Source organism: Oncorhynchus keta, chromosome 11 (genome assembly GCF_023373465.1).
Source record: "Oncorhynchus keta strain PuntledgeMale-10-30-2019 chromosome 11, Oket_V2, whole genome shotgun sequence".
Lineage (NCBI taxonomy): Eukaryota > Metazoa > Chordata > Actinopteri > Salmoniformes > Salmonidae > Oncorhynchus > Oncorhynchus keta.
The window spans coordinates 37,244,203-37,366,098 of NC_068431.1; the positions used below are offsets into that span (position 1 = coordinate 37,244,203).

Sequence of the window (121,896 nt, forward strand, 5' to 3'; positions counted from 1 at the left end):
TGGTAATCTGTTCTTCTTCTTCTGTGTTTTTTAAAGGTGCATTAAGAAATCGTTCCGCCATTTCCTGGTTGCTAAAATTTCAGACAAAACAAGCAGGTATTAAACCGGTGTGAAATATATTTTTTAAATATTATATACATATGAGATGAGTAATGTAGGATATGTAAACATATAAAGACTTGCTTTCAATGAACATGACAGATCTATAACTTATTTCTATGTGAATTTGGTAGGGTCAACCAAGCAGTTACATATTGCAGCTTTAAATGGAGGTTGGCAACCTAAATGTGAATTACTGCCACCAACTGGAGATGAATGTAAATATATTTCACTTTGTGATACAAAAGGGAAAGAAATGACCCTGCCAACTAATCCATCACTTATACAATAAAAACCCACCACCCCATTCCACTACTTTCTGAATCTACCCCGGGCCAACAGCCTAGGAGGATGGGACACCACCATTCAACACTCCTTGTAATCCTCTGCAGTAAAATCTGAAGTGCTTCCCTGCAGCTTCCCCTACAACACCTATTGTCTGTGATTTGCGTTCCATTTCTGCGGTAGAGTTGATAACCATGGCAATGAATGCTAAAAAGCCAACCTGACTGAAGCACATTTAATTTGTGAAACTATTACTCTGTACTGGCAAAGGACTACTATTCACCGGGAGCATTTGTAGAATCCCTCATCCTTGACACATCTTCCTCTACTCTCTTCATAGCCCAATCAGTTGTGAGTCTACTCTCCACAGATTATAGAAAGTAGCAGGCCAGTCTGACTGCATGTTTACTTCTGATATGACCCTAAAACACGACAGGTCGCAGCCAACCGTAACAATATCTTTCTCTCTAAGCATCCGCAACCTATACCGAGTCATACACCTAGACACACCAAAACAAAAAGCTATTTTTTGTTACCCTTTTCTGTAAACTGCATTGAAAATGTCATTTGAATAATGGCGTAAAAGCCTTGTTATTTGAATATATATTCCATTTACTCACACGTTTGGATCAGTTGTGGGTGTACTCTCAACAGATTATAGAAAGGCATAGTAGCAGGCCAGTCTGGCTTTATTTTTTACTTCTGATACTGATGCGCTGTCTGTTTCCAATCATCATTCTCCATAGTTGTCCTATGTGCCACATAGGCCTATGCACCCAGCAAGCAGTTATTCAGGAAAGTTTAACACGTGTTCTGCTTTCTTTCCGATCCTAGCGGCTATTCCTCGGCCTAAAACCTAGCACTTCAATAAAGCCTAAATATTTGTCATTCCACTTTTAAAATGTATTACATTTTATGTGTGGCATAAACACAACTAGTCACAATGTTTTAATATGATTAGGCTATTTCAGAAATCACTTCCTGGGCTTGACATTGGACATTGAAATCATGTGTGCAACACTCTCTGGTAATCTTTGGCAAATTGTCTTTCAACATTCAAACTGAGAAAACAGGTGACAGTGCTAGTCATAGGCTCCTTGGCCTCCTAGCTGCTGCAGTCAATTTTGTACCATTGGGCTTGTTCCACATGCAGCCAATACAGCACTGATACAAGAGTCACAATCTATGTCCCAGAAGGGACAAACCAATAAATCTCACAATTTCAATGAGTTGATGGAGAGCAATAGAATCATGGAGCCTAGCACTTCGAACTCCCTGTGGAGCTGTCCTAGTCGTAGTTCACAAATGGGTGATTTTGACCACAGAGGCCTCCCTACAGGGATGCGGAGTTGGTCTTGAACCAGTCAGGGGTCCATGGTGTATGGTCAGCACCATGGAAAATGGTTCACATCAACGTACTGAAGCTCGATTCGGAAGTGCCATCGCTGTTCTGTTTGCATCGCAAGACTCAACCCATTGTCCTATGTGGTTCTCCATAAAGGGTCCAGCAGGCCCGCTCAGGGTCGATGCCCTATCACACAGATGGCCAAAGGGGATGCTGTATGCGTTTACAGGAAGTGGTGTGTCGACCATGCAGAATCGCCATCTTCCTGCCCAATTTCTGTCATTTTGACTTTCCTCCAGGAGCTTATAGCTGTAGGGAAGTGCCCATCTACATTGAAAGTGTATATGGCAGCCATCTGTATGGGACATGACCAGATTACGGGTGCATCACCAGGGGCACACACTCTAGTATCACAATTCATGGAAGGTGCCCACAGGCTACGGCTCCCAAGGCTCCTTCAGTACACTCATGGGAGTTATATGTTGTCCTATGATCACTTGAGCCAGGGTCTTCACTTAAACTATGTGAGCTGTCAGTCAAGACTGCCTTTCTATTGGCCATTGTTTCAGCCAAGCGTATTGGAGAATAACATGCGTTTTCTACACATCCTTCATGCCTCAATTTAGCAGAAGATGGATCTATGGCAGTGCTTGGGAAAAATACAACATTCTTACCTAAAGTGCTCATCATCATATGCTCATCATCATATGTCATCCAGCCCTTAATCATAGCGGCATTTCACCCGCCTCCCCACTTGTCACAGGAGAGTCGTGAATTGCATACACTTTGCCAAATTAGGGCATTGAGTGCCTATCTTGCTGCAACAAGAAATGTTCATCATGGGGAGAACACCAAAGGGCGTGCTGTCTCAAAGCAGAGACTGGCATTTTGGATGACCAATATAGTGTCAAAATCATACGCTGCAGCGGGTAGACCAACTACAGACAGTGTGGTAGCACACTTTACAAGGGCTGTGGTCACTTCATGGTCCATGTTCAAAGGAACCTCCCTGGGCTCTATCTGTGCTGCTGCAAATTGGGCAACACCCATGACTTTCATGAGGTACTACAGGCTCAATGTTATGTCCACACCATCAGTGGGGTCTGTGGTTCTGGACACGGAACGCTCTCTCAACCTAGATAAGTGAACGTACCGAGAACATTGAGATACTTATCAACCATCAGTGAGATGGATGTTTTATACAGAGGCCTTCCACTGTAACCAAGGTTACATCCGTATCCCAACGTTATGTGTTGCTTATTGGATGTGTGTGGTGCATGTTTTAACAGTACAAGGGGAGGGTCATGTGAAAATATTTGTAATTAAAAATAGCCGCATGAAGATTTTGGGTGTGGGGTTGCTGCCGTTTAAAAATATATATTTGTTTTAATTCAGATTTTTCTCTTACACCTACTTCTTACCTTCCTCTGCTATGCAGTCTCAAATTCATATGAACAAGTACAAGGTTGCTGTAGTTCGACAGGTCATTCATCCTCCTTAGGGTCTCAAGTTGGAAAAACTCATAGCCCACTGTGAATGTTTTACAAAGCTTTACAATGTTATCTAAATGTCCTTTCACTATTTACAGGAGTTAATTTATCCAGAATCAGAAACAGAATCATGCTACTATGAGGCTGAACAAGAATTGTTCCACTGCACCAGGGTACTTTTTATTTAATGTTTTAAATGTTTTATTTTATTTCACCTTTATTTAACCAGGTAGGCTAGTTGAGAACAAGTTCTCATTTGCAACTGCGACCTGGCCAAGATAAAGCATAGCAGTGTGAACAGACAACACAGAGTTACACATGGAGTAAACAATTAACAAGTCAATAACACAGTAGAAAAAAGGGGGTGTCTATATACAATGTGTGCAAAAGGCATGAGGTAGGTGAATAATTACAATTTTGCAGATTAGCACTGGAGTGATAAATGATCAGATGGTCATGTACAGGTAGAGATATTGGTGTGCAAAAGAGCAGAAAAGTAGATAAATAAAAACAGTATAAAACAGTATGGGAATAAGGTAGGTGAAAATGGGTGGGCTATTTACCAATAGACTATGTACAGCTGCAGCGATCGGTTAGCTGCTCAGATAGCTGATGTTTGAAGTTGGTGAGGGAGATAAAAGTCTCCAACTTCAGCGATTTTTGCAGTTCGTTCCAGTCACAGGCAGCAGAGTACTGGAACGAAAGGCGGCCAAATGAGGTGTTGGCTTTAGGGATGATCAGTGAGATACACCTGCTAGAGCGCGTGCTACGGATGGGTGTAGCCATCGTGACCAGTGAACTGAGATAAGGCGGAGCTTTACCTAGCATGGACTTGTTGATGACCTGGAGCCAGTGGGTCTGGCGACGAATATGTAGCGAGGGCCAGCCGACTAGAGCATACAAGTCGCAGTGGTGGGTGGTAAAGGTGCTTTAGTGACAAAACGGATGGCACTGTAATAGACTGCATCCAGTTTGCTGAGTAGAGTGTTGGAAGCCATTTTGTAGATGACATCGCCGAAGTCGAGGATCGGTAGGATAGTCAGTTTTACTAGGGTAAGCTTGGCGGCGTGAGTGAAGGAGGCTTTGTTGCGGAATAGAAAGCAGACTCTTGATTTGATTTTCGATTGGAGATGTTTGATATGAGTCTGGAAGGAGAGTTTGCAGTCTAGCCAGACACCTAGGTACTTATAGATGTCCACATATTCAAGGTCGGAACCATCCAGGGTGGTGATGCTAGTCGGGCATGCGGGTGCAGGCAGCGATCGGTTGAAAAGCATGCATTTGGTTTTACTAGCGTTTAAGAGCAGTTGGAGGCCACGGAAGGCTTGTTGTATGGCATTGAAGCTCGTTTGGAGGTTAGATAGCACAGTGTCCAATGACGGGCCGAAAGTATATAGAATGGTGTCGTCTGCGTAGAGGTGGATCAGGGAATCGCCCGCAGCAAGAACAACATCATTGATATATACAGAGAAAAGAGTCGGCCCGAGAATTGAACCCTGTGGCACCCCCATAGAGACTGCCAGAGGACCGGACAGCATGCCCTCCGATTTGACACACTGAACTCTGTCTGCAAAGTAATTGGTGAACCAGGCAAGGCAGTCATCCGAAAAACCGAGGCTACTGAGTCTGCCGATAAGAATATGGTGATTGACAGAGTCGAAGGCCTTGGCAAGGTCGATGAAGACGGCTGCAAAGTACTGTCTTTTATCGATGGTGGTTATGATATCGTTTAGTACCTTGAGTGTGGCTGAGGTGCACCCGTGACCGGCTCGGAAACCAGATTGCACAGCGGAGAAGGTACGGTGGGATTCGAGATGGTCAGTGACCTGTTTGTTGACTTGGGATGAAAGGCACCTTCCTCGACATCTTCACTGAGTCTACATTTTCACAAGTTATTCCATGTTTGCTTCATGCATTATACCATCCTGTAAAATAAAAAACATTTTGTACATGCTCTCTGTTTTCTTTCTCCATACATTAGTAAATATTGCATTAGATATACACTTCCGTTCAAAAGTTTGGGGTCACTTAGAAAATAAAAAATGTTGTCCATTAAATTAACATCAAATTGATCAGAAATACAGTGTAGACATTGTTAATGTTATAAATAACTATTGTAGCTGGAAACAGCAGATTATTATTTTCAACCTTCATTTAATTTCTTGTTTCTGGCCATTTTTAGCACATAATCGAACCCACAAATGCTGATGCTCCAGATACTCAACTATTCTAAAGAAAGACAGTTTTATTGCTTCTTTAATCAGGACAACAGTTTTCAGCTTTGCTAACATAATTGCAAAAGGGTTTTCTAATGATCAATTAGCCTTTTAAAATGATAAACTTGGATTGGCTAACGTGCCATTGGAACACAGGAGGTATGGTTGCTGATAATGGGCCTCTATACGCCATGTAGATATTCCATAAAAAATCAGCAGTTTCCAGCTACAATTGTCATTTACAACATTAACAATGTCTACAAATGTATTTCTGATTAATTTGATGTTATTTTAATGGACAAAAAATGTGCTATTCTTTCAAAAACAAGGACATTTGTAAGTGACCCTAAACATTGCGACGGTAGTGTACATTTTTGGTAAACTTGATGAAAGATGATTCATGTCTCTTTTGGTTTTGTTGGTCATACTTGCTGTAGTCTGATATTTTGGGCCAGACTATGAACTATGTTTAGGGTACTTCATGTTCATGCATTGTCAAAATCAGGGGGTAGGCAGAAAACTTTCCAGAAGTGAACATGGGTAGTGCAGTCGTAGCTAGCTAGCTAGAACATCCAAGAAGGAACATTTATAACTCCCTTGGGGTACGGAAATGTTCAGCCTTTGTAGTTAATGTTTAACTACAATATACATTTGTTAAGCCATCCAATTTCAAGTTGATAGCAAGCAAGCCAAAGTTATTAGCGGGCTGACTTTCTATGGGCTGAACAATGCTAACTAGAGTTAGATATGCTAGCTAACGTTAGTTGCTACTTGCTAGCCACAAGATCGGAATGTTTAACAGGTTGCAGTTGTCTAATATGTCACTTGTTTTAGTGTAGAAGGGTTGTTATAACATGATTTATGCATCCTATTTATGATGGGTGGGGTCCAGTGGCAACTCCCTCTGTGCAGGGATCAATTATCCCAGGCACACAGGCAGGTTTGGCACCCTCAGCCAGAGATTTTGGGGTCTGTGGTTCTTGGCATCTGAGAGGTCCAATCTCGGGAATAGAGGTTTACCTCCGAACGTGATTTCTACTATTCGTCCACAATGACACTGTATAAGTGGCAGGCATTGGAGCTGGCATATAGCAGCAAGGGGCAAGTGTTACCTATTGATGTACACGCCCACTCCACCAGGGTCTGGCAGCGTCTTGGGTGTTTTTTTAAGGGTTGACTGTAAGAGATATTTGAGATGCGGCGAGTTGGGCATCACCACACACTTTTGTGAGGTTTTATCACTTTGATGTCACTGCTCCCAGTGTGCTCACAGCTGGGCCAGGGGAAAGTGACTAGGCACCATGACTTGTGGGCAATACCCACACTGTCTCATCTTGCGGGGTCAGGTCTGGGTGGTCTGCGATGCTCTGTTTCATTTTAGTATCTGGTGCGTGATTCTTTTTACCCATAGTATGTTGTACTGAAGTTGACTGAAAGGGAACATAACACATAACGTTATGACTTTAACTACTGTTACTTGAAGGAGGGAAACATTACATTACATTTAAGTCATTTAGCAGACGCTCTTATCCAGAGCGACTTACAAACTGGTGCATTCACCTTATGACATCCAGTGGAACAGCCACTTTACAAAACATGTTTGGCACCACACTGCCCGTTCCTGTGCTTGGTGAAGAGAGGTATTGAATTGAAGGAATTAATCTGAGCCTCACGCTTATCACTTGTGGAAGGCAGAGCTTCCAGCAAGGTGTGGATTTCATTGGCTTTTTTTAGATTTTCAATCCTTGAACTAAAGTCGCGGGAGTGCAACTCCCCATAGTATGTTGTACCTCGTTTCCCTCCCTCGGGGAACAGTAGTTATAGTCATAACATTATGATTTCAGTCTTGGGGGTGTGGTTTGATGTGGCAGTTACCGATGTTTGTCCCCCGTGAGACAACGTAGGATCAAAGCCAGTATCACTTACTCAAAATAGTCAGAATGAATCTAAAATAATTTAAGAAATATGTGTGATGGAAAATCTTATGTTTGTGCTTTTCTAATAACCAATTTCTTTGTTCTGTGTTTGTGCATTTCCGTGTTCAAGCAAGTGACTGTTTGAACTTGCCTGGGAGGAATCCTCACTATCAGTATCTACAATTTGGCAGTTCGCCAAGAACCTTGTTTTCAGAACGAAAGGGATATATCAGTTTCAAGGTCTCAGCTTGGACAGAAGAAGCCTGGAGAGGTATTGGTCTGTCACATGCATGAACCAGTTTTGGTCACATGAATGATAATAAATGTTAATGATTAATTGATTATGAATGAGGAATAAGCTAAATCATGCAAATGTAGCTTGTCTTTGTAAGCAATATATAAGAGATCTAGTGGGACTGCCCCAATGGAGCTCACTTCAGACCAGTACTTTATGCACCTAAATTTGACTGTGACCTCTCCAACTTACTGTTAATAAACAATGATTAATGACTTTGAGTGTCCCTGTGTAGAATTTCCACGACATATGTAATACATTTTTACATTTTTGTTGAGGTTTTAATAGCACATTTTAACATCTAGCTAAGGTGTTTGGTGCAGTATTTCACAAGAAAAAAATACGACAGTGTCTAATAATTTTTTATATTTGAAGTGTTTCTATTACCCATTTAGGCAAATTGTGCATTAATAAATTGGCGATAGCCTGTATGCCCTCCCTCTATATGTTTCAAGTCTCAGGTCGCCCGCGAAAGCCAGCATGGATAGAATGCAATAATTGACTAATATTTGCCATATTCAAATAATTCTGAAGTGCTATTGTAGCACATGGGGATGTGTGAAACTTACCCCTCAGCCTGAAGTGTCCCCACTTGCGCCAGTGAATAGCTAGCTTTTCACGTGGCGCCGACTGGTAGGGGGGGTCATGTTCTAGCAAGGCAGAGGTCCCGAGTTTGCGCCACGTATGGACCATATCGGGATGAAGTGGTACTTGCTAAGCAAGCAGTGTGACATCCATAACACCAACGTATCACCACGGTCCGTGCCATTATGAAACTAGCTCTCCTGTAGATCTGAAATAATTGGATGGGGAAACTTTGCAGTCAACCAGAAAAGCAAAGCAAATTAGGCATTCTTTAAAGTCAGGACAATCCTTGTCCTGCAAAGCAACAAAAATGTTTATAGTTGATAAATAGATTTAAATCTGACACGGTGGCTGGATTAACAAGAAGTAAAGCTTTAATTTGGTGTATTGCACTTGTGATTGTATGAAAGTAAAATATTTCTAATAATTTATTTTGAATTTGGCGCTCTGCCATTTCACCAGATGTTGTCAAATCAATCCCGTTAATGGGATTTGATCCCTAAGATTAAGATGTAGGCATTTCGAACAAAATTATTTTTTCATTTATTTATAATATTTTTTCAAATTCATAATACAGATCAACACTTACATTTACATTTAAGTCATTTAGCAGACGCTCTTATCCAGAGCGACTTACAAATTGGTGCATTCACCTTATGACATCCATCATACAAAACAAAAAATGCAGGTATTAATAAGAAAATACTAAAACATACAAAAAATATCAATGAAATAATAAAAAATAAAAAACAATTTTAGTGCAATTGTAATCACTCTGAAAAAATCTTATTATAATGATTCAGGAAAATGTTATTCTTGTTGTTATTCACTAGGGTTAATGTTTTAATAAGATAGTTGAATTCAATCAAAAATATGTGTAATTTTGGTAAAGAATTTTGTAATTTTTGTTTGTGTATAAAGTATTTTGCAACAAGAATTTTAAAAAATCACAATCATTTCAATGGTCTTGTTATCTTTGCAATAGTAGCATACTATATCCTTCATGTCAAAAACATGGGTAGTGTTCATAATGGTAAATATGTATTTTGCAAGGTTTTCCCAAAATTCTGACACAAATTTACATTCAAAGAACAAGTGAGACATATTCCTTTTCACAGAAAACGCAGATATCATCAATAGCCACACATTTGGATAACATAGAATTACATGGATATTTCTTATGTAAAATTTTAAAGTGCACTTCCTTTACTTTATTTGGTATGCAATATTTGTAAGGCCTTAACTATGCATTTTTCCAGACAATGTCAGGAATAAGAATGTTCCAGAAAAAAATTCCTCTCGGTGTAAGTTGGTTTTGTGAATGGAGAATTTGTCTTATATATTTATTACAACAAGATTTCTCAAGTAAGCCCACACCTTCCAAACTGAGTCCTGGATAAGCTTTGTGATCATTACTAAAGCTAAGATTAGTTTTCATTAGTGTAGTTAGACCACTGGGAATGGCTTTGATCACAGAAATAAACTCTCTGAAAGGTATTGGAAACTCTTTCAATGTTATAAATTCTTATAAATTGTTCATATGTAAGACTATTACCCCTGTTGTCGAAAACATCAAGAACAAAGTCAATATTCCTCTCATGCCAGCTGGGGTAGAACAATGACTTATTACTTACAGTTATGTCTGAATTATTCCACAAGTGCTTAATGTGGGGAGAAATTGTGCAGGAAACATATTTTCCAGGCCATTAAAGCTTGTTGGTGAAACCTAGCCAATTTAGCAGGTAATCTTTCAGGAATATAATTGTCACGTTCTGACCATCGTTCTTGTATGTTTTCCTTGTTTTAGTGTTGGTCAGGACGTGAGCTGGGTGGGCATTCTATGTTGTGTGTCTGGTTTGTCTATTTCTATGTTTGGCCTGATATGGTTCTCAATCAGAGGCAGGTGTTAGTCATTGTCTCTGATTGGGAACCATATTTAGGTAGCCTGTTTTGTGTTGGGTTTTGTGGGTGATTGTTCCTGTCTCTGTGTTTGCACCAGATAGGGCTGTTTTGGTTTTTCACATTTCTTGGTTTTGTTAGTCTATTCATGTATAGTTTCTTTATTAAAGAACCATGAACAATAACCACGCTGCGTTTTGGTCCGCCTCTCCTTCGACACAAGAAAACCGTTACAGAGTCACCCACCAACCAAGGACCAAGCGGTGTGGTAAACAGAGGCAGCAAAAACAGCAGCAGGAGAAGCGACAGGTGCAGCAGGAGCAGCAGTGGGAGAGGCTGCAATATTTGGAGAAATGGACTTGGGAGGAGATCCTTGACGGGAAAGGACCCTGGGCAGAGCCAGGGGAATATTGCCGCCCCAAAGCCGAGCTGGAGGCAGCGAAAGCAGAGAGGCGGGATTATGAGGCGCTAGCACGGCAGAGTGGCTGGAAGCCCGAGAGGCAGCCCCAAAAATGTCTTGGGGGGCACAGGGAGAGTGTGGCAGAGTCAGGAGCCAGACCTGAGCCAACTCCCCCTGTTTACCGTAAGGAGCCATGGATGTTATCGGAGCTATCGGCGAAGCTGAGGGCTGAGTCTGTGAGGGTTGAGGAGTTATTGGACAGAATGGAGGAGAGTGAACGGATGGGAGATGAGGAGACACTCAAGGAAGTGTTAATAGAATTGGGGGAGTGTGAAGAAAGAGAGCAGTTGATTTGGCGTAGTATGCAAGGCATTCGCCCTGAGGTGCGTGTCCCCAGCCCGGTACCACCAGTGCCGGCACCCCGCACCAGGCTGTCTCTCCGTCCCATCAACACAGGTGCTCCCGCCTGTCCGGCGCTACCAGAGTTTCCGCCCCTCAGTCCAGAGGCGCCAGAGCCCCTCAGTCCAGAGGCGCCAGAGCCCCTCAGTCCAGAGGCGCCAGAGCCCCTCAGTCCAGAGGCGCCAGAGCCCCTCAGTCCAGAGGCGCCAGAGCCCCTCAGTTGTGAGGCGCCAGAGCTCCTCAGTCCAGCGCTGCCAGAGCCTTCCTCTCCATCGTTGCCGGAGCTTCTCGTCTGCCCAGTGCCATCAGAGCCGCCCGTCTGCCCAGCGCCGCCTGAGCCGCCCGTCTGCCCAGCGCCGCCTGAGCCGCCCGTCTGCCCAGCGCCGCCCGTCTGCCCAGCGCCGCCTGAGCCGCCAGTCTGCCCAGCACCACCAGTGCCGCCAGTCAGCCAGGAGCCGCCAGTGCCGCCAGTCAGCCAGGATCCGCCAGTCTGCCAGGATCCGTCAGATCCGCCAGTCTGCCAGGATCCGTCAGATCCGCCAGTCAGCCAGGATCTGCCATTCAGCCAGGATCCGCCAGTCAGCCAGGATCCGCCAGAACTGCCAGTCAGCCAGGATCTGCCAGAACTGCCAGTCAGCCAGGATCTGCCAGAGCCGTCAGTCAGCCAGGATCCGCCAGTCAGCCAGGATCTTCCAGATCCGCCATTCAGCCAGGATCCGCCATTCAGCCAGGATCCACCAGTCAGCCAGGACCTGCCAGAGCTGCCAGTCAGCCAGGATCTGCCGGAAGCACCAGTCAGCCAGGATCTGCCAGAACCACCAGCCAGCCAGGATCTGCCAGAGCCATCAACCTGCCTGAGCTGCCCCTCAGTCCCGAGCTGCCCCTCAGTCCCGAGCTGCCCCTCAGTCCGGAGCTGCCCCTCAGTCCAGTGGGGCCCGTTGTTAGGGTTCCTAGGCCAAGGTTAGCGGCGGTCGCCACTCTTGGGATGCTGAGGTGGATTAAGACAATTATGGAGTGGGGTCCACGTCCAGCGCCAGAGCCGCCACCGTGGACAGATGCCCACCCAGACCCTACCCTATAGGTTTAGGTTGTACGGTCGGAGTCCGCACCTTGGGGGGAGGGGTACTGTCACGTTCTGACCATCGTTCTTGTGTGTTTTCCTTGTTTTAGTGTTGGTCAGGACGTGAGCTGGGTGGGCATTCTATGTTGTGTGTCTGGTTTGTCTATTTCTATGTTTGGCCTGATATGGTTCTCAATCAGAGGCAGGTGTTAGTCATTGTCTCTGATTGGGAACCATATTTAGGTAGCCTGTTTTGTGGGTGATTGTTCCTGTCTCTGTGTTTCACATTTCTTGGTTTTGTTAGTCTATTCATGTATAGTTTCTTTATTAAAGAACCATGAATAATAACCACGCTGCGTTTTGGTCCGCCTCTCCTTCGACACAAGAAAACCGTTACAATAATTACATTTCAGTAAAAATTTAAGACCTCCCAACTTATTAAACACATTATTTGGAATGAAATACCATATTGAATCAGTATTGATCAAACATATTTTCAACAGTTGATCTTGAAAGTGTTATTTAAGTCAACAAAATCCAACACTTCCAGACCGCCTTCTGCTCTTTTATTAGAAAGGACTGACTTTTTTAGTTTGTGAGATGTACTGTTCCAGATGAAGTCAAGAAAGGTCGTATTGATCTCTTTGCAAGTAGAAGGATTTACAAATAAAGATAATGAGGGGTACACAAAATGAGACAGTCCCTCTGTCTTGGACAGAACTACTCTCCCAAGTATAGAAAGATCTCTTTGTAGCCAATTATTAAATATATTTTGGGTTTTCTTAATTTTAGGAGAGAAATTCACATGTTGTCTGACTAAGTGGTTTTTTTGACAGATGTATTCCTAAATATTTAACACAGTCCTTTACAGGAATATTTTTTATTTCTTTCTCATCACAGTGAAATAAACATAAGATTTCACATTTAGAAACATTCCGTTTTAATCCTGATGCAATAGAAAATGCAGTTATAGCATTAAGGGCGACCTGGTCTTTGTCTCTTAAGAAAAGAGTAGTATCATCAGCCAGTTGGGACATTTTTATTTCTTTGTTAAAAATCGTTAAGCCATACAAATTGACATTATTCAGAAAACCTAGAGATAGAAGTTCCATAACCAAAATTAATAAAAATGGCAAAATTAGGCATCCCTGTCGTACACTTCTGTTGATGATGAATATTTTGGAAGTATTAAGGTTTAGTAACAAATAACTATTTATATCTTTGTAAAACATGCGAATGACTTTGATAACATTTTCACCGAATCCAAACAGTTTCAGAGACCTAAACAGAAATTCATGTTCAATTGTGTCAAAGGCTTTACAGAAGTCCAAAAATAAGACAACCGCATCTGAGTCAATTGCATCTGAATAATCTATAAGGTCCAAGACTAAACGAATGTTAGAGCTTATGTGACGGCCCTTCATAAATCCTGTTTGAGTCTCATTTATAATGGTATCTATTCCTTTCTTTAATCTTTTGGCATAAACCAGAGCAATCCATTTGTAATCAATATAATTGGTAAAGTAATTGGTCTCCAATTGTCAATGAGAGAAGGGTCTTTATCGGGCTTCGGAATCAATTAAATAAAGGCCCTGTTTCATAGTGGAGACCATTTCCCCACTTTTAATGCAATCTTGAAACATTAAAAATAGGGTCTTCTATAGTAACTCCCAAAACTGTCTCTAGAATTCAACTGATAGGCCTTCAGGGCCAGGTGATTTCCTTTTTTTCATTGAATTCGAGCCTCTCTAATTTCTTCAATTGCATTTAGAACTAAATGTGGAGCTTTATAGTTACGTGATGACATCACGTGCCCCGCGTAGGCATTCTTTCAAAATGATTCAGCAATTCCATAAACAGTTTCCATCATTATTTGTTGCAGTAAAGAAAGTCAGACAAATCCATCCCTATCGAACAAATACCATTTTTTTTCAAGCTATAGAGCATTTCTCATGTATCTGCCATTTCCATTACAATTATTTTGCTTTTGTCGAATATACCTGGGTCAATGGATACCTGCCTATTGTCTGTGTTCTGTGGTAGGATTGGGTAGAGCACAATCTTCGCAGCTGTGTATCCTGTTTTAGTGATTTGTTGAAATTAAAACCCAACTCTCAAGTCATGAACTCACTTACAAAACTCAGTTATCCTTTATTATCCTATTTACACTTTGTTGTCAATTCTGACAATAAAATAAATGTTTATGACTAATATCGATGCCACTGAGGCCGTTTTCTATCAGAGAAATGGTTTATTGCCTTCAGCTGCATGTTTTTTTATTTTCTTGTAGTGCTCCAAAGAGCAAAAGTCCAAAACTTTGCACTAAATACCTGAGTGACCAGAGAGTGACCAGAGAATGACCAGAGAGTGACCAGAGAGTGAGCATAAACCTGGCCTGTGGGCTGGACGCAGCCACACTTCCCTTGAAACTCCTGTCCTTGAAATTCTAGGACAGGGGTTTTATCACGTTTGAAGGTAAGACCCAGGTGCAGTTAATGTCGAAGTAACAAAAGTTTATTAATTCGAACATGGGCAGGCAAAGGTACAGGACAGCAGGCAGGCTCAGGTCAGGCAGAGGTCGGTAATCCAGAATAGTGGGCAAAGGTACCGGACGGCTGGCAGGCTCAGGGTCAGGGCAGGCAGAAAAGACAAAACCGGGAAAAATAGAAACCAGGAACATAGACAAGGCAGGCGCAAGGGGGAAACCACTGGTAGGTTTGAGGAACAAAATGAACAGGCAACAGACAAACAGAGAACACAGGTATAAATACACATGGGATAATTGGGAAGATGGGTGACACCTGGAGAGGGGTGGAGACAAGCACAAAGACAGATGAAACAGATCAGGGTGAGACAGGTTCACAAACTTTTTTGGCCCACTACCCTATTTTGATATCTGAAAATTCACCGACCCCAGCCATTTGAAAATAATGTAATTAACCGCAATGTTTACTTTTTGAATTGGGGTTATTGCAGTCAATTTCAAAACATTCAAACAGTATTTCTGATTGTATTCTAAACTCACCATCATATACTTTTAATGTGGGGCAATTACAGTCAATTTCAAATTAGTCTGACAATTTCTCTTATCTCACCATCACTAATAAGATGGGTGTCCTTGATGCATGTTGCCTCGGCGCTTCTCTAAATCAGGGGGTGTGGTCAACAGTACGCACCTCATCTCTCCTGTCACATCCAACCTGGATTGATTTGTTTTTAATGCAGGCGAGAGTACTGAATCAGTGCATTGAATAAATGCTCGGAGGGAGATGGCATAGTATTCCCTTTTAGTCAAGAACCAAAATTCCTTTATAGTGACCAGTGAATGTGTTGTCTGCAGTATTCGGTCACATGACAACTTGATCAGCTGTTCAATTTAATGTAAACATCTATATAATTATTTTGTATTTCCCATGCATCCTTGCGTTCAGTTCGTTCAGTTTCCCAAATATGTCTGTTACAATGGCAAGGAGATTTTATTTTCATTACACAGAAAGTCAACATCCATTGACAGTTTATCTCTTAATTCAAAAAATATCTCCAACACTCCCCCTCGATAACCACCAAACCTCAGTGTGAAATAGAACATTAACATGCTCAACATCCCATATCTCAACATACAGTAGTTTTGCGAACAGGCGTGTGCAATGTAGTTTACAATCGAAGTTACCTGCTGCATATCTCTTGAGTTCTGCTCTCAGCTTTTTTGCCGCCAGTTGCTCTCGGTGTATCCATTATAGGTCAGTGGATGTATCATATAATGTGTCCATATGGCAGAGGGAACTAGAGTGCAGAGGGCTGCCCGCCGTTCCCGTGATAGATTAAGCCCCATCTGTGCAAAAGCCCACCATTCGGTCCCGTGGAATCTGTTTTTCGCCAATATAGCCACGCAGCACACTGAACATCCCCTGTGCTGTTTCATGCTCGGGAATCGTGAGACAGAAAATGATGTCCTCGTGAATAACATCCCCCAACATGTAGCAAACAAAAGTCAATGCATCTCAGCCCTCACGGCTAACGTCCATTTTGGAGTTGTTCAGTCACATTTTCTGACAAGGGTATTGATGTAAGTTTCGGTGCCTCCCCACACATTGTTTCCACCATATCAATTGCGGCTGGTAACATCAGTCTCTGCAATAGTGTGCTGTCATAGCGTAGCGGACTTAGCCATTCATCATGTGAATGATTCAAGTTCAACGGTCAAGTGCTGCCTTTTCCCACGATTTAAGGTTTGATAGCTTTCCATTTAGATTAACCACATTACAATGATTCTGAGAGACAAAGACGATATTATAATATGATTATTATTACATACATTTTTTTTTACCAGGATTTTGACAATTCTCCTGCAATCCCATTTTCATATCACATGGGGTCGCAGCCGCTAGTTTGGGAACCACTGTTCTAGGAGAGCTCCATAAGCTTCTTCTTCTTTGGTGGGGTTTTAGGGCGGACTACATCATGAAAAGTTGTATTGCCTGTGAGGGCGGAACATTCGTTGCCAGGATAGTGGGCGTTAGATCTGCACTATCGTTTAGGATTGATGTGCCTAGCCAGTAATACACGAGTGTCCCCCGTGGACCTGCTCATAAATAAAGTATCCTCCATTCAGGCTGCAAAGGCATTATTTTCCTATTTAACTAGCTTTAATGGCGTGCCATCTGAAAATAAAATGTCCATAACCATTTTGTGATAACTTAGTATGTTACACACCACGTTCTGCTAAGGGTAAGTTGTCCGAAATCCCGAAAATTGTGGTGGAAGATTGTGTTTTATTAAGACAGTACACATTTTTTTTTCCAGACGGCCTGCAATTTAAAGCTAGTTAAAGTGGAAAATCATGCCTTTGCTGCCTGAATGGAAGATGCTTTATGTACAAGCTGGTCCACAGGGGACAGGAGAGTATTACTGGCTGTGCACATCAATCATAAACAATAGTGCAGATCTAGCACCCACTATCAGCTGCCTAGGCTAAATGCCTCTGCTGTAAATTCCCTGAGCCCCAAACAAACACCTGGCCGCACTAGTGTTGATTCCTATTTTCTCTGATTTCCTCTGTTTATGCTGTGCAGTTTGTAATCAACAATACAAAGTCCACCTTCTTAACATGCAACATGTCAGGGTCACTCTGTTGGCATGGAACATTCACTAATGTCTCTAATCCAGGTGTCTCCAACAGGTCGATTGCGAACTACCAGTAGTTTAAATTAAATTGGAATTACACTCAAAAATCTATTTGTTCGCTCAAAAATCTATTTGTTTGTTTTCTTTCAGACAAAAAAAATATTCTGATGTGATTTAACCATTGAAATGTACTTACATCCAATTGAGTTGTTTCTTTATGAACAATTATAATTTCGAGAGTGACATTTTTTTTTATTCTCAAAACAGGAGAACCTAATTTGGGAAAATATTAAAAAGAATCTGCAAAAAAAATCAATGATTTTGTAGGGGCCCCCTTAGTTGTTTATTAACCATTATTTGACCAGGTATATTAACAGAAAACATAGTGCACTACTTTCTCTTGTACACCAAGGACCAGGGGAAGAGTTGCAGGGCAGAAGAGCTAGAAAACAATGAGTAGCTTGTGACATGTACATTTTTTAAAAGTAGCTCTCATGCTAGAAAAGTTTGGAGACCCCTGCTCTAACCCTGTTACCTATGCCTCTTCAACGCCACTCCCTTCTTTTACTCTTGTCATTTCCTCCGGATAGGAGACATGCTGGACAGGCCTTATTCTTGCCACCTTTGCTTCCTTCACCCTAACAGGACAATCTCCAGAAGCCTGCCAGATAGCGGCTTAAATACTCTTCTAGCCCCAATGTAAGTCTTAATTTTGAATTATTTATTCATTAGGCTTATAAAAATACTGAGCATGATAGTTGCGTTACTGGTAAATCCAAACCAGAAAGATACCACCCTCTCCATGACCAGATGAGTGCCTGCGCAGTTAAAACACCCTCAAACAGGCGTGCACATCCCATTAGGCCTACCTGCTACTCCACCACTCTGTCCCGAGAGAGAATCTCAGACAAAGATGAGATGCAAGATAATGTTCATGTTAAACAATGCAAACAAATGTTTGAAACAGTACTAAATATAGAGGATTCTACATTTCTTTGTACTGTCAGGTCCATAATTATTGGCACCCTTGATAAATATGAGCAAACAATACTGTATCAAATAAATAATACAAATACTGAGCTATATTACATGCTCAACATTGTTCTAAAATTATATATTTTTATACTAATACAATTGCTCAGAGAAAGAGATTTTGTTTAACAAGTAATAAAATAAATCTGATACGATAGGGGTCATAATTATTGGCATCTGTTTCAGTACTCCAGCACCCTCCCTTTGAGAGGATAACGACACTGAGCCTTTTTGTGGGGAACACATTGAGAGGGCTCTTAGACCATTCTTCCATACAGAATCTTTCCAGATCTTTGTCTATCCTTTGTCTGTGCTTATGGACTACCCTCTTCAATTCAAGCCACAGGTTTTCAAAGGGGTTCAGGGGTTCAAGTCTGGAGACTTTGCAACATTTTGATTTTGTGGTCAATAAAAAAAATGGTTTATGTTTTTGTGTACTGGTGGTTATTGTCTTACTGAAAGATCCACTTGCGGCCATGCAACCAGGTGTTTGGCTAAAATGTCCTGGTTCTTGGTAAAGTTCATGATGCTGTTGACCTTAACAAGGGCCACAGGACCAGTGTGGAAGCAAAATAGCCCCATAACATCAAAGATGCACCTCCATATTTAACGTAGGTATAAGGTACTTTTCTGCATATGCTTCCGTTTTTGACGCCAAAGCCACCAATGGTGTGTGTGGCCAAAGAGCTCTATTTTCATGTCATCTGACGATAGCACCAGCTGGAGTTTTATAAACGACAATTGCACACGGCGTGGAACCGCTGCTATGGTCAGATGACATGAAAATAGAGCTCTTCGGCCACGCACACCAGTGGTGGGTTTTTACTCATCATCATCAAGGGTGCCAATAATTATGGACCTGACTGTAAATGCTTTTCTCCACAAAACCCTAGGCTTAGTTTTATCACATGCCTTATTACCGGTAAATGTGTATTATCACAGAGAAGATACTTTTAAGGAGACATAACGTGACTTCTGAATTCATCCTAAATGTGTATCTTCTTTGCTAAAACCCCTCCAAAAAACTCAGGATTAAAGGGAAAATCTGCAAAACAAAGAATAACAAAGCTGACACCCTGCCACTTAATTATTAAATAGCTGAGGGATGAGGCTGGGCTGGAGAAATGTAACCATTCTCGAATTCATAGAGAGATAGTTAACCATGTTTTTATACAGTGTTTGTTTACAATGGAATTGTTTATACAGTGTTTGTTTACAATGTCATTGTTTACAAACAATGTGGTAAAACAAGCTTATATTTGGGGTAAGACAGTTGAACTAAGCTCATGAGGCATTTATAAGTTATATTCAAGAGTGAGTGGATATTAACAATGCCTAGCGGAAGTCTACATAGCTCTTGCACAGTTTTCACATTTAGCTGCCTTAAAAATTCAATCTAAAAAGGGATTCAATTGGATTTGTTTCCTTCTTACAGTATTTACACAACCTACATTATAGACATGTTTCTTTATTAATAAAAACAAAGTTTGAATATGGCTGTCCATCAATGATTCCCAACCAAATGTCCTGAGCTTGTGCATATTGACAAAAACAATGGATGTAGCAATCACAGATTGCCCCTTCATGCTTTATAAGCTCTTCCAAACAAGAGTGCTGAATACCATTATATAACAGAACAGCTTTTTTAACCATCCACTCCTCACAGGAGAACTGTATCACTAACACATGCATTTATTACATTGTTTCCCCGTGTATTTATCATCTCACTCCGCCACCACCATCATCTAAGCTGTGATGATGGCGGTGGTACTATTAGATACAGAGTAGGATATGTTATTTCTTTGGGGGGTGTTACAAACAGAAAACTGCAACAAATAAATAGGAAGGTAGTCAGACACACAGTTAAGTCATGGAAGGAAGTCCACAGAGTCCAAGGTCAAGTGGAGGGACACAAGAAGAAAGACCATACATGGGGATGTGATGTCTTCCTGTGTGATTGATCAGAAACAATCTAGTAATTATTCAGGTGTCATTAGAAATGAGAAACACAGCACCTGAAAATAATATAATAGATTAGTAAGTGCACATATTCAAAAATGAAAGTGTGTCCCACTATTTAATACATTTACTTGAAGTGGAACTGTTGAAATATAGACTTACAAGAATCCCTTTCCACAGCCCAGTGGTCCAAAGAACATCTCTGTTGGCAGGCAAAGTTTTCGACAGACTCCACTCAGGGTGGAGCAAGAGAAGGGAAATGATGCAGCCTCATCCTCCACAACTTAAGATCGAACCAAAAGGAGTACAAATTGGAATCAATAAAACACCAGAAACCCAAGAAAAACATATGGCATACACTGTATATACCAATGCAGAGATATAACCATTTAATTTAGCAGTGGTATTTTCATAAGACATGTAAACACAAATTGAATCCAAACTTACTATTAAGCAATAGGAAAACCAGGAGCACCAAGGTGACCATACGTTGACAAGACATTCTGGTGGCTGAAGAAGATGATGTTGCTACTCCAATGACATTGACACAGAATTCAACTTTTTAGTCATGGCCTGTTTTGTATGTTGGTCTAGACTCTAGACTCTAGAGGGAGGAGTGACTTTAATAGGGAACACTATGGTCACTGTGAGAACCTCAGGATGGAATTATGTGGATGTCTGAATAGACATACTGTTCCTAATCACATTAGTGAAACTGCTTCACTGCAAAGGGTAGGCTGCTCGTGATGCAGTGTCACGGTATCTGAGAGCAACATTTCTTTTCACCTAATCTCAAACTCGTGCTTTAGTCCTTATGTTAATCATTTCCAGGGAATGTTTTTCTCTCTGTGAGAGACAGCCATGTTAGCCAGACTACTGTATAGGATGTGTTGTTTGTATAAAATGTACTTTGCTCATTCTATATTCTCATGACGTGGCCCTCTTTGGGTACAGCAAGCCCATCCCCTTCTCCCTGCCTCCCCCTGCCTCCCCCTGTCTCCTTCAACTAGGCTGCTGTGGTCAGAGAGAGGTCGTACATTTCTGAGAAGACCCTGCCTCATGGCCACACAGTATAGAGAGAGAGTGAAGTTTCATAGAGAACAAAGGAATTTCTTCCACCTCACAGAACTGGAGGTCCGAACAAATTTCATGTTCCGGAGAAGGTATAAAAGATCGGGGAAGAATCCAGCTAAGAACTGGTCCGTTTGTTACATTTTGGGGAAGCTCATGGGAGACGGTGTGGCCACATTGCCATAACGCTGTTTATATAATAGCCTCAGATATGAGGTTTACATCTAATTGTTGTATAATATGAATGAGTGAGTATGATACTGTTTGTAAAATTATGTAATATGATTTTGGACTGTTTAATAAAGGAAATTCCAATTCCAATTGAGTTTAACTAAATCAGAGGACCGCCCCTGAGCCCAGTTAGGGTCAGACATCCTGGGACTGTCCCTTTTCTGCCATTCCGAATAAAACCCAACTTTGAGAAATTCTCAACCAGACCATGTTTCTCTCAATTACGGGAGTACAAAGGTTGCAGACCATTGCTGAATCTTTTAACCATACCACGTGGTTAAACTCTTAGACTATCGATACCGACAGAATAAGAACAAGTCTTTGATATTAATTACTAGTCTGCAGCTAGGAATTCGGTATCATTGAACACGAAGAACGACAACCGTCGAAACATCCATTCTATAACAAAACAAATGAATGTCACTCTGAACTATACACTCTAACCACAACAGAGAGAGGGAGAGAGACGGACAATTCTACAAAAGAAACAACTTTTCAACAGCGATCAAGATGACACACTGAGCGTAAATATATATATTTATTGCAATTGTTCCCGAATGAGTGAGCATTAATGTGCAAATGGTCCTTCTGTAGCTCAGTTGGTAGAGCATGGCGCTTGTAATGCCAGGGTAGTGGGTTCGATCCCCGGGACCACCCATACGTAGAATGTATCCATGACTGTAAGTCGCTTTGGATAAAAGCGTCTGCTAAATGGCATATATATTAGCATTTCAATTGTTATAATTATCAGTCTGTAGTGACTTCTCAGCTGACTTCCCCTTTTGTCTAACAAGCTGCGATGCCGGTTTAGCCCACTAGGGCACATTCCCCTATGATTTCTTGTAACCATATTTACCTTGTTTGTTTGATTATGCATTTCTGTGAATTACTTAGTTAGTAATAAATAAATTATTTAAGACAATTGATGTATAGATGACATAGTGAAGACTGGGTTCGTGCAGATAACCAACAATTTACGACGATTGGAATGAGACTATAGTGAGGTAAAATAAATAATTAATTAATTTGAAGACTATTTGATCAGATATAAAATATCTGAAAAGTTATTTTAGGAAATTATAACTTTGTAATCTGAATATTTTCCTTGGTGCCCTGACTTCCTAGTTAATTAGGGTTACTGATGAATCAGTTTGATCGCGTAATACTAATTACAGAGAATCTTTGATAAAACAATTAAGTCTTCCATTTAATGATAGTAAAGACACGACAATATTGACAAGTTGGAGTTTGTGAGTTCTCCTCAGAAGACAAGTTACAAGTTGCACCATGTTTTAGCTGTATTTATGCGTGCATAATATGAAACCACACTATCTACAATTATTACTGGGTTGAAATTTAGGACCAGGCCTTATCAGTGTGTGTGTGGATCTTCAATTAACAACCTTCATCTGGAAATACTGCCTCTTCATTGTTGTAACCGTACGTTCTGTAGTGGTTACAACCGGCCTAATACCAGCACCTAACTTGTCCCCTATTTTAATAGTCCCTCAAATCTATAACTTAGCCATATTTTGCATGGTCCGTTTGAGGCGGATTAAGTACTGTAACTGCTACAGCCCAAGGATGCCAGTACACAGAGAAGATCCTCCACAAGATGTGGTTTGTCCCCGCCATCAGACTCGCCACCCACATCATCCGAATGACTACGGGGTATGGCACAGACCACCACACACAGCAGCACCCACCTCATCCCAGTCTTCTCTCCCTGAACAAAGTTGAACAGACAAGCCTCAGAACACGGCATGCCACTTCCCCCCTACTGGTTGGGGTGACCACTGGGTAGAAGATCAGTTGAATGCTATCAGGCCTCTGCCTACAACCGAGGTCCTCCGCCACAGCCCAGCTCACCTCTGACCTGATGCTACTTGGATCTAAAGCAGATGGAGCATAAGATGGAGCAGCTCATGGCTACACTAACCAAACCACGCCCACAGCCAGCTGAACCTCTTGTGCCACAGGCTCGTACCAGCACACCATGGAGGGCCAGTGAGAAGACGCAGGGAAGGAATGGCTCAGTATCTACGATGAGGTGAAGATCACCACCACCGGTTACCAGAAGAGATGCCCATCCTGACCAAGAGGGGGCTGACCAGTCTTCACATCTCCTTTCTCATGGACCTTCTCTCTCACTGTCAGCTGCTGTAGCATCACACCCTGCAGCCCCACTACACTCTCACCAGCCTTAAGCTGCTCATCAGCGCCTCCGTCAGCATGAGCCCTCACCATCAGCATCAGAGTAGCCATCAGCCCCGGTCTCGGATCCGACTCTAGCTGTGGGCTGCCTAGTGGTTAAGAGTGTTGGGCCAGTAACCGAAAGGTCACTGGTTCGAATCCCGGGGCCAACTAGTTGAAAAATCTGTCAATGTGCCCTTGAGCAAGGAACAACTCTAATTGCTCCTGTAAGTCGCTCTGGCATCTGTGGTCCCTGTCTGGTGGGTTATGCCTAGTCCAGCCTGCTGCTCTAAAAAAGATGTCTCCCTTCTCCTACCTTTGACGTCCAGCCTGCTGCTGTCCAAAGACTTCTACCTGCTTCTCTGTGCGAGTTCCCTCTCAGCTGAAGTGGCTTGGTCCATGTCTGCTGTCAGTCCCTGTCTGGTGGAACCTGCTAGTCTGAGCCTTGGGGTTCTTGCTAGCCCCTCCAAACTGTGCCCTGGTAGCTCCAGCCTTGTAAGACCCTCCTGATGTCCCTGTGGGGAATCCTCCCGATGTCCCAGTGGGGGACCCTTCTGTCGGAGGTATTCCGTGTTCTGATGTAGAAGACACCTCACCTTCTTCCCTACTAGGTCCTACATCTATAACCCCAGTAGGTCCAGACCACCATAGTCCTGAGTTCCCTGATCACCTAGTGGCTTCACAGTCTCCTGCTAAACTAGGTCCCCAGTTTTCTATCCCAGTAGGTCTGGAGCTTTCTGTCCTAATAGATCTAACACCCCCTAGTTCACTGTCTGTAGCCCAGTCAGGCCCCAAGTCACAAGCTCTGTCATGCCCCAAGTCAACAGCTCTGGGCACTCAGTCAGTTTCACCTGGAACAGGGGTCCAGCTCTCTCCCGCTTTTTTCTTCCTCTTGTTCAGGTGTGCAGCTGTCTCATGTCCTGAGATCTCCACCTGTCACTGCTGTGGGGATCCAGCTGATCTTAGCTCCTGACCAGCAGCCCTTTCCTGTCACTGATGTGGGGTTCTGGCTGTCTGCTGTCCTAAGATATCCTACCAAAGCTGCTTTGGAGATCCATCTAATCTCAACTCCTGTCCCGGGGGCCTCTCCTGTCGCTGATGGGGCGACCTCCCTATCTGCAGTCCGGACACCCTCGAAGAGCTCTGCTGTTGCGGACCTGCAGTCTCTAGTTGATCCGGGGCCCTCATCTGGTCACTCTGTCTGGGCCCGGCCTGTCCAGTGACCACCGCCCGTTGGTGTTTCCTGTCTGCCCTGCAGTCCTGCGGTCTCCATTCCTGAGACCATTGTAAAGCTCTGCAGCTGCGTCCCTGATATCTAATAATAATAATAATATATGCCATTTAGCAGACGCTTTTATCCAAAGCGACTTACAGTCATGTGTGCATACATTCTACGTATGGGTGGTCCCGGGAATCGAACCCACTACCCTGGCGTTACAAGCGCCATGCTCTACCAACTGAGCTACAGAAGGACCACTCCAGTCCAGGTGTCCTCAGCTGACATGCCGGGGGTCTAGATGGCTCCTGTTCCTTCTCTGGAGGTCTTACAAGCCCTCACTGCTGAGGTCCATGTTGCATGTTGCATGTTTCTGGGCAGAGAAGGCAGCAGAGACATTCTCTATCAGTTGCTTGTTGTAAGTCCCACCTCTAGCCAGTGATTTGTGGAGAAGCCAAGTGGACTGTTTGAGTTCTCCTCAGAAGACAATTTAGCTGTACTTGTGCTTGCATAATATGAAACCATACTACTATATCTACAGATATTACTGGGTTAGAACTTAAACCCAAGAGTGGTCAGTGTGTGTGTGTGTGTGTGTGTGTGTGTGTGTGTGTGTGTGTGTGTGTGTGTGTGTGTGTGTGTGTGTGTGTGTGTGTGTGTGTGTGTGTGTGTGTGTGTGTGTGTGTGTGTGTGTGTGTGTGTGTGTCTGGATCTTCAATAAACACCCATTATCTGGAAACACTGCCTCTTCATTGTTCTTACCGGACATTCTGTAGTGGTTACAACCATCCCAATAACAGCAATCTAGGTTTTCGCCTATCTTAATGGTCCTTCAAATTTACAACCTAGCCATATTTTCAAAATACTTTGTAGAATCACATTTGGTGGCGATTGCAGCTTTGAGTCATCTTGGTGAACAACAATCTTCAAATCTTTCAAATCTTCAAACCATTCCAGCTTTGGTTTGGCTGTATGCTTGGGGTCATTGTCCTGTTGAAAGGTACATATTCTCCCCAGTCTAAGGTTGTTTGCACTCTGAAGCAGGTTTTCATCAAGACTTTTCCTGTGTTTGGCTCCATTCATTGTTCCCTCTATCCTTACCAGTCTCCCAGTTCCTGCTGCTGAAAAGCATCCACATAGCATGATGCTGCTACCACCATGCTTCATGGTAGGGATGGTTTTATATGGGTGATGAGCTGTGTCTGGTTTTCTCCATTTCCATTTTTGTCTTATCAAACCACATCATCTTTTGGTCATGATATTAGTCTTTCATGTGCCTTTTTGCTGGGCAGTCTCAGGGTCAGGGCAGGCAGGGGTCAATAATCCAGAACTGTGAGGTAAGGCACAAAATAGCAGGCAGTCTCAGGGTCAGGGCAGGCAGAATGGTCAAAACGGGAAGGACTAGAAAACAGGAGCAGAAAAACAGGCAGGAGCAGGGAAACAAACGCTGGTAGGTTTGATGAACCAAACAAACTGGCAACAGACAAACACAGAACACAGGTATAAATACACAGGGGATAATGGGGAAGATGGGTGACACCTGGTAGGGGGTGGAGACGATCACAAAAACAGGTGAAACAGATCAGTGTGTGACACTATGATGAAACTGGCTCTCGTGAGGACCGCCACAGGAAAGGAAGACCCAGAGTTACTTCTGCTGCAGAGGACAAATTCATTAGAGTTACCAACCTCAGATTGCAGCCCAAATAAATATTTCACAGAGTTCAAGTAATAGACACATCTCAACATCAATTGTTCAGAGGAGACTGCATGAATCAGGCCTTCATGGTCGAATTGAAACCACTACTAAAGGACACCAATAAGAAGAAGAGACTTGCTTGGGCCAAGAAATACAAGCAATGGACATGGTGGAAATTTGTCCTTTGGTCTGTTGAATCCAAATTTGCGATTTTTGGTTCCCACTGCCGTGTTTTTGTGAGACGCAGAGTAGGTGAACGGATGATCTCTGCATGTGTGGTTCCCACAGTGAAGCATGGAGGGGAGGTGTGATGGTGTGGGGGTGCTTTGCTTGTTACACTGTTGGAGATTTATTTCAAATTCAAGGCACACTGAACCAGCATGGCTACCACAGATTTCTGCAGCGATACGCCATCTCATCTGGTTTGCACTTAGTGGGACTATCATTTTCAACGGGACAATGACCCAACACACCTCCAGGCTGTGTAAGGGCTATTTGACCAAGAAGGAGAGTGATGGAGTGCTGCATTAGATGACCTGGCCTCCACAATCACCCGACCTCAACCCAATTGAGATTGTTTGGATGAGTTGCACCGCAGAGTGAAAGAAAAACAGCCAACAAGTGCTCAGCATATGTGAGAACTCCTTCAAGACTGTTAGAAAAGCATTCCAGATGAATCTGGTTGAGAGAATGCCAAGAGTGTGCAAAGCTGTCATCAAGGCAAAGGGTGGCTACTTTGAAGAATATAAAATATATTTTGAATTGTTTAACTCTTTTTTTGGTTACTACCAGATTCCATATATGTTATTTCATAGTTTTGATGTCTTCACTATTATTCTACAATGTAGAAAATAGTACAAATAAAGAAAAACCCTTGAATGAGTACATGTGTCTAAACTTTTGACTGGTACTGTATTTATATATTATATAAATAGTACATCCTATGACGGTGCCACATTGAAAATCACTGAACTCTTCACTAAGGCCATTCTACTGCCAATATTTGTCTATGGAGATTGCATGGCAGTGTGACCAATTTTTTACAGGGGTGTAAAGTTTTTTGAAGTACTACTTAAGTAGTTTTTGGTCTATCTGTACTTTCCTGAAGAAAATAATGTTATTTTTACTCCTTACATTTTCCTTGACACCCAATAATAATAGTTACATTTTGAATTCCGAGCAGGACAGAAAAATTGTCTAATTCACACACTTATCAAGAGAACATCCCTGGTCATCTTTACTGCCTCTGACTCACTAACACCAAATGCATTGTTAGTAAATTATGTCTAAGTTTAAAAAACAACAAGATCGTGCTGTCTGGTTTGCTTAATATAAGGAATTTTTAATTATTTATACTTGTACTTTTGATACTTATGTATATTTTAGCAATTACATTTACTTTTGATACTTAAGTAAATTTTAAACCAAATCCTTTTAGACTTTTACTCAAGTAATATTTTACTGAGTGACTTTCACTTTTACTTGAGTCATTTTCTATTAAGGTATCTTTACTTTTACTCAAGTACGACTTTATCACTGAGCTAAAAGTTAGAGTTGCCGCTTTCAAGGAGCGGTACACTAATCCGGACACTCATAAGAAATCCCTCTACGACCTCCATCATACAGGCAAAGCGTGTATACAGGATTAAAATGGAATCCTCCTGCCCTGGCTCTGACACTCAACGGATGGCTTGTGTTTACAATCTGTTTATCGCAGATTACTAATGGAAGCCCAGCTGTGAGCTGCTCAGCGACACGAGCCTACCGAGTTAAATGAAAGCACTAGCTGTTCCGGAGTGCTTTGTGATTTCACTCTCCATAGCCGATGGGAGTAAGACCTAGGTTAACATTCGCATGGCCGCAGGGCCAGACGGAATACCAGGACGTGTACTCAGAGCATGCTCTGACCAGCTGGCAAGTGTCTTCACTGACATTTTCAACCTATTCCTGATCCGGTCTTTTTCAAGCAGACCGCCATATTCCCAGTGCCCAAGAACACCAAGGTAAACTGCCTAAATGACTATCACCCTGTAGCACTCATCTCTATAGCCATGAAATGCTTTGAAAGACTTGTCATGGCTCACATCAACACTATCATGCCAGACACTCTGGACCCACTCCAGTTCTCATACTGCCCCAACAGATTCACAGATGATACAATCTCTGTTGCTCTCCACACTGCCCTTACCTACCTGGACAAAAGGAATAACTATGTAAGAATGCTGATCATCGACTACAGCTAAGCATTCAACACCATAGTCCCCTCCAAGCTCATCACCAATCTCAGGACCTGACTGAACACCTCCCTCTGCAAGGTGTTGGACTTCCTGAAAGTTCCTGGACTTCCTGACAGGCATCCCACAGGCCGTGAGGGACATATCCGCCATGCTAATCATCAACACGGGGGCCCAGTGTGGTGCCAGGACAACAACCTCTCTCTCAGCGTCAGCAAGACAAATGAGCTGTTTGTGGGCTACAGGAAATAGAGGGGAGAGTATGCCCCCATCCACATCGATGGGGCTGTAGTGGAGAAATTTGAGAGCTGTAAGATCCTGTGTCCACATCACTAAGAAATTAACATGGTCCACACACACAGTTGTGAAGAGGGCACGACATCCCCTCTTCCTCCTCGGGAGGCTGAAAAGATATGGCACGGGCCCTCAGATCCTCATAAAGTTCTATAGCTACACGACTGACAGCATCTTGACTAGCTGCATCACTATTGGTACAGCAACTGCAAGGTACCCGACCGTAAGGCGCTACAGAGGGTGGTGATTACAGCCCAGTACATTACTGGGGCTGGGCCGCCAACCAACCAGGACCTCTATACCAAGCGGTGTCCAAAAAATGGTCAAGGACTCCAGCCACCCAAGCCAAGGAATGTTCTCTCTGCTGCCACATGGCAAGCAGGTACCAGTGTACCACGTCTGGAACTAACACTACCCTGAACAGCTTCTACCACTATGTCAGAAGACTGCTAAACAAGACCGCAAAATATCTCATCAAATGGCCACCCAGATTACCTGCATTGACCCTTTTTTGCACAAACTCTTGCACTGACTCTATGCACACACACTGGAATCTACCCACATACTCACACATACATACACTGGCACCACAACACACATATACAGTGGGGCAAAAAAGTATTTAGTCAGCCACCAATTGTGCAAGTTCTCCCACTTAAAATGTGAGAGAGGCCTGTAATATTCATCATAGGTACACTTCAACTATGACAGACAAATTGAGAGAAAGAAATCCAGAAAACAACATTGTAGGATTTTTTATGAATTTATTTGCAAATTATGGTGGAAAATAAGTATTTGGTCAATAACAAAAGTTTATCTCAATAGTTTGTTATATACCCTTTGTTGTCAATGACAGAGGTCAAACGTTTTCTGTAAGTCTTCACAAGGTTTTCACACACTTTTGCTGGTATTTTGGCCCATTCCTCCATGCAGATCTCCTCTAGAGCAGTGATGTTTTGGGGCTGTTGCTGGGCAACACAGACTTTCAACTCCCTCCAAAGATTTTCTATAGGGTTAAGATCTGGAGACTGGCTAGGCCACTCCAGGACCTTGAAATGCTTCTTACGAAGCCACTCCTTCGTTGCCCGGGCGGTGTGTTTGGGATCATTGTCATGCTGAAAGACCCAGCCACGTTTCATCTTCAATGCCCTTGCTGATGGAAGGAGGTTTTCACTCAAAATCTCACGATACATGGCCCCATTCATTCCCCATAACTTTCATTCAAAGTTATATTTTGGTTTCATCGGACCATATGACATTCTCCCAATCTTCTTCTGGATCATCCAAATGCTCTCTAGCAAACTTCAGACGGGCCTGGACATGTACTGTCTTAAGCAGGGGGACACGTCTGGCACTGCAGGATTTGAGTCCCTGGCGGCGGAGTGTGTTACTGATGGTAGGCTTTGTTACTTTGGTCCCAGCTCTCTGCAGGTCATTCACTAGGTCCCCCCGTGTGGTTCTGGGATTTTTGCTCACCGTTCTTGTGATCATTTTGACCCCACGGAGTGAGATCTTGCGTGGAGCACCAGATCGAGGGAGATTATCAGTGGTCTTGTATGTCTTCCATTTCCTAATAATTGCTCCCACAGTTGATTTCTTCAAACCAAGCTGCTTACCTATTGCAGATACAGTCTTCCCAGCCTGGTGCAGGTCTACAATTTTGTTTCTGGTGTCCTTTGACAGCTCTTTGGTCTTGGCCATAGTGGAGTTTGGAGTGTGACTGTTTGAGGTTGTGGACAGGTGTCTTTTATACTGATAACAAGTTCAAACAGGTGCCATTAATACAGGTAACGAGTGGAGGACAGAGGAGCCTCTTAAAGAAGAAGTTACAGGTCTGTGAGAGCAGGAAATCTTGCTTGTTTGTAGGTGACCAAATACTTATTTTCCACCATAATTTGCAAATAAATTCATATAAAATCCTACAATGTTATTTCCCTCATTTACCCCTCATTTTGTCTATCATTGTAGAAGTGTACTCATGATGAAGATTACAGGCCTCTCTCGTCTTTTTAAGTGGGAGAACTTGCACAATTGGTGGCTGACAAAACTTTTGCCCCACTGTACACACACACACACACACACACACACACACACACACACACACACACACACACACACACACACACACACACACACACACACACACACACACACACACACACACACACACACACACACACACACACACACACACACACTACATACGTCCACACACACATAACATGGGCACATATGCATACTGATGCCACAAACACACTCACACACACCACATACAATGCTGCTACTGTCTATTATCTATCATGTTGCCTAGTCATGTTATCCCTACCTACATGTACATAGCTACTGTACCTTATACCCCTGCACATTGTCTTGGTACTGGTATTCCCTGTATATTGCCATGTTATTTTTACTCATTATTGTTAATCATTATTCCCTGTGTATTTATTCCTTGTTTATTTTTTAAATCTTTATCTTTAACTCTGCATTGATGGAAAATGACCTGTAAGTAAGCATTTTACTGTTAGTCTATACCTGTTGTTTACAAAGCATATGACAAATAACATTTGATTTGGATTTGATTTTCCTCGTAATTGACAGATGACCTATGGAGAGTGTCATTATGAAGAGAATGTAACTTTAGAGTTACAGTATATTAACTTTCAACTATAGATGTTGCTATCCAATTTTGGATATTCTGACGTTGTGCACATTCTGGAGGGTTCTCAGTACCTTCTGGGATATCGCTGATGAACTGCAAAATGGATAAACATGTTTATCAGAGGTCATTATCCACTTGATACTTTCATCCCCTGGAAAGCAATTAAAACCCACACACTGATGAGACCTAAAGGACACTCCGACCAAATGGAACACTCTGTGTCTGGAGGATAGGGTGAAGCAGATGAGGACACCGCAGTAATTACCTCCCGTCAGACAACACTGATGTAACTCTGATGGAACTGGATGGAGGGAGAAGGGAGCCATGTACCCAATGTGGCCATGCGAACAATGGCAACCCACGTTTTAGGGGGTTAAAATTACTGTAGGCCTATATCGCTTTGTGACCTCTGCATATAGCATTACCTTCCTGGCTAGGGCCTTATTGTAGATGAGAGCTTAGGTCAAATCAAATCAAATTGTATTTGTCAAATGCGCCGAATACAGCAGGTGTAGACCTTACAGTGAAATGATTACTTACAAGCCCTTAACAATGCAGTTTTGAGAAAATACCTAAAAAAGTAAGGGATAAGAAAAACAAATTTATTTATTTATTTCTTTCACCTTTATTTAACCAGGTAGGCAAGTTGAGAACAAGTTCTCATTTACAATTGCGACCTGGCCAAGATAAAGCAAAGCAGTTCGACACATACAACGACACAGAGTTACACCTGGAGTAAAACAAACATACAGTCAATAATACAGTATAAACAAGTAGGATGTGAACAAATATGATGTGAGCAAATGAGGTGAGATAAGGGAGGTAAAGGCAAAAAAAGGCCATGGTGGCAAAGTAAATACAATATAGCAAGTAAAACACTGGAATGGTAGTTTTGCAATGGAAGAATGTGCAAAGTAGAAATACAAATAATGGGGTGCAAAGGAGCAAAATAAATAAATTAATTAAATACAGTAGGGAAAGAGGTAGTTGTTTGGACTAAATTATAGGTGGGCTATGTACAGGTGCAGTAATCTGTGAGCTGCTCTGACAGTTGGTGCTTAAAGCTAGTGAGGGAGATAAGTGTTTCCAGTTTCAGAGATTTTTGTAGTTCGTTCCAGTCATTGGCAGCAGAGAACTGGAAGGAGAGGCGGCCAAAGAAAGAATTTGTAAATAATTAAAGAGCAGCAGTAAATCAAAATAGTGGGGCGATATACAGGGGGTACCGGTACAGAATCAATGTGTCAATGTGTGGGGGCACTGGTGTCGAGGTAATTGAGATAATTATGTACATCTAGGTAGGGTTATTAAAGTGGCTATGCATAGATAATAACAGAGAGTAGTAGCAGCTTTTTTTTTGGGGGGTAGTCTGGGTAGCCATTTGATTAGCTGTTCAGGAGTCTTATGGCTTGGGGGTAGTAGCTGTTTAGAAGCCTCTTGGACCTAGACTTGGCACTCCGGTACCACTTGCTGTGCGGTAGCAGAGAGAACAGTCTATGACTAGTGTGGCTGGAGTCTTTGACCATTTTCAGGGCCTTCCTCTGACACCGCCTGGTATAGAGGTCCTGGATGGCAGGAAGCTTGATCCCGGTGATGTACTGAGCCGTCAACATTGTGTTTTTGACATTTACAACATACAGTCTGTTGTACATAGAGTGAGGATGAAATCTTTTTCATTGACTGAGGAAAATATATTCAAAGTATACTTCATTCAGACTGATTCAAAAGCACAAAAATAAAAGTAGCTGGTTGGTCCATGTTATCACTATCCGTGTGTTAGGGCAGTAAATATAATAGCTAAAATGCTTTGTTTTCAGGGGATTTTTATTAAAGTCCCACTCCAGCTATTTTTTAAACTCTTCCAGTTAAAAAACGATATTCCAAGTACAAATACAGTAAAGAACACACACTCAATGGTTACATTTAAAAAGAAAAAGAAAGTAGTTTAGACACAACTGCGAAAATTAAGTGTTTGGCAATTCAAGGAGTTGGTCTGATCGTGTACTGTGATGTCATCGGCCTCCCCCTTGCTTGCTGGAACAATTGAGGAGCAATTGAGGACAAAAGAGAAAAGACCCACTCCCACTTGTGCCATGTCAGAGGACACCTGGACTACCTATTGAGCCTTTTGTTAAGTAAATGAGGTAATAAATGAGGTTCTACAGAGGCTGGCGGGGATCTTTAAGTGTTTTATATGGTGTGTGTGCATGCTGTTTTTTATAGTTCTTCGGAAGAATAATTGCAATACTTGGCTCCCATAAGAATATAGATGAATTGCCCTGACCTAGGGTGTTGCTTTTTTCATCCAAACTGAATACATTTCATTGAATCTCCCCCCAAAATTGACCTGTTATGTTTGTTAGCCAATTATTTGAATCTTTGAGCTGCATTCTGTGTATTAAATGTGCTATGCAAAGAAATTAATTGTTGTAATTATTATTATTATAACATCCTGGACATTTCTAAATAACCAGCAATAACCAGCAACCAAACCAATCAACTCCAGCCACTTTAATAATGGGAATTGATGGAAATTGATGTAAAATATATCACTAGCCACTTTAAACAATGCTACCTAATATAATGTTTACATACCCTACATTATTCATCTCATATGTATACTCATACGTATATACTGTACTCTATATCATCTACTGCATTTTTATGTAATACATGTATCACTAGCCACTTTAACTATGCCACTTTGTTTACATACCCTACATTACTCATCTCATATGTATATACTGTACTCGATACCATCTACTGCATCTTGCCTATGCCGTTCTGTACCATCACTCATTCATATATCTTTATGTACATATTCTTTATCCCTTTACACTTGTGTATAAGGTAGTAGTTTTGGAATTGTTAGGTTAAATTACTCGTTGGTTATTACTGCATTGTCGGAACTAGAAGCACAAGCATTTCGCTACACTCGCATTAACATCTGATAACCATGTGTATGTGACAAATTGATTTGATTTGATTTGAATCTATAAGGATCAAACGACAACACCCTTGTTTAGTCAAACATAAGATAAAACTTTTAAAAAACTAACTATCCCTTTAATGTCAGGGCCCTAACCAACAAAAGTATTGCTCACTGTGTGTGATCCTGTACCAAGATGTTTTTCTCATTAAATAAATAAGTTGATCAATTAAAATGCAATTAATTTGTGCAGTTAAGCATATTTGTCAGGTCACTACTATATTTGACATTGTTTCAGAAAGTGTTATTGACACGGTGTGTCTAGGAACACACAGATTACAGCTAGTGTCCTGTGGGATTGGAATACTCAACATCAGTCAAATATGTTGCACAAATAACTGACGTCATGTTTTTACATGTCTTAACAAAAAGACACTTGATGCAACATTTTCATTCACTTCTGCCAGCCTGGGGAGGTGTAACACTGGCAGTGTTGGATTGAGAGGGACATTTCATTGAATTTTTATTTAACCTTTATTTAACTCTCAGACTCTCAGAAACAGGTAAATCATGCACACTGCATTTTAGTTTTCTGAATAACTCTTAATTTATGGTTTCTCCTTTAATTATTTTCTTTAAAATGTGTTTATTGTCTACATTTGTTTCCTTGTTTTGAGTCATTTCCTGTTGAGTTATTATTGTTTAATTCAATAACTAGGGATCTAAGTTGTCTGAAGGTACAATGATATTTAGAAATAATGTATTTATAAAGGCTAGTTAAAGCCATTTCATTAGTTCATTGTCAAATCATTTCTGTGTAACATTTAAGTACCTTACTGTGATTGTTTTCAACACTGAAACTGAAAACGAGCTGTTATTGGAAGAGCAGTTTGGAATTCTCTTTCTTATTGGTCTACATGGGGCGGCAGGTATCCTAGTGGATAGAGCGTTGGACTAGTAACTGAAAGGTTGCAACATCAAATCCCTGAGCTGACAAGGTACAAATCTGTTGTTCTACCCCTGAACAAAGCAGTTAACCCACTGTTCAGAGGCCATAATTGAAAATAAACATTTGTTCTTAACTGACTTGCCTTGTTAAATAAAGATTAAAAATAACTAATTTGGCCAAAACTCCATCCCACCAAAACAGGTAGAAATTTCAGGTGGTCTTTTCAAACAGTTCGTACACTAAAAGGGTATTAACATCATTTTCACAATTTCATAGAATTATTCCGACCTCATAGTGTGGAAATATATGTAAAACACAGGAAATTACCTTTTTGACCGCAACAGGCCTTTAACAATTCTCTATCCAGTTTGAATAATGACAGAGGTAATTGTTCTCAGAGGTAATTGTTCCATGACGTCCCTGCTAGTCGGAACATGGTAGAACCTTAATGCTTTTAATTAAACAAATCAAATGACCATATTCATACAATGGATAAGAGATTAATGTAGATCATATTTACTAAGTGTTTGCACTAGGTGGAATTTAAAGGTTGTTGAGAATAATAAGTTATTTCGATGAAGAATAAATGAAGACAATTTCATGTTTTATCTTATTTATGTGTGTTTTACCCACAGAACACCAGTCTCAACGTCAACAATGAAGAGGCGACTCCGGGATGCTGGCCTTCTAGGCAGAGTTCCTCTGTGTGTCTGTGTTCTTTTGCCCATCTTAATCTTTTATTTTTAATGGCCATCCTGAGATATGGCTTTTTCTTTGCAACTCTGCCTAGAAAGCCAGCATCTCGGAGTTGCCTCTTCACTGTTGACATTGAGACTGGTGTTTTGCAGGTACTATTTAATGAAGCTGCCAGTTGAAGACTTGTGTGGTGTATGTTTCTCAAACTAGATACTCTAATGTACTTGTTCACTTGTTCAGTTGTGCACGGGGCCTCTCACTCCTCTTTCTATTCTGGTTAGAGACAGTTTGCGCTGTTCTGTGAAGGGAGTAGTACACAGCATTATACGAAATGTTCAGTTTCTTGGCAATTTCTCACATGGAATAGCCTTCATTTCTCAGAACAAGAACAGAATGATGAGTCTTTGTTTCTGGCCATTTTGAACCTGTAATTGAACCCACAAATGCTGATGCTCCAGATACTCAACAAGAAGGCCAGTTTTATTGCTTCTTTAATCAGAACAACAGTTTTCAGCTGTGCCAACATAATTGCAAAAGGGTTTTCTAATGATCAACTAACCTTTTAAAATGATCAACTTGGATTAGCTAACACAATGTGCCATTGGAACACAGGAGTGATGGTTGCTGATAATGAGCCTCTGTACGCCTATGTAGATATTTCCAGCAGTTTCCAGCTACAATAGTCATTTACAACATTAACAATATCTACACTGTATTTCTGATCAATTTGATGTTATTTTAAAGGACAAAAAATGTGCTTTTCTTTAAAAAACAAGGACATTTCTTAGTGACCCCAAACTTTTGAACGGTAGCTTATGTAAATGAGATATTTCTGCATTAAATTTTCTATACATTTGCAAAACAATGTATAAAAATGTTTTCACTTTGTCATAACAGGGTGGGTGGATGGGTGAGAATAAAATATACTTCATCCATTTTGAATTCAGGATGTAACAAAATGTGTAATAGACAAGTGGTATAAATACTTTCTGAAGGGTTGAGTTGTATAAAGGCAATGTTTCTTGTCTTTTCAGAATTCAAGACAAACATGGACAACACATCTGTAACAGTATTTACCATGACTGCGTATGCTGTCATGGAAAATAACAAGTACCTGCAGTTTTGGATATTTATGTTGTTGTATATTTTGATCATCTCTTTCAATTTGCTGCTGATTGCTGTGATATGCTGTCAGAGAGCTCTGCATCAACCCATGTACGTGTTCATATGTAACTTAGCTGCTAACGGACTATACGGCAGCACTGGATTTCTTCCCTCGACTCTGATTCTACTTTTGTCTGAGACATATGAGATATCATTGCCATGGTGTCTAATACAAATCTATTGGGTACATACATATGCAGCGGTTGAATTTCATATTTTGGCTGTCATGGGATATGACCGGTATGTTGCCATCTGTCATCCACTACATTATCACAGCATTATGTCTATTCCCAAGATGTGTAAACTTATTGCATTGGCATGGCTATATCCCTTTTCTCTCTTTCTGATGTACTTCGGCTTTACTTTGAGATTGAGGTTTTGTGGGAGGTTCATACATTTTAAATTGTTTTGTGTCAATTTTGAATTGGTGAAAAATGCGTGTTCTACTACATCTTAGTAGTATTGTAGGACTTGTGCTAATGGCTTTCATTATGATCCCACAGCTCCTCATGATTATATTCTCATATGCACACATTTACAGGGTCTGTCTGAAATCCTCAAAAGAATCTCAGGTCAAAGCACTGAAAACGTGCATCCCTCATTTACTTTCAGTAATAAACTACTCTATTGGAGGGTTTTTTGAAATAGCTCAAAGTAGATTTAACATGAGTGGGACATCTTTTATGGTTCGGATCATCATGTCACTATACTATACATTGCTTACACCATTGATAAACCCTGCAATTTACGGAATGGCCAATCAAGCCATCAGAACGCATGTCTTAAAAATATGCCGTGTGTCTAACAGGTTGACCTCCTGTTAAAAATGGGTTAAACACAGTTCTAGTCCTGTAGACAAAGTTTTCATGATGAATAATGAATAAATTGTTAAAGTAAAAGCAATGTCACCGAAAAACTGCAACGTGCAATTATGGCAAGATGTACATGAAACAGATACTGTATGTAAATGTCTCATCAAGATGTGGGTGGAGCCTGTCGAGCTTTACATGAACCCTATTATAACAGAATTGAATGGGATATTTACACTTCACATTTGTGAATATACTTTTCAAAACCACCATGTAGACCTACAATTATGCTGTAAACATTATTTTAGTTCTAAAGTCACTATAAATAAAGTGTATGAAAACAATGAAAAGCATCTGTAATCCACAATAGTGTATATTTTCATGTTGTCATCATTATTAGTATGATTACTTGTATGATTAGAACTATTTCTGCCACTGTCTTCCCTGTCTCAGAGAGCTGCCCTTCACATCTGTTGTATCTAAATACACAATTGGTCAAAAAAGGGCTGAGTCAAGTCTAGGTTTTATATTTAATATCGTATACAGCATACAGCCGCATCAGTCACCAGACTACATTTTAGTCTGAGGCCTGAGGCCTACTGTACATAGAGAATGAGAAAGAATAAATTCACATTTGTTAAGTGATGAACAATAATTGTAACTTATATATATTTAATGGATTTCTCTGTCAATTCAATAATAAAAATGAAAAGTACCAGATTAAGTGGCTGTTCCACTGGATGTCATAAGGTGAATGCACCAATTTGTAAGTCGCTCTGGATAAGAGCGTCTGCTAAATGACTTAAATGTAAATGTAAACAACTGTGTTTTTTGTGTGCGATTTCCTTTATTTTGGAAATATCAATCATCGACCTAAATCATGGGTTATCTGTGGTATGTATAAACGAATACAAGAGTTTGTAATGATCAAAATGGAAAATATAGACTGGCTGTAAATCCATCATTTCTGAATGTTTTACTTTGCTTGACAAATGGCTGATGTTAGTAATGATGATTGGGAGCCCTTGCATTGATGCGCTATTCACATTGGCCCCGATTCCAACCCAGGGTAAGCACACGCAAATGGAAAGTAATTCCTTTTTATGTACTTTTATCTCTATGCATATTCTGACCTTGAATTTAAGCATGAGAATAGCATGCTATTCACCCATTGGCTCAGGGTGGAGATTTAAGAAATGAAGGTGTGGCGGAGGTGTCTACAGATGAACCCTATTCTATACACCACCTTTATGCGCCAAGAAACCTTGAATAAGGTCGAGCAAACCTGCCGGTTTCTCAGTAGAGAAAGCATCTACTTTTTTTTCTGACAGAAATCCTAGCATTCTCCATGCACTGTAATTTATAAATGGATAAGAGCAATATAAAAGAGCTAGGAAAATAAGTAGTCCGTTAGTAGAAGGGGATTGTGAATACACATAGCAATTGTTTTAGATTGTTTTTCCTTGGGAACCATGTAGATAAATGTGAAACTAGCCATATGGAAGCAAAGTGAAAATCATATAAACATGACGTGTGGCGTCCCCTTTTCCACAGTGAAATAGGCTGGACTAAACAGCTGTGCCGTTATTCAACATTTAAATTGTGTGCCCTCACAATTTGCATGGATGAAATTTGGACACCCAAGTTAGAGGCTTCTGTAGGGCTGAACCTGCCGAGTTGATGTATGTTTTAATTATAGCCTATGCTTGTGCTTTTCTCCGTTTTATATTACATTGTGTATCATGTCATATATTAGCCACTATCGGGAGCCACCGTCAGTAATACACACATACATTTCTAACTGTTACTTTAGTGTTAGTTTTCTTCAATTTGTAGCGTACATTTTTCATCATTCCATTCCGTGTACCTTTCTTTCCTCTATCACGTGGATCACATTAGTGGATCATATTAGGCTAATGTTGTGCAGTAATTTGGGACAAGTAGTCTATTTGAATCATTATGGAACTCAGACCAGGTAGCAGTTTAAACCTGGAGCCTGGCTCATGGTTCACACCGACTGGACTGTTGTCATACAGTTCCATGAATAGTGAGGATTAAGGGTATATTTATAGGACTATTGTTCAACCCCTATTGTACACTTTTTTCCAGGATTCAGGATGAATCAAACCCATGTATTTTTGATTCATCAATATATTTTGTGCGTAAAGGCTCTCCAAACACGTTTATTTAATGATTCATACATGCTTTCCTAACCCTAAAATGTGCCTAAAGAATCTACAAGATCAGGCTATTTTTAAATCTACAAGTTGCTGCTGAAACTGAGATGAAGATGCATAGATGGCATTCTTTCATTAATCCATCTATTCTGAATCTGTTCTCTCCATGTATTGGAGAGAGTCTGTCCACAAAATTATAATTAAATGTACACCGCATTGAAAGGGATAGCTTAAGATAAATGTACTGAAAACCCTATTGAATGGAAACTACAGAGAAGATCTGTTGGCCAGCAAGTGGGAGGGTTTTCAGTAGTTGAATTAAAATTAATTCAGAGAGTGCAGTGGCGACCTGTCATTCAGCACAGGTGGGGCAGAGCCCTAACCCTAACCCACATTTTTTGCCCCCCCAAAAACAAACAGGCTTGCCTGTTTTGCATGTTATATTGGCAATAATATGTGTCACATATTAAAATATCTTACCATCATAACCTGTGTCTATGTGCCTGTGTTTTGCTACAGCTTTGATTGTGAATACAATTTGACCCACGACAGTTGAGTCTGAAGTTTACATACACCTTAGCCAAATACATTTAAACTCAGTTTTTCACAATTCCTGACATTTAATACAAGTAAAAATTCCCTGTCTTAGGTCAGTTAGGATCACCACTTTATTTTAAGAATGTGAAATGTCAGAATAATAGTAGAGAGGATGATTTATTTCAGCTTTTATTTCGTTGATCACATTCCCCGTGGGTCAGAAGTTTACATACACTCAATCCGTATTTGGTAACATTGCCTTCAAATTGTTTAACTTGGGTCAAACATTTCGGGTAGCCTTCCACAAGCTTCCCACAATAAGTTTGGTGATTTTTGGCCCATTTCTCCTGACAGAGTTGGTGTAACTGAGTCAGGTTTGTAGGCCTCCTTACTCGCACATGCTTTTTCAGTTCTGCCCAAAAAATGTATATCGGATTGAGGTCAGAGCTTTGTGATGGCTACTCCAATACATTGACTTTGTTGTCCTTAAGCCATTTTGCCATAAGTTTGGAAGTATGCTTGGGGTCATTGTCCATTTGGTAGACCCATTTGCGACCAAGCTTTAACTTCCTGACTGATGTCTTGAGATGTTGCTTCAATATATCCACATAATTTTCATTCCTCATGACGCCATCCATTTTGTGAAGTGCACCAGTCCCTCCTCCAGCAAAGCACCCCCAACATGATGCTGCCACCCCCATGCTTCAAGGTTGGGATGGTGTTCTTCGGCTTGCAAGCTCCTCCAAAAAAGTATGATCTTTGTCCCCATGTGCAGTTGCAAACCATAGTCTGGAGTTTTTATGACGGTTTTGGAGCTGTGGCTTCTTCCTTGCTGAGCGGCCTTTCAGGTTATGTCGATATAGGACTCGTTTAACTTTGGCTAAATATACTTTTGTACCTGTTTCCTCCGTCATCTTCACAGGGTCCTTTGCTGTTGTTCTGGGATTGATTTGCACTTTTCGCATCAAAGTACGTTCATCTCTAGGAGACAGAACACGTCTCCTTCCTGAGCAGTATGACAGCTGCGAGGTCCCATGGTGTTTATACTTGCGTATTATTGTTTGTACAGATGAACCTGGTACATTCAGGCGTTTGGAAATGTCTCCCAAAGATGAACCAGACTTGATTTCTGATTTATTTTGATTTGCCCATGTCAAGCAAAGAGGCACTGACTTTGAAGGTAGGCCTTGAAATACATCCACAGGTACACCTCCAATTGACTCAAATTATGTCAATGAGCCTATCATAAGCTTCTAAAGCCATGACATAATTTTCTGGAATTTTCCAAGCTGTTGAAAGGCACAGTCAACTTAAATAATCTGTCTGTAAACAATTGTTGGAAAAATGACTAGTGTCATGCACAAAGCAGATGTCCTACCCGACTTGCCAAAACTATAGTTTGTTAACATTACATTTGTGTAGTGATTGAAAAACAAGTTTTAATTTTCAACTGTATATTGGAGAAAAATAAATTATTGATTGAACCTTCAACAAGCACATGCACAGTTCTATAAAGGCAGAATTCAAGACAAACATGGACAACACATCTGTAACAGTATTCACCATGACTGCGACCTGTCATTCAGCACAGAGACCCACTTTTTTTGAGCCCCACAATTTTTGCCCCCCCACAAAATGTTATTTTGGCATTAATACGTGTCACATATCAGTTTGCAAACAATGTCAAATGTAAAATGTAAAAAAAAAATGTATCATTGAGTTAATAAGCCACATACAAACATGGTCTCTTTTTGTTTTCTTGAGTAAGGCAGCTCCAAAATGCAGGTGTTTCCGCCTAGCTCAGTGCTTTCTGTGGTGGTGGGGCAAGCCAGCAGAAAATACGGAGAGTTGTGCCGTGATTGGCTCAGTGTTCTGTCACTCATGGGGACACTACGTCACCGCCAAGTCTAAGGGTAGAGCTAGAAAATTCTAGCCCTTTGGGTGCTGCTATAGAGTTACATTAGAAGTGCCCATCCAAGAAGGCTCAAAGTCATTGGCCACAGATAAAATTACGTCAAATCACGTTATATCTACCATAGCTTTAATTGGACTGATTAGGTCAACATCATACTTTCAAAATCTTAGCTGGCAGTCATCATCACGAATCAAGTTGACTATTCACTGGCAAATCTGTTTTAATCCTTGTCATATGAGGAGAAATAATGAAGAGAAACTATAGCTACAACGTATCGGTGCTCATCGGCCATTGGAAATAAACATTACACAATCGCAATTTCAACAATGAGTGGTTTGGAAGAAATCAGTGACAGTAGCTAACTGCAAGCATTGTGAAGCAATCACTAGCCTGTTATTCAGTGGAGTTGCTGTGTGGTCCCATATCTGGAAATAAGGGGCTCTTTTCCAAGTTTAAAATGATAAACATTCAACATTTGCCATGCTGTCAATGAAGCATGATTTGTTCCGCGCTCAAAACAACTGTTAACTCAGAACTGCGAAAACTTGACTTCAGTGAGTTCAAGACAACTGGGAAGTCTTCTGTGATGTACATATGTATATAAAGTGCAATATTGGGATGTAAAAAAACTAACTTAAGCCACCAACTAAGCTACAAAGGACCACACAGTTCATGTAGAATAGTGGAATACACAAGATGCAATTTTGTTGTGCATCAGCAGTTTTGTCTTGTTATGTCAGCCACTCTGAGTCACTCAATTAGCCATGGCAGCTAACAATTTTTAGATTGGTAAATTATTCTAGCCAGTTACCTAAACTTGTAGTTATCATGGACGAATACCGACAGGGCAAGCAGGACACATGCCCAGGGCCCTAGACATCCAAGAGACCTACATTGATTTTGTTAGTCACTCTCACTCAGATATCATATTAACATGGCAAAATATGTAGAATTGCAGGAAATTAGCTTTAAAACTGCAGCATTTTCTCTCCCCATGGCAAAACGTGTAGAATTGCAGGAAATGTACTTTAAAACCCTTTCCTCTCCGCGGTCAATAAAATGTTTTGCCCACGGGGTGGGGGGGACCCTCAACCAAATCTCGCTTCGGACCCACAAAGGGGACATGTTTTCATGAGCTTAGATCCCAGGAAAACACTGAATTTCAGCCGCACCAATGTGTCAGAGGAAACACCGTACACCTGGCGACATGGTCAGCACACACTGTGCCCGGCCCACCACAGGAGTCGCTAGTACACGATGAGACAAGGATATCCCTACCGGCCAAACCCTCCCTAACCCGGACGACGCAAGGCCAATTGTGCGTCTGCAACATGTCATATTGTAGGGAGAGCAAATTGCCAAAAAATCAAATATCCACCTCCAAAAACAGTTTGGTGGTCAAGAATATTACTTTTCAAGCTCACCAGCAATGGGCATCAAGCAACAATTCCTAGCACAGGCCTAGCTACTGGTCTTTTGGCATGTCAAAACTGCTTGTCAAAATGTGTTTCATAAAAAATAATGAAAAGGGATGTCTGATAGCCTCAATAAATGGACACATTTGTAGTTGTCATTGCATGTGTAGATTTATTTTTTACTATTTGAGAATTGACTTGAAAAAACTTGTGACTCGACATTGACTCAAACTTGACTTGCTCGTAGAATGCACAACTTGGACTTGACTCGAGACTCGACCTTGGACTCAACTTGAGACTAAGACCTTTATTGTGACTGACGACTTGCTTGTGACACGAATAATAGTGATCTGGTCCCACCTCTGATGGTTACACGCTGTTGTACATTGCTAGCTCCAGGCAGCATTGGGTTACTAAAGGTAATTAAACTTACCCTCCGGCTTGTCCTTCATCAATGAACAAACATAAAACACAAAGCATGCTCAAACATTGAACAGCTTCTTACATACAGCTATTTACCTTTTTGCAGAGAACACTTTGAAATGTAACACTTTCTTATGTTGTTTTTACTTCAAATGTAAAATATTTATTAGGAACACAATGTGCACGATGGGTTCCCTGTTCTTCAGATCACACACACACCTAGGAATCAGGGCCGGATTAAGACATCATAGGCCCTGGGGCTATGTTTTTTTTATAGGCTCCCTCCCCCGCGCCCCTCCCCTACAAATTGGGAGTTGTTGAGAACTGATTATTTCTATTGGTTCTACAGACAGATAGTCTTCACTTTTCAGCAGTCGGCATTTGCTTTCCAATACTTTACGTTTTTCTTTTTGAAATCTGCAAAAGGCAAACTGACAGCCGCAACCAACCATAAAAATATAATCCATAGATAGTTCCCATTCCAGTCAGGACTGGCATCCATTGCTAGTGTACCCATGAGTTTCATAGTCAAATTGCCAGGATAAGAGGTTAGGAGACCCTTCTATGGACTATATGTCTTTGGCCACAACCGCAACTAGCTGCAGCCTATAATGCAGCCTTTCCAACTGTCGGCATACCGGTAACTGCCAAAATAAAGGAAACATTTGAGTAAACGAGGGATACAAAGAATATGTTGTGTGTGGGGTGCATTTTCCTGGCATGGTTTAGGTCTATGCCATGGCTGCATTGAAACTGTTCTGGCAGCTCGTGGTGGCGCAACACCTTTTTAAGACATTTTATGTTGGCGTTTCCTTAATTTTGGCAGATACCTGTGTGTACTTGAGATAAAACCTAATCTACAGTTATTTTTTATAAACTATTGATCCTCTGTGCCTAAATTATGGTCTCTGGTGTATTTTCAAAATTGAGAGAGGACTCCTGTGGTTAGATAAAAATTATTATTATTACAGTAAACATTTTGTTGGCCTCTTGGGCCCCCCATAGGCCTGGGCCCAGGGTCCTCAGCCCCGGTAAGCCCCTGAATTAACCGGGCCCTGCTCGGAATACAAAACCAATTACAAACATTTGGATAGATAGCATGCATACAAAAATAGACATGTGTTTCTGATCAATGATTCACAATTTACAGTACTGGTTTATTATTGCCAGTTCTCGTATGTCTGTCTGTCTGCCTCTGTGCACCAGTTTGTGTTTATTATAAGAGAGAGAGAGTTAATGGCTGCCAACCTACACTACACGACCAAAAGTATGTGGACACCTGCTCATCAAACATCTCATTCCAAAATCATGGGCATTAATATGGAGTTGATTCCCCTATAACAGCCTCCACTCTTCTGGAAAGGCATGTATGGACCTCGCTTTGTGCTCAGGAGCATTGTCATGCTGAAACAGGAAAGGGCCTTCCCCAAACTGTTGCCACAAAGCTGGAAGCACAGAATCATCTAGAAGGTCATTGTATGCTGTGTCATGACGTTGGCCTCTTCTGGGTATAGCAAGCCCCATCCCCCTCTCCCTGCCCCCCCTTGCCTCCTTCAACTAGGTTGCTGTGGTCAGAGAGACGTCGTAAATTCCTGAGGATCTCCTCATGGACACACAGTATGGAGAGAGTACATTTTCATAGAGAACAAAGCAATTCCTTCCACCTCACAGAACTTGAGGTACGAACAAATGTCATGTTCCGGAGAAAGTATAAAAGATCGGGGAAGAATACAGCTACGAACTGGTCCGTTTGTTACAACTTGGGGAAGCTCATGGGAGACGGTGTGGCCACATTACCATAACGCTGTTTATATAATAGCCTCAGATATGAGATTGACATCTAATTGTTGTATAATATGAATGAGTGAGTATGATACTGTTTGTAAAATGGTGTAATATGATTTTGGACTGTTTAATGAAGGGAAACTCAAAAAGGGAATTGGAGTTAACTAAATCAGAGGACCGCCCCTGAGCCCAGTTAGGGTCAGACATCCTGGACCGCCCCTGAGCCCAGTTAGGGTCAGGCGTCCTGGGACAGCCCTTTTCTGCCATTCCAAATAAAATTTAACTTTGAGAAATTATCACCAAACCATGTTTTTCTACATTAGGGGAGAACAAAGGTTGTGGACCATTGCTGAATCTTTTAACCATACCACGTGGTTAAACTCTTAGACTATCGATACCAACAGAATAAGAACAAGTCTTTGATATGAATTACTAGTCTGCAGCTAGGAATTCAGTATCATTGAACGCGAAGAACAACCACTGCCGAAACATCCATTCTATAACAAAACGAATGAATGTCACTCTGAACAATTCACTCTAACCACAACAGAGAGAGAGGGGGAGAGAGACAGACGATTCTACAAAAGAAACAAACTTTTCACCAGTAATCAAGACGACACACTGAGCGAAATACATATATTGATTGCAATTGTTCCCGAATGAGTGAGCGTTCATGTGCAAGGGATTAGCATTTCAATTGTTATAATTAGCACTCTGGAGTGACTTCTTAGTCGACCCCCACTTCCCCTTTTGTCTGACAAGCCGCCATGCCGGTTTAGCCCACTAGGGCACATTCTCCTATCATTTCTTGTAACCATATTTACTGTATGTTTATGCATTTCTGTGAATTACTAAATTAGTAATAGATAAATTATTTAAGACATTTGATGTATGGGTGACTCATAGTGAAGACGGGGTTTGTGCAGATAACCAATAATTTACGACGTTTGGGATGAGACTAACCTGAGGTAAAGTAAATAATTAATTCATTTGAAGACTAATTGATCAGATAAAATAATTGAAACGTTATTTTAGGAAATTATAATTTTGTAATCTGAATATTTTTCCTTGGTGCTCCGACTTTCTAGTTAATTACATTTACACGATTAATCAGTCTAATCGCGTAATACTAATTACAGAGAATCTTTGATAAAATGTATAAGTCTTCAGTTTAATGATAGTAAAGACACGATAGCTGTAACATTAAGATTTCCCTTCACTGGAACTAAGATGCCCGAACCATGAAAATCAGCCCCAGACCATTTTTCCTCATCCATCAAACTTTACAGTTGGAAATATGCATTGGGGCAGGTAGAGTTCTCCTTACAACCGCCAAACCCAGATTCGTCCGTCGGACTTCCAGATAGTGAAGCGTGATTCATCACTCCAGAGAACACGTTTTCACTGTTCCAGAGCACAATGGTGACGGGCTTTACACCACTCCAGCCGACGCTTGACATTGGCCATGGTGATCTGAGGCTTGTGTGGGCTGCTCGGCCATGAAAGCTCCCTGCTAATAGTTCTTAGCTTCCAGAGGCAGTTTGGAACTCGGTGGTGAGTGTTGCAACCGAGGACAGACGATTTTTATGCGCTTCATCACTTGGCGGTCCCGTTCTGTGAGCTTGTGTGGCCTACCACTTCGCGGCTGAGCCGTTGATCCTAGACGATTCCACTTGACAATAAAAGCACTTACAGTTGATAGGAGTATCTCTAGCAGGGCAGAAATTTCACAAACAGACTTGTTGGAAATGTGGCATCCAATGACGGTGCCACGTTGAAAGTCGCTGAGCTTTTCAGTAAGGCCGCTCTACTGTCAATGCTTGTCTATGGGGATTGCATGGCTGTGTGCTCGATTTTATACACCCGTCAGCAACGGGTGTGGCTGAAATTGCCGAATCCACTCATTTGAAGGGGTGTCCATATACTATTGCGTGTATAGTGTATATAGTATACTCATTAATTCTTGAAGAAATCAAATCTAATCAAATCAAATGTTATTTGTCACATACACATGGTCAGCAGATGTTAATGCGAGTGTAGCGAAATGCTTGTGCTTCTAGTTCCGACAATGCAGTAATAACCAACAAGTAATCTAGCTAACAATTCCAAAACTACTACCTTATAGACACAAGTGTAAGGGGATAAAGAATATGTACATAAAGATATATGAATGAGTGATGGTACAGAGCGGCATAGGCAAGATACAGTAGATGGTATTGAGTACAGTATATACATATGAGATGAGTATGTAAACAAAGTGGCATAGTTAAAGTGGCTAGTGATACATGTATTACACAAAGATGCAGTAGATGATATAGAGTACAGTTAATACGTATACATATGAGATGAATAATGTAGGGTATGTAAACATTATATTAGGTAGCATTGTTTAAAGTGGCTGGTGATATATTTTACATCATTTCCCATCAATTCCCATTATTAAAGTGGCTGGAGTTGAGTCAGTGTGTTGGCAGCAGCCACTCAATGTTAGTGGTGGCTGTTTAACAGTGTGATGGCCTTGAGATAGAAGCTGTTTTTCAGTCTCTCGGTCCCAGCTTTGATGCATCTGTACTGACCTCGCCTTCTGGATGATAGCGGGGTGAACAGGCAGTGGCTCGGGTGGTTGTTGTCCTTGATGATCTTTATGGCCTTCCTGTGACATCGGGTGGTGTAGGTGTCCTGGAGGGCAGGTACTTTGCCCCCGGTGATGCGTTGTGCAGACCTCACTACCCTCTGGAGAGCCTTACGGTTGTGGGCGGAACAGTTGCTGTACCAGGCGGTGATACAGCCCGACAGGATGCTCTCGATTGTGCATCTGTAAAAGTTTGTGAGTGCTTTTGGTGACAAGCCAAATTTCTTCAGCCTCCTGAGGTTGAAGAGGCGCTGCTGCGCCTTCTTCACGATGCTGTCTGTGTGGGTGGACCGATTCAGTTTGTCTGTGATATGTACGCAGAGGAACTTAAAACTTACTACCCTCTCCACTACTGTTCCATCGATGTGGATTGGGGGGTGTTCCCTCTGCTGTTTCCTGAAGTCCACAATCATCTCCTTAGTTTTGTTGACGTTGAGTGTGAGGTTATTTTCCTGACACCACACTCCGAGGGCCCTCACCTCCTCCCTGTAGGCCGTCTCGTCGTTGTTGGTAATCAAGCCTAACACTGTTGTGTCGTCCGCAAACTTGATGATTGAGTTGGAGGCGTGCGTGGCCACACAGTCGTGGGTGATCAGGGAGTACAGGAGAGGGCTCAGAATGCACCCTTGTGGGGCCCCAGTGTTGAGGATCAGCAGGGTGGAGATGTTTTTGCCTACCCTCACCACCTGGGGGTGGCCCGTCAGGAAGTCCAGTACCCAGTTGCACAGGGCGGGGTCGAGACCCAGGGTCTCGAGCTTGATGACGAGCTTGGAGGGCACTATGGTGTTGAATGCCGAGCTGTTGTCGATGAACAGCATTCTCACATAGGTATTCCTCTTGTCCAGATGGGTTAGGGCAGTGTGCAGTGTGGTTGAGATTGCATCGTCTGTGGACCTATTGGCGAATGCTGCCATCAATCCACGGTTTCTGGTTTGGGAATGTTTTAAGCGTTGCTATGGGAACGACATCTTCAACGCACGTTCTAATGAACTCGCTCACCGAATCAGCGTATTCGTCAATGTTGTTGTTTGATGCAATACGAAACATATCCCAGTCCACTTGATGGAAGCAGTCTTGGAGTGTTGAATCAGCTTGGTCGGACCAGCGTTGAACAGACCTCAGCGCGGGAGCTTCTTGTTTTAGTTTCTGTCTGTAGGCAGGGATCAACAAAATGGAGCCGTGGTCAGCTTTTCCGAAAGGAGAGCGGGGCAGGGCCTTATATGCGTCGCGGAAGTTAGAATAGCAATGGTCCAAGGTTTTTCCAGCCCTGGTTGCGCAATCGATATGCTGATACAATTTAGGGAGTCTTGTTTTCAGATTAGCCTTGTTAAAATCCCCAGCTACAATGAATGCAGCATCAGGATATATGGATTCCAGTTTGCAAAGAGTCAAATAAAGTTCGTTCAGAGCCATCGATGTGTCTGCCTGGGGGGGGAATATATACGGCTGTGATTATAATCGAAGAGAATTCCCTTGGTAGATAATGTGGTCGACATTTGATTGTGAGGAATTCTAAATCAGGTGAACAGAAGGACTTGAGTTCCTGTATGTTGTTGTGGCCACACCACGTCTCGTTAACCACGAAGCATACGCCCCTGCCCCTCTTCTTACCAGAAAGATGTTTGTTTCTGTCGGCGCGATGCGTGGAGAAACCAGCTGGCTGCACCGACTCCGATAGCGTCTCTCCAGTGAGCCATGTTCCCGTGAAGCAAAGAACGTTACAGTCTCTGATGTCCCTCTGGAATGCTACCCTTGCTCGGATTTCATCAACCTTGTTGTCAAGAGACTGGACATTGGCGAGAAGAATGCTAGGGAGTGGTGCACGATGTGCCCGTCTCTGGAGTCTGACCAGAAGACCGCTTCGTTTCCCCCTTTTACGAAGTCGTTTTTTTGGCTGGGATCCATTCCATCCCCGGCTGGGATCCATTCCGTTGTCCTGGGTGAAAGGCAGAACACAGGATCCGCTTCGCGAAAGTCATATTCTTGGTCGTACTGATGGTGAGTTGACGCTGCTCTTATATTCAGTAGTTCTTCTTGACTGTATGTAATGAAACCTAAGATGACCTGGGGTACCGATGTAAGAAATAACACGTAAAAACACAAAATACTGCATAGTTTCCTAGGAACGCGAAGCGAGACGGCCATCCCTGTCGGCACCGAATATAACTTGTAGATGCTCATGAGCTAAGTTAATCTATTGTGACCCATCAGAGTCTGGGTCTTGCAAGGCACACCTCGTTCGCTGAGAATTAAGAGTGCTGGGGGCTGACTTTTGTAAATATAGTGTATGTTCACCCAGTCTTGAAGTGTTAATAACTTCAGAATCTCTGAACACTAAAGTTGAGATGTAATTGCCTTACTTTTTGCACTGACATCGCAGCTAACAACAAACGTTCCCACAACTTTAGAGAAAGTTCCCTTAAGAGTCTCATTACGCCATTATCTAACGTTTTCATATGAATGTTCCAGTGATGTGCAAGGACTTTTTCCAAGAGACCATTAAACACAACTTACCCAGAATGTGGTTACTATCAAGGCACAAGGCGAGACCCAGATGCAGACACAGGAGGCAGATGGTTGGAGTCATACAATGTTTAATAACCCAAAGTGAAGGCTGTTACCCCATAGAGCACTCGAAAGGGGAGAGTCCCGTGACAGAACTGGGAAGGGTGTTCCGGGCATACTCCACCCAGACCAGTTGATGGCTACAGGTAGTGGGGTTGGTTGAGACCAGGCACCTTAAGGTGGTCTCCAGGTCTTGGTTGGCTATCTCCGACTGACCGTTAGTTTGGGCATGGAATCTGGATGACAGGCTGGTCCGACAACCCAATAAGGGTGCAGAATGCCTTCCAGAACTGAAACGAGAACCCCGATCGGAGACCATGTCTACCGGGAGTCCATGGATTCGGAAGACATTCTGCACCATAAGCTGGGCAATCTCCTTGTCAGAAGGTAGTTTGGGGGTCAGATGAAATGGGCGGCCTTGGATAATGACAGTGTTGCCATCAGACGGAGGGAGCCCAGTGACAAAGTCCAGAGATATATGAGACCAGGGACGATGAGGGACCAGTAGTGACTGAAGGAGGCCAGAAGGCGCTTGCCGTGGAGTCTTGTTCTACGCACAAACTGTGCAAGCGGCGACGAAGGCAGAGACGTCAGGAACCGTTGTGGGCCACTAGAAACGTTGTAGGAGGAAGGCTAGTGACGGGACCCTGGATGACAGGTCATCCTGGAGGAATGATCCCATTCCAGACCCGGGACCGGACTGGATTAGGGACAAAAGGCCAGTTTGCCGAGCCCCCTTCAGGTCCAGGCTGAGAGCTTTGTGCCTTGCGGACTAGGTTCTCAATACCCCAATCCACAGTGGCAGCAAGGCATGAGGTAGGGAGAATGGTTTCAGAGGTCGAGGGTGTGGCAGAGGAACTGTATAGGTGGGAGAGGGCATCAGGCTTCACATTCTTTGACCCAGGGCGGTAGGAGATGGTGAAGTTAAATCTGGTGAACAGGAGGGCCCACCGGGCCTGCCTGGAGTTGAGGCGCTTGGCTGTACGGAGATATTCCAGTTTTGTATGGTCAGTCCAGACCAGGAATGGCTGTTCTGCTCCTTCCAGCCAGTGCTTCCACTCTTACAATGCCTTCTTCACAGCCAGGAGATCGCTGTTTCCAACATCATAGTTTCTTTCAACAGGATTGAGACAATGGGACTGGAAGGCACAGGGATGAAGCTTCTGGTCCTGGGCAGGTCGCTGGGACAGGATGGTCCCCACTCCAACTTCCGAAGCATCCACTTCCACCACAAATTGACGTGAGGGGTCTGGATGGATGAGGATGGGTGCTGTTGTGAACCGATGCTTCAGGTCTACAAAGGCTTTGTCGACAGCTGGAGACCATTTGAACGGTACCTTAGGAGAGGTGAGTGCCGAGAGGGGGGCCGCCAGGGTGTTGTAGTCCCAAATGAAACGTTGGTAGAAGTGTGCAAACCCAAGAAACCGTTGCAACTGCACACTGGATGTTGGTTGAGGCCAATCCACCACTGCTTTCACCTTTCCAAGATCCATCTGAACTTTGCCGTCAGTAATGACATATCCCAGAAAGGTAAATGTAGAGTGGTGGAACTCACACTTCTCGGCTTTCACGGACTGTTAGTTCTCCAGGAGGCGCTGAAGGACCTATCTGACATAAAGATTTTCTTGTGCAGATTGGAAAAAAAACAGGATGTCGTCAAGGTACACGAACACAAACCGGTTTAGTATGTCCCAAAGCACATCATTGACCAAAGCCTGGAAAACAGCGGGGGTGTTGGTGAGTCCAAATGGCATGACCTGGTACTCATAATGTCCACTGGCTGTGTTGAAGGCTGTCTTCAACTCATCCCCCTCGCGTATCCAAACCAGGTGGTAGGCATTTCGAAGGTCCAACTTGGAAAACATGGTGGCCCCCTGGAGAGAGGAGAGGTAGGGGGTAACAATTCTAGGGGGTAACGATTCTTGACAGTAATGTCATTAAGTCCCCGGTAGTCACCGCACGGACGCAGGGTCTTGTCCTTCTTCTCCACAAAGAAAAACTCTGCACCGACAGGAAATGCAGACGGACGGACGGACCCAGTGGCCAGAGACTCCTCTACGTACTCCTCCATAGCTTTGGTCTCTGGTCCAGACAGAGAATACAATCGACCCCGAGGTGGTGTAGTGCCTGGGAGAAGATCAATGGCACAATCATAAGGATGGTGCGGGGGAAGGGAAGTAACACGTAATCAGATGGTTATCGGGTACATTAACATTGCAGTAGTCATTGAAGGGTTGATTACCTAGCAAGACATTGAGGCATGGTAAAATATTCACAAACAGAGCTAGATAAAAGCCATAAGAATAATATACTTGTTGAGCATAGCTATAGCCATCAGTCTTGTGTGTCTATAGCCATCAGTCGTGTGTGTCTATAGCCATCAGTCTTGTGTGTCTATAGCCATCAGTCTTGTGAGTCTATAGCCATCAGTCGTGTGTGTCTATAGCCATCAGTCGTGTGTGTCTATAGCCATCAGTCTTGTGTGTCTACAGCCATCAGTCTTGTGTGTCTATAGCCATCAGTCTTGTGTGTCTATAGCCATCAGTCTTGTGTGTTTATAGCCATCAGTCTTGTGTGTCTACAGCCATCAGTCTTGTGTGTCTATAGCCATCAGTCTTGTGTGTCTATAGCCATCAGTCTTGTGTGTCTATAGCCATCGGTCTTGTGTGTCTACAGCCATCAGTCTTGTGTGTTTTTCATGGTCATCACTCACTCAAGTATGTCATTCTACAGGGCTTTTTGATGCAAGCATGCGTGTGCATCACTCAAACATGACGTTTGCTTGTAAACAAAAAAATGGGTCTATGAACCTAGCTAAGCTGTGGGGGTCACTAGAGAATGTTTGCTGTGCTGGTGCTTGTGCACATGTGTAATGTTTTGGAAATACAGTACATTGGGTTAGCGCCAGCCTAGTGCATCAACTCCCATCAAAACAAAACACACTGAAAGTAGAGTAGTGAGCATTTTCACATTACAGCATCTAGTTAAATATGTTTGTATTGTCATATTATTATTGTCATATATGACAGTTTTGGTTGCACAAAACAAAACGTGTTGAACCAAGTGGCAAGTGATCCAATACACAGTGCTGCTCAACATAATTAATCTTGGCTCAACAAACACAGCATCGAATTGAACACATTCATGGGAACATGAGTGGGAAAAGTCTTGTAATCATGTATCTGTGATTCAGTAGATGCAGTAGGCCTAGTAGTGCATAAAGGGAAGGGCTGCCTACAGGATATTTATATCATAGGGGTGGCTGTCTAAACCTTAATGAACAGAAAACACATTAGCATAGTTTGATAACAATAACAAGCTCAGTAAACAGTGTTGGCCGTCTCCAACGGGATTGTCTTGTAAGATCATAGATCTAAATAAATAGGGAGCAAAAGTTTCTTGTTCTGTCCGAAGCTGATTAGCATGTTAAACTCAAACCAAGTGCAGCCAAATTAAATTGACCAACAAAGGTACAAACGTCCAATGCATTTTTTTTAAGAACTTGAACTTGACCGGCTAACTTCAAAACAAGTCATCTTAGATATTAACTGAAGAATTTATATGCCCTAACCCTCATAAAAATCTAGGATTTTTTTCCAACGGGATGCAACTTCTGCCTCCTTGCTGTCGTCAGCCAATTGCTTCTTCCTTGCCACTCCTTCAATGCTGAGCAGCTCCAGGGCTCTCCAGAGTGATTGGCTTGCGAAGCCCCTGCAACCGACCAAAACTGGGGGCGTATTCATTACGCCGATTCTGTTGCAAAACGTTTATTCAACGGAAACATATGGAACGAAGCGGGGAGAGACCTACATTCATTTGTTCAATAGAAACGTTTGTGTTCATTGCAAAACACAACTGTTTGCAACTGTTAGGACTAATGTTTTCACACCTGGTAGATTCGAGGCTCTCCATCCATTCTGCTCAGGATGAGGGACTGGTATTTCTTGAGCTTCCAATCATGTGCCTCCTCTATCCTCTCCTCCCAGGGCACTGTAAGCTCGATGACGACCTGTACCTGCGTGGTGCCTCTAGACCAGAGAATGATATCTGGTTTGAGGCTTGTGCTGCCTATCTCCTCTGTAAATCTGAGCTGCTTCTTCATCAACCTCCTGATAGGCTGACAGCCATGTTCAGAGATGGATTTATAGGGAATGTTCTGTTCTTTTCAATAGTGTATCAACATGAGGGTTACCAAGTAAGAAGTACTTATTAATGCTTACTGCTGATACAGTATAAAGAAAAATCCAACATTGAGGGAGAACCTTTCAGAGGAAAATAGTTTTATCTTGTACAATCTGTGTTCCCCTTATCAGGAGTAGAGCACCTAAGAAAATACTTGAAATGGAGGATTCACCATTCTGGGAGAGTTCAGGAGATGGACAAGCCATTGTTTATTATTGAATAAAAAAGTAAATTAGCCACGATACGCCAAACATGTTCGACTTCCATAGATTTCAAATGGCATGATATTCTGTTTAAGTTATACAAAGCATGCTCAAACAATGAACAGTTTATAAATACAGTTATTTACCTTTCTGCAGAGAACACTTCAAAAACAAACACTTTCTCCTGTTGCTTTTCCTTCAAATGTAAAATAGTTCTTAGAAACACAAAGTGAATGATGGGTTCACACCAGCAGTCCTCAGATCACACACCTCGGAATACAAAACCATTTACAAACATTTGGATAGGTAGCATGCATACAAAAATAGACACGTGTTTCTGATCAATGCTTCACAATTTACAATACTGGTTTATTATTGCCAGTCCTCACCTGTCTTTCTGTCTCTGTGCACCAGTTACTGTTTATTATAAGATAGAGATTACGCCCTGCAGCCATCAACTATTTATGTTCACCCAGTTTTGGAGTGGTAATACTTTCAGAAATCGCTGAGGCACAACACTGAAGTTGAAATTATATCTCCTTAGATTTTGTTCTGACATACCAGTTGTGCGATATCCAGTTTATGAAATAAATATATATGATTAACATACTGTACACTCTCATAACACACAGACATACATACTCATTTACCATTCACACATGCATAACATAAACATTGTAGACATCAAAAATACAATTGCTTATTATAGTTAGTTTAAGATCAAGATTCATTGTAGTGTTACTGTACACAACCCTGGCATAGTCTTCAGAACAGACAGTACTGTACAGAAGCAGAAGGTTCTAACATGGCCATGCAGGTGAGCAGTGAGTTAAAGGGCGCTCCACTAATGCAGTCTTTCAGATGAGGGGACATATCCAATATCATCAAACCAGAAAAGGCTGTGGAAGTCTTATGTGTCTTCTCGAAGCTTACTCTTCATAAGTCAAACAATACTGTCCTTTACAGACAATGTTCTGAGAGAGTGAGAGAGATAGAGTGGACAGAAACCCAGAGTGAGATGAATATGTATCCAAGAGCTTTTCTGAAACAGGTGGAGGGGAGGTAGAAATAAAGACACAAAGGGCAACATCCTCATGCAAAACAGCATTGAACTGTGCAAAAAATACCATAAAACTCAGGCCATGTTTCAATCAGATCAGCGCTAACAGACAAACTCATAGCTTAATATTGCTTTTATTTAGCCGTGTCAGAGGTGTAACTGCATTCGTGGACATTGCCATTGGATGCACTGAGTCACATGAGTAGAAATCCCATGCAGCCGTGTTACAAGTTTGAACACTGGATTGTGTGATATAATCTATACCTGGATTAGGCTGATATAAATCATTATTATTTTGTTTAATGAATTGTCAATTTGAGTGTCATTATTCCTATATAACCTACACTTTCTCCTTCTGAACTTCTAACGCGGGTGGGACATAAGGACGGGTGTGGTTTTTGTGACAACGACCACAAGCGCAGCCGCTCACCGACTTAACAGCTCCAACGCAGATACACCTCCGACGTGGCCTAAACAAAGGCAATATTAAGGTATGCGTTTGTTGAATACCGTGAGTTAAAGCTAATCTGATTCAATCCCGGCCTCACTATATTCTCCAGTGCAATTTATGTTATAACTTTCCTTTAACAATGTCAATGAGAAGAAGACTATTATTGAACTAGAGTTTAATTACTGAACATGCATTGCACGATGCAATTATTGAATATGTTATGGTTATTTTGATCACTGAACAAACTATTTTGCATGAGGGAAGGTCGTTAAAGGTAGATGTGGGCATGCAGAGAGAGAGTGAGATTGAGTGAAAGAGAGAGGTAGAGAGGGGTTAATCCTGGTTGTTGTGGCTGTCTTCCAGGGATGTGGGCATGTTTGGGCTAGGGCAGTAAGGGCACGTCCCTTGGCAGGATGAATTTGGTGACTGATGGTGTGGCTGTGTCCATGGTCCGTTCCACACAGGCTATCCTAAAAAACCTAACGACGGGTCAGAGTCCTGAAGAGGGACATTCTGTCAGGGGGAAAGAAGAGTATGATTTAAGATGTGATACACTGTATACAGTACATAAACAGTACACACACTGTACACACTATATTCTATAGGTCCTGTCATCTATCAATCAAATGTATTTTATAAAGCCCTTTTTACATCAGTAGATGTCACAAAGTGCTTATACAGAAGCCCAGCCTAAAACCCCAAAGAGCAAGCAGATGCAGATGTAGAAGCATGGTGGTTAGGAAAACTAGGAACCTAGGAAGAAACCTAGAGAGGAACCAGGCTCTAAGGGGTGGTCAGTCCACTTCTGGCTGTGCAGGCTGGAGATTATAAGGATACATGCAATTAAGGTCAGATCGTTCTTCAAAAAGATTTTCAAACGTTCATAGATGACCAGCAAGGTCAAATAATAATCACAGTGGTTATTAGAGAGAGAGAGAGAGAGGGGGAGATGGGGAGAGAAAAAGAGAGGGGGGGGGTTATACCTTGAGCGCACTCTGTAGGATGCGGAGACGGTGCAGCTTTTCGCTGAGCAGTGGGTCATTGACGCGGCGGACAAAGGAGCGTTTGTACTCAAGGCGGGCGGAGGGCCGGTGGTCTCCCATGGAGGACAGGTTGGCCCTCTCCAGGGCCCGGTACAGGTCCCCCAGAGAGTCCGCCTGGGGACGGCCCTCTCTCTCACGGCCTGAGGAAAAACAGAGTCACAATACATGGCATTCACCGGCTGGCACCACACTCAACAACAAAAACAGCAATATGCATGTGCATCAAGATCTCTCATTCCTGGAAGTTCAGAACAATACTGCATTTCCTCATAGGCAGGCAGAACACACACAGTAAGCTGCTACAGTGGAATGTCCCATGCTATCCTTTACATATACTGCCCTCTTATGGTGCTATTGCCACATAGCTCTTATCTTATCTGGCACCCCTTCAAATGAGTGGATTCGGCTATTTCTGCCACACCCGTTAATGACAGGTGTATAAAATTGAGCACACAGCCATGCAATCTCCGTAGACAAACATTGGTAGTAGAATGGCCTTACTGAAGAGCTCAGTGACTTTCAACATGGCACCATCATAGGACGCCACCTTTCCAACAAGTCAGATTGTCAAGTTTCCAGAGGTGTCAACTGTAAGTGCTGTTATTGTGAAGTAGAAACGTCTATGAGCAACAACGGCTCAACCACAAAGTGGTAGACCACACAAGATCACAGAACAGGAATACCGAGTGCTGAAGCACGTAGCGCGTAAAAATCATCTGTCCTCGGTTGCGACACTCACTACCGAGTTCCAAACTGCCTCTGGAAGCAACGTCAGCAAAATAACTGTTCGTCGGGAGCTTCATGAAATGGGTTTTCATGACCGAGCAGCTGCACACAAGCCTAAGATCATTTTGGGGGTCAGCAATACGTGTGTTTTGGGGGTCAGTTGTGAAGCTGTGGGGCTGGGCCTCTTGAAGTGTATCATGCAGTATTTGCTGCGTGTTTTTGTGTTAGAGTCTATAGAGGGAGTAGTAGAGACAGTGAGTGATAGAGTGGCAGAGAAATTAGGACAGGAAAAAAGGCCCCTTGGGCATGTTTCTTTGTCCTCTTCAAAATTCAATGTTAACTTGGGCTGAAAGGATTCTCCCTCGCCCAACCTCCCCAAACACTGAGGTGGGGCACAGCGATGTCTCTATCATGTCTGTGTGTGTGTGTGTGTGTGTGTGTGTGTGTGTGTGTGTGTGTGTGTGTGTGTGTGTGTGTGTGTGTGTGTGTGCGTGCGTGCGTGCGTGCGTGCGTGCGTGCGTGCGTGCGTGTGTCTGCATGTGTGGAAGACATCGAGGAGGGGCCCGGGCTGCCAGGATGAATTAGTGTCAATTAGGACACTAAGATTTCCCCTCACTTTAGAATAGTGTCCTGGAGATCTGTAGGGATGGGGGATGGGGCTGGTCTAAATCTCAGACAATCAGCAATGTCTGTGACACAGACTGTGTCTGAACAATGCCTATAATTAGCAACATCATTCACCATTGGATACCAGGTTATAACCCTATAAGTACTAATTTCCATGTAAGTATATAAAACTATTTTATCCTAGAATGTAACAGGGAGAGAGAGGTTAAGGTCGTTGTCCCATCTCTTTCTTCTCTGTCTCATGGTGCCATGTCTCTCTATCTCATGGTGTCATGGCTGTCACGTCTTTGTCCTGTGTCTCAGTCATGCCTTAGTAATGTCTCACCTGTGTCTCTGGCCAGCTGGTAGTGGTGGTGGTCCCTGTGGTCAGAGGCGCTGGCCGAAGCTGAGAGAATGGCATGGAGCCCACTGTCTCGGGGCAGAGTGAAGCTACGTTGTTTCCCCACAGCCTCTACAGGGACACTGGGGCTGAGTTGCAGGGGCAGTGGGCCATAGTGCTCCTGCAGCAGGCTGCGCTGGGCAGGGAGGGTTGACTGGCGGCGGTACTCCACAGACAGACCTCCTCCTCCAGGGGAACATAGCAGGGCCTCCTCCAGGGGCAGGGGCAGTGTCTGCAGGTAGTGGAGCCCCGTGCTGCCCAAGGGCGTCTCAATCAGGTCCTGCCACGAACGCCGTTGGCTGGAGGACTTCTGGCCAGGCGAGATGCCGCCTCCACTGCTGCTGCCCTCCTGTGGCTCGGGGTGGAACTCCTCATGAGAAGAGCGTGACTGGAAGGTCTCAGAGGAGGAAAGGCGGCTGTGTTTGGGCTCCAGGTATGGACTCATCTGGGACACCTACAGATAACCAGACAGAGAGATGTCATGGCATAGCATTGTGTCATGACGTTGGCCTGGGGGTAGGTTTATGACAGTCATAAATATCTCTTCCCCCCTTTTCCCTCTCTCTACCCTACTGATGTGACATTTGAAAACGCCTTGCTTAACATAGAGATTCTGGGAACATCAGAAGGAAATTAACTATATTCTGGTAATCCGACCAATTGAACATATGTGGTGGTACTTAATGAATATGATGTCAGTTCGGTTGTCATCTGAGACATTCTCATCGATGATAGGATGACATAAACTCTACAGTGGAAAGTCTACACATCAGAGTTATCAGATTCACATGGAATTGTTGTTCAATTTAAATGTTTGAATATACAATTATTGGTGAAAAGATTAAATGTAATTTTAGCTTCCAAATGAGAGATTTGGGTTTTCATAAGGTTAGGGCTCTGCTCAATCAGTGGCCCGTCCCTGTGAAGAGACATGGGTTTCAAACACACCCTTCTCGCTCCACTATATAAAGCCTTGACGAAAATGTAACCTCCTGTTCCAAGCACGTGAGGTCTGCAGCCTCTGCGTTAAAAGGACTAACATGTCAACTACAGAACTAAGCAAACCTCAGCATGAGCTTTGGTTGCGAATGGTATGAACTTTGAACTCTTATTCTCTACAGAAGTGATACCTCCTAGCCGTTGAGTTAGCAACAGCAGCTGCAAACGCGGGTTAGGAAAGAACAGACAGAGTATCCCGTCTACCACACAATGACGTTACTACAATGTATTCAATTACCACCAGGGACATTCTTCAAAGGACTCGGTTGGGCAACACGGCCTTCCATCTACCACCAACCTACCGAAGGGCAGCTCAGAGTAAATATTTATTGCATTTTCCAAATGGGCAGTAATTTAGAATGCATAAGATACTGTATTTACAATAGCACAGCTTCGCCCTTTGTTCCTCAGTCTTCCCGCTCTTTCACTCAATCCCAGATCCTTTTCTTTTGTGTTACCAGCTGTCATATCTGTTCCGCTTGCTAGGGACGTTTTCCTTTATGACGTAATTTGTAATCAATGAATATTTTTGGTAAAGGGAAGAGACTCAGCTATAGAGGTATATCATGGCATTGTAACAATAATGTAAATAATAGGAGGATTAGAAAAGAGGGAAGAGTCCAGATTAAAACTATGCACAGAGTAGCTTTTCACAGAAAGAGTGACTTACCGAGGGGGGCCTGGGGTAGGTATCGTAGGGGGGAGGAGGGCTGTCCTGTTTGGGCATGGTTGAAGGCATCTCCATATCCTCATGGTCACTTTCACTCCAGTAGTCTGGTCATGATGACAAGGATGAAGCAGAGAAGAGGACACGTCACCATCAGAAAGAGACAATGTGGGGGGATTTTCTAAAGTAGAACTAGGGCAAACGAAGCAGCTCTTAGCCTCTATTATTGTCAACTATATTAATGTGTATTGACGTATTCTCACCCTGGTCCTGTCGGATCCTCTCCTGCTCCGAGTAACCTGCCACTGCCATGGTCAGACGACTCAGCCACCTGTGAGGGAACAAAATTAATGACCCCATTCCAAATCTCACACACCATTCTGTTATCTCCTGCTGTTTTTGCATCTCACATCAGCTCACCTGGTCATCTGCCTAGCCCTATTTGTCAAAACCGTTCAGTTTTTCTCACCTCCTTGTCTCTGCCTGTCTCCCCCTCCGTGTTAGCTACAGTAATTATGTCTGACAGTGACTCTCACCTGTTCATGTCATCTGCATTGTCTGCTGCAAAGTAGAAACTCTTGATCTTTGGATGGCAGGCCTTGAAAGCACTGCAACACAGAAACATGCGGTCAAGGACAGATTATACCATACGGTAAATAGTGCTGAGCGGTTAGTGCTTTTTGAGGTCGGTTAGGTTCGGTTTCGGTTTGATTATAACAAAAATAATCACGTTTTTTGGTTTCGATATTTTTTTAATACATTATGAAATACAGCTTTTTAATGGACATTCCAAAGCCAAAAATAGTGGGCATTTAATTGCCAAAACATTTGAAACATTCCATTGTCTCTGTCACGTCTACATTGGGTAGACATTCAAACCCCCGAGCTGACAAGGTACACATCTGTCGTTCTACCCCTGAACAGGCAGTTAACCCACTGTTCCTAGGCCGTCATTGAAAATAAGAATTTGTTCTTAATTAACTGACTTGCCTAGTTAAATAAAGGTAAAATAAATAAATAAAATCAATAGAAAAACAGGAAATTACTATGAAATAATAAAATATTTCAGTTATGTGTATCACTTTGTTTTATTTGATGACTTTATTATCTTTCATTTCTTCAAGTCATCTCATCTCTGCTCAGGCACTAGCAGCCAAACCTAACTTTATCTGTGTGCTCCCCATACTGTACTGTCTTTAGTTATCCTATTTAGCTAGCCAGCCTAAGTAGCCTATGCTGCAGAACTGTCTGACAAAATCATTTTACTAGTTCTTCAACGTAGATAAGATATACTTTCACGAACTGTCTCTGTCCCTCTCGTCACTGTGTTGTGAACATTCCTCTCTCATGTGGTCTGTGTTTATCTAACCCAGGGTTGCCAGGTCAAGCAAGAAATTAAGCCCAATGACCACTCTAAACCCACCCAAAAGACCTGAAAACTAGCCTCATTTTTCTATATACAATAAAGCCCTTTTCCATAATGTTATCGAGCCAATTAACCAGTTATGCATTAGGGGGCGCTATTACAATTTTTGGATGAAAAGTGTTCCCGTTTTAAACAAGATATTTTGTCACGAAAAGATGCTTGACTATGCATATAATTGACAGCTTTGGAAAGAAAACACTCTGACGTTTCCAAATCTGCAAAGATATTATCTGTGAGTGCCACAGAACTGATGCTACAGGCGAAACCAAGATTAAATTTCAAACAGGAAATGCCCCAGATTTTGGAGGCGCTTTGTTCCAATGTCTCCTTATATGGCTGTGAATGCGCAAGGAATGGGCCTACACTTTCTGTCGTTTCCCCAAGGTGTCTGCAGCATTGTGACGTATTTGTAGGCATATCATTGGAAGATTGACCATAAGAGACTACATTTACCAGGTGTCCTCCGTCGAAACTATTGCGTAATCTCCAGGCGCGTGCATGTTTCCATTTTGAAGAGAAGAGACACTAAACTGCCATGAGTGACTTATCATCGAATAGATATGTGAAAAACACATTGAGGATTGATTCTAAACAACGTTTGCCATGTTTCTGTCGATATTATGGAGTTAATTTGGAAAAAAGTTCGCGTTTTAATGACTGAATTTTCGGGGGGTTTTCTCAGCCAAACGTGATAAACAAAACGGAACGATTTCTCCTACACAAATAATCTTTTGGGAAAAACTGAACATTTGCTATCTAACTGAGAGTCTCCTCATTGAAAACATCCGAAGTTCTTCAAAGGTAAATTATTTTATTTGAATGCTTTTCTTGTTTTTGTGAAAATGTTGCCTGTTGAATGCTAGGCTTAATGCTATGCTAGCTATCAATACTCTTACACAAATGCTTGTTTTGCTATGGTTGAAAAGCATATTTTGAAAATCTGAGATGACAGTGTTGTTAACAAAAGGCTAAGCTTGAGAGCCAATATATTTATTTCATTTCATTTGCGATTTTCATGAATAGTTAACGTTGCTAATAAGCTTGAGGCTATACTTAAGATCCCGGATACGGGATTGCTCGTCGCAACAGGTTAAGAAGGAATATCATTGTATCTTGTAATGACATTAGAAGCAACATTTGGGTTTCTTCTAAATATGAATTATTTTAGTTTCCATACTATAGTTTCTATACTATGCGTTGTGCATGTAACATGAAAAATTATGAAAGTGTTTTAGTCTTGTGAGGGGTGTGATTTGAGAAGCTATAAGAGATAATTGTTTTCCATGAACTTTGCACAGGGAGTAGTCACCGCCCTGGAGTGACGTCAGGGAGCATGCTATCCTGCCGGAACCACCCCTTTCCAGCAAAAGGTATAAATGATGGGTTTTAAAAAACTCACATTGGACCAAAAAAGCATAAAGCTGCAGCTGCGCATTTAAAGTGGTTTGAACTTTGAAACTCAACACGAAGTGAAACTCACCTCCTCACAATCATTGGTACGGGTGATTAGCTGTTCTAAGTAAAGTATTTTTGAAAGCGAATTTAAGTAGGATCATCCTGTTACTCTGCTCAAACCATTGATACAGCTGGCTAGCCTATCTTCAAAGAAGCCTCTTCCAGAGTGAATGGAAGGAAAGTCAACTCTGTAGTTCTGTTCAGGACTACACGACAAGTCACCGGATACCGAACAACTACAAAGAAGGACAACAGTAGAAGACTTGTTGGAACCATTTCGGACAATAGGAGCCTTACAAGCATGCTGCGAAAAGGACCAACGCCCTTTCCAAGGCTGCCCTGTTTACCGAGAGATCCCCGGGATTTCACGTAAATACATTCATGATTTCTTGCTCAAAGTGGGCGGCTGTTCGTGTGCAAAGTATTTGGTTACTATAAGTGAGAGTAGTTTCTGAATGTACCAAATTTTAACAATGTTGTTGTCATTCCAGTAGAGACTGGTTTTCAGTGTATTACATCTCCAGTCAATAACCGGTGCAGAGTGTGTATGTTTATCCTGTGTCCTATTTAAGTAGCTAATAAATAAATACATTTGTGTTGTAGTGAATCATAAGTAAGGCTCAGGTTTTTGCAGATGCAATGAGGTTACGACTGTTCAGAATGATGATATGATACGAGGTCATGATTAATAAGTTAACTGTTTATAGATGTGATAGGTAAAGATCTTTTAGAGTTTAATTCGGGAGATGGTAGGAAAATAAAGATTAAATAAAAAAATTAAAACTAGTTAAAGAGCACTCTCGTGTTGCCCCAGATCCTAATCAGCTAATTGTTACAGGGTAACAATTAAAGATAATTAGTTAATTTGATGAATAACCACCTTCAGATTAATATTAAAGACAAGTCATGAGAATATGTACAGAAACAGTCAAAAGTCTGGACACACCTACTCATTCAAAGGTTTTCTTTATATTTACTATCTTATACATTGTAGAATAATAGTGAAGACATCAAAACCATGAAATGTAAATTTCGGTGTTCCTCAAGGTTCTGTTTTAGGACCACTATTGTTTTCACTATATATTTTACCTCTTGGGGATGTTATTCGAAAACATAATGTAAACTTTCACTGCTATGCGGATGACACACAGCTGTACATTTCAATGAAACATGGTGAAGCCCCAAAATTGCCCTCGCTAGAAGCATGTGTTTCAGACATAAGGAAGTGGATGGCTGCAAACTTTCTACTATTAAACTCGGACAAAACAGAGATGCTTGTTCTAGGTCCCAAGAAACAAAGAGATCTTCTGTTGAATCTGACAATTAATCTTAATGGTTGTACAGTCGTCTCAAATAAAACTGTGAAGGACCTCGGCGTTACTCTGGACCCTGATCTCTCTTTTGAAGAACATATCAAGACCATTTCGAGGACAGCTTTTTCCATCTACGTAACATTGCAAAAATCAGAAACTTTCTGTCCAAAAATGATGCAGAAAAATTAATCCATGCTTTTGTCACTTCTAGGTTAGACTACTGCAATGCTCTATTTTCCGGCTACTCGGATAAAGCACTAAATAAACTTCAGTTAGTGCTAAATACGGCTGCTAGAATCCTGACTAGAACCAAAAAATTTGATCATATTACTCCAGTGCTAGCCTCCCTACACTGGCTTCCTGTCAAGGCAAGGGCTGATTTCAAGGTTTTACTGCTAACCTACAAAGCATTACATGGGCTTGCTCCTACCCATCTCTCTGATTTGGTCCTGCCATACATACCTACACGTACGCTACGGTCACAAGATGGTCACAAGACGCAGGCCTCCTAATTGTCCCTAGAATTTCTCATTTCAAACAGCTGGAGGCAGGGCTTTCTCCTATAGAGCTCCATTTTTATGGAATGGTCTGCCTACCCATGTGAGAGAAGCAGACTCGGTCTCAACCTTTAAGTCTTTACTGAAGACCATCTCTTCAGTGGGTCATATGATTGAGTGTACTCTGGCCCAGGAGTGTGAAGGTGAAGGGAAAGGCTCTGGAGCAACGAACCGCCCTTGCTGTCTCTGCCTGGCCGGTTCCCCTCTCTCCACTGGGATTCTCTGCCTCCAACCCTATTACAGGGGCTGAGTCACTAGATTACAGGTGCTCTTCCATTTCCGTCCCTAGGAGGGGTGCATCACTTGAGTGGGTTGAGTCACTGACGTGATCTGACGTGATCAACTCTCTTGGGTTGTGCCGTGGGGGAGATCTTTGTGGGCTATACTCGACCTTGTCTCAGGATGGTAAGTTGGTGGTTGAAGATATCCTTCTAGTGGTTTAAGAAGTGAGGGGGACATAATCATATATATAATTTTTTATCCAGTCAGGTAAACACTCCAAACAGGATACCCGACCGTTCGGAGGCATCCGCATGGTCCTAAAGCACAACGTTGCTCAGTTTTGTATCACATTCTAATTATAAAACAGGGGGGACAAAAATGCTATTTCAGAATGTGGGGGGACATGTCCCCACTGAAACGTGCACCCCTGGCCTAATCTGACAACTGTTACCATCAATCTAATGCATTCATAATAACACAAGTCTACAACAACAATAAACTGAAGTCATAGGCTATTTATTAAATTGGTTTGCCAGCTCCAGGTAGGCTACACAAGTGACACAAATTGATTTGCAATAACGCCAGTGATATCATCATTTCAACATGTTTATTTTATTAAATGGTAGCCTACAATGGCATATACATTAATAGGCTACTTGATGGCCAACATAGGCAAATGTATAATTCTCCACATTAGCCTAATGTCAGTTTCATTGAGGACTTTTCTCCATAAAAACAACCATGTGAGGGAGTTCCATAACTTGCATTTCAAATCTTGGGCAGCCTCTGAGACCCAAGGACTGAGCATGCATAAAGCACTTCGCTTGATACCGTTTTATTTAAGCAGTCAACATTAGAATGCAGTTTAAACCACCTCTGAGCGAATGTATGCGCTCTAGTGTGCCTAAAGTCATTTTCCAGTACTTTTTCTCCATTATTTCTTGATGTGCATTAGTTCTAGTGTAATAATATGTTTTATGGAAAAAAGGGTTAGAAATAGGTGTCTCCATACTGACAATCTAAATAGCCTACCTACAACTGGGAAAAAGTTTTCACAATGTGCACGCGTGCTGCTCTCTCTCCTCTCGCTCACATGACACAGCCAATAAATGTAATGCTCTGTCAACACACACACACGCGCACACAACTGTCACGCCCTGACCTTAGCGAGCCGTTTTATTTCTCTATTTGGTCAGGGTGTGATTTGGGGTGGGCATTCTATGTTGTCTATTTCTTTGTTTTGGCCGAGTGTGTTTCTATCATTGTCTCTGATTGGGAATCATACTTAGGCAGCCTTTTGCCCACCTGTGTTTTGTGGGTAGTTATTTTCTGTTTAGTCTCTGTTACCTGACAGAACTGTTCGCTTTCGTTTTGTTAATTTGTTTTAGTGTTTTTTGATAATGAACATCATGAACACTTTTCACGCTGCGCTTTGGTGGACTCCTTCCGACGACAGGCGTGACAGAACTACCCACCAAAGAAGGACCAAGCAGCGTGGTCAAAAGGGCGAGTGGACATGGGAGGAGATCCTGGACGGAAAAGGACCCTAGACGCAGGCTGGGGAGTATCGCTGTCCGAAGGAGGAGATAGAAGCAGCAAAAGCGGAACGGAGGCATTACGAGGAGTTGGAACAATGAGGCAAGAAGGAGAGGCAGCCCCAAAACATTTTTTTTGGGGGGGGGGCACACAGGGAGATTGGCAGAGTCAGGATTCAGACCTGAGCCAACTCCTCCTGCTTACTGTGGGGAGTGAGTGACCGGTCAAGCACCGTGCTATCCTGTTCTGCACACCATGCCTTCAGTACGCAACCACAGCCCGGTGCGCTCTGTGCAAGCTCCCCGCAGTGGCCGTGCCAGAGTGGGCATTCAGTCAGGACGGATTGTGCCGGCTCAGTGCTCCTGGCCTCCGGTGCGTCTCTTCGGCCCAGGTTATCCTGCGCCAGCTCTATGTACAGTGTCCCTGGTTCGCCAGCACAGCCCAGTGCGGCATGTTCCAGTTCCCTGCACTTGCCGGGCTACAGGGGAGTATCCAGCCAGGACGAATTCTGCCAGCTCTGCGCTCAAGACCTCCGGTGCACCTCCACGGTCCAGTGTGTCCTGCGCTGGCTCTATCCTAAAGCACACCGTTGCCTCATTTTGTATCACATTCCAAATATAAAACTGGGGGGGAACAAAAATGCAATTCCAGAATGTGGAGGGACATGCCCCCGTCCACCCGTCCCCCGTCCCCAGTGAAAGTTGCGCCCCTGCGTAAAAGTGTATCCATCCAGAGATCTGTATATAATGGCGAGATGTTATTGTCTCCGTCCTAACTATGGGAGTCGTTGTCCCAAAGGCAGGAAGGCAGGCGACATGTTTAAATCCAAAATAAGGCCATAGAAACGCATTGGGTTTATTTTGGACAGATTTTGGTGAGAGTAAAACCTCTCGCTTCGCCTCTTCCCCTCTGATCCATCTCTGTCCAAAAAAGAAAAAACTGCCCCAACGGATTATAGGATTATAGTTAATTACCACGTTTCTGAGCTAAACTAGGTTGATTATTTGCGAACTACAATTCGCATTTAGCCCAGCGTTCCACATAGTTCTTGACTTGATTTTTGTCTTGAAAGATTTCTCTAGAGAAACGTCACGCTGGGCTCACAAAAAACAAACTAAATGGAATACCAGTAATTGAACCGACGTCGGTCAATTAGTTGTTAAATAACAACAAAAAATGAAATGGCGGTTAATCGCTCAGCACTAACTGTAAGTATTCTGGGGCACAAACACAGGTTGCATATACTGAACATATATGCCAAGGTTCACACAGACAAACAGACTACAAGACTCACATATGAATTTATTGTATACAAACACAAATGCATGTACTCACTACTTCCTACGACACTCAGATGCACGATCCATCTTGAATTCTGGGAGACTAACAAAGCCCTCTGCCTTTTCATCCTGAGGGAGGAAAAAACATAATATCATACACTGTTCTGAGTCTGACAAACATTACTTTTCTGAGTTACAAAAAATATAGAGGGATGGTTAACATCTTCACAAGATAATCAAGAGAGGATGCAGAGAGGGAGTCACAGTACAACAAATTAGCAAGTTTGTCAGTATCACTCACACACTCACCTCCTCATTCATGTACCAGTATAGGCAGGTATCTTTCAGGATGAACCAGTATTTCTTCCACTTCTGGGAGAAGTAGCTTTTAGCATCCTTCTTTTTCCACAGCCAGCCCTCACAGTCCCCCTGCCCCAGGTCTTTACATGAGATACGCCTCTTACTGATGGAGGACAAAGAGTCACCAGCTGTAGGAAGGAGAGAGGAGTATCAATGAAACAACTGTATTGGGTGGTCTGCATCAGATTACATGTATGTATGTAGTGTATATTTGAAACTGTACATGCACTGTGGACTGTAGGTTTTGAATAACTCACCTTTACTCTTCTTCCTAGACCTTGAGCGCAGCGAGGATCGTTCAAACATCTACAAAATAACACACAGGAAAATGAGAGATATCAAACCACATTGATCTGTCTCCACTGTGCTCAGACCTCTATATATCTAATCATAATCACAACAAAAAAACACGTCAGTGTTGTCTCAGGGCCCTGGGACCAATGGGACTTACATGGTAGAGGGAGGCGGAGTCAGAGCCAGACGTGGAGACTTCCATCTGGAGGGCTGGGAGGAGGGCGTAGTGGGCGGGGCTGCCCTTGTCACTCTTCTTCCTGCTGCGCCCTGTCAGGTACTCCTCTGGCATGGCCTTGTCCTCACTCTGATTCACATAGCACAGCAGGGAGTTCTCTACCAGAGCAGGGGAGGTCAGCAATTAGATCACTTTGTCTAAGCCAATTGATTATATCGGCCTACTATGTGTACATCATTTCTACCTACTGAATATTCATTGTGCTGTCACTTTGTTACTACAAACTTTAAACAACAGCGAAAAACAAGCCAAAAGCCAATTCTAGAGATTGTGTAATGATTGCTTGGATGAAAAGGGACAGTTGTGTGACTTGTGGACTTAGTCATGTCATTAGGGCCTTGCGGCTACAGCGAGACCCCTGATGGACATCCTCCATCTGACTCTTATAGGCTAGTTTTGGGAGCCATGTCATTGGGGAGTGTAATTTATGTTTTGTGTAATCCTGTGGTGTGTCCAGGAATTCGGCTTTAGGGCTCTGAGGCTTTACTCAGTCTTGTTATTTAGACAAATGCCTAGGCTTCACTCTAACCCCATTATTGTACTGAACCAACAGAGCCATTTCCAAAGGATTGTCATTATTCTGATATTTGCAAGACATCTTCCCCCAAAAATTGAAAGAAATGTTGCCTTTAGGCAATACGTCAAGATACTGCCTCTTGCCAAATATATGGATAAATATAGCACCCTAAATGATGCTGAAAAGCCCAGGGGGAATAAACTGAATTGCCATTGGGAATAAAAACACAACATCACAGTGGCTGCCTCTCAGACTGAACCAAGGCCATTCGCTCTGTTCCTACTCTGGTTGCCACCAGGCCTGGCAGCAACCAATCAAACCAAGCAAATCTTGGGAAGAGCCTGGTTACAGTTGCCAAGGCAACGACATACCTTCAAGACCCAAAAGCAAAGAGAGAGAGAGAGAGGCAGAGAGTCACTGAGAGAAATGGGTGAGATTGAAAGAGAAAGAGAGTAGGAGGGTCTAACAAAGATACACAGAAAGAAGAGACCGGAAAAGAGGGACAGATAGAGAGGAGGATAGCTAATTCAGCATCATATCTATTATGCACTGAGCCCTGCCTGGCTGCTCAGCTTCCTAGTCCCTTGGCTAAGACATCTGAGATGGGGAGGCAGAAAACCCAATTATGAGAGATATCCACCCACTCACCTCTGCTGCTATAGCTCTCTCTTTCTGTCTCCCCTCTCTTTTTATCTCTCCCTTTCTCTCCATCCTGGCCTCCCACTCACCTCTCCTGCTCTCTCTCTTCAGCTTGGCCGGGTCTTCATAGTCTCCCACCCAGTTATATTCCACTGGCATGGAGATGGGCCTAAGCCTGCCTGGAGCACGCAGCACAGATAACACACAACATTATACAGACCTACCCAGGAAAATCTAAGAGCTACAAACAGCCTATATTAACAATACAGTGACACAAACATCACAAACACAGCAGGCATTGTATACAGATGTAGGATCATTCATTTTGCTACAACAGGAAAATAATCCTGCAGCAACAGGAAATGTGAATTATTATGTGTATTACAATTAATGAGCATTTTTGTAGGTGTTGATACATTTTTTTGTTAGGGCAAATCAAATCTGAAATGTTCAAAGTGAAGATTACAAACTTTAGAAGCATTTTTAAAACAGAAATACACTACACGTTTGCATTTCCTGCTCTGCAGGAAAATTGAGAAGAGTGATCAAATCTATAGGAAGTGCACCACCTGCATCTCTCATACAAACACACAGCCTTGGACTGCGTTGTAACATATGTGGGGGACAGACATCCCACATATAAACACACAGCCTTGGACTGCGTTGTAACATATGTGGGGGGCAGACATCTCTCATATAAACACACAGCCTTGGACTGCGTCGTAACATATGTGGGGGACAGACATCCCACATACAAACACACAGCCTTGGACTGCGTTGTAACATATGTGGGGGGCAGACATCTCTCATACAAACACACAGCCTTGGACTGCGTCGTAACATATGTGGGGGACAGACATCCCACATACAAACACACAGCCTTGGACTGCGTTGTAACATATGTGGGGGACAGACATCTCTCATACAAACACACAGCCTTGGACTGCGTTGTAACATATGTGGGGGACAGACATCTCTCATACAAACACACAGCCTTGGACTGCGTTGTAACATATGTGGGGGGCAGACATCTCTCATACAAACACACAGCCTTGGACTGCGTCGTAACATATGTGGGGGACAGACATCTCTCATACAAACACACAGCCTTGGACTGCGTTGTAACATATGTGGGGGACAGACATCCCACATATAAACACACAGCCTTGGACTGCGTTGTAACATATGTGGGGGGCAGACATCTCTCATACAAACACACAGCCTTGGACTGCGTTGTAACATATGTGGGGGACAGACATCCCACATATAAACACACAGCCTTGGACTGCGTTGTAACATATGTGGGGGGCAGACATCCCACATACAAACACACAGCCTTGGACTGCATCGTAACATATGTGGGGGACAGACATCTCTCATACAAACACACAGCCTTGGACTGCGTTGTAACATATGTGGGGGACAGACATCCCACATACAAACACACAGCCTTGGACTGCGTTGTAACATATGTGGGGGGCAGACATCTCTCATACAAACACACAGCCTTGGACTGCGTCGTAACATATGTGGGGGACAGACATCTCTCATACAAACACACAGCCTTGGACTGCGTTGTAACATATGTGGGGGACAGACATCTCTCATACAAACACACAGCCTTGGACTGCGTTGTAACATATGTGGGGGACAGACATCCCACATATAAACACACAGCCTTGGACTGCGTTGTAACATATGTGGGGGACAGACATCTCTCATACAAACACACAGCCTTGGACTGCGTTGTAACATATGTGGGGGACAGACATCTCTCATATAAACACACAGCCTTGGACTGCGTTGTAACATATGTGGGGGACAGACATCTCTCATACAAACACACAGCCTTGGACTGCGTCGTAACATATGTGGGGGACAGACATCTCTCATATAAACACACAGCCTTGGACTGCGTCGTAACATATGTGGGGGACAGACATCTCTCATACAAACACACAGCCTTGGACTGCGTTGTAACATATGTGGGGGACAGACATCTCTCATACAAACACACAGCCTTGGACTGCGTCGTAACATATGTGGGGGACAGACATCTCTCATACAAACACACAGCCTTGGACTGCGTTGTAACATATGTGGGGGACAGACATCCCACATACAAACACACAGCCTTGGACTGCGTTGTAACATATGTGGGGGACAGACATCTCTCATACAAACACACAGCCTTGGACTGCGTCGTAACATATGTGGGGGACAGACATCCCACATACAAACAAACAGGCTTGGACTGCGTTGTAACATATGTGGGGGACAGACATCTCTCATACAAACACACAGCCTTGGACTGGGTCATATCATACAGTATATGGGGGACTGACATCCCTCAAACAAATATGCGGTTTGGACTGGGTCATACCATAAGTGGGGGTGCAGTCCCTGCGGACAGGTGGAGGCCCGTGGTTCTGGTCGTATTCGTAGCAGTACAGAACAGCATCTTCCTCCACCAGAGGGAAACGTCGGCGACACTCCTGGTCCAGGAAGGAGTTGGGGGACTCAGAGCCCTTGGCCACCGGGATGTCAGTTTGGAGGTCGTCGTCACCTGATAGATTTCCCTTGTCGTCTCTGCAGCACAGATCATGGAGAGAGTCTGTTCGCCTATGGAGCATCGACTGTATTGGTAAACTTCAACAAAGTAATATACTACAAGGCACATAAATCCCCCCACAAAAGGGAATAAACTGACTAAATTCACAGAGTGAAGTAATTACACAGGTAAACCACTACACTTTTTCACTGCAGATAATAACATAAAACATAATCAAAGTACATTATACAGTGACTACACTGTGTAATCCATCAGGTAAAGCATACAGTATAAACAGTGACTACACTGTGTAATCCCTCAGGTAAGGCATACAGTATAAACAGTGACTACACTGTGTAATCCCTCTGGTAAAACATACAGTATAAACAGTGACTACACTTCAATCCCTCTGGTAAAATGTACAGTATAAACAGTGACTACACTGTGTAATCCCTCTGGTAAAACATACAGTATAAACAGTGACTACACTTTAATCCCTCTGGTAAAATGTACAGTATAAACAGTGACTACACTGTTTAATCCCTAAAGTAAGGCATACAGTATAAACAGTGACTACACTGTGTAATCCCTAAAGTAAGGCATACAGTATGTCAAAGTGAGGCAGCTGTGTGTGTACCTGGGGGTGTATGGTTCCTCGGGGGGCGGGGGGATGAAAAGGTCCTGCAGGGCACAGCTGTCCCTCCTGGAAGGGGTGCTCAGGGTACTGGTGGGTGTGGCCACACTGCTGCTGGGGCTCTGAGGGATGATGGGCTGTGAGGAGAGAGAAACCTAATCAGTTGCACAACTGAATGCATTCAACTGAAATGTGTATTCCTTATGTAACCCATCCCCTCTAAATCAGAGAGGTGCGGAGGGATGCCTTAATTGAAATCCACATCTTCGGCGCCTGGGGAACAGTGGGTTAACTGCCCTGCTCAGGGGCAGAATGACAGATTTTTACATTGTCGGCTCTGCGATTCGATAACCTTTCGATTACTGACCCAACGCTCCTACCCACCAGGCTACCTGCAGCGGGGGAGAGAGGGTGAGTTTTCTGACATACTGCTGTGATGTGTCGTTTCATAATCAATTACGATCAATCAAACCTTTAAAGCTTCAATATGTAGGAAATGCTAGTCTTGTTTCTCGATTGGAGAATGTCTAGAGGCAGTTTTAGGGAAGGGAAATTGATTTGATCCTTTGCATTTGATGAATTATAACGCATAAATCAATAACTGAATCTGGATATATGATGAAACGAGGAGGAGGAGGGTACAGAGAGGAGAAGAAAGGAGGCAGAAAAGAGGTAAAGGAGAAGGGGGAGGAGATGAGAGGGGATTAGGAGGCGGCAGAGCTCTGACGCGCTCCAGTTGGTCAGGGCCCCAGGGGGAGGGAGGGAAACAGCACTTAGCCCAGCGTGTGACTCAGAGGGGGACAGGGATAGAGTCACATATGCCCGTCTCATCTCCACACATACGCTTCCCTCCACGCACTAGTTCAGATACAACACCGATATGAAATCATTGTTTGGGGTAAAATATGACAGACAGACACACAGAGACAGACACATTCACAAAACGTCACTGCTTTAACGAGACCCACAAACATGGAATGCACTCTCCTGCTTGCATACTCACCATGCACAATCAGGCACATACTGTGCACATACAGAAGTTCACATGCCCTCTCAGTCATTAACCCACTGAAAAGATAGTGGTATACAGTACATAAATCACCTCTCACTAACACACAGGGCTCTATTTTAACAAACCTAACTCAATGGTAAATCTTGTCACTGGTGGTAGCGCTATAGGTCCTGGGTGTGTCAGAAATACTTTAGTTATTTTCACAGCAGGAATTATGAGCTCATAGGCTGGCGGGGGTGTGAAAGGGCTAGGTTTAGATTAATAAACAATTTGTAGGTGTGACGAGAACTTGGCCACTCACTGGTCAAACAATGTGTTCCATGGCTTAATCATTTAAAAAAATATATATTTCACCTTTAATTAACAAGTTCTCATTTACAACTGCGACCTGGCCAAGATAAAGCAAAGCAGTGCGACACAAACAACACAGAGTTACATATGGGATAAACAAACATACAGTCAATAACACAACAGAAAAATCTATATACAGTGTGTGCAAATGTAGTAAGATTAGGGAGGTAAGGCAATAAATAGGCCATAGTGGCGAAACAATTACAATTTAGCAATTAACACTGGAGTGATAGATGTGCAGAAGATGATATGCAAGTAGAGATACTGGGGTGCAAAGGAGCAAAAATATAAATAACAATATGGGGATGAGGTAGTTGGGTGGGCTATTTACAGATGGGCTATGTACAGGTGCAATGATCGGTAAACTGCTCTGACAGGTGATGCTTAAAGGTATTGAGGGAGATATAAGTCTCCAGCTTCAGTGATTTTTGCTATTTTTGCTGGAAGGAAAGGTGGCTTAAAGAAGGAGTTGGCTTTGGGAGTGACCAGTGAAATATACCTGCTGGAGCGCGTGCTACGGGTGGGTGTTGCTATGGTGACCAGTGAGCTGAGATAAGGCGGGGCTTTACCTAGCAAAGACTTATAGATGACCTGAAGCCATTGGGTTTGGCGACAAAAAAAGAAGCGGGGGCCAGCCAACGAGAGCATACAGGTCACAGTGGTGGGTAGTTTATGGGGCTTTGGTGACAAAACGGATGGCACTGTGATAGACAACATGCAATTTGCTGAGTAGAGTGTTGGAGGCTATTTTGTAAATGACATCGCCGAAGTCAAGGATCGGTAGGATAGTCAGGGGGTATGTTTAGCAGCATAAGTGAAGGATGCTTTGTTGCGAAATAGAAAGCCGATTCTAGATTTAATTTTGGATTGGAGATGCTTAATGTGAGTCTGGAAGGAGAGTTTACAGTCTAACCAGACACCTAGGTATTTGTAGTTGTCCACATACTCTTAAGTCAGAACCGTCCAGAGTAGTGATGCTAGATGGGCGGGCGGGTGCGGGCAGCAATCGGTTGAAGAGCATGCATTTAGTTTTACTTGCATTTAAGAGCAGTTTGAGGCCACGGAAGGAGTGTTGTATGGCATTGAAGCTCGTCTGGAGGTTTGTTAACACAGTGTCCAAAGAAGGGCCAGAGGTATACAGAATGGTGTCGTCTGCATAGAGGTGGATAAGAGAATCACCAGCAGCAAGAGCGACATCATTGATATATACATAGAAAAGAGTCGGCCCGAGAATTTAACCCTGTGGCACCCCCATAATACCGCATGCGGTTGTCTCAAGTTGTGTAGGTCATTGACAGTCTTTGAGTTGCTGGGGGCACGGAATATTCTCATCCTAGTCCACTGTGGAATGATACCAACTACGGTTGATTAAATAGCATACAGTAACGAGTATAACAAGAGTAAAAACATCCAGTGTTTGCTCAATATGTTCAGAGTGTTAGCAGTCAACATTGTTGTAATTGCCTTAAATATTTACACACCTCAAATATCGCCACTCCTCCCATCTCAGCGCAAGTGAAATGCCACCCTATTCAATATTTACTATAAAGTAACCACTAAAAAGGAGGACCTTCTTGATGCAATTAAAGCCTTTGAGTCTAGGAAAGGGCTGGATGACATACCAGTTAAGGTAGTATATCAAACCTTTTTGGTTGTACTCGGAGGACCGTTATTAGTATGTTTTAACCACTCCTATAAAAATGGTAGATTATCAGATACTCAACAAGAAGGTCTTATTTCACTATTACTGAAAGAGGACCCAAGTGGTATATATAAAGATCCAGTCCATTTAACAAATTGGAGGTCCCTTACACTTCAGTGTTGTGATACAAAAATTCTAGCAAAATGCATAGCGCATAGAATTAAAAAGGTACTGTCAGATATTATTAATCCTATTAATCCAGTTTTCTTTAACATAAACAATACATTGGAGATAGTATACAGTGCTTCTTCCATGTAAGAATGGAGGCCACTGTGTTCTTGGGGACCTTCAATGCTGCAGAAATGTTTTGGTACCGTTCCCCAGATCTGTGCCTCGACACAATCCTGTCTCAGGGCTCTACGGACAATATCTTTGACCTCATGGCTTGCTTTTTGCTTTGACATGCACTGTCAACTGTGGGACCTCACATAGAAAGGAGTGTGCCTTTCCAAATCATGTCAAAGTAATTTAATTTACCACAGGTGGACTCCAGACAAGTTTTAGAAACATCTCAACGATGATCAATGGAAACTGGATGCAGAGGGTCTGAATACTTATGTAAGTAAGGTATTTCCTTTTAAAATTATTTTTATACATTTGTCATCATTTGTCAATAGAACACTATGCCAAGTCTGGGAAACCAGGCCTGGTATTCATAGCTGACTTTGAAAAGGCTTTTGATAAAGTGTCCTATATTACATATATGATCTAAAAACTTATGAAACTTTTACATTACCGTGTGGTTTACCAATAAAATGGTCTGACGGGGAAGTGGATATACTCTGTATTCATATCCCGAAAGAAAGAAATGTTCTCAATACAATACATTTTAATAGAAAGTTAGCAAAAATAAATAAGATCTTGTTACCGTGGAAAGGAAAATATCTGTGTATTTGTAGAAAAATCACCCCGTGTCATATCCCAGTTAACCTATTTGCTTATGGCCCTGCCTACACCTAACGACTTGTTTTTCAATTATATGAGCAAAAAATATTACATTTGATTTGGAACGGCAAGCCAGACAAAATTAAACGGGCCAATTTATATAATTAATCTGAATTCGGAGGGCAGAAATGATTAAATATTAAAGCATTAGACCTCTCACTAAAGGCTTCAGTCATGCAAAAGCTATACTTAAATCCAAACTGGTTCACTAGCAGATTAGTAAAAATGGCTCACCCCGTGTTCAAGAATGGCCTTTTCCCCTTTATTCAGATTACAACCTCTCACTTTCACATTATTTGAAAATGAAATAATCTCCTAAATATTGCTATTTTTAAAATAAACCAAAGAAAGTTGGTTGCAATTTCAGTTTAATCCACCAGAAAAGACAGAACAAATATTACAACAAATATTTTGGTTAAACTCAAATACACTAATTGATAAAAAAGCATTATTTTTGGAGGAATTTTTTTTAAATGGTATAATCTTTGTAAACTATATCATAAATAGGACTATTTGAGTTATGTCACACATGCAGCTAACAAAAATATATGGAAATGTCTGCTCTATCCAAAATTTCAACCAACTAATTGCAGCAATGCCGCAAAAATGAAAGAGGCAAGATGAAGGGGGAGAAAGTAAGGAACTTGTCTGTCAGCCCTGCATTAAAGACCATAATTTGTTAAAGAAAATTGTGATGAATAAAATAATATAAGAATCAAAACATTTACATTTACAGCTGTGCTATACAGATTCAAAAATAGTTGGGAAGAGATTTTCGATGTAACGATTCCATGGCACTGATACACAAAAAAATGACAGATTTAAAACAGAGGTTTTTAAAAAATTTAAATGATTATTCCAAATTCTTGAAACCAATGGTATGTTATATACAGTGCATTCGGAAAGTATTCAGACCCTTTGACTTTTTCTATATGTTGTTACGTCACTGCCTTAATCTAGAATGGATAAAAAAATATATATATATATCAATCTACACACAATACCCCATAATGACAAAGTGAAGACAGGTTTTTAGAAATGTTTGCAAAGTTATTAAAAAAACAAAAAAACAGAAATACCTTATTTAATTGAGTATTTAGACCCTTTGCTATGAGGCGGGGGGGGGTTCCAGCAGTAGGGACTAGTCAGGATCAAGGGATAGATGAAAGGAGCAAAGTACAGAGAGATCTTTGATGAAAACCTGCTCCAGAGCACTCAGGACCTCAGACTGGGGTGAGGGTCACCTTCCAACGGGACAACGACCCTAAGAATACAGCCAACACAACGCAGGAGTAGCTTCCGGACAAGTCTCTGAATGTCCTTGAGTGGCCCAGCCAGAGCATGGACTTGAATCCGATCGAACATCTCTGGAGAGACCTGAAAATAGCTGTGCAGCGACGCTCCGCATACAACCTGACAGAGCTTGAGAGGATCTGCAGACAATAATGGGAGAAACTCCCCAAATACAGATGTGCCAAGCTTGTAGCGTCAAACCCAAGAAGACTCCAGGCTGTAAACGCTGCCATAGGTGCTTCAACAAAGTACGGGGTAAAGGGTTTAAATGCTTATGTAAATGTAATATTTAATTATTTTTTTATAATATTTTTGGGGGCAAAAATGTCTAAATAACAGTTTTTGATCATTATGGGGTATTGTGTGTAGATTGATGAGGGGAAAAATATATGGGAAATTGGAAATGATTGGAAATGATGCAGACAATTACATTGATAGAAGCCACAATCTATCTGCAATACTAAAGCTGATCTAATTTTAAAAATAATAATAATAATAAAGAACGACTATTAAGGGAATAGTTTGTGATTTCATACCCATTCATCAGTTGTGTGGAGGTTGAAAGTGAATGTGTTGTCATACTTGCAGGGCTAAGGGTTTCCATCTCATGTTCTTCAGCAGTGCTGGGGTGGATGTCAGCGTGCTCTGTGGTCGCTTCTTCAGAGTCAGCATAACACCCCCGGGGTCCCCACGCAGAGAATTCACCAAGTTCTTCAACTGCCAGCCCACCTAGCGCCACAAGCCAACACACACACACACACACACACACACACACACACACACACACACACACACACACACACACACACACACACACACACACACACACACACACACACACACACACACACAAATATAATGAAAAACACATAGGGCAACATTTCGCACGAACATAGTAGTAATCATAGGGTAGTCCTATAACAGTATGTAAACGTAAGATAAATGGGGATGGACAAGGGAGATAATATTAAAAAAATATACAAAATGAATGACCTTCACCAGAGCTCGCTCTCAGCCAGAGAAGGTTAGCATTTTATAAATGTTTTCTGTGGGATGTTACAAAATCAATGTCAAAATGTAGTTTTCTTTGCCCTATGTCATTATCAATGACATAGAATGAATCATTAGAATGTACTTTACAATATTATAACCTTAATATACTTGTGTTTGACAGTGTTGATGAAATAAGAATGTTAATTTGCTGTGACCGTTGCTAGTTTAGACTGTGCAACACTTGGTTGTATCTCTTCCATATTAGGCATTGTGTGGTTGTACCATTTGGATGTGTTTCCAAATGGTTGAACCAATCAAAATCAACTTGATATCATTTTCACCTCCAGATCCTTGGCTTTCAGTGCCTAAAATGATGATCACTCTACGTTGAGAGGGGACGTTTCTATGCCGATTTAAAGGGAAAGACTCAGAAATACACTATGAAAACTGGAACAGATTGTCTTTCGCAAAGGGTGGATATTGAAATTCAATCTCTTAGCTTTGTAAATAAATATATATTTAATCTCATTTTAAGTATTGTATTCAGCAGATTTCATTTAGAAAAAGCCCATGTTTTCACTCATGAACTTGCAGCCACTAGTTAGCTTGTAAGTTGAGTTTCGAAGTTAGCGCCGTTCTGCCACGGAGCAGCGCCACAGAATTCTATTGAGCAGTGACCACTTTTTTATCATACTGTGATGACATTCCAATCACTCTAAACATGCTAAATTCTCAGAGTAAATTGTCTGTAACGTTTGAACCATATACAGTATAGTAGAGACATGAGGTTTGGACTATTGTTTTTCTGATGAAATTCTATATTGACTGGACTTTTCTTTTTATGCAGTCAGATGAACACTCCAAACAGCCTACCCCGACCGATCAGAGGCATCCGCATGGTCCTAAAGCACACCGTCACATTCCAATGATAAAACTGGGGTTGACAAAGATGCCATTTCAGAATGTGTGTGTGGGGGGGTGTCCCAACCATCCCCAGTGAAAATTGCACCCGTTTGTATTAACCTTGAATGAATGAATCCTTTCATGGGTGAACATCTTAAATGTTGTATTAACTACTACTGCTACCTTGGCCAGGAAGAACCTGCTTCTCAATGTGTTTCTTCCTGGTTAAATCAAGGTTAAAAAAAAGGTTAGAAAATAAAGAGACGCACCACTGTCTGATGATTGACCTGGATGACTTCATCGCCTGCATGAATTTTCTTACAGCGGTCAGCCAGAGACTGATGGAGAGGAAGAGACACATCACACAGCTATAAAAACACTGATGGGCCTGATGCTGTTCACTGTCATTTAGGAGATTCACTGTGACACCGCCTTGAGAGACACATCTCCCTCTGACTGAGCATGATCGATACTCACTCCCTCTGTAGTTCCAGTGATGACATGCAGGCCATCATATGTCGATTTGATGTACATGCCCTATAGAGAGACAGAGAGAGGTAGCTTAGAGCCATAGCCTGATAATAGTTTGCACATCCATATACAGTACATTACAAACACATAAATGAATACAGTACAAAGTTACAAAAAACATCCATGAATCTATATTGTACATATTCAATCGGACACTGTCACTCAGAGAGGCAAACAGACAAACATACTCAAATGTTCAAGCCTTTCCTCAGAGGGGCTGTAAGTGCATAACAAACAGACACACAGAAACGCACACGCGCGCATACACACACACATTCAGTGCATCTCAGTCTGAGTGAGAAGAGAGTAAGAGGTTTATTTTTGACCCACTCTGCCCACTCCTCTGTTCAGGTTCTATTGACAGTCCTGTGTGTGAAAAGCTCTGTTGCCTTCTGTGTGCTCTGTGGCCCTCTGAGGGCTCTGTGCATTTGTGTGTGTGGGGGGGTGGAAGTTTACAGCCCCAAGCAGGACAGTCATATCAACAGTTGAAGTCGGAAGTTTACATACACCTTAGCCTAATACATTTAAACTCAGTTGTTCACAATTCCTGGCATTTAATCCTACAAAAATTCCCTGTCTTAGGTCAGTTAGGATCACCACTTTATTTTAAGAAAGTGAAATGTCAGAATAATAGTAGAGAGAATTATTTATTATTCTTTCATTCTTTCACATTCCCAGTATGTCAGAAGTTTACATACACTCAATTAGTATTTGGTTGCATTGCCTTTAAATTGTTTTTGGGTAGCCTTAAATGTTTTGGGTAGCCTTCCACAAGCTTCCCACAATAAGTTGGGTGACCCATTCCTCCTGACAGAGCTGCTGTAACTGAATTAGGTTTGTAGGCCTCCTTGCTCGCACACACTTTTTCAGTTCTGCCCACTAATTTTATATGGGATTGAGGTCAGGGCTTTGCGATGGCCACTCCAATACCTTGACTTTGTTGTCCTTAAGCCATTTTGCCACAACTTTGGAAGTATTCATGAGGTCATTGTCCATTTGGAAGACCCATTTGCGACCAAGCTTTAACTGCGTGACTGATGTCTTGAGATATTGCTTCAATATATCCACATACTTTTACTTCCTCATTTCGCCTTCTATTTCGTGAAGTGCACCAGTCCCTCTTGCAGCAAAGCACCCCCACAACATAATGCTGCCACCCACATGCTTCATGGTTGGGATGGTGTTCTTCAGCTTGCAAGCATCCCCTTTTTCCTTCAAACATAACGATGGTCATTATGGCCAAACAGTTCTATTTTTGTTTCATCAGACCACAGGACATTTCTCCAAAAAGTACAATCTTTGTCCCCATGTGCAGTTGCAAACCATAGTCTGGCTTTTTTTATGGCAGTTTTGGAGCAGTGGCTTCTTCCTTGCAGGGCGGCCTTTCAGGTTATGTCAGTATAGGACTCGTTTTACTGTGGATATATGTCACGTTCTGACCTTAGTTCTTTTGTTATGTCTTTGTTTTAGTATGGTCAGGGTGTGAGTTGGGTGGGCAGTCTATGTTCGTTTTTCTATGTTGCGTTTATGTGTTTGGCCTGGTATGGTTCTCAATCAGAGGCAGGTGTGGTTCGTTGTCTCTGTTTGAGAATCATACTTCGATAGCCTTTTCCCACCTGTGTTTTGTGGGTGATTGTTTTCTGTTGAGTGTTTGTATCTGCACCAGACAGAACTGTTTCAGTTTCGTTCGTTCACTTTGTTGTTTTTGTTCAGTGTTCTATTACTTTATTAAAAATATGGACACTTACCACGCTGTGCATTGGTCCTCACCTTCTTCCATCGCCAATGGCTGTTACAGAATCATCCACCAAAAAAGGACTAAGCAGCGTGGTATCGGGCAGCAGCAGAAATCTCTGGACTCATGAACATGGGAGGAGATTCTGGACAGAGAAGGACCCTGGGCACAAGCTGGGGAATATCGCCGCCCCAAGGCAAAGCTGGAGGCAGCGAAAGCTGAGCGGCGGTGGTATGCGGAGGCAGCACGGCAGCGCGGCTGGGACGAGAGGCATCCCCAAAAATGTCTTGTGGGGGGGCACACGGGGATTGTGGCTAAGTCAGGTAGGAGACCTGAGCCAACTCTCCGTGCTTACCGTAGAGAGAGGTGGACCGGGCAGGCACCGTGTTATGCCGTGAGGCGCACGGTATCCCCGGTGCGCAGGCATAGCCCGGTGCGTTACATCGCAGCGCCTCGTATCGACCGAGCCAAGTGCCATGAAGCTGGCTCAGCACATCTGGTCTCCAGTGTGTCTCCTCGGGCCAGGGTACATGGCACCAGCCCTACGCACGGTGTCCCCGAGTTCGCCAGCACAGCCCAGTAAGGTCTGATCCACCTCACCGCACTGGCCTGGCGACGGGGAGTATCCAGCCAGGTAGGGTTGTGCAGGCTCGGTGCTCGAGATCCCCAGTGCGCCTCCACGGTCCGGTCTATCCTGTGCCTCCTCCAAACATCAGGCCGGTGGCAGCCCCACGCACCAGGCTGTCACTCCGTCTCATTCCTCCAGGTGCTCCCTCCTGTCCAGCGCTGCCAGAGTCTCCCGTCTGTCCTGAGCTGCCAGAGTCTCCCGTCTGTCCTGAGCTGCCAGATTCTCCCGTCTGTCCTGAGCGGCCAGAGTCTCCCGTCCGTCCTGAGCTGCCAGAGTCGCCCGTCTGTCCTGAGCTGCCAGAGTCGCCCGTCTGTCAGGAGCTGCCAGAGCCGCCCGTCAGGAGCTGCCAGAGCCGCCCGCCAGTCAGGAGTTGCCAGAGCCGCCCGCCAGTCAGGAGCTGCCAGAGCCGCCCTTCACTCCGGCGCTGCTGGAATCGCCACCGCGGACAGACGCCCACCCAGACCCTCCCCTATAGGTTCAGGTTTTGCGGCCGGAGTCCGCACCTTTGGGGGGGTACTGTCACGTTCTGACCTTAGTTCTTTTGTTATGTCTTTGTTTTAGTATGGTCAGGGTGTGAGTTGGGTGCGCAGTCTATGTTCGTTTTCTATGTGCGTTTATGTGTTTGGCCTGGTATGGTTCTCAATCAGAGTCAGGTGTCATACGTTGTCTCTGATTGAGAATCATACTTCGATAGCCTTTTCCCACCTGTGTTTTGTGGGTGATTGTTTTCTGTTGAGTGTTTGTATCTGCACCAGACAGAACTGTTTCGGTTTCGTTCGTTCACTTTGTTGTTTTTGTTCAGTGTTCTATTACTTTATTAAAAATATGGACACTTTCCACGCTGCGCATTGGTCCTCACCTTCTTCCACCGCCAGCGGCCATTACAGAATCACCCACCAAAAAAGGACCAAGCGGCGTGGTATCGGGCAGCAGCAGAAATGAGGAGGCAGCACGGCAGCGAGCTGGGATGAGAGGCAGCCCGAAAAATTTATTGGGTGGAGGCACACGGGGAGTCTGGCTAAGTCAGGTAGGAGACCTGAGCCAACTCTCCGTGCTTACCGTAGAGAGAGGTGGACCGGGCAGGCACCGTGTTATGCCGTGAGGTGCACGGTGTCCCCGGTGCGCAGGCATAGCCCGGTGCGTTACATCGCAGCGCCTCGTATCGGCCGGGCTAGAGTGGGCATCAAGCCAAGTGCCACGAAGCCGCCTCGGCGCATCTGGTCTCCAATTACTTTATTAGAAATATGGACACTTACCACGCTGCTCATTGATCCTCACCTTCTTCCACCACCAACGGCCGTTACAATATACATACTTTTGTACCTGTTTCCTCCAGCATCTTCACAAGGTCCTTTGCTGTTGTTCTGGGATTGATTTTCACTTTTCACACCAAAGTACGTTCATGTCTATGAGACAGTATCCTTCCTGAGCGGTATGACGGCTGCATGGTCCCATGGTGTTTATACTTGCGTACTATTGTTTGTACAGATGAAAGTGGTACCTGGTCTACAATTATTTTTCTGAGGTCTTGGCTGATTTCTTTAGATTTTCCCATGACATCAAGCAAAGAGGCACTGGGTATGAAGGTAGGCCTTGAAATACAACCACAAGTACACTTCAAATTGACTCAAATTATGTCAATTAGCCTATCAGAAGCTTCTAAAGCCATGACATTTTTCAAGCTGTTTAAAGGCACAGTCAACTTAGTGTATGTAAACTTCTGACCCACTGCAATTGTGATAAGGTGAGGTCAGTACAGGTGCATCAAAGCTGGGACCGAGAGACTGAAAAACAGCTTCTATCTCAAGGCCATCAGACTGTTAAACAGCCACCACTAACATTGAGTGGCTGCTGCCAACACACTGACACTGACTCAACTCCAGCCACTTTAATAATGGGAATTGATGGGAAACGATGTAAATATATCACTAGCCACTTTAAACAATGCTACCTTATATAATGTTACTTACCCTACATTATTCATCTCATATGCATACGTATATACTGTACTCTATATCATCGACTGCATCCTTATGTAATACATGTATCAATAGCCACTTTAACTATGCCACTTTGTTTACATACCCATCTCATATGTATATACTGTACTCGACACCATCTACTGTATCTTGCCTATGCTGCTCTGTACCATCACTCATTCATATATCCTTATGTACATATTCTTTATCCCCTTACACTGTGTATAAGACAGTAGTTTTGGAATTGTTAGTTAGATTACTTGTTGGTTATTACTGCATTGTCGGAACTAGAAGCACAAGCATTTCGCTACCCTCGCATTAACATCTGCTAACCATGTGTATGTGACAAATAAAATTTGATTTGATTTGATTTAATTTGATAAGTGAAATCATCTGTAAACAATTGTTGGAAAAATTACTTGTGTCATGCAGAAAGTAGATGTCCTAACCAACTTGCCAAACTATAGTTTGTTAACAAGAAATGTGTGGAGTGGTTGAAGAACTAGTTTTAATGACTCCAACTTAAGTGTATGTAAACTTCCGACTTCAACTGTAAGGTCAAGTTAGGGCAAACATCCAGGTTTTAGATAACGGTTTATATCCACATACTGTACTGTACAGGACAAATATACTAAGTAAATACATAGTAGTTACTCTCCTAAATCTATTACCCAGAAGAGTGATCTGTCACCCAGTAGGAGTGCATGTTTTGTAGTTGTGTTAGAGAAAGAGAGAAGGTAAGTAAAAGGTACAAGACCTTCTAGTCTGTACGTCTGAGTATCTGGGGAGTCTTACCAGTCCCTCAGTGGACTTGATGTTGGCCAGCTGAACCACCTCCAAATGGGCTGACTGGGACACCATCGGGTCAGAGGACAGGGAGATGATGTGATCACACACTCCAGATAGAGTCTTACACTGAAGACAGAAAGGATGGAGAGTAGGGAAAGAGAGAAAACAGGGATTTTAGATGGATTAGGGATGAGTCGCCAGACAGTAACTGAGTTATGGGGACTCTAATTATGTTTGGATGCATTGAAAGGAATGGAAATAAGTGGGCCCACTCACCACATGCAGAATCTTATTTTCTGTCTCATACACAGAACAGTCCTGCCAAACAGAGGGAGATGCAGAGGCAGAGGTTACCACAGGACAACATGTCAGAGAAGTGCTTATTCCAGTTATAACAAGGTGGACAATATGAAAAGAACAGATAAGTTCAGCACTGATGCCCCCCTCTCACACAAACACAGACAAACAGTCCGCTACGAGTCACTCTGCCTTGTCGGGGGCATGCGTCCCTCTCTCCGCTCCTTCTCTCTCTCTACAGACGATATCTCCTGGCCATCAGATAGACTCCATAGACAGCCACACATGGATGAAACCTCTGCTGCTCTACCTGCTGCTCTTTGTAAACACCTCTGCAGCCTTGGACCAGGCCCTCTTGTAGAGCCTGTACCCGAGCCAATCCCTGCAGGACCAGGCCTGAACTCACCCTCCCTCCCTGCAGCCCTCCTCCTACAGTACGTTGTCCTGCTCTAGTGAAGACGGATGCCTCTACACAGTCACAGCCTTCCCCTATTTATATCTATTGGAACAGTTCAGTTCTGCTCCCGCAGTAGGAATTAGAGCAACACAGAGAAACTCATCCACATCCTCCCAGCATACACACATACTGTATGGTAGGCAGGCAGGCTGTCATGCTCTTTACAAAAGGAAAGGGTCCATTTGAGTAGCCAGAGGCTGTCTTTGCTCAGTTGGCATGATGACACATACAGTTATTTCCAATAGCAGAGCAGAGAACACAGGTCCTGTGTTGACTAACTCAATTTAAAAAGGCCTTTGAGACATGTTTGTTACAACAGTGGTTAATGCTAGCTAGTGGTACAGCTGTATATGGGATTGTGTTTGATGGCTTGCCTGCTGTACAATCGTGGTGAGCTCTAGACACAGCTGAATCACATTGTTTCTTGTCATGGAGTAGTCTGCCACTGCTGCAAACGGAGACCTGAAAAAGAAGTAGCACCTGGAATGAACCATTAGATCATTCTTCATTCTGATCCCTTTGAGTGGACAATGCATGTGGGTGAGTATGAAGTGTGTATCGTGTGCCATATTATATATGACAATGACAGTTATCTATGAAGCTGGTGTTGTTCAGTTCTTAAACTAGAGTGCAAGTCTAGGGAATCAAACTAATAATGCAGCTTTCATACAAGTTTGTCTACTCCATATGATAGTCTTAATACACCCACCCACACGCAGGTCCACACGCACAAACACACACACAGACACACTGTCTGGCAGCAACTCACAGAGGACCTGAGGAGGATACACAGCAGCTCTTAACAGCTCTCATGGCCAACCTCTCAAAAACAACCCTTACATAAAGGCTTTACTCATCCTTTGTTCGTCAGCTGATTGCTCATGGAAATTATGTAAGGACATAGACTTTTGAGTGGTCGAAAACAGACCCTGTCTGTCTGCTACCTAGTGAGCCATCGCTCACCCTTGACCTCTGAATTAATTATGGGTAAATGTTCATATGACACCCTATGGGTCTGGACCAGTGGCGACTCGTCATTTAGGTCAGGTGGGGCAAAAAATAATTTGGGGGGCTTGCCTGTTTTGCTTGTTATTTTCGCATTTACATGTCACATATCAGTTTGCACACAATGTAAATAAACAAAAATTTAACTGAGTTAATAAAGCTGCATACAAACATTGTCTCTTTTTTGTTTTCTTGAGTGAGGCAGCTACAAAATGCAGGTGTTTCAGCTTAGCTCAGTGCTTTCTGTGGTGGTGGGGGTAGCCAGCATGATTGGCTCAGTTTTCTGTCACTCATGGGACAGTACGTCACCCCCAATTCTATGGTTAGAGCTCGGAAATTTTAGCCCCTTGGTTTCTGCTATAGAGTTATATTAGAAGTGCCCATCCAAGAAGGCAAAAGATCATTGGCCACAGACAGAATGACATCAAATCATGTTAGTTTTACAGTAACTTTGATTGGACTTTCACAGTCTTAGCTAGCAGTTATTATCATGAATCAAGTCGACAGTCTACTGGCAAATTATTTTTAATCCTTGTCATATGAAGAGAAATTATAGATAAAACGTATCGATGCTCATCGACAATTGTAAATAAAGATTACACATCAAGTTGGAAATCGCAAATACAACAATGATTCTTTTGGAAGGAATCAGTGGCTAACTGCAAGCAGTGCAAAGCAATAAGTAACAGCCTGCTATTCAATGGAGTGGCTGTGTGTTTTCATTTCCGAGTTCCTACCATAAATCCAGAGAATGCCAGACGAGATGACAAAACCGCCGCGTCACCTTCATGTTTAAGTGAGCAAATCACAAGCCAAGGTGAGTCCAAAAATGTATTGTATGCTGCTGCATAAATGATGTAATATGTAAGGGAGATCGGTATACTGTAGCTGAGAGAGTAATACTAAATGTATGTTGTGTGGTAAGCTGTTAGTAGCCCATGTGCCTCACCCTAATCTATTTTCACCAGCGCGATACTGTAAACACATCGTTCGTGGCCGGTGTGTGCTTGTTTGCCTATCACCTGTTTAAGAGAAATGTATTCATCAAATATTGTAAGAGCTTTCATTGTCTGTTTGTATGTAAGAACACTGTCACTGTACATTTAAAAAATGCTGAACAAATAGTTAAAGTATATTGACGTGGCAGCAGGTAGCCTAGATCGTTGGGCCAGTAACCAAAAGGTTGCTGGATCGAATCCCCAAGCTGACAAGGTAAAAATCTGTCGTTTTGCCCCTGAGAAAGGCACTTAACCCACTGTTCCCCTGGCACTGAAGACGTGGATGTCAATTAAGGCAGCCCCCCGCACCTCTCTGATTCAGATTTCAGTTGAATGTATTCAGTTGTACAACTGACTAGGTATACTCCTTTCCTTTTAGTCCGTCGTCTCTCACTCATTATTGTCTTCATCGAAATTATGGATTGCCTCTTATCCGTCCTCTTATGCCATAGTTTGTACATCTCAACTGTCATTAGAAACCACATTTGTTTAAGCAAGTCAGCCATATCAGCTATGTTTTTTTTTAAAGGCAATAAATGAAGATGAATGAACTGTTGCAGTGGTAAGGTGTTGGGACTTCTGTTGGGACAGCATTATGCAGGCCCTAACAGTTTGTGGCCACCGTTTGTGTGCAATTAATGTATTGTTTAGTGTTGTCTTGTGACATTGCTGGCAGGCATCCCACTTTTTTTTTGCCCCACCAAGATTCACATGTTAAAACCGCCACTGGCCTGGACAAAAGTAGTGCATTACATAGGGGACTGTGTGATTTGAAAAACAACCTTTGAGAGTAGTCTGTGTATGATAGTGTGTCTCTGAGCATATACAGTGCAGATGCTGTCAAATATATTATTGCACTTTACAATGAAGTGCAATGGAGCAGAATGTTCTGTTTCCTCTTTTCAAAACTGGTGGAATGTCTTTTCTACCCTGTAGGCACCTGAAACTTACCACAGGTGAGATAAATTACACAGTAAAGAGAATCACTTGCCACCAACAACATTAATTTGCATGATTTACTTGTTTTACTTTGAAGTGAAAAATGATGTATGCGATTACGTGTGTGTGTGTGTGTGTGTGTGTGTGTGTGTGTGTGTGTGTGTGTGTGTGTGTGTGTGTGTGTGTGTGTGTGTGTGTGTGTGTGTGTGTGTGTGTGTGTGTGTGTGTGTGTGTGTGTGTGTGTGTGTGTGTGTGTGTGTGTGTGTGTGTGTGTGTGTGTGGTGTGTAGCTCTTTGCAAATCTCACCTATCCAGCCATGCCAGCAGGCTCTTGGCTGCAGCGATGAGGTCCACCACAGAGGTGAGAAAGTCGTTGGGCAGCTTGTGGGTGGCGCGGCCGTCATAGTGACCACTGCGACGCCTCCCTGTGATAAAGTTCTGCAGGTTCTTGGCTGAGGCATTCAGCTTGTGGGACAGAGTCTTCAGATTCTCTGTCTCCAGACCGTAGTTCTGAGAGAGAGAGAGAGAGAGAGAGAGAGAGAGAGAGAGAGAGAGAGAGAGAGAGAGAGAGAGAGAGAGAGAGAGAGAGAAGAGAGAGAGAGAGAGAGAGAGAGGATTTGGTTGATTCTCATTGTCATTTATTACCGGGATGTTATTGTAGTTTTATTTGGGATTTTGGATGATTTTTGTTGTTGTATGTCTCTACAGAACCCTCATGAAGAAGAGATGGTGCGTCTCAACTGGTTTTAACCTGTCGATATCAATTCAAAACAAACTACAGAAACTTCAGAGCCAATATAATACATAATTACAGGAAGTTCACTGCCATGGAGTGCATTTTGCCAAAGAAAATCTCGACTATAGTGTGTGTAGAACAAAGTGTACACTAACCAGTAAGTCACATCCTTTACATGTGAAGGCAACTAAAGGAGAAAATTAAAGGTTCCAAAACACGCACACAAACATGGGGGAAACCAGAGGGTTAAATAATGAACATGTAATGGGGAAATTAAAACCAGGTGTGTATAAAACAAAGACAAAACAAATGGAAAATGAAAATAGGATCGGTGATGGCTAGAAGGCCATCACCGCCGAATGCCGCTCGAACAAGGAGAGGGGCCGACGCCGGCTGAAGTCGTGACAGTACCCCCCCCCCCTTGACGCGCAGCTCCAGCAGTGCGCCGACACCGGCCCCGGGGACGACCCGGAGGGCGAGGCGCTGGGCGATCCGGATGGAGACGGTGGAACTCCTGCAGCTACGAAGGGTCCAACACGTCCTCCACCGGCACCCAGCATCTCTCCTCCGGACCGTACCCCTCCCACTCCACGAGGTACCGAAGGCCCCTCGTCCGACGCCTCGAGTCCAGTATGGATCGGACTGCATACGCCGGGGCCCCCTCGATGTCCAGAGGGGACAGAGGAACCTCTGTCACCTCAGGCTCCTGGAGTGGACCAGCCACCAACGGCCTGAGGAGAGACACATGGAACGAGGAGTTAATACGGTAATCTGGGGGAAGCTGTAAACTGTAACAAACCTTGTTCACTCTCCTCAGGACTTTGAATGGCCCCACAAACCGCGGGCCCATCTTCCGGCAGGGCAGGGGCAGGTTTTGGGTCGAGAGCCAGACCGGTGCTAACACCGGGGCCTCACTGCGGTGACGGTCGGCACTGGCTTTCTGACGCCTCACGGCCCTCTGGAAGTGCACATGAGCGGCGTCCCTTGTCTCCACCGAGCGCCTAAACCAGTCGTCCACCGCAGGAGCCTCGATCTGGCTCTGATGCCACGGCACCAGAACCGGCTGGTACCCCAGTACGCACTGGAAGGGGGAGAATTTGGTAGAGGAGTGGTGGAGGGAGTTTTGGGCCATCTCTGCCCAGGGTACGAAAGCCGCCCACTCCCCCGGCCGGTCCTGGCAATAAGACAGCAGAAACCTACCCACATCCTGGTTTACTCTCTCCACCTGCCTGTTACTCTTGGGGTGAAAACCTGAGGTAAGGCTGACCGAGACCCCCAGACGTTCCATGAACGCCCTCCAGACCCTTGACGTGAACTGGGGACCTCGATCAGATACTATGTCTTCAGGCACGCCGTAGTGCCGGAAGACGTGTGTGAACAGGGCCTCCGCAGTCTTTAGGGCCGTAGGGAGACCGGGCAAAGGGAGGAGACGGCAGGACTTAGAAAACCGATCCACAATGACCAGGATCATGGTGTTGCCCAGTGAGGGAGGAAGATCAGTCAGGAAGTCCACCGACAGGTGCGACCACGGCCGTTGTGGAACGGGTAGGGGTTGTAACTTCCCTCTGGGCAGGTGCCTAGAGGCCTTGCACTGGGCGCACACCGAGCAGGAGGAAACATAAACCCTCACGTCCTTAGCCAAGGTGGACCACCAGTACTTCCCACAGCGCACTGTCCGACTGATGCCCGAATGACCAGAGGAGGGTGGCGTGTGGGCCAAATAGATCAAACAGTCGCGGACAGCAAACGGAACATACAGACGCCTAGCTGGGCACTGGAGGGGAGTGAGCTCTGTACGTAACGCCCACTCGATGTCCGCGTCCAGCTCCCACACTACCGGTGCCACCAGGCAAGAGGCCGGGAGCATGGGAGTGGGATCCATAGACCGCTCCTCTGTGTCATACATCCGGGACAGTGTGTCTGTCTTAGCGTTCTGGGAACCTGGTCTGCAGGACAGGGTGAAAACAAAACGGTAAAGAACATGGCCCACCTTGCCTGGCAAGGGTTCAGTCTCCTCGCCGCCCGGATGCACTCCAGACTGCGGTGGTCCGTCCAGATGAGAAAAGGGTGTTTAGCCCCCTCAAGCCAATGTCTAGACGCCTTCAAAACAAATGGAAAATTAAAAGTGGATCGGCGATGGCTAGAAGCCCGCTGACGTCGACCTCCGAACGCTGCTCGAACAAGGTGAGGGACCGACTCCGGCGGAAGTCGTGACAGTACTAACTTTCCCAAAAGCTGTAAATATACTGTATGACAATGTTGTTTAGATAATCAAGTCAACAGTAATCATAAAAATGCTCCTTAAACTCACTTTCACGTTAACACTGTTCACCCTCATTCAAAGGAAGGGAATGTGGCATAAACACACAATTCACTGTAACATGTTTCTTTCCATACAGGCAGAGAAAGTAAGGGATTAAAAGTGTGGTAAATAAAAAGCCAGTTGTACTGACAGGGGCTCACAGGGAGTCTAGCCTGCCTGCTTATGCCTGCCTCAATGTGTGACAAACATGCGAGGATCTAACAGAACGAGTGACCCATCAGACCCGTCCCCCACTCCCCCTCCAGCTGTCACCTCGCATGTGTGGGGAAACCAGAATAATCATTACCCGCTACCCACAATGCCCTGCTGCACGTGGGGGCCTGTGGGCGTCTGTCATGAGAGGTTTTCTTGGAGGGGGGCTGGCCGATGAGTAATCATATTTAATACAGTGCCTAACTGTGCCTGGCTGACTGACTTAACCAAATCAGAGTTACATAAGGGGCTTAGGGAGTGAAGGCGAGCTTACCCGTACGGCTAGGGAGGATGAGTGGGCTTCAGATAACATCTGTGACCTCTGACTGCTTACTCTCTATCCCCTCCTCTCTCTATACCCTCCTCTCTCTCTCTCCATTCCCTCCCCTCTCTCTATCGCCTCCTCTCTCTCTCTCTCTCTATTCCCTCCTCTCTCTGACTAAGAGTGAAATACTTATTTAAGGGCCCTTCCAAACAATGCAGAGACAAAAAAAGGATTATTGTCACGGTTTTCATGTGGTGAAGGAGAGTCGGACCAAACTGCAGTGTTTATATTGCGATCCATGTTTAATCACACAACATAACACAAATCCAAAACACAAACTCTACAAAACAATAAACGTAGTGAAAACCGAAACAGCCTTAACAGGTGCAAACTAACACAGACTAAGGACATCAAGACACTCAGGACAATCACCCACGACAAACTCAAAGAATATGGCTGCCTAAATATGGTTCCCAATCAGAGACAACGATAAGCACCTGCCTCTGATTGAGAACCACTCCAGACAGCCATAGACTTTGCTAGATAACCCCACTAGCTACAGTCCCAAATACATACACACCAAAACCCCAAGACAAAACACACCAATACAAAAACTCCATGCCACACCCTGGCCTGACCCAATACATGAAGAAAAACACAAAATACTTAGACCAGGGCGTGACAATTATAATAGTAATAGAAAATAGAAAAAAATAACACGAGGAATAACTACATAATGAGTAAAAATCACTTGGCTATATACATGGGGTACCAGTACCGAGTTGATGTCAAGGGGTATGAGGTAATTGAGGTAGATATGTACATATAGGTAGGGATAAAGTGACTAAGCAACAGGATATACACTGAGCATACCAAACATTAGGAACATTCCTAATATTGAACTGAATCCCTCTCTTTTTCCCTCAGAAAAGCCTCAATTAATTGGGGCATGGACTCTACAAGGTGTCGAAAGCTTTCCACATGGATGCTGGCCCATGTTGACTCCAATGCTTCTCACACATGTGTCAAGTTGGCTGTATGTCCTTTGGGTGGTGGACCATTCTTCATACACACAGGAAATTGTTGAGTGTAAAAAACACAGCAGTGTTGCAATTCTTGACACAAACCGGGGCGCCTGGCACCTACTACAGTACCATATCCCGATCAAAGGCACTTAAACATTTTGTCTTGCCCATTCACCCTCTGAATGGCACACATGCACAATCCATGTCTCAATGCTTAAAAATCCTTCTTTAACCGGTCTCCTCCCCTTCATCTACACTGATTGAAGTGGATTTCATATGTGACATCAGTAAGCGATCATAGATTTCACCTGATTCACCTGGTCAGTCTCTGTCATGTTCCTAATGTTTTGTACACTCAGTGCATAATAAACAGTAACAGCAGCGTATGTGATGAGTCAGAAGAGTTTGTGCAAAAAGGGTCAATGCAAATAGCCCGGTAACTAGAGTTGACGTCGGAAGTTTACATACACTTAGGTTGGAGTCATTAAAACTAGTTTTTCAACCACTCCACACATTTCATGTTAACAAACTATAGTTTTGGCAAGTCTGTTAGGACATCTACAAGTAATTTTTCCACCAATTGTTTACAGACAGATTATTTCACTTATAATTCACTGTATCATAATTCCAGTAGGTCAGAAATTTACATACACTAAATTGACCGTGCCTTTAAACAGCTTGGAAAATTCCAGAAAATGATGGCATGGCTTTAGAAGGTTCTGATAGGCTAATTTACATAATTTGAGTCAATTGAAGGTGTACCTGTGGATGTATTTCAAGGCCTACCTTTAAACTCAGTGCCTCTTTGCTTGATGTCATGGGAAAATCTAAAGAAATCAGCCACGACCTCAGAAAATAAATTGTAGACCTCCACAAGTCTGGTTCATCCTTGGGAGCAATTTCCAAATGCCTGAAGGTACCACGTTTATCTGTACAAACAATAGTGCGCAAGTATAAACACCATGGGACCACACAGCCATCATACCACTCAGTAAGGAGACACATTCTGTCTCCTAGAGATGAATGTACTTTGGTGCGAAAAGTGCAAATCAATCCCAGAACAAGAGCAAAGGACCTTGTGAATATGCTGGAGGAAACAGGTACCAAAGTATCTATATCCACAGTGAAACAAGTCCTATATCAGCATAACCTGCAGAAGGGACTGGTGCACCACAAGCATACTTCCAAAGTTGTGGCAAAATTGCTTAAGGACAACAAAGTCAAGGTATTGGAGTGGCCTTCACAATGCCCTATAGAAAATCTGTGGGCAGAACTGAAAGAGCGAGTGCGAGCAAGGAGGCCTACAAACCTGACTCAGTGATACCAGCTCTGTCAGGAGGAATGGGCCAAAATTCACCCAACTTATTGTGGGAAGCTTGTGGAAGGCTACCCGAAACGTTTGACCCAAGTTAAACAATTTAAAGGAAATGCAACCAAATACTAATTGAGTGTATGTAAACTTCTAACCCACTGGGAATGTGATGAAAGAAATAAAAGCTGAAATAAATAATTTTCTCCACTATTATTCTGACATTTCACATTCTTAAAATAAAGTGGTGATCCTAACTGACCTAAGACAGGGAATTTTAACTAGGATTAAAAGTCAGGAATTGTGAAAAACTGAGTTTAAATGTATTTGGCTCAGGTGTATGTAAACTTCCGACTTCAACTGTATTTGTTATCTATTTAACTAACTATTTAGCAGTCGTGTGGCTTGGGAGTAGAAGCTGTTCAGGGTCCTGTTAGTTCCAGATTTGGTGCATCTGTACCTCTTGTCATTTGGTAGTAGAGAGAACAGTCTATGAGACAGCCTACAGGGAGTTCAGAGACCTGGCAGTGTGGTGTCAGGACAACAACCTCTCCCACAACATCAGCAAGACAAAGGAGCTGATGGTGGACTACAGGAAACAGAGAACCGAACACGCCCTCATGCACATTGATGGGGCTGTAGTGGAGCAGGTTGAGAGCTTCAAGTTCCTCTGTGTCCACATCACTAAGGAATTATCATGGTCCACTCACTCTCTACTACCGCTTGGCAAATGGTACCAAGTCTGGAACCAACAGGAACCTGAACAGCTTCTGCCCCCAAGCCATAAGGCTGCTAAATAGTTAGTTAAATAGATATCCCGCCTCACTCGTTTCCCTTTATTCCCATCAATCTCACCCACTCAATCTTTACTCGGATCCTCTCTCTTCTCTCTCATCCTCTATTTCCCCCTCTTTCTCTATAGCCATTATCTTCTGTTGGTCATCGTTCTTTAACGTCCATGTGTCACACCCACCCAAACCACCCTAGAAGCTGGTGTGATTGTGTTGTGTGTTTGGGGTGGTGTGATTGTGTCTGTACAGTATGTGTGGGGTGGCAGAGAGAATGGAAAATGAGTTCAGGGGATTATCAGAGATTATCAATGTTTATTTTCTGTGAGTAACTATCCCTCCGGCATACAGGTGGAACAAGGGAAATGAACTGACAAACAGGGCAATTACCTGATCTGTCACAACACTTGTCAGCCTAAAACAGATATTAGCCAACTGTGAATTTGTCAACAACTAATTATGAATAATCAGAAAGAAAATCGAACCTAAAGGGAATATTGAATGATAGAATGTCCTAAAATGGACACAGATGTCAGACAAACAAAACATACAAGATGGAACAAGAGTCTGAAATGCTGTCAGCACAGAAATGCTTTAACATATCCCAGCACTTCACTCCTAAACTGTAAAGACTCTTACAGTTGAGCCCTACGCCAGCTGCCTGTCTGACCTCTCCAGAAAGGGGTCTTCACTATGGCCAAAAAATAAGGGGTTGGTTTCCCGGACACAGATTAAGCCTAGACCTAGACTTTTTGATTTGGTTTCTGGATGGTTCTCTGACTTCCTGACTTGATTCACACTCTTTGGTGGGTTCATCAGTCCTCAATGATTCTCAACTCCTAATATTGAGCAAATTACAATCACTGGAGTATCTGACATAGACTTTGAAAAAGCCCCCGTGAATAGGCTACCAGTGTGGCAAATGCTACTGGTTGGTGGTAAGCTTTCTTGACTTGGTAAATAATTTTTGCAAAAACATGGCTAACCTTTGTTTAACCAGTTAAACAGCTGCTATTTTAGCTCTAAACAGCTGCTATTTTTTAGCTGCTATTTTTTTTTAAACTTTCTAGCTAATAGGCAGTTGAGAGTTTACACTTCATCTTCCAATTATAATGTGGGGAGGTTAAAATAGTGAAAAACGATTTACCATATCTATTCATTTTAAAAATAAATGTTGATTACTTCGCCTTTCCATTATCATTCACCTGATGATAACAAGATGTGGAAAAAAAAGTTTGATAACAACAGGAAGACCCCTGCTCTGTAGGGGAATGAAATGACTGAGTGAAAGGGATGGAGGACTCACCAGGGCACAGAGTAGGTCCACAACCTCCAGGATGAGCTCCTGGTGTCCGATGCGGGTGACCCCCAGCTCCTCCAGCTCCTGGTGGGTGATACGAAGCAGCTGGTCTCCTCCCACCTTCTCTCTCTCAAACGTCTTAATGTACTGCAGCAGACAGTCATCCAGCCCTGGAGGGAGAGGAGGAAATGACACGGTGAAAATTCTCATTACATAGGGATATGTTCAGGTAAACAGATTTGTATTGGCTTACTCCTCTCTGTTGCTATCTGCTACTGCTTTATACAAGTACTGATGCATGTATAATTGAGAAATAGCATATTTAGCATATTGTTTTGAGAGGCAATATAATATAATTTAAGTAACAATAATCTTGCTATCAACTCCATCTATCCAGATTATTACCAAGACCAATGCAGGCAGTGTGTTTTAAATGTAAGCTCCAACGACCTCAGTCCCTCAAAGGCATCACTCTAAATATCGTGTGTGAAGATGTTGTGTTATCTGGTCAGGGCAGTGTGAAGAAACTTTCTCTTGTCAGCTCTGCAGTCCAGAGGGGTTTACAGTGACTCTATCGCTCCACCTTGTCTCTTCCCCCCCCACTCTCTCTCTCTATCTCTGACTGTGTATGTGTTTGTGTCTCTCATTTCTGGGCTTTGAAACTGCAGCCTGTGAGTGTGTGCCAGTGCTTGGTTTAACGAAAATAGACAAACAGAGATCTCAGAGATGAACACAGTGCCTTTCTGGGCATCGCTGAACAGATATACACACACAGACTCACCAAGCTTTAATCAACCACGTCACACAGACCTCCACATATGTCCAACAAATTACAGTGGTATGTACAACCCACAAACAACCAACCCTTTCCACATACCATTACATACGCATAACCCCTACGCATTCCATTACATACAACCGTCCTAGTATTATTGTGTAGTTCTTTACACACAAAGAACTACACAAAATGTAGAATATCTTTATTAAGATCATGACACATTCAAACACTCTCACATTTACTGCACACTTACAGCCCACTCATAACCAACAGTTGGCACAGGTCATTCATGAGTAAACATTTAGCCCCACACTAAACCCACTTGAAACACAGTACCATCCTTCCATCCTTCCTTCCCTCCCCAGTTTGAACAGAGGAGCTGTTCAAACTGATCCTCCTATCCCACTGGCATGCAAACACAGCGATAGCACCATCTCTGTCATTATCTCTGAAAGCTTTCATTCACAGCTGTACAAACGCTATCTGTCACTGTCTCAATCTGGACTCAACACTCACGGAGAGACACACATTCGCTCCAGCACTGACACACACTGCTGTCTCACACACACACACACACACATCATGGATCTCATCTCAAGAACCGTTGCCTCAAATAGGGGCAGACCTAGTTGGCAGAGCTTGATGTTTTCATGGAAACGCCCCCCCGCGCTCTTCATGGATGGTGACATTGTCCTCACATTGGCTACCGAAAGATACCGATATACATATAAACACACACACGTAAACACACATATACATGTTTAAACACACATATACAATTTTCCTCATCTCTCTCAGTCTCAGTGTTTCTCAATCTCTCCTTCATCCACTCTCATCCCACACTCTTTCTCTCCTTTCTCCTCCCTCGGTCAGCCTCCCACAAAGAAGGCTGTGGAGCCCTCATCTCCTCCTTTTGATTCAATCTCAGTGTGTTCTCTGGCCTGGACCTAATGAAGCATTCGGCTCAAGTTCAGCTGGCAGAGAAATTGTGGAGAAGCAGAAAGAGGAGAGTTCCATGGCTTTGCATACAATTTAAGGGCTTAACAAATCAGCCTCTTTACCCAGTTAATCAAGAAGCATTTGTCAATGAAGAAATCCCCATGTTGCTATAGAAACCATGCAGTGGGGTTTGGAGTAGTGGCTCCTGCAAGACAACAAGCCAACAATACTGTAACTAAACATGTAAGTGGAAAGGTAGAGAGAAAGAAAAGACCCTTCTAACGTCTTCCCACCAAAACAAGCAGGGACATTGTCTAAAGTATGAATGCTGTACCTCGCCAGATAACAGAGCTATCTCCCTACATAAACACAGTAATCTGTTCTAAAGGACAAATACGTATTTGTCCTTTAAACACCTGTATTACACCTCAATTCAGAGATGGGCTTTGTCATTCTAAATGGGCAGAGCAACCCTTCTATAACAAACTAGCCTTGTTTTACCCCACTTTGCATAGAGCCTTCCCCCACTTTGCAGAGAAATTCCCCCTTAATCAACTGGCCTGGCCTCCCTAAACAAACAGAGCTATTCTTTGTGATGAGACCAATGGATGAGACAGACAGCCACCCTGAATGGGAAGAGCACACAGAGAGACACAGAGAGAGATGAGATGAGAGATCTGATTAAGAGACTATTAATCTGCAAGCAATTTAGGCTGCGGCGAGTAAGTTGTGTTTAGTGCTGTGATACATTATTGTGTTGGCTTTGTAGGGGAGGGGCACTATGCTAATCTACATCATTTATCAATGGCAAGAGACATGGGCAGGGTGCCAGCCAGTCAGATCAAAACACACACACACTCAAAGTGTAAGACGATAAACACACTTTAACCAGAGAAACATGCTGTAAATGTGTACACACATACTTTATAGTCTATACATACACTCACTTACCCAACATATGGCACATAATAATATTCAATAAACTATCAAAATAAAGAAAGTTGCCCACTCCATGTATAAACCAGCAATTGAATGGTTATTTACCAACGTTTCGGCATCACTGTGCCTTCCTTAGGGCCAGAGTGACTTTCTTTATTTTGATAGTTTAAAGTTGATTCGCCGTTAGTCAGCACCTCCACACAAAAACATTTTTCTGGGTGTGCGCCAGCTCATGTTTTTTAATCACATAATAATATTCAAACATCAAATGCATGCAATGTTATCCAACACAAGTGAGGAAATTGGTCAAATTTTCGACATGATTCTGCTAGGGCAGTGCATTACAGCTTTAGCTAGCTTGACAATCATCTCAGTAATTGCCTTTAGCACAAATTTATGGCAGGTGTTTGTGTGAAAATAACATTTAAGATAAAAAAATATATATTTTCATAAAACCCTTAGCTTGAACATTAGCCAAGTATTTGCAGCTTTCTAAACCAGGGGCTGGAACCGGTTCAGGGAACGGAACTGAAAACTGGAAAATGTTCAAGGAACAAAAGTTATCCATACTGTTCTAGAACAGAAACATTATTTTAAAACCATGGGAACCAGTTAATAACATTATTTTACATTCCAGGCATTTTTCAGTGGCATCTTGCACCATAGGCTACACTTGTCTGTCCATCACGCATGTAATCAACTAGCTTGCCTGCTCTATCTGCACTGGTTGGTGAAGTCATTTAATGAGCTAATTGTAATATATATATATATATATATATTTCACAGGTTAAAAAAGGAACAGAAAGGAATGATATAAACAGGTACTTTTTGAAACCGGTTCAGAACTTTATTTGCTGGTCGGAAGAGTGGAACGAAACAAAAACCATAGTGGTTCTGTTCAGAACGTTCCAACCCCTGGTTTAAAATGCAATACATGTGTAAATAAATTATATGTGCACAATGCACAGTTCACCCTTCATTTAAAATAAGTGGAGGGGTTTCTCAGTGGAGAGGTCTTTATAGGTGCTGAGAGAGTAGAGAGCTTGGACAGTGCCAGGAGGATGCAGAGAGTGGCATTATGGGAAAGTCACTGGGTGCTCCTATTTGGCCTCAGGTGACATCACTGAGCCCTATGCTAATAATGGAACCTCTGAATGGTAATGATGAGGTGGAGATGCTGTGGGCCCTTGCGACGGGGAGTATATGAATGGTTCCGAGACAAGAACACACAAACTCCATTTCCTTTCCTTTGTGACTGTGGCATCGTCCTACATCCCTCACTTCACATCCCCATTACTAGACTCTGGGCCTATAACTTGTCTCAGCTCCACTCATCAGATGTGGCTGGGCCACTGTAGGGCCCGTTCTCTGAGATCCAAGCTCAGTTTCTTCCAGTCCTCATTTCCTCTCCTTCTCTTCCAATATGCAATATCTTCTCTCCATCAGCTCTGAGTATCATCATTATTGTCCTTTTACTGTCTCTTATGCCATTTCCTCTTTCTCTTCCATTACATCCCTCTAATCCTCCTGTTCCTCTTGTCTTTCCAGGAAAACACACACACACACACACACGCCACCTCAAATAGATGTTTTTCACCTCTTCTTCCAATATGAATTGTATGAACTACTGACTCCAGTTTAGAATTAAGTGGAGCGGTTCTCAGACGTGTTTAGATAATGTAGGCCAAAAGGCATGCATATTCGGGGGGGGAGGCATATTCATTTTAGAGAGGGTATGTTTTCTGTCCATTCTATGTTATTGTTTACATTAATTGTGTGTTACTGTAATGTGTTTTGTGTGTATCACATGCCTGTGTATGTCTGTTTTCATATATGTCGTTATCACTGTGAAATGTGTTGTTTGTCTCTGCTGAGCAGAGTACTCATGTGGAGGATTCTAACCTCGCAGTGATGCTCCAACCACTTGTTCATTTACTTATTCACGCCTCCACTGCCTGAAAACACACTCACTCAAAGATTCAGTCAATCTCCAAACGTACACAACAGCTCAGCTGGCTGACTGAGACAGGCACACTAGTGCCTGACTGCTGGGATCAGACACAAAGTAGTTCATGAGTTCAGTACAAGAGTACATAGTAGTCAATGCGTCCGTCAGTGTGTGTGTGTGTGTGTGTGTGTGTGTGTGTGTGTGTGTGTGTGTGTGTGTGTGTGTGTGTGTGTGTGTGTGTGTGTGTGTGTGTGTGTGTGTGTGTGTGTGTGTGTGTGTGTGTGTGTGTGTGTGTGTGTGTGTGTGTGTGTGTTTTTGCCTGGAAAGACAAGAGGAACAGGAGGATTAGAGGGATGTAATGGAAGAGAAAGAGGAAATGGCAGAAGAGACAGTAAAAGGACAATAATGATGATACTCAGAGCTGATGGAGAGAAGAGAAAGAGATTACATATTGGAAGAGATGGAGACCCACCGGGCACAGAAGTCAATTCAACATCTATACTTAATTTGATTGAAATGACGTGGAAACAACGTTGATTCAACCAGTGTGTGCCCAGTGGGAAGGTGATGTTGACTGAAAGAAATTGAGCTTGGATCTCAGAGAGCTGGCCCAGCCACAGGTTCTGGGCCCAGGGAGCCTAGTGAGAGTTAAAGATAGGCTTACCAACTGCAGTTACCGCAGGCCACAGTGGCTCAAAGGTACCATAGGGCACTACCACCATCAGGTCAAGCATCTCTCCAAAGCAACATGGGCCTACTGCCAACCTTCATCCATTGCCTCACACACAATACACCTCTCATATGAATCACCCGAAGTAGCACCACATCCATCTTATCTTCTTCATCTACGATATAGTTATTACTGCATTATTACCACCACCTGTGTTGCAGATCTGAAATGGTATTTTTGGATGTAGTTAATAAATAATTGATGTATTTGGTATATGCACTAGATCCACTCCAGAGTGATGATGTAATAGCTATTAGTAATATATTCTCTAGAGTCCATCTTTGACTTTCACTTAGATGGGACTTAAACAACTATCTCAGCTCCACATCCACAGAAATTAAGTACATTAGTGTCTCTCTTATAGACATTTCGGTTTGTTCCATTAATTATATTCTGCACATTCGGAACCATCAACTGCTTCACTTCAAATACCTACAGGTTTTTACTGTAAATAATTTTATCCCTTCAGTGTCATTCATCCCAATGCCTTCATTTCAGTGGATAATTTCTCCCATAATGCCAATATTCGGACGGATCTGAAATGCTATTTAAAAGGCAAAGACTGCCTCCATACAGAACTCTTTCAATTACCAATAAACCAACTCATCCACCAGAGCTTTGACATTTTCTCAGGTCCAAGTGTATATCACTGCCAATTCCACAGCCCACATTTCAATTGAAATTTGAATTCCATTAGTGGTATAGAGAGCCCATTATAGTAAATAATATAATATAATAGATTATCAATTTGTTGACATTATAATGTAATAATTTATTTCTGAGGTCCAGCAGGTGCTTTTGTTCCACCTAGTCGCCAATGATAGCACTAGCCTCGCACTGTTAATTGATCAGTGTTAGGCGCATTTGGTGCCGTTATACTTGAGTCCAGAGAATATATATTTCCCAGCATTTTGCGTGCAAGTTGATTGGCAACATCTAATGCACATCTTGAAACCGTGGCGTACCTTTCATCCAGTCCACCACTTGACTCGAACTCCACTTGCTCACAGGCTCCATGACCAGAGCCATTGTAGAAGTTTTTCGGGTCTCGCCTGACAAAAGAAACGCTCCAACAAGCCCAAAATTCTCAAATGTTTGGTTCCGTAATCCGTTTTCCTGTTTTATAACAACGACGAAGGAGGTCCAACGGATCTGAGACTACGTTATTTTCTGGGTGGCTTGATTTGAGTCGGATAGAGTTATACACATTCCTCTGCGGTTGGTGCTTGTTGTGTTGTGCGCTCGAATAGCTCCCTTGTTTGTCATTAATGCCAGGCGGCTGCACGATTCTGGTGGCACCGTCCACGACCCTCTCGCCAATTCATCTCATACTACCCTAAAGAGAAGGCATGTAGTGGCGTCTGTGGGTTTATTTCCCAATCGCACCGTGCGGTCCACGCATTCTCCTTCTAGACTGCTACCACCCCATCTGTGAGTCACACAAGCGCTTGCAAGCTCCCCCCTCCCTCTCCCCCTCCCCCTCGCCAGACGAACGTTCACTGTATCTCCCTCCTCTTTCTCTCCCTCTCGCCCATGTTTCCCTTGCGTCTTTGTCGTTGCTCACGCCTCCATCATACAAGCAAGCGCAGCCTAATGGAAACGACGCTCGTAACTGAAGCGAGGATACTGTAATATCTCCTTCTCTTATTCTAATCTTCTGGGAAGCAAGATTTAGGCATTCAGTAAAACATTCATTGATCTGGTTAATTAACATTATGAAAGAGAAGAACGAGCCTATTACAATGTATTTTTTATTTGAAATAACAGATAATCAATTTAATAGCACAAGATGTATAATAATATGGTATACTTGCACTTATGAGTTTTTATTGAAAGCTTCTGATAAAAGCCTATTCATTATTATTGGGGCAATCCGCAATTGCTGCTACATTCATTTTTGGACTTAGGTAGGGTATAGGTTACCCTATTATAAGATAATAATGAACGTATGGGCGTTTATTTTAATTGATTATTAACATGAACTAATTATCCTTGCTTAAAGGGAAAATCTGTAATTGATACATTGATTTTTAGACTTTAAATGAATGATACAATAAATTACCAAATGTATGTGGACACCTGCTCACCAAACATCTTATTCCAAAATCATGGGCATTAATATGGAGTTAACCCCCCTCCCCCCTTTTGCGGCTATAAAACCCTCCACTCTTCTGGGAAGACTTTCCACTAGATGTTGGAACGTTGCTGCGGGAACTTGCTTCCATTCAGCAACAAGAGCATTAGCGAGGTCGGGCACTGATGTTGGGCGATTAGGCCTGGCTCGCGGTCGGCGTTCCAGTTCATCCCAAAAGTGTTCATTGAGGTTGAGGACAGGGATCTGTGCAGGACAGTCAAGTTCTTCCACAGTGTCTTGACAAACCGTTTCTGTATGGACCTCACTTTGTGCATGGGGGCATTGTCATGCTGAAACAGGAAAGAGCCTTTCCCAAACTGTTATCACATAGTTGGAAGCACAGAAATAGTCTAGAATCTCATTGTGTTTCTGTAGCGTTAAGATTTCCCTTCACTGGAACTAATGAAAAACAGCCCCAGACCATTATTTCTCCTCCACCAAACTTTACAGTCAGCACTATGCACTCGGGCAGGTAGCGTTCTCCGGGCATCCGCCAAACACAGATTTGTCCGGCGGACTTCCAAACGGTGAAGCATGATTCATCACTACAGAGAATGCGTTTCCACTGCTCCAGAGTCCAATGACGGCGAGCTTTACACCACTCCAGCTGATACTTGGTATTGCGCATGGTGATTTTAGGCTTGTGTGCAGCTGCTCGGCCATGGTAACCTATTTCATGATGCTCCCGACGAACAGTTCTCGTGCTGACGTTGCTTCCAGAGGCAGTTTGGAACTTGGCGGTGAGTGTTGCAACAGAGAACAGACGATTTTTACGTGCTATGCGCATCAGCACTCGGCGGTCCCGTTCTGTGAGCTTGTGTAGCCTACCACTTATTGGCTGAGCCGTTGTTGCTCTTAGAAGTTTCCTCGTCACAATAACAGCACTTACAGTTGACTGGGGCAGCTCTACCAGGGCAGAAATTTGACCAACTGACTTATTGGAAAAGTGGCATCCTATGACGATGCCACATTGAAAGTTACTGAGCTCTTCAGTAAGGCCATTCTACTGCCAGTGTTTGTCTATGGAGATTGCATGGCTGTGTGCTCAATTTTATACACCTGCCAGCAACAGTGTGGCTGAAATAGCCAAATATACTAATTTAACAGGGTGTCCAAATACTTTTGTATACATACTTTTGTAAACCCATTAATTCTTGAAGAATATAACTTGTAGATGCTCATGAGCTAAGTTCCTCTGTTGTAACCCATCAGAGCCTGGGTCTTGCAAGGCACGCCCAGTTCGCTGAGAATTGAGAGCGGTGGGGGCTGACACATCACATAGATTACACTCCCTATTTAACATATCCACAAACAGACTCAAGACTCAGTCGAGACTACAATGAATCTCTTTGACATAACAAAGACATCCCACTCACTCAGGTGGAAGCTATAGAATACTGCCATGAATGCATCCCACTACCACAATATGAATAGGCTTACCATAGGTTGATATGCTGCCTCATGAAGTAGGCCTAAAGAAACAACAAACTCAGATTACTTTGAAGTGGTTTTGCTTTACTGGTGGTCTGGTATAATGTGCAAACTGTATGTGGCTTTCATGGCCTTGGCAAGATGTGATGTAATACACCTGTGCACTGAACAATTATAAATCATATGAATTCCTTAATTAATAATCTAGTCTAAAGCAGGGACACAGCCACTTCAGAATCCTCAGTATTGGTAGTTAGGCTGTTGTGAGGAAGTTTCTACTCAGAGAGCTGAGCCTCAATCACAGCCTTAGCCTGCACACTAGACCCAAACGCACAATACCTCTGTCAGAGAGCCTATAGAGCGTAGATAGAGAGAGAGACTATGGAGCATAGAGAGAGACGTGTCATCAGAACAAAGAGCAACTCTTTTCCCATAACCCCTGACCTGGGCACAATATCACAGGCTGTTCGGGCTTTGCTCAGTCTTTTTTTCAGTCTATGCTCCGGCCTGGTTAAATTTGAGGTGAAGTTAGACACTATCATGTTATTCATGTAACAGAAATGTTTGTTCCGTCCAGAATAATGGCACAACAAAGAGTCTAGGTTTCTAAAATGCCTTGAAGACTAATTCTCAGTGATATCAATCAAGATGTATATTAAAAAAAAGTCTGAGGATATACAGCAAACAAGAGACAAGACATAAGATATTAAATAGGCCTCTCTTAGGACAAGCTGTTAACCAAGTCTTGCTTTGTTAAATCAAAGCATCTTGGCTTGTTCTTTGTTTGGTTTATGTAAGTTTAGCGATGGTTCCTGTCCCTCTGTCACACCCCCATGGGTATGTGAACACATTTGCTCTGTGTGGGGGTATCGTTGTCAGCATCTCTGACAAATTTAATCCAAAGAATGTGTCATCTGCATTGCAAGGCGGGCATGTGAAATACCATAGCCTTACAGCTGTCCAGTCCATTTTGTCCTTGCAAGTTATGAATGGATGGGCTTTTATGTCGCTATTATTTTTCCCATTTTCTGTGAATAATTTATATCCTTGGGGAAGGAAGCTCTCTCTTCTCTCCAGCTATTATTACTTTGCCCTCGTAGACTCGTACCTGTCCCTGTCCTCTGAGTGGGTGTGAGCCGAAATGGGTCGGAGTCTACATCCAAAAGTCTGTTAGGTTTCTTTGAATGATTTGTGAACTAAGTTGTAATTCATAATATTACTGGTATTTTTGGAAATACTGTGTGTCCAAAAACAGTTGTATACAATTTCAGAGCAGATGAAGAGCCACTTTCAAAACACATTGGGCTAATTCAGCCCAATTCGGATCTTTTTTTCACTCCAATCAGCTCCGAAAAAGATCTGATGTTATTCGTCAAAATACCAATTAGTGGAAAAAGATCAGAATTGGGCTGAATTAGCCCAATGTGTTTTGAAAGTGGCTCTTCATCTGCTCTGAAATTGTATACAACTGTTTTTGGACATACAGTATTTCCCAAATTTGTGACCACATATTTCACAGTAGGTTAAATCTTTGTTTCAGTTAATCAAAGATTATATTTTCAGCTGAGACACTTATAGTTCTCTTATAGTCCTCCTAATGAAAACAGTTAATAGGATAGCATTGTATATCATTTTAATCAGCCCACACCCATGAATATTTACACATATGAATCCATTTTAAATGTTTGAAGATTAAATATTGCAATTAAGGATAAATAATAGGATCAAAACATAATCAGAAATCAGTGATTCTGACAGCTTTTTGGGCACATTTAAAAAAACATTTTAACATATTTATATATCTGGCACACCTGGCTCATTTGGTTGTGTATTCTACATCACTACGAACCTTTCAAGATATTGTTGGGCATACTGCAGTTATATTTCATACATGTATGGTCATGCGAAACTGATCCAATAAGATCCCATTGAGTTGTTTGGATGCCATATTGGAAAATGGCTTCTGTGGGGTTAATTCGTAAATCCTGTGATGGCCCTGTATCTACAAATCCATGTTCTAGCTGTGAGTGTGCAATTTGGTGCCTCTATCTGCTAACAATCTTATGTCAATGGCACAATATGGGTGATTTTTAAACAATAGTTGTAGTTAGTGCTTTCAAAGTTGGTTATTTTAGCTATAATTTGAAATGTAATTTCATGACCTTTCAGAACCGCTTGTCAAGCAAAGTTCAAAATGTATCAGGGTTCCCTTTTTAAAGCCATTTATAACGGTTATTCTCATACCCTAGGTGTCAAAGGTCATACAGTGCCTTCACAAAGTACTCCGAAAGTATTTTTCCACATTTTGTTAGGTTACAGCTTTATTCTACAATTGATTCAATAGTTTTTTCCCTCATCAATCTAAACACAATACCCCATAATGACAAAGCAAAAACTGTTTTTTAATAAACAGAAATATTACATTTTCATAATTATTTAGACCCTTTACTCAGTACTTAGTTCAAAAATCAAATCAAACTTTATTTGTGACATGCGCCAAATACAACAAATGTAGACCTGACCATGAAATGATTACTTACAAGCCCTTAACCAACAGTGCAGTTCAAGAAGAGTTAAGAGAATATTTCCCAAATAAACTAAGGTAAAAAAAAGTAACACAACGACGTAACAATAATGAAGCTATATACAGGTACATATGCATAGATAATAAACAGCGAGTAGCAGTAGTGTACAAAACAAATGGGGGTGTGGGGGGGAGGGGTCAATGTAATAGTCACGTGGCCATTTGATTAGTTGTTCAGCAGTCTTATGGCTTGGGGGTAGAAGCTGTTAAGGAGCCTTTTGATCCTAGACTTGGCGCTCCGGTACCTCTTGCCGTGCGGTAGCAGAGAAAACAGTCTATGACTTGGGTGACTAGAGTCTCTGACAATTTTATGGGCTTTCCTCTGACACTGCCTATTGTATAGGTCCTGGATTGCAGGAAGCTTGGCCCCAGTGATGTACTGGGCCATGCGCACTAACCTCTGTAGCGCCTTAGGGTCAGATGCCAAGCAGTTTCCATACCAGGCAGTGATGCAACCGGTCAGGATGCTCTCGATGGTGCAGCTGTATAACTTTTTGAGGATCTGGGGACACATGTAAAATCTTTTCAGTCTCCTGAGGGGGAAAAGGTTTTGTCGTGCCCTCGTCACCACTGTCTTGGTGTGTTTGGACCATGATAGATCGCTGGTGATGTTGACACCAAGGAACTTGAAACTCTCGACACGCTCCACTACAGCCCCTTTGATGTTATTGGGGGCCTGTTCGGCCAACCTTTTCCTGTAGTCCAAGATCAGCTCCTTTGTCTTGCTCACGTTGAGGGAGAGGTTGTTGTTCTGGCACCACACTGCCAGTTCTCTGACCTCCTCTCTATAGGCTGTCTCATCATTGACGGTGTTCAGGTATACCACTGTTCGTCGTCAGCAAACTTAATGATGGTGTTGGAGTGGTGTTTGGCCACGCAGTCGTGGGTGAACAGGGAGTACAGGAGGGGACCCTGAGGGGTCCCAGTGTTGAGGATCACCGTGGCAGACGTGTTGTTGCCTACCCTTACTGCCTGGGGGTGGCCCGTCGGGAAGTCCAGGGTCCAGTTGCAGAGTTGCTAAGTCCCAGGGTCTTTAGCTTAGTGATAAGCTTCATGGGCACTATGGTGTTGAATGCTGAGCTGTAGTCAATGAACAGCATTCTCACATAGGTGTTCCTTTTGTCCAGGTGGGAAAGGGCAGTGTGGAGTGCGATTGAGATTGCGTCTTCTATGGATTTGTTGGGGTGGTATGCGAATTGGAGTGGGTCTAGGGTATCCAAGAGGATGCTGTTGATGTGAGCCATGACCAGCCTTTCAAAGCACTTTATGGCTTCCAACATGAGTGCTACGGGGCGGTAATCATTTAGGCAAGTTACCTTCGCTTCCTTGAGCACAGGGACTATGGTGGTCTGCCTAAAACAGGTATTACAGACTCAGTCAAGGAGAGGCTGAAAATGTCAATGAAGACACTTGCCAGTTGGTCCGGGCATGCTTTAAGTACACGTCCTGGTAATCCATCTGGCCCTGCGGCTTTGTGAATGTTGACCTGTTTAAAGGTCTTGCTCACATCGGTTACAGAAAGCGTTATCACACAGTCGTCCAGCACAGCTGGTGCTCTCATGCATGCTCTAGTGTTGCATGTCTCGAAGCGAGCATTAAAGGCATTTAGCTCATCTGGAAGGCTCACGTCACTGGGCAGCTTGGGTTTCCCTTTGTAGTCCGTAATAGTTTTCAAGCCCTTCCACATCCAACAAGCGTCAGAGCTGGTGTAGTAAGATTCAATTTTAATCCTGTATTGATACTTTGCTTGTTTGATGGTTCGTCTGAGGGCATAATGGGATTTCTTAGTGTCCCGCTCCTAGCCTTTATCTCGATGTGGATGTTGCCTGTAATCCATGGCTTCTGGTTGGGATATGTACGTACGATCACTGTGGGGACGTCGTCGTCGATGCACTTATTGATGAAGCCGATGACTGAGGTGGTATACTCCTCAATGCCGTTGGATGAATCCCGGAACATATTCCAGACTATGCTAGCAAAACTATCCTGTAGCGTAGCATCAGCATCATCTGACCACTTCCGTATTGGTACTTCCTGCTTTAGTTTTTGCTTGTAAGCAGGAATCAGGAGGATAGAATTATGGTCAGATTTGCCAAATGGAGGGCAGGGGAGATCTTTGTATGCATATCTGTGTGTGGAGTAAAGGTGGCCTCAAGTTTTTTCCTCTGGTTGCACATGTGACATGCTGGTAGACATTTGGTAAAACTGTTGGCCTGCATTTACAGTCCCTGGCCACTAGGAGCGCCGCTTCTGAGTGAGCATTTTTTTGTATGCTTATGGCCTTATAGATTTGGTTGAGTGCGGTCTTAGTGCCAGCATCGGTCTGTGGTGGTAAATGAGCGTCTGCTAAATGACTTAAATGTAAATGTAAATAGACTGCTACGAATAATATAGATGAGAACTCTCTTGGTAGATAGTGTGGTCCTCAGCTTATCATAAGGTACTCTACCCCAGGTGAGCAATACCTCAAGACTTCTTTAATATTAGACATTACGCACAAGCTGTTACTGACAAAAAGACACACACAAACACACCCCTAGTCTTACCAGACGTAGCTTCTCTGTTCTGCCGGTGCATTGAAAATCCCTGCAGCTCTATATTATCTGTGTCGTCGCTCAGCCACGACTTGTGAAACATAAGATATTACAGTTTTTAATGTCCCGTTGGTAGGATAATCTTAATCGTAGATCATCAATTTTATTTTCCAATGATTGCATGTTAGCAAGTAGGATGGCAGAATTCTCAAAAAGCAGCCTGATCTGCATCCTCTTTTCCTTCTTCTTTTATTCACGCAAATGACTGGAATCTGGGCCTGTTCCAGGGAGAGCAGTATATCTTTCTCGTCGGACTCATTAATGGAAAAAGCTTCTTCCAGTTGGTGGTGAATAATCCCAGTTCTGATGTCCAGAAGTTATTTTTGGTCATATAAGATGGTAGCAACATTGTGTACAAAATAAGTTAAAAAACAAGTTTCAAACAACAACAAAAAAACAGACTAAATAGCACAATTAGTCACGGGCATGTAAAATGTCAGCCTTCCTCTTTGCGCCATCTTGATCTTGAAGCACCTTTGTGATAGAGGAATTCTAAATTCCTGTATGTTTTATTGCCAAAATCAATTCGCACTCATTTCTATTCATTAATGAGTTGTAAGTTCATTAATTATGCATGAAGTAGATTGAGACCAGTCTTAAAAGCCAAAGGTAAACAGCGTTTATTACAAGAGAGTACTAAACGCATACACATTTTTCCACAGGTTATAAACTGAACATGACATCATCAGTTTCCCACCCTCTCTCCGATTCTCACAAGAGCCCATTGTTTTTAGGTCTGGAACTATCTTTCTGCTCCTCCCATAAAACTACATTCCAAACTGTCTGAAAAGCTATAGCATCTCTTCCCCTTAAACTGCCCGAGAGGCACAGATAATTAATTCGTTTCTGCTTTCATTTTCAGTAACAGCCAAGTACCAAGAACCCATGCATTTCATATCATAACATAATAGTATTAGAATAAATGGTTCTAATCAATAATGTATACATAATTAATCATTTCAACGATAATTTCCTCTAACAATCCTCCCTTTGATCAAATATTATACATTCAAATCTACATCTAGTTTTATTTAACCATACAAAATAAAAGTATAAACGAACTTAACTAACCTTTTTATAGAGATTTATCAGATTCTTCACACATCATTAATCAAATCTAACCTTAACTCCAACTGTTTTTAAACCTACATCAGAATCATAACTCTTCTTTCCGGATTTTCGTCACGACCTTCATTAAAAAAACTGTTTAATCATGAAAACAGATTACAATCTAATTCCCCTTCATCTCAACACTAGTCTCATCAAACATAAATTCCCCACAAATGACAGATCCAGATTCGTCCACTTCCTCTGTAGACATGCCTTCAGTCCTCCACAGGTCAGAACCTGGAATCGGCCCATAACGCACCATCTGTAGTGTCATTGATCTCTCCAGAGTCCTGGAAACAAGGCCTCGCATACAGGGAATTAGACAACAGCCGCATAAAATTAAAACAGTCATGCAGGTGGATGCCGCCCATAATGATTTTAAAATTTTTCCATTTTCCAAACGTACTATCAAACCAATTAGTCAGGGAAGTATTCACCCCAGAGTTTTCTGCCAACCCGTGAGCCAGGTTGGTCAAACCAGCTGAGGCTTCGGGCACTGATTCGTCCGGAGCTGTGTTACCCCGGGATGTAAGACATGGTCCTGATTATCACGCCCACTTCCCCCTTTTATCTAATGCAATTCTATTCTGTCAGGTCTTCCAGCTGGTTGCTTCAGTCTGTTCTACAAAACCTTTAATAACACCTTTGGTATTCCTGCTAAAGCGCTGTTGATTATCATAAATATAATTAATCCAGTCCACGCTCTTGTGAGAGTAGAACCCCGGAAATGCTTAACTCTAATCCTGCTAGGATCTGATTTCTTGCTTTGACTCATCTGGCACCTCTCCTGGAACCCCAATGTTATCAATGTATACCTTGTCATCAAATGACCCAGATGAAGTGCTTCTCTTTTCCCTTTTAGATAACTTCATGTCCTGTTGTTGCGCACATGACCCACACAACCACTAGGTGTCAACACTGGCCCATTTTATTTTATTGAAATCCCCAGAGTTCAACCAGCCTGTCAATTCAGACATGGTCTCGTCAGTGGTCATATTCTCTGTCTTATTGCAAGTACTAACTTCCCCCACGTATTTCCCATGTGTACTGTATCTGGCCAAACAGTAATATTCTCCTCTCGTCACGGTAAAGGGAGGAGGTCTTTATTTAAGGGGAACCTGGGGATATAAATAGTGCAAATCAATACAACTGTCATTATCTGGCATTCCTGCTTTCATGAACAGCTTTACCATACCGACCCACACTCCTCTACCCAGAACCGTACTAGGGTGTCGACCAAGACCTGGTCATCTCCCTACCACAACCCTTGATCCTTTTCATTTCTTATTTAAAGAGTTAAGCATTTCCTTATGCCACTCCACTCTACCTTTTTCCATACTGGGTGAGTGGATTCATATAGCCCTCTCTCCCCATGGGGTATGACCTGTGTCCACGATCAATATGGGAACCTGCACCGATATCTCTTCTATTTTGGAACAAAATCCTCACCGTCTAAACCATGGGTCAAATTACCACTCTCCGCATATCTAGTAGGACGTGCTGTATCAGGAATATGTCACCCACGATAAAACAGCTTCAGACGAACAGCTTCCATGTGAAGCCCCACCCTCTCCCCTAGAACACATCGCTTAGCAAGAGCCAGACACATTTTCACTTCTATGAACAACAACAGTGAGGAAAGGACAGGTAAGGTATTTTTCATTCGAGAGATGGCCCCCAGAATACTGTTAATTCCAGTTCTCCTCTCGAACTCTGTTACTGTTCGACAGCGTAAAAATGTATCTTACCCTCCCGCAGTGCGATATGAATCCGGGTAGCTCTTTCAGCTAGCTGTCACCAGGAGCCCTTGGTATGGTCCCCCCACCAGGCCTATGGGACTGGATTGAGTGACTTCACCTGTAGTTCACCCGTAGTGCATAAACTCTTGGACATACAGGTTTGGTTAATAAAACAGTTTCTTATTCGTTCTGTTTATTAGCTAAAATTTTTATTTTTATTAGTTAATTATCCCGTAGGTCACATCCTATTCTCGAACACTATTTACCCATCCCCCCTTTGTTACCTGGCTCTGCCCAGGTAACAACCTTGCCTTATTCTTACACAATGACTTAGGTAAGATTTAGTGAATTATCCTTATGTCTGACATTATCATTTAGGAGTGTCTCTTTCATTTTCCACATGTCCAATTCTCGCTTTTGTCTCCACTCAGTAACTGTTATCTACACACTATGTTATCTTTGCTCGTCCTGGCTCCCCTTCTAAAACTTCTCTGCTCTCCAACCTTCAAGGTCTCTGCAGTGCGGGGGAGGGCTCTTCTGTCTGCCTGTGGCTCTGTTTTTCACATTCCCAAATTTGAACTACATGCCTCACTGTTTTGGCTTTATCTAAACTCATGGATTTTCTTTTAGAAAGAACATGTCTATGAGCGGCTTTTCTCTAAAGTCCTTACATTTCCTTAATCAATCTATCTTAATCCTAACAATAATCCTAAATCATCATAGATGTCCTATATTCCTGTTAAATGTAATACTATTTAAAAATAATATAATCTAATAAATGCTAACCATATTAAAAATCCTTCCTACACTAACAAGCCCTCTCCTTGGGGACCCTCAGTATTCTATCTGACAATAACATGGATTTAATATGGGTTGCAAAGTGTGGAATACAACTTTGGTCATGGAAAACAGAGTAAAGCAGAACAAAGCATTATTATAACCCATCTGGTCCTCTCAGCTACTCCTATCCTGCACCAGGTGGGCACCATGCCACCCTTCACGACAGGGAGAACAAACATACATGGGTCATCCTCAGTCAGTCTTATCCTCCCCTGAAAGCATGCTTCACCTCAGCCTCTCCAACTGGAGCATCAAGCAAAGGCATCATGCCTGAAGCCTTCACCACATCTGTAACAGACTTCTTGAAACACGGTATGATGCAAGCAGCACAACACATCAATAACAAAAATACAATAATTAGGGTCAGAATTCCAGTAACCACCATACCGGTGTACTTACCTAACCAGGCTCCCTACTAAGAGAACAGTCAGACTCCTCCACCCCCGCCATGGTCCTCATCTCAGCAGATAGTGCATCAAGCCCATTAAAGGCCTTAGATATACCACCATCTGGACTGGTGTTATTAGGAATATACGTGCAACATTGTTCACCGAACATCTTGCAGACGCCCCCCTGACTAGCAAGAAGCATATCCTAAGCAAGTCTATTCTGTATAAGACAGCCACAAATTGTCCCTACCATCAAAACCAGTCTCAGTGCCTAATTGATCAATAGTTGAATAGTCTAACATTAATTACCTGAATGGGATTTTTAACCCAGTAGTAGCAGGTTCGGTCCAGGGGTGGTAGAGGAGTGTGTCTGGCCCTGGTTCGTCTGGGACCTCTGGTTTTGGCAGTACCTTAATAGAAAACACACCCATCGTGTCTGACACGGTCCTTTGTAGTCCGAGGGTGTAAGTGCCTGCATCAGAGAGCTTAATAGTTTTGATGGTTAGTAGGATTTCATCACCTTTACAAAGTTCAACAGTGCTCCCAGGTTTCCCCCATATCATGGAAAACCTATCCACCTTTGTGGGAACCCCTATGCCATAAGGATATCCTCTTCTCCAATCCTAGAACTGTCCCAAGTTGGTTATTACGTAATCCCCATACAGACACCCTCCCCCATTACACAGGTAATGTCCCCCGTCTTTTGACACTTCTGTACACGGGTGTTAAAACCAAATAAAAATATCTAAATTCCTTCCCTGCCCTGTTGGCTCAAAATATGTTATCTTCCCCTATTTATTCTCAATGATAAATATGACTTTCTCTCTGTTACAATACCAAATCCCTAATAGCCCATTCAAAAAACTTCACAGCTAATGTTATAAGACAGAATCCTGAACCACTTTCTCATTTGCGGTTCAAACAGTAATTCTAAGCCCTCAACCAAAACTGCTTCATTTCTAATGAATTTACCTTAAAACTAGTAACTCAATATGACCCCATTCATTATACAAATGACTCTCCCCTGAGGCTGATCAGACCTCAGAAACCAGTCATGATAAGGTCAAAAGGTCATACCATATTAGACATAAAGAACCCTTTATCCTTACAATAGAAATAGTCACCTGTATAATTCAAACCCATAAAAAAAACATCTCATAAGGTTCCATATGTGAGCGTGCCTCTTTAAAATACCCTTGCACTAAAACAAATAGTTCTAACAGTTGTTTTATATATATATAATTTGCAGACCTTTTTCAATTTGGTCGTTTAAAGCTGCTCTCTCCCCCACTCTCCCCAAAATTATAATCCCAGGAGGCCTCTAAAAGTGAGACACCACACACCTAACTATCATTCACTAATGCTACCTCGAATCAGAAACTCAATAAGTGAACTATAACTAAAACCTAATGATAATTCCCCTTTGACTCAAATCATTAATCATAAGTTTTAAACATCGTCTACGGATATGTTTACTTAAATTACCATGCTACCTTTAGATACAATTAACCCGATAACATTATTATCCAATGCATTACTTTTTCTCTCTGCCGCAAATGTCGTACATTTCATAGTGTAAGGAATCCTTAATTTAATCTCCGATATTTAATAAATATGCATTCGCATTCCCTCATGGCTCCTTTAATTTACTTACTTTTGGGTAACTCCCATCCGTCCCAGAACAAAGAGTTCTGCCTAAACCCGCCAGAACACACTGTTCAACTAAGTTAAATCAAACCCTAAAATTGACCATAACCAGTAAACAAATAAACAAAACACTTTTATATCAACTTCTGAAAAGTTACTCGAAACCTCGATCCACACACTAACAGCCATACGATTTGCTCCGTTATCCCCAGTGACAAAAGTGCCTCACTAGTGATGTCATCATCAAGCGCTCAACCTGCCAATTTGTAGCGACTTCAAATGAATTGTAAATAATTCTTGTTCGATTAACCAAACCTTATTTATCACAACTGTTCAAATCCTGAATTATAATTTACCACCCCACCCAACATCTCTAAATTCGCTAATTTTATAAAAGCTTTTCGATGGGCATAAATCATAATTGTCTCTTTGTTATCATTTAGAATCCATTTTGCTCTAAGTACCTGTCTCGTCTTTGACTTAGTATTTTAATTACAACTCTCTTCCCAATACGTTATTCACTTGTCTAATTACAAACTCAGACCAGCATTAGTGAGTGTACGCCTTTAAAATGCCTTGTCTCTGGGAACAGGGAAATCCCCTAAACCCAAACTTTCACTCCTACAACGACACCCAATAATTCTGATGATCCCTTCACATCGTTCGTTTTAAATCTCTTGATGTATCATGTAACTTATTTTTCTATCTTCGACTTGTCGTCCCACAATATTTTTTCCCCTGTCATACACTCCAACCACTGTGATTACCGTGCACTGTCCCTTTTAAAATAAGACATTTTATTTGTTCCCCGCAATGAGAACGGAATTCAGATCATTTTTAGAATACGTCACTTTTTGTTCAAATTCACTGGCGTTACCTTAACCAAAACTCAATACTCGGAAAAACAATCACAACTTCTTACGATTAAACTATTCTTACCTAATTTATAGTCCAAAGCGTTGCACTATATAGCCCCATTGAGTGTCTAGCAATTCCGTTGCTGGCTATCTGCCCGCCTTTATAAAATATATATTCCCTATTCAGATTGAGCTCAGTTCCAAATTCTAATCATCAGAGTAAACCCAACCGAACTTCTCAACTTACTTTACCCTAACATTTAAACGCCCAAAGTTTTCCCTCAGTTCCCTTTTTTTACTCGATTGTCGCCTCTGACTTCCCCACAGTTAAATTACAACCTGTTGACGATTTTTTTCGTGGAGTGTTACACTCCCGGGCGAAATGTCAAATTTTGTTACAATTGAAACATCTTGTATTTTTCTTTTGACTCACCTTATTCATTTTTCTCGACTTTATTTCCTTCTCTAACTCCGTTATACCTCTCTCGGCTTCAGCGGGATCCACATAATCCTTGCCGTTCCCTTGTAGCTATGGTATGGTAATCACTTATCTATGCCTTTCTATATAATTTTAAAATTCTATGTGCGTGCAGTTCTATAAATTTGTAATTTACCGTTACTTAGTTACTTCTGTGACGACCCTCCCACTCTGTCTGCCGTATTCTCTCTTTGTTCTTGTTTCCTTATTAGGATGCCGGTGGGCGGAGTTGGGGAGGGTCGTCAGCTACATGGGAAACACCTTGGCCAGGTGTCTCCCAGGATAAATAGACCTCTTCCACATTCATGGAGGAGACTCTCTCCATGCAGATACCTTTTGTAGATTGTGTTGTGGTTCTTGGTGGCCTTTTGTTTGTTTGCTTTGGCACCTTTCATCACCGTGCATTATCACATTCATGCATGCAAAACACTCACTTACACTACTGATTACACACACCATTGTATATTATACTTAGTTGCTTTAGTTAATAAATATATATTTTGCTACTCCTTATCTCCACGTTGTCTCCCTTTGTTACGGGCTTTGAGCCGGTTCGTGACAAGTGGGGGCTCATCCGGGATCTTTGAACTATTGGTTTGGGAGACCGTGGAGGTACGTGTTTGATTTGAATATTGTGTTTGAGTGTGATCGGCCCAGTATTGGTTGCCTTTGTTGTTTGGTTTGTGTGCTGCGTTGGAAAGAGTATAATGGTTTGTTTCCAGGCCTTGCCTAGCCTGGAAACTTGTTCTACTCTCTGTTGGGAAGTCAGTCTGAGGAGGTGAGTAAATCGGCTGTGTACCTCGGTAGGAGATTTGTGTAGGGTAGTGGAACTTGCTACCCGGAGCTTAAGCCTTTTTCCCCTGAGGTTTAGCGACGTGTTTCAATTTTGGACATGTTGGGCATGGTTAAATGTTTGTTATTTTTGTGTGGTGTCTGTGGACTGAGCAGTTGTCTCGGGGGCACATCCGTGGCTTGGTGGAATTTGCCAGCATGCTGGGGAGTTCTATTTCCTTGCCAGCGGGCTACAGTGCGTAAATACCCACCGCAAATCTGCACGAAGACTAGGGTTGAGTTATTGTATGTTTTGGGGAAGCTCCGTACCTCATCTCTCTTCTGTGGTGCTCAGGGTGATTGTCATTTCTCTGGTTGTGGTCTGATGTGCTCAGCAGAGGGGTTGAGCAAGAATATTTACCTATGACTATGGTGTCTCATGTA

The 121,896-nt window shown here is 42.7% G+C and overlaps 1 protein-coding gene, 1 long non-coding RNA gene and 1 pseudogene across 8 annotated transcripts; 1 reads left to right on the top strand and 2 right to left on the bottom strand.

The window, feature by feature from the left end:
• Positions 1-14,116: 14,116 nt before the first annotated feature.
• Positions 14,117-20,142, bottom strand: LOC118390173 (uncharacterized). The gene is made up of 3 exons (XR_004826920.2): positions 15,660-20,142; positions 15,085-15,189; positions 14,117-14,790 (listed from the first exon to the last, which is right to left on the bottom strand). It is a non-coding gene; the product is annotated as an uncharacterized LOC118390173 (long non-coding RNA).
• Positions 20,143-37,241: 17,099 nt separating this feature from the next.
• On the top strand, positions 37,242-40,864 carry LOC118390726 (olfactory receptor 1496-like; annotated as a pseudogene).
• Positions 40,865-56,056: 15,192 nt separating this feature from the next.
• LOC118390760 (connector enhancer of kinase suppressor of ras 2-like) lies at positions 56,057-106,308 on the bottom strand. Of its 7 annotated transcripts, none has more exons than XM_052457065.1 (22): positions 105,844-106,308; positions 99,551-99,714; positions 91,914-92,116; positions 89,040-89,127; positions 88,188-88,229; positions 87,918-88,037; positions 82,727-82,786; positions 82,519-82,587; positions 80,936-81,082; positions 75,054-75,187; positions 74,249-74,454; positions 71,955-72,044; positions 70,632-70,807; positions 70,438-70,486; positions 70,130-70,308; positions 69,876-69,949; positions 62,568-62,639; positions 62,295-62,362; positions 62,035-62,138; positions 60,312-60,819; positions 58,574-58,773; positions 56,057-58,103 (listed from the first exon to the last, which is right to left on the bottom strand). In XM_052457065.1, exons 1-22 carry the CDS (start codon positions 105,905-105,907, stop codon positions 58,056-58,058), a joined length of 2,865 nt encoding a protein of 954 aa, XP_052313025.1. In that variant the 5' UTR covers positions 105,908-106,308; the 3' UTR covers positions 56,057-58,055. The 7 variants fall into 7 exon arrangements, with proteins under 7 accessions (XP_052313025.1, XP_052313023.1, XP_052313024.1 ...); XM_052457063.1 differs by having other exon boundaries at positions 74,249-74,487; XM_052457064.1 differs by having other exon boundaries at positions 89,040-89,145.
• Positions 106,309-121,896: the final 15,588 nt, after the last annotated feature.

Bases quoted from the DNA above. Each gene is read 5' to 3' on its own strand.
- LOC118390760 (XM_052457062.1), bottom strand. From the start codon at position 105,907: ATGGCTCTGGTCATGGAGCCTGTGAGCAAGTGGAGTTCGAGTCAAGTG. The intron at 69,950-70,129 runs GTGAGTGTGTGA...TTCCTCCCTCAG, and splicing joins ACTGGTACATGAATGAGGAG to GATGAAAAGGCAGAGGGCTT. The intron at 62,139-62,294 runs GTGAGAATACGT...CATCATGACCAG, and splicing joins GAGGATCCGACAGGACCAGG to ACTACTGGAGTGAAAGTGAC.